The 117,102-nt window shown below is 44.4% G+C and overlaps 4 protein-coding genes across 7 annotated transcripts; 3 read left to right on the top strand and 1 right to left on the bottom strand.

Annotated features, from left to right (window-relative positions):
* Positions 1 to 9,039: 9,039 nt before the first annotated feature.
* Positions 9,040 to 10,664, bottom strand: LOC107306636. The gene is made up of 3 exons (XM_015849945.2): positions 10,127 to 10,664; positions 9,695 to 9,817; positions 9,040 to 9,465 (listed from the first exon to the last, which is right to left on the bottom strand). The coding sequence occupies exons 1-3, from the start codon at positions 10,199 to 10,201 to the stop codon at positions 9,040 to 9,042; spliced, it is 624 nt and encodes a 207-aa protein (XP_015705431.1). The 5' UTR covers positions 10,202 to 10,664.
* A 2,423-nt stretch (positions 10,665 to 13,087) lies between these two features.
* On the top strand, positions 13,088 to 71,054 carry DGKQ (diacylglycerol kinase theta). Its single transcript, XM_015849987.2, is given in 25 exon segments — positions 13,088 to 13,381; positions 27,961 to 28,040; positions 34,100 to 34,199; positions 37,270 to 37,355; positions 37,875 to 38,000; positions 38,952 to 39,105; positions 40,828 to 40,896; positions 44,823 to 44,923; positions 46,212 to 46,435; positions 46,685 to 46,744; positions 47,238 to 47,328; positions 48,647 to 48,701; positions 48,949 to 49,010; positions 49,149 to 49,299; positions 49,989 to 50,027; positions 50,817 to 50,932; positions 56,357 to 56,508; positions 57,798 to 57,946; positions 58,992 to 59,173; positions 59,723 to 59,823; positions 62,108 to 62,254; positions 62,609 to 62,720; positions 63,149 to 63,301; positions 64,366 to 64,393; positions 64,396 to 71,054. Coding segments are annotated over 25 exon segments (2,910 nt in total). The 5' UTR covers positions 13,088 to 13,164; the 3' UTR covers positions 64,551 to 71,054.
* Positions 71,055 to 73,227: 2,173 nt separating this feature from the next.
* Positions 73,228 to 101,098, top strand: TDRD7 (tudor domain containing 7). 2 transcript variants are annotated; one of them, XM_015849959.1, is made up of 17 exons: positions 73,228 to 73,393; positions 75,313 to 75,534; positions 78,806 to 78,947; positions 79,608 to 79,821; positions 83,077 to 83,162; positions 86,197 to 86,414; positions 89,867 to 90,441; positions 92,600 to 92,783; positions 93,309 to 93,420; positions 94,180 to 94,382; positions 94,525 to 94,659; positions 95,948 to 96,031; positions 96,162 to 96,296; positions 97,125 to 97,235; positions 97,947 to 98,422; positions 98,819 to 98,979; positions 100,672 to 101,098. In XM_015849959.1, exons 2-17 carry the CDS (start codon positions 75,328 to 75,330, stop codon positions 100,890 to 100,892), a joined length of 3,264 nt encoding a protein of 1,087 aa, XP_015705445.1. In that variant the 5' UTR covers positions 73,228 to 73,393; positions 75,313 to 75,327; the 3' UTR covers positions 100,893 to 101,098. The 2 variants fall into 2 exon arrangements, with proteins under 2 accessions (XP_015705445.1, XP_015705446.1); XM_015849960.1 differs by having other exon boundaries at positions 73,228 to 73,383; positions 100,672 to 101,067.
* A 4,272-nt stretch (positions 101,099 to 105,370) lies between these two features.
* TMOD1 (tropomodulin 1) lies at positions 105,371 to 116,582 on the top strand. 3 transcript variants are annotated; one of them, XM_032441460.1, is made up of 10 exons: positions 105,371 to 105,387; positions 107,953 to 108,116; positions 109,617 to 109,773; positions 110,920 to 111,039; positions 111,214 to 111,303; positions 111,837 to 111,967; positions 112,294 to 112,401; positions 112,902 to 113,045; positions 113,233 to 113,377; positions 115,072 to 116,582. In XM_032441460.1, exons 2-10 carry the CDS (start codon positions 107,997 to 107,999, stop codon positions 115,134 to 115,136), a joined length of 1,080 nt encoding a protein of 359 aa, XP_032297351.1. In that variant the 5' UTR covers positions 105,371 to 105,387; positions 107,953 to 107,996; the 3' UTR covers positions 115,137 to 116,582. The 3 variants fall into 3 exon arrangements, with proteins under 3 accessions (XP_032297351.1, XP_015705449.1, XP_032297350.1); XM_015849963.2 differs by lacking the exon at positions 105,371 to 105,387 and adding an exon at positions 107,661 to 107,773; XM_032441459.1 differs by lacking the exon at positions 105,371 to 105,387 and having other exon boundaries at positions 107,821 to 108,116.
* Positions 116,583 to 117,102: the final 520 nt, after the last annotated feature.

Here is a 117,102-nt window from a genome sequence, read left to right as displayed (position 1 = left end):
TTACAGTAAAATAGAAGGTCAGCAACAAAAGTAAGTAATCTGTTTGTCAGCTCTAACTTCCCTCAGTCGATATCTGCAAGGTTTGTAATTTCTGTTCCATGTGGAAAGAGGCTCCAGGACCTGCTGTGTGTGGGAAGCCTTCTTAGTGCAGGCAGAGGTAGCACCTCTGTAACATTGCTGATTGTGTGCAAGGACACAGGGGTTGTGATGGGATTGAAAGATAGGCTGTTCCTTCAAGGGTTTATAGTAATGCTCTCTGAGGGTTATTATAGGTTGGCTTTTGCAATAAAGAGTGTTGGAGGCTGTTATTCCTCTTAGCAGTTAAGTTGGTAGTAATGTGGTTCAGACAATTTAATGACTGTGGTTTTGTCTCTCTCCAAAGATTGCTAGGAGGTGAGTAGTAGGTTAACTCCATTGTTTGTCTATTCACTGAAATAGATTCTTGGTTTTATGAGCAGATTGCAAGGACTTCCAACAGTTTTCTTGGGCAATTGTGCACTGTATTGAATCTGGGTTAAAGTTAAAAAGGAAACAACAACAACAAAAATAGAAAAAAACAACTTCCTTCAGTTCCTGCACCCAGGATGGACACAAATAGGAGTGTCATGCTTTTCATACTGCAATGCTGGGAGTCCCAGTGCTCCTCATGATTTCCTGTTTTTCAGGGTTTTTCGTGATATATTTCCTGACAGATGAGGAACTTTGTGTCAGTACTTTGTCCTCCTTGTTACTGGGAAAATCAATTCACAAAAGGCTGTTCTGACTTCAAATTGCTTCTAGAAGAGTGTTCTCTGAAGCTATTCACCAAGCGGTATACTAGGAGCCCACGGAGTGTATCATATCTGTTCAATTCCAAGTTGATTTGGTGGATTGCAGGAGTGGAACTATAGGATCCTTGAGGTCTCTTTCAATCCAGATCATTGTATGGTTCTATAACTTCACTGTCACACCTGTAAACTCATCTCATTTGTTCTCATCCTTGAGGGTGGAGAAAACCTGCTGAGTTCGGTGCAGGGAAGCAGGTAGCCGACTCAGTATGAGTGATAAACAAGCTTCCACTTCATTGCCCGAAAAGCCATACTTTTATAGCAGACAGACGAGGGTGTTCGAAAATCACACAGACTAATTGGAGGAAAGCTACTGCAATAACAACCCTAAAACCCCCCTTCAAAGCTGTGAGCCATTCATTCTTTTCCTAGAGGTATCCTTGGTTCTCATGCTGTTTATCCTGCTCCGCAGCTGCTGCTCTGTGAAGTCCTTATCTTGATCCATAGCTGCTGCTCTGTAAAATCCTTCTTGTACTGCAACATATTCTGTCAAGAAGTTACAAATAAGTGAGGTTCTCACAGGGAAGCTTTCAGATCATTACAGCCTGTAAGCCTTTGCATAAAGCATTTAGCAGTTTTCTGTGATGTGCAGATTCCACCTCCAGCCTCAGCTGATCACTGAGGTTGCATCAATCCTCTGACTGCTGTCACCTGTTTCGAACTAGGCTAAGACTGGTCATGGGTTACCTAGATCTACCTATGCCCGTGACAGGGGGCAGACACCCCGTAGGGCCTCGACCCTGCCTATGAAGGAAATCAGACTCACATGTGCATGCTCTAAAGGAAAATTTGTGGCCAGCATATTTTAATAAGTACATTATAATTTCTTTCTGATCACAGCATTGATTTTCTTAAGTGCTTTTCTTTAAATGATTCTTTATTTAACTGTGGTCAATGCTTATTGAGCATCGCTTTAGCTTCAGTATCAAAACAAAGACTTAACTTATGCCATCTGTTGGTCAAATGGGGTTTAGCAGGGGCTCTGCATAGTGCAGCGACAACTGGGGGCCAATAACATAGAGTTCAGATTCTGATTTTACTTCCCAGCTAAAGTTCATAGGTGAAACATTAAAGAACACCCTCAGCACTCTTGTGCAGTACCAGCATTTGTTCAAACCTGACACTGGAACTGAAGAAAAATGAGGTGAGAAAGAGTCTACCTGACTGCCGGCATCATGCTGTAAAACCAGATTCTGTGTATTACTTTTGCAGAATTCCTTCAGAAATGAATAACTTTAATCTTACCTTAATCCCATCAAAACGTTAGATGCAGATTAACCCAAATTTAAGAATAACTTCTGCTTTGCCGAGAAATATTAGTATAGAATATAATCTTGTTGGATTACCGCTGCATTGCTCTAATCAACAAAAACATGTTAGAAAAAAAGGAAAATAGGTCAAAAAGAAAATGTGCTGAAGTTCATGATAGTCAGTGGTAGAAAAACAGGCCAGAAACCATTCATAAATAAGTCACACTGTTCTCGGAGAAAGAAGAATAAACTTGTAGATAGATTCTGCAAGTGTTAATATACTAAAAATTAATCCCACCAACACTGAACCAGTTTTGCACTGACTGAGAACTTGCAGTCTAGGGTCGAACATGATCAGATCCCCACTGCTGCAAGTGCACAGCTTTAAGTGGAGCTGTTGTTGTACTGGACAGCTGGGGCACGCTGTCACTTTTCACTTTTACAGACTGCTTAACGACACTTTTCCCCTGCAATGAGAGACTCACTTTTGTAGGCTTATGTGCAAAATTTTCCGTGCATCCTTGGGAAGAGAAGAGCACTTGAGGAACAAATGAGGAGGAAAAGAGCTGCCTCCCCCAGTGCCTTGACACTGCTCAAGAATTCGGTGAGTGGAGAGGATGTTGTTCTTCATTGTGTATCGATGGTTGCTGATTTCTGAGGGGAAAATAAAACATTTGCACAAGTATTTTAACCTTAGTATAGGCTCTACGTAAACATTTTTCCTTCGGGCTCACTGTGGATAATACTAAATGGAGCATTTACAGTCTTATTCAAATTACAAATAAGAGCTACTACATTATTATTATTGCTGACATTAACTTCAGTGCTCATATAGCCCTTGTTTGCAAAGTGTAATTTTTACTATCAGACCCATTACTCAGTCACAGCAGAAGGTACTAAAGGTTTACTTCCAGAAAAGGCAGAAGAAAAGCTAGGAAATGCTAGGAGCTGAGTCTTGCAGATGGAAGAAGAGGAGGAAAAGGGAGCATATGGAAATAAATCTCACTAATCTCTCTGAAGTATGGAGGGTGATAGAAGAACAGATTTTCATCCTCTTTCTTAATGCAATGTTTAGATATCACCAGAGTGAACAGTCCTCTGCTACTGCTCTGTGGAGCTATTGCTCCATTGTCGTTTGCTTGTTCAGTGAGCAGACTGCCTCATTTTCCACAGCTGTGATCGTGCAGAAAACAACCAACTCAGTGGGACTTACTCTGAAATGTTAATTTGAGTGCTACCAAGCTCTGAATGCTTAATTTCAAGCAGTGAAATCCCATTCACCTTGATTTTTCTAGTGCAATACCTTAAGTGACAAGACCACAGAAAATCAATCGTGTTATTTACTACTTATGCTTGGCAAGACTTGTGAGTCCAATAGGTTATGTGTCAGACCATCCAGCAACCAGCAATTCTTTTGGTGATGGTTGATGGTTATGTACGCCCTTCTTTTCCATCCTGTAGCCCTCACAAACAAGTGGCATCTCTTCTTCACAGAGCCCCAGAGGAGAGGGGAGATTCAGGTTGGGTATTTGGAAGAGATTCTTCCCTGGGAAGGTGGTTGGGCACTAGAACAGGCTTCTCAGGGAAGTCGTGGTGGCACCCAGCCTGTCCAAGTTAGAGAACTCTCTCAGAGTTTGGACAGTGCTCTCAGCCATAGGGTTTCAAGATTGTGTGGTCCCATGTGGGGCCAGGAGTTGGACTCCTTGCGTCCATACTTGCGTGTCCCTTCCAACTCAGGCTATTCTGTGATTCTGTGATTAAGCTTAGAAGGACTTTTGCTCGCAAGTCCACTGTGAGATAGATGCACCACTGGACATCACACCTCACCAACGTGTAAAAAAACTTCACAGAGAAACAGAGATTTGAGAAGCACACCCGACATTTGGGATGATCATAGTTCCTACCTCTGCTCTGTGAGTGGAGGAAGGTTTTGCATCTCTCCCAGTAAACAACAAAACAGGAAAGCCAAGAGAATCATTCTTGTTTTTTAAAGAAGTTCCTTCTACCCATTTTAGGTTGCTGCCTTTGGTCCTGCTTCTTCATCTAAAGACTTAATCCCAAGGATTGGCAATCTTGACTCTCTTTGCTGTCAAATGTGTTTATGAGATCTTCCCTGTGCCTGGATCCACCGTGATTATTTCTTGTCAGTTCTTTGAAGCCTGGTTACAGTTTTGTTTCATAATACATGAACTTGCTTCATGAAAGAGCTGGGTAACTGGATTTCGTTGTTCTGACTGTCAAGAAAGCACTGGTACAATCTACTCTATTGTTTAAAGGATTAAAATATGATTTTATGTTGACAGAATGTCTTTTTTATTTAATCCTATTCATGAAATGGGAGAAACATACCAGAACCTGCATTTCTGAACTGTATTCAAAGGCCTTCCACCTGTTGAAATGCTTTCTCTCACTAGATGTGAAGCATGGAATGAGGTTGGAGAGGTGGCAGCAGAGGCTGAACCTTCCCACCAATATCCCGTCCCATGTTATTCTGTAACAGATGGCAGCCAAGGGGCAGTCTGACAGAATGGTGTCTGGTGCAGAAGTGCGGATGGAGCAAAGTTGTGTCACTGCATTCCTTCGTGAAGAAAAAATGACATTCACCAATGCTTGTTGAGCATTTATGGATCCCAAGCAGTAAATGTGGGCACAGTGAGGGGCAGGGTGGTGTGTTTCAGTAGTGCTGACAGCAGCGTGAAATACAAGCCACGTTCCAGACAGCCATGCACAGCTGTCACACCACAAAACGAAGAGAGTCCTGATCAGTTCATCCACACGATGAACTACATCCAGAGCTACTATAGAAAAAATGTTTTGTTTTTTTTTCCATAGCTGAGAATTTGCTCTCTCAAATAGTATTACTGTGCTCTTTGTATCTGTTGCTGTTTCCACAGAAGTAAATATAAGTACGGAATGCACTGCTGCTTGAAATCGGTGATCATTTCGTTCTAGCAGAGCTGCAGGACATGATCAGTACTAGGACTGAAATTATAAGTGTGACCTTGACTGATGGCATCCATTTTCCATGCTTTGCTATGATCCAGCGACCTCAGACAAACTGTTTCTAGCCAGGTGTGAGAGTCCTTCCTTGTTTTCTGGCTCCAAGCTTGCTTCCTGAGGTGTTTCTTGTGAGAAGACTCTCAATGATTTATTGAAGTGGCAAGTAATGGGTGCTACCGTGTGACAATCAATATCACTTTTTGGGTATTTGAAAGCACCTTCCTTCGGAGCTGTTTGCCTCTGGAAGAGAGTGCTCAGAAGTGTTTACTGGTGGAAGATCGGGCCTGGGACTAAATAGCTCCAGCTTGGTATGGGAAAATTGGGGAATGATACCATCATGTCCTGTGAAAAACAGGATGCAGGTGGGCATCCCTGCTCCCTCTTATCTGCTGGCAAGGCCTGGTAGATGCGAACAAAGGAATTTCTGCTAAGATCCCAGAGCCAGAAGTTTCCACTCCAAGGAGAGCTGACTCAACTACTTTGGATTCGAGCTGTCACTCCAAAGAGAGCTGACTCGACCACTTTGGACTTATAAATAAGTTGGTACTACCATTGGAAATTATCATTGTCATCACCGTCATCCTCAAGAGAACAACAACACCTGACAACCCACCACTACTTAAGATCAACAAGTGAACTACAAACCTCTCTGGATCCATGGTGGTGACTACCTACCTCTTGCTTCCTATAAAGACTCCTTGCTTCTATTTCCTATCTTTACTACAGCCTGCCTTCCCTTCCCCATCACCCTCCATCATAATAGTGTCCATCCTCCCCTTCTCCATTTCCCCAGTTAAGATTTATAATAAACTGGTTGGACCAACATTTGAACCGTTGTTTCTTAATCTCACGCTGGGTATACATATATCAAAGAACCTTGCCTCCCTCCTATAAATTGGAGTGAGACACCAGGCTTTTGCTTTGACAATTGGTTTAGCTGCTTCCTTTCCTTTCCTTTCCTTTCCTTTCCTTTCCTTTCTTTCCTTTCCTTTCCTTTCCTTTCCTTTCCTTTCCTTTCCTTTCCTTTCCTTTCCTTTCCTTTCCTTTTACTTTCCTTTCCTTTTTCCTTTCCTTTTTCCTTTCCTTTTTCCTTCCCTTCCCTTCCCTTCCCTCCCCTCCCCTTCCCCTCGGGTCCCCTCCCCTTTCCCTTTTCCCCTCCCCTTCCCTTTTCCCTTCCTTTCCCTTTCCCTGTCCTTTCTCTCTCCTTTTCCTTCCCTTTGCCCTATTCTCTTCCCGCCTCTTCCTTCCCTTTTCCTTCCCTTTCCCTTTCCCTTTCCCTTTCCATCCCTTCCCTCCCTCCCCTTCCCTTTCCCCTCCCTCTCCCCTCCCCTCCCCTCCCTTCTCCTCTCCTTCCCCTTCCTTCCCTTTCCCTTCCCTTTCCCTTTTTTCTCTTTCCCTTTCCCTTTCCCTTTTTTCTCCTTCCCTTTCCCTTTCCATCCCTTTCCCTCCCCTCCCTTTCCCCTTCCCCTTCCCTTTCCTTTTCCTTCCCTTTCCTTCCCTTTCCTTTCCTCCCTCCCTCCCTTCCTGCCTCCCTTCCTTCCTTTTCCTCCCTTCCTTCCTCCCTTTCTTCCATAAAGATCAGTAAATGCCTTGCTTATAAAGGACATGTTGATAGCAAATTAAAAGACAAAAAAAGTGGTAATTGCTTCCAGCTACTTCGTTGTTCTCTTTTTGCAGATACAAGGGTGGTAGAAATTTTGCAGTTAAACGCTGCAGTTCAGAGGAGCAAGCTCTGAGCCAGGAACTGATATCGTATCCCTCTAGAGAGCCATCATACTCATCAGTGTGGCAGCTCTGGTAATAATTCCTTACTGACTCTTCTCAGCTGTCGAGGATTGTGTCCTTGTGAAAGAATGGTTGCTCTTCAAAAGCTGCTACGTTCCATGGACGTGGCTGAAGACGGTGTGGGTTGTTTTGACTGATTTGGTTGGTCTGGCTTCTCAGGAAACAGAATGGAAGTTTAAACTGTTGTGGTTTTGTGATTTCTGTAGCCTGTAATTCCACATCGGACCATTACGCAGAGCAGCAGCAGTTACAGAGTTCACGTCCCGGTTCCACGTTACCGCCGTTTGGGGCATCTGGGCTTCCCGGAGGGGAGGGGACGGGCGGCATCCCCGTTGGACTCGGCGCGGAGAGGAAGTGGGGTGGGACTCCGCACCGGCCCCAGCCGCTCTCTGCCTCGGGCCGTCTCGGCTGGCCGCGGAGCAAAGCGCGTGCTTCCCTCGCACCGTCGTGGTTCGACTCCTACTCTCGTCCCTCTCGCTCTGCTTCATTTGGTTCCATGTAGTAAATCACCGTTCCTCCTCAGATCGCTGCCCTCGTGTTTGCTCTCTGTTAGAACGATCTGCTCGCTCTCTGCCCTACCCCCTCCCTCGGAGCGCGTGGCCCGAGGCCGGCCGGGTCCCACGGCAAACGCCTTCATTTTCCTTTCCCCGCTCCTGTCTCTCCTTCTTGTTTTGCTTTTCCCATGTCCTGTGCCCCCTGTCACGGACTGATATCTAGGGATAACCCCGTGACACCACCCAAATAGCAGCAATACTCAGATTCATTCCTTTGCAATCCAGTGATGAGGATAAGCCACATGTTGCTGTTACAGAAATGCCGACGCTTTTGGAAAAGGCAAAATGGTGATCACATGAGATGGAAAATTTAAAATGGAACTCAATAATTTTATTGTACTTTTGGAAACCGAAATCAGAGGAACAGAGGAAGCAAAGTATGTTATCTGTGCTGTAGAGAATACATATACTGCTTCTTCAGTTCCAGATTGAAAAGCCAGATTTAGCCAAATTAGGAATCCCTGTACGGGATGGTCATCTAAATGCTAGGTGAGAAGCAATGTGTACACAAACAGGAAAGATAAGCACTGGGAGCTGGTGGTATCCGACGTGTGGGGCTGCTCCCAGCCTGGGGGGCCAGCACCTGGGCTGCTTGTGCTGGTGTTTCCTTAATGCTGTTGGGTGCGCGCTGCCATGGACCTGCTGGTTTTTCTGGTGGCTACGGGACGCCTTATGGATGTCAAATTGTAGGATTTGCGTGTGGCATGTGCAGGCTTGAGAGGGGGTGCAGGGACACACAGGGATGGTCCACAAGTTGGCAGAGGCTGTCTCCCCTCCCCTGGCGTGCTGCTGTGGGTGAATGTGTCCCTGATCTCCAGGCTGTCCTCCTGCAAGAGAAGCAAAGCAAAAACACTGAGTTAGTTGGCTCCTTTCCCCGCACGACCCACTTGTCCCTGCTGACATGGCAAGGCCCTGCATGGGGCCTGAGGGCAGCACTTGGTTCAGTGTTTGCTGCAGCCCTGTTCCCTCATGCCAAGCTGCCAGAGAGCTGCTCGCTGTGAGGCACCCTCGTGCCCCAGTTGTCCCCTGCAACAGTCCCTGACACACTCCGGCAGCTGCCTGGCCGTGGCAGGGCTCAGCCTGCCACACTTCCCCACAGTGTGCACACTCCTGACCCTCCCTCCACTTACTTCATGCCCGTTGCCTACCACCTCTGTCTCGCTCATCTCCTGCTGAAGGTTTCCAGGCACTGGAGATGCTGGAGGCAGGGACTCTGCCCCAGGAAATGATGTGCTCACAGGCTCCTTTCCTGCCACTGACATAGCGTCTCTCCCAGAGGTGTCTTTCCCCTCATCCTGCTCATCTTTGCCAACAGCGCTGTAGGTGGAACAGCAAAGAGAGCAGGGCAGGAACCTGTCCCCTCTCCTGGCAGAGCGGGCCCTCTCTTTGCTGTCTTCGGCATCCAGCATGGCCTGAGAAGTGCCAGCACCTTTGGCACCATCGTCTGCTGCCTGCTCTGCTGCCTGCTCTGCTTCCTTCTCTGCTGCCTGCACTGCTGCCTGCTCTGCTGCCTGCTCTGCTTCCTTCTCTGCTGCCTGCTCTGCTGCCAGGGAGCGTGATGTAGAGACCCTGTGAGCATCTCCGCTGTCCTCCTGAGCACTGGCAGCACGTTGCGTCTCATTCTCAGGTGACTTTCCCAGCCTTGGGGGCCAGCACCTGGGTTCTTCGTGCCGGTGTTCTTACAGTGCTGGTGGGTGCACATCGCCCAGGCCGTGTTCGCTTCAGCCAGGGTCCTGGTCGTGTGGCTCCCAGACGCACCCAGTATGCCAACCTGAGGGACTTGGGTGTCCTCTCTGCAGGCTTGAGGGGGATTGCACGGACAGACAGATCTTCCTGCCAGCCCTCAACCCTTGCTGCCATGTCCTGGTACTGAAGACCAGGGGCAGCTCTGCCTCTTGGGATACTCCCGAAAGCTATTGCTGGCAGTGAGAATGCGTGAACTCGTCCCCGAGCAGTGGCTGCATTCCGGGGCGCAGCTGGCAGTGACTGCGCCCGCCGTGGGAGAGGTGGCAAGGCTGGCAGAGGCCGTCTCCCTTCCATTCTGTCCGCCTGAAAGAGAAGCCATGGGGAAACCCAAAGTCAGCACCCAGCTCACGGCCGCTGCCACCCCGTTCCCTAGAGCAGAATGGTCACAGTCCGGCTGCACCCCCATCAGTCCCCACCACACACCAGCAGCCATCTGGCTGCAGCAGGCTCATCCTGCTGGGAGCGGTCCCACCTGCTGGTTGGCCGCTCCCCGCACTCGGGAAGACCTTCCCATTTCCCTTGGGCTCCCTACCTGTGCACGGCGGCTCCCAGAGGCTTGTGCTGGGTGGGGCAGTGGTGGCAGTTGGATCCCACGGACAGCCAAATCCTGGCTCTGTCTGCCTGGCAGCACAGCTTGCTGCGGCCTGCGGCCCACCTGTGTAGGGAGAAGGAGGCCTGGGTTGCAGGTGGCTGCATTACCACCAGCGTCCCTGGCAAAGCCCCCATGAGGAGGCTGTTCCCGGACACAGACAGCCCTGCTGAGCTGGGTCCTACTGCTCTCTGCCTCGGGGCACAGAGCTGTCCTGGGAGTCGGCTGGTGCCCAGAAAACGCCCCGGGGCAGGAGGAGCGGTGCCCTGGCCACAGGTGCTCAGGGCCCGCCATGGCACCCCACCCGCTGCTGTGCCCCCTGCCTCGGTGTTTAGGTTGCCCTGGCATCCCTCTCCCTCCCAGCACATCCCGCACCTGGCGCTGTTCCCGCACGCTCGGCAGTCCTTTCTCGGCCTGGGAGTGGGCCTTCTGGTCCTGCTCCTTCGCCATCTCTGTATCCGCTCACGGAGACAAAGCTACAAGCACCCAGGGAAGCTACCTCCTCACGGAGCTACTCGCCTGAGAGTGAGCAGCACTGGGACTCTGGTTCCTAAAGGCACCAGGACACCACCATGTCACAATGGCCTTTGTGTGCGGCTGCCCGTGCATCACAAAGTCCTGGTAGTTGCCATGGAGACCCCACACGCCCTCCTGCAGCCCCCCACATGTCAGCATCTCCATGGCTCCCTTCTCACACTATCACAGAATCTCTGGGGTTGGAAGGGACCTCTGCAGACCACTGGATCCAAGCCTTCTGCCAAAGCTGTGTGGTGCCATCGGCAAACTTGCCGAGAGTGCACTGAATGCCACCATTTATGTGACTGATAAAGACACTGCAGTGCACCACACCCAGGACTGTCCCCTTCAATTCCTTACCCAATGAGCAGTCCACCCTTCAAATCCCTTCAAATCCCTGACAGTCTGATCAACTGTCAACCATGACATCAACTTAAAGAGAAGGATGTGGTGGGCGACCATGTCAACTGCCTTGCAGTAGATCGATGACATCAGTTGTCTTCCCTTACTCCACTGATGCCGTCACTCCATCACAGAAGGCCTCCAGATTGCTCAGGCAAGATGTGCCCTTGGCAAAGCTGTGCTGGCTGTCTCAGATCATCTCTTCATCTTGTATGTGCCTTGGCACAGCAAGTTGGAGGATCTGCTCCATGATCTTCCCGGGCACAAAGGTGAGGCTCACAGGCCTGCAGTTCCCCACGTCCTCCTTCCTCTCCTTCTTATAAGTGGGAGTGATGCTTCCCTTTTTCCAGCCCCTACGGCCCTCACCTGTTAGCCTTGACTCTTCAAAAAAGATGGAGAGCGGCAGCCAGTTCCCTTGGGGCCTTGGCATGCATGTACACATTCCGTCTCATGTGTCGGTTTTGGACTTGCTCTGCCCTTACAGTATGGGGCAGTTTGCTCCCCCAATTCCCACATAGATGTTCAGGTTCAGGGATGTGCCTATCCTGGCTGCCAGTGAAGACTGAGGAGACATACTACCTGTAGTAGACCCCAACCTCCAGCTGTCCTTTATTGATTCCATCCCTGAGTTTAACCCACAGGTGTTCCACCTGCTCCTGACCATTTCTCAGAGGCAGCTCCTCACAGGCTATCCGCTCCTTAACATAGAGGGAAACTCCCCCGCTCCTTCTACCTCGCCTGTCCCATCTACAAAGTGGGACAGCCCTCAATGATCAGATTCCTGTTACAGGAATCATCCCACCGTGCTTCTGTGATGGCAATAAAATCAAAGTTATCCAATGCACTGCAGTCTTCGACTCCCTTTGCTTATTTCCCATGCACGGGTGTTGGTACTGAGGCACTTCAGCCGGGCTGTCAGACTCACTGCCTCCGCCTCCACCACAAAAGTGGTCGTTGTAAAGCCTATGTCCAGTTATATGATTCAGTTCTATGCATCTCAGCAGTCTCTCACTGGAAAATAAGTTGCAAAGCTGGGAACAAAGAGGGCTTCAAGTGACTTCATTGTCAGATTCCTCACTGACTGCCCTCCTTCAAGGTGCAGCAGAATTAAGGAGTTAGAAAAGTGAGTTCTGGCCAGTGAAACAGAAAACTCCAGTGCTCAAGTCCTTAAGGTTATACACATTTAAAGAATCATGGAATCACAGAAAGGCCTGGGTTGAAACGGACCATAATAATCACATTGTTTCAACCCCCTACTATGTGCATGGTCACCAACTGCCAGACTGGGCTGCCCAGAACCACATCCAGCCTGGCCTTGAATGCCTGCAGGGAAGGGGCATCCACAACCTCCTTGGGCAGCATGTTCCAGTGCGTCACCACCCGCTGAGTGAAAAACGTCCTCCTAATATCCATCCTAAACCTCCCCTGTCTCAGTTTAAAACCATTTCCCCTTGTCCTGTCACTATACACCCTCATAAACAGCCACTCCCCCTCTTGTTCACACGCTCCCGTCGAGTATTGGAAGGACATGAGGTCTCCCCAGAGCTTTCTCTAAGCTAAACAATCCCAGTTCCCTCAACCTTTCCTCACAGGAGAGGTGCTCCAGCCCTCTGATTACCTTAGTGGCTCTTCTCTGGACCCAATTCAAGAGCTCCATGCCTTTCCTGTGCTGTCTGCCCCAGGCCTGGATGCAGTACTTCAGATGGGGTCTCACAAGAGCTGAGTAGAGGGGGACAATCACCTCCCTCTCCCTGCTGACCTCTTTTAATGCAGCCCAGAACATAGCTGGCCTTCCAGGCTGCCAGTACGCACTGTGGGCTCATGTCCAGATTCACGTCTAGCAGGAAGAAGTCCTTCTCCACACAGCTGCACTCAATGAGATCTTGCTCCAGTTTGTATAAACACCTGGGATTGCCCTGGCCCGAGCGCAGCACCCTGCACTTGGCCTCATTGAACCTCATTAGGCTCTCGTGGTCCCACTTCTCCAGGTCCCTCTGGCTGGCTACCCTTCCCTCCAATGTACCCACTGCACCTCTCGGCTTGGAATCACCTGCCAACCTGCTGAGGGTGTGCTCAGTGCCATTGTCTGTCATTGATGAAGATGCTGAAGAGCACCAGTCCCAAAGTGACCCCTGATGGACACTGTTGATGACTGGCCTCCACCCTGACACAGGATCATTGATCTCAACCCTTGGGCTGCATCCAGCCGACCAATTCCTTATCCACCATACAGTCCATCCCTCACATCCATACCTCCATATCTCAGAGAGAAGGGTGTGCTGAGGGACCACGTCAAAGGCTTTGCAGAAGCCTGGGAAGATCGTCCCAGCCCACCGGCCGTTTGCCGTGTTCCGGCAGGGGGCAGCACAGCTCCGCTCCGCCCGGCCCCGCGCGGCTGTTGCCGCCTCCTCCCGCTGCCCGCCGCCTCCCCCCGGGCGGAAGCGAGCCGAGCGGCGGCTGTTGCCGCGGCGGCTGCCGCGCCTGAAGGACCGGGAATGGCGGACGGGGTTCGCTCGCTGCTCGGCGGCAGCCCGGCCTCCAGCCCGGTGCTGGGCAGGCGGGGCTGCGTCTCGTCGTCGTTCTCTTCATCCTCTTCTTCTTCGTCCGCCATCCCGACGGGTCACAGCTTCCGCAGGGTGACCCTCACCAAACCCACCTTTTGCCACTACTGCACCGACTTCATCTGGGGGCTGGCCGGATACCAGTGTGAGGGTAAGGCGGGCGGCGCGGCCCTCCAGGAGGGCAGTTGGACGCGTGTCGGCACGGGCTGAGTTCTGCTTTGCTTTGCTGATACCAAATGACGAGCCTCACTGAACCCTGATGTGTTCTGCTAATACCAGCTCTGTGTCTGCCTGGCTGCCTTGTGGAGTTCCCAGCTGGTTACTGCGTGCTGATGCATTTTTCTTTTGTGGTATTAAACGGGATCTGTTTGTAGTAATTATCCCCTTTTGCCACATTTGCAGCCACTGGTGGAATTTGATCATTGTTCTGTGGAAAGTAATAAAAGGGTGACCTCTAGGAGTGCCACGTTGATTAAAAAAAATAATAATCCACCCTGCTTTTAGTGAAGGAACTGTTCTCAGCAGCTTGAAAAACAAAGTGGGTTAGAGCTGTCGGCTCATTTCTCCTCTGCAGAGGAGCAGAGCTCACAGGTGTAATGGCAGCTGGGCTGGTCTCTGCTTTATTTTGACTCATTTTTATGTGCAGGCTTCGGAATGAGCCTTGTCAGTGGACTTTCTGCAAGTAAACTGGCTGCAGCTTGTCTCCCACATCCTACATCTATAGGTGCTCAGGCCTGATGGCCTTCTGCGTGGTGTCCGTTGTGTGGAATAACCCCCTTCTTTCATTGCTCATCACTGCAGCAGCTCTTCCCTGCTGAGTGGCCCAGCCTGGCCCTGGGCATACACCCATCACTCAGCAACAACCAGAACACTGGTGTTTTCTTGATGCTTGTCTCGGCTGAAACCAAGACAGTGAATCACCTGGTCTGTGGAGGTTTTTTTTACTAAGCCTGCCAATTAGTGAACACTGGCTGGCATGTGCTTATGTTGGTTGTGTGGCTGTTTAGCAAAGTAAAGGAAAGTATAATGAGTTCTTAATGCGTTCGTAGCTGTGTAGGCTATGATGAGTGGTTCTTTCCTTTTTTTACTGCATTTCCTGAAAAATACGTAAGAGATGCTCTGAAACCCTTCATATGTTGTAGATTTATAGAATCAATAAGGTTGGAGAAAACCTCTATGATCATCAAGTCCAACAGTCAGCTCATCAGAATCACAGAATGGCCTGGGTTGAAATGGACCATAATAATCACATTGTTTCAACCCCCCTGCTATGTGCAGGGTCACCAACCACCAGACCAGGCTGCCCAGAGCCACATCCAGCCTGGCCTTGAATGCCTGCAGGGATGGGGCATCCACAGCCTCCTTGGGCAACCTGTTCCAGTTGGCATCACCACCCTCTGGGTGAAAAACTTCCTCCTAATATCCAACCCACACCTCCCTATCTCAGTTTAAGATCATTCCACCATGTCCTGTCACTATCAGCTCAGGTAAGCAGCTGTTCTCCCTCCTGTTGCTCTCCTTTCATATACTGGAAGGACCAGCACCATGCCCACTCACAGACTGATAAGAGTCACTAAAGTTGGATAAGGCCTTCAATACCATCGAGTCCAACCACCAAACCATCACCAGCATAACCACTAAACCACCTGTTGGTGCCCTGCACCATCCTGCATTTAATGCCTCTGTTTTAAAGGAGAGCTCATTCCTGCTGTGAGGAGCCTGATGGGTTATTGCCAGAGCTTCACGCATGTAAGAGGGCAATCCTGCAGAGAACTGCAGCTCTTTTGCTGGAGCAGCACAAGCATTTCTTTAAACGGTGTTCTAGGTTGAGGATTCTCACACAGACCATGCCCATTTGGATCTGAAGATGTCACTGTTTTATGCTTTTGTGCACAGATTGCTGTAGTCTCTCAGCTGACTGGACTTTTTTATTATTATTATTTTTCCTTCAGGTTTGTTTTCCATAAGCCCTTTTCTAAATGACTCTCTATTTTTCTTGCCACTTCACTCTCTGTAGCTGTCACTTCCTTTGATAAATGCTTGTGTGTGAAAGAATAAGCGATGTTTGGATTGTAACATGAACAATGACTCTCTTATATTGCTCTCTCTTACACTGCTCTTGCTTTCCAGAGCCTGGTTGTTTCACTTTTGAGTAGGTTTTACATTTCCTCAGGCTCAGAAAGGAAGAAGCACCGTGGCTGGGTTTCTGTGCATGTTTGTGTGCACCTTGTAAGTTCTATGCATGCGTGTGTTCAGTGCATAAAGTTTGGAGCAAAGAGCTGAGTTCCTGCAAGCATTGCATAGTAGAATGAGTGTCACACACTTGAAAAGAGTTGCTGAAGTTCTTTAAAGGACGAACTCCTCTTGGAGCTTTGGGTTGCTCTTCAGCCACCTGTGAATACCTTTCTTTTCACAGTGTTTTTTCTTCCGCTATAGAAGAGTTTAAAAAAGATGTATGTGAGGGAAATTGAATCTGTACATTTTGGACACTACAAATACTTCCAGTGTTAGGAATCTTTCTAATGTGAAATTACTTTGTTTTACTTTGCCTAAAGGTAACGTATAAGGGGTTTAAAGGAAGCTACTGTCAGGGTCTGTTGTGTATCTTCCATCTGCAGGGCATTTCCCTCTTTGGGTATATGGAAATAATAGTGGGGGAGAGAAATGGTCTCCTTGAGCTCTCATCCCTTCTGGTTAGTTGTCCACATGGGCAGCTGGAACATCCTTGACCCTGCTGGTTTAGTTCAGCTCCGTTTTGAGGGAAGTGAATAAACAATGAAAGTCTTAATGCTTGCAGCACAAACGAAAAACAAATTATTCTGCCTTCTGATGAGCTTGGCTTGTTTTTGGGGCTTCTTAAAATAAAAATAAAAGCTACAAGGAGGTCAAACCACAGTAAAATCTTGCTACCATCCCAAGATCAGTAGGAATTTTCAGAACTTGCTTTCTTATTCTGTGGTGTATTCCTTTGTCAGTGGCAAGGCCCTTCAGAGAAACAATGGATGTGTTTGATGTTGAGTTTGTTGCTGAGACATGGCTGAGCCTCTGCTCTGTTTACAACTCCATGTGAGGCTGAATCTGTCTGAGGAACCAACACAAATCGTGTCCTAATAAACAAACAAACCAGTGCCCAAAAGAAGCCCTGAGACAAAGACTTAACTCTGTTCGTGTCAAGCTAAGTCAGGTGCTGGGGAAAAGGGTTTGTGGCAGCGACCAGCATACTGAAAGTGCAACTTACTTACTGTCTGGATTTGAGGAATAAGCCATTTTGTACTCAGTAGATTTAATGCTTTTCCTCCACATCCCCTGACTGTAATTCAGGGAAAAACCTGAAAGTCCCCATTTGGTGCAAAGGAATGGCATAGTGATCTTTCTGAGGATATGCAGTTTGTGTCCTCGGAAGTCATGTTTTGTATTGAGTCCCACATCTGAGTCCAAAAACTGACTTAGGTAGGAAATAATTGGCTGCAGAAGGTGTCAAAGCCAGTAATGCAAGACCGGCCTTTGTGCAGCACTTTTATATCTCATCTCTATTAGTGCGTTGGTCTGGCTTGGTGATAAGTGACAAAGGCAGACGAGGGTGCTCAGCAATCCATCATGTTGCAGAGCAGCAGAGGGCTGCAGCTTGCTCTCTGCGGGTTTCCTTTCCAGACCTCTTTCATATTCCGATGCTCCTTGGCCATCATCTAGTCTTATACCCTCTGGTTCCTTTCTGCTTGCAACCAAATTTTTCAGCCTTCCCCTGTTAATTTTCCACGTTCTTAGTGAAGGCTCTGAAAATCCCTTTATTCTTGCGGTTATGTAGGAGATAAATGCCTGGCTAGTTTCTGTTGTGCTCTTTTTTCTTCCTTCTTTCCCGGTAAACAATGCACACTGAACTCAGGTTTTCTCTGCAAAGCCTTTTCCAAGCACTGTACCTGAGTGCTTTAACAGCATTAAATAATAATAATAAAAAAACAACAACAGTTGGATAGGCAGAAAGGTCAGTGCTTCCTGACTACCAAAGCACCCTCTGCTCCTGCTCTCTGTGGTGCTTGTCAGCCGTGTACTGCTTCCAGGTCAAGTCTGGAGTCTTGCTGGGAATCAATGCATTCTGCTAACAGCCTCCCCCTCCCTGGAGATGTGCATTCCCTGTTCTGGAATGTAAGAGTTTGTATTGAAGTGCAGCACACCTTCTCCAGTGACGCACATCTCTCTGCTATCACTCTGTGTTCCTGTCGGTTTAGTCACCCTCACTTTATTTTAGCAGTGATTTTACCTTTATTACAGTGTTTTCCTAAAGTAAGCTGTGCTAGCATGAGGCATGGTGTCCCGGGGCAGGTTTCCTACATGAGATAACCTCATAAAGCAACCATTTGTATTGGCAGTTACCTTACTGCAAGGCACGTGCTGTCAGCAGTGCACTTCTACTACCTGAGTGCAGACGCTGCTCTTAAGGTCTTTTTGCTTGTTCCGAATTCCAGGCTCTAGGACAAAGAATTTACCTGCATTATTTTCAGTGGGCAGGCTTGTGTCATGTTTGCTACCTCCTCTTTGATTACATACACTTTATAGCTCATCCCATCAGAAACTTCTCTCTTATTTTGGAGCTATTTGCTCAGGTGGCAGCTTTTTTCCTGCCTTAGCTCTGGCTCAGGTTGAACCTAAAAACCTTTCTTTTTCCTTATGTTACTTCTCTCCCAGTGCTGTTTCTGATGCTGCATTTTATTCCTTCACTTTGTCATCCCTCTGGACCACTTGTTGCCCAGGGGCTCCATCCTGCTCAGTCTCAGAGTATTTCCCTTCTTATGGAAATCCCTTTGGAGAAACTGCATTTGCAACACCTGTTGAAACCAGCTGTATAAGTAATGTATTTACTTAGACTTAGGTGCAGTGGGGAATAAGCAGGATATATGTCTACCATGTAGATCTTCCTGAGTGATAAAACAGTATTTTTTTATCACCTCTCCTTTATTTTTTTTCTGCAAACCTTTTGCTTAATGGCACCTTTCAGCTGCTGTGAAGAAGCGTATGCAAGCAAAGAGCAAAACCTAATCTTTGCATATCACAATATGATAAGGAACTCACTGGAAGCCTGCTTCTCTTTTTTTAAAATATGCCCAGCATATTCTTCCCTTAAAACTGTATTTTTGCCCACTTGTGGAAGTGCCGTGGAGTTTGTTACGCACTGTAGCAGTCAGCCTCTAATTTCATTTCCTGTTTCAAGTATTTTTATTGTCTTGAATCCCAAATAATATGGGTGCGTGTTTGCATGTCCACACTCATACATATATGTACGCATATGTATATTCACATGTATATGCATCTTTATATGAATATATATTTAAAATAACTTGTGTTTATGTTTTTGTATATGTTTTTATTCCTTTTTCTGCATTTGAGTCTGAGTGATCTGCTTGGAGGCAGGGCTAGCATTATAAACACTCTGTGTGCTGATGTGGTTTGCCTGCTTGGCTTCTTTTTGAACACCACTTGTATGACTTACAGGTGATGCCTCTTACTATGTAAAAATAACATCATTTGAGATTTTAAAGCAACTGAAAACAAGAAAAAAGGTATGACTGCAGCAGGCCATAATTAAATCCCTGGAGGTTTTACATGCAGAAGAATGGTGGAGGCATTCTGAATACTTTGCTAAGCAGCAATGCTTGAGAGAAGCTGGATGATTTGAGCTCCTAGAATTACACTAGGAGCAGTGTTGTTTAGTGAGATGGTGCTAGATTACAGTGATAAGAAGGTAGGACTTCCAGTTTAAGTGCAGCAACTGATTCCAAAAAAAAATCTCTTTTCCTCATTGCGTTTTTACCTTGGCAGAATGTTTTATGCTTTAATGCCGTGGTTTTTTTCATGATGCAATTCAGGAAATGAGTGTCCCCTTTTTACAGTGCATTCTCTGTAGTGCGTGGAGATAAGAACTGGTACATCTTGTTAAATGCTGAGTGTAGGTGTACCCTACTAACCAGCTCCTTTAGTGTTTTTAAGGAGAATGCTGCCCTGTGCTGAAGTCATTGCATGGTTGGGAGCTTCAAAAGAAGGCAGAAGAATACAAGGAAATTGCTAAGATTCCTCTGAGTATGAAGAGGGCATGAGGGAAGGATCTGAAGGATAGAGCTGAAAATGTTACTCCTGTCTGCAGCTGTAGGGGATCTCTCAGGTTAAAAAAGAAAGGCAAAACAGTTTTCTACAGTGAAAGATTTTCTTTGGAGTTTCCTGAAGGTGCCAGAGTAAGTCTAAAGGCATCACAAATACCAGTTTGCAGGAGAAGTTGTTTAGGGCAGGAAGTCTTCCACTGTTATCCGCTATAAAAAAAAAACAACAAAACAACAGCTTTTAGTGTGAAACAAAGGTGTGCGTTGAGCAGCATGACTTAGGAAACAGGTTGGCCAACCCTCAAAACAGTATTAATATAGAGGACTGGATGATTTCAGTCATTTTGGGCATTCACAAGTATTTAGGGAATTTAAAGGTTTCACGGTGCTCTTGCAACTTAATGCAGAAGATTTTGATAGCCACAGAGGCCATTGCCTGGACTGATGACATGGTGCCGTGCTGGGACAGTTGTACCGGGCTTGTATGCACATGAATTGGGTGCAGCATGTCTGCATTCGCTGCAGTGTCAGTGACAGCCCTTTGAAAACACAATGACAACAGTTTAAGGAAAAATGACTACAACAGCCCCCCCTAGATGAGCTTGGGATTACAGCATGAAGAGCACTCTAGATGGCAATGCTTGGGGAGCAGGCTGGATGGTGGGGAGACAGAATTATGCAAACAGTAGATCCTGATTCTGTGCTGTTGACTGACATGGCTGTAGTTTCTCTTTTAGTGGTGATGAAAAAACCCATGCCTCCTTTTCCCAGTGTCAGCTGAGCCCATTAGACCTTCCCAGCACAATCCTTGGCCAGAGCAGGCTAGAGAGTAGGAGGTAAACTACTGTGATGTTAAAAATACCCTTCAAAACAGTTATGTGTACTCACGTCTGTGCTAGTTATGACCCGCCTTGTTCTAATCCTTTTAACTTCTCCTTGTCCCAGAGTAATTCCTCCTTTGGTGAGTGCGTTCAGATTTCTTGAAAGTATTGTATTTTTCATCCCTGTGCTGTTGTTCATGAGGAGCAAGAAGGTTATTTAAGAAGTAAATCCTCTTCCTCTTCCTTCCCCTGGGTCTTCAAAGGCAACAGCAATACTTAACTCATTGCTTATTTGGTTATAGTTGTGAAGTCATTTTGCTGAAATGTAACTCTATTTTATTTTTTAATAAAGAAAGCATTGTGGGAGGCTGCAGAAATCTGTCAGTATGTTTTGGTAATATATGTGTAGAAATTAACCACTGATTCTGTTACGTAATAAGTGAAGAGCCAGTGCCAGAGCATGCTCCAGAACGTGTCCTGCAAGGTCTGATTCAGTGAGAAGTGAATACAACAAAGCAGAAACAACAACAAGAAACAGAATAAACAGAATCTTGAGGCCCCTCTTTAAGAATTATTCTAATTTCTGAGGGGTTGGTTTCTGATTTATTTCTTTTTGTGAACTGAGCTGTGTGTGTCTCTGAAAGGTATGATGTACTTCTGGGTGGTGTATATAACATCTCGACATTGCAGCTCTCTGTTCTCCACTTAGATGGCAATGTTCAGCTTCTATGAATTATATATGAACTTAATCGTGTGAAGGAGACTGTTCCTTAAATTTGAGACAAGTGCAGTCCCAGGTCTCGCTGGTGATTCAGGAAGAGCTGAAATGCACACTCTTTCTTAACAGGAATCTTGTTAAAATGCCTGAGATTGGTAATAACATCAGGAATGGCAATTGAAAAAAGGTGGCATTGAGTTTGGAAGCCTTTCTATAATTAGTGCCTTGTGAATGTTTTGTTTTCCCCCTCTCATCTGGCCTTACGTGAATGAATCTATTTTCTAGCCCTTATCAGTACCCACATAATAACCACATTAAAGAAAGTATTGGGTGTACTTACCCAGCTGGCACAGGAGCCTGTTTCTTTGCATATATATGTAAAAATGGTTTCTAGCTCCATTTTTCGCTTGTATCTCATAGTTGTATGCACTTTTGTCTATGATGCACTTTGGAAATAGAGCCCTATAGGAATGAGAGGTGGGGTTGCCATGACAACTGTTCTTTTTCTTCCCTCCCTTGTCATTATAAAGTGTTGAGATGTGCTAGGTAATACTGAAATTACCCACATTAAAAGAGTAAGAGCACTTACCCTGTGTTGCAAATAATAATAATTTCACCTGCGTTTAAGATGTAATTGTTGCTTCTGCTGAAATTAGAAGTGTGCAGTGGAGGTGGATGGGTGCTGTTGTAGTTAGCATTACCAGTGTTTTTCATCCTTCTCTTTTCATGTTGTTTTGTTGGTTGGTTGTTGTTTTTAATTGCATCTTCACGTTCTGTGCTTGCTTTCTAAGCCATGGTTAGCTGCACCTCCTAGGGACCATAGCCCTCCTGCATTCTGGCTGTCTTGCTGAGAGGATGAGGTTTATTTCACGTGATTATTTTTCTTTTCTTGCTTCATTCAAAGACTTCAGTGTGTTGTGGAGGGAAATCTTGCTTTTTTTTTTTTTTTCCACTGAGAAAAACTCATTCTGGATTGTTGTGCATGCGATGCACATACGCTGTGCATCACTGCCCCTTGCAATGTGCCCTATGGCTGCAGGGCTGCACTGAGACCTTCCTGCATGTTGCAGTGTTCAGAACATCTCCACATCTTGGTGTTTTGCAAGGGATCCCAAGCAGTTGTTTTTCAATACCATAGTTTACTTCTAAGGTGACGCCATGGCATACACAGCCCTACCATGCCTTTTCAGCAGGTATTTACTGGAGTGTGACACTGACACTGTGGAGTGTGAAAGTAATGCAGGGAACCGTGCACTTTACATGTATATGAGTGCTGGAAACTTACAATATTTATACTGGTACCGTAATTGTGATGAAGGTTTAGTTAAAAGGATGCTTACAGTATATGTCACATTGTTCCAGGGGAGTTTCTTAAAACTTGAGGGCTGGGGTACAGCTGCCTTGTGCTTCTTACTGTGTTGTTTTCCTCTCCATTCTGGATGCTGTAGCTCTTTGTTTTGACCAGTAACTGTGAGTCAGCTGGAGAAGGATATTAAACAATTGACAAAGTTTCTCTTTGTAAAGCATTACCCTAAAATCCGAGAAGCTGTTGCACATAACTGCTGCAGAGTGCCAAGTGCCGTGTTCTCAGTGTTTATGACTCTGGTGTGCATATCCTACAGACTGGCCAAGCCTTCCTCATCACTGTCCTGTTCTTAACCATTGCATGCTTCTTTCCTCTTAATTTTCCACTTTGGTTACAGGTATTGCAGAGCTGCCACTTCCCTTCTACAGGGAAGAGGAAGGACCTTTCTTGATACAAATGTAGCTGGTGGGCTGCTGGGATTTCTGCTGACTGTGTTTACAGCTTAGGGATGCCTCTTAACCAGGTGGAAATAGCACTTTTGCCACCAGTGTAGTTGCCTGTGCTGGTGTTATTTGCTGTGCAGAGCATGCAGCTCTGATGGAGCAGAGCACATGGTACCAGTGTCCCTTACATTTGCAGCTGTAGGTGCTCTGGCTCTGCTTGCACAGTGGAATTCTGGACTCCTGCTTTGGTTGAAGTCAGGAAATGGAGAGCTGTGAGGATGAAGGGTGCGTAACTGACAGGCGGAGGCCTTGTAGTTCATCTGTCAGATCAAGATTACTGTACCAGGCAAGATGGAGAAACAGAGTAGGGTTTGTTGTTAGATCCTGGAGTGTTTGCAGCTGACTGATGAGAGCCAGAGAAAGGTCACTGATGTAGCACAGAGGCTTCTTAAGGCTGCCATAACGCAAGCAAGCCTGCTGTAACCAAATTGGTGTTGACTGACAGTTCAAGTGCATCATTGAATTCATTTAACTGCTTTGTTATGCAGTGGCTTGTCTTGTTTTTGCCTGACTTGTTGCCATGTTATTTCCGAACAGCAAATCTGACATACAAATGAATAGGAATTCAAATGTGCTGCCTTGAAATTGCAGAGCTCGGATGTTACAAAAGCATTTCTTTTGTATTTGTACCTATTTATAGAGCTTGCTGTCATGTAGACAGTTTTGGAAACGTAAAATACCACAAGATTCCCGCTGTGCAGCAGAAAGTGCATTTGACTAGATAGGGCATATGCTTGTAGCTCTGTTTAGTTAGTTGGTAGGACAAAGAGAATCTCAGAAAGGATGGAAGCGTGTATAAGTGATTTGTCAGACGCTCATTAAAAGCCAAGAAAATCAAAATAGGTGTCTTGTTTTCTTGTAGGTTTTCAGAGGAAGAGAATCTGTGGTGTGGTCTAACTGAGCTGTAGGTTCCATAGCACCTCACTGCTGAGGGAGAAGGGCGATACTTTTAAAGCTTTTCTTCTTAAAGCTGTCAGAGATTATTTTATTCCTCCAGTGACAGCTTCTGGTGGCATTAAACAGCATTGCACAACAGCCTTCTAAACTTATCCCAGGTTGTGTTTTGCCTAAGAGAGCGCACCAGTACTGCATACAGGTCTTTGCACGTTCCAGCTTAAATGAGAAATAAGCTGGCAAGGCCTATGGTTGCATCCAGCATTATTTTCAGTGAATAGTCGCAGTATTCAGACTGGCCTGTGGTCACAGTCCTGAAGAAAAAAGCTCAATGTGTCTGTGTGGGCAAGCTGTTACAATGAAAAAGGAGCTGGTAGTTGTGTAACAAGTACAATATTTAATCCTGCTGACTTCCTCTGAGAAGAGAGTGATGCTTTCGAGTTACTCACCTAAACAGCCTCTCATCCAGCAGCCAGCACTCCTGTTTGTACAGGCTGTCTGGTACCAGTCTGTTTCACTTGTTAAAGAATGTAAAATAAGGTGTGTATATATATGTGTGTGTGTGTATGCATGTATTTTAATGACGTTTAAAGAGAAAAGATGTGTTTTTCTCCAGTCTACGACTACTCAGCTTCTGGGCTAAGTAGTGGTTTGTCTTGATAAATGCCCTGTTTTTTCTGTTCATTGCTGAATTTGTAGCATTCTCAGGCTGGTGTATAATGATGACCTTAAGCTTGAAGGAAGAATCTTGGGTTATAGTGTGGTATGTTAAAGGTGGAAGGTGTACAACCTACATCTAATGCAGGTGTGCAGTTCTAGATGTGCTTAGTTTTTAAAATGAATATATGAGAGTTGAAGTCCAAAACGTGAGTGCAGCACATTCCAGTTCTGAGTAGAAAGAGTAAACTTGCACTTGAGTTAATGGATGAGGACTTCTCCCATTTTTCCCCATTTACTGTTTCATCTTGTGCAGGAGGACATGTGTATCGGTAGGTATCACCTGTAACACCTGCTGGTGGACAAAAGTTGTCCACAATTTAAACTATTAGAAGCATCTTTATTTTCTTTAATCCTGCACATTTTCCATATATTCCAGAAAATGTAGGTAGTGTTTCCCAGTCTACCCAAAGGCCAAACCATCACAGATTTCTTCCAAGGCCTAAATTTAATAGGATGCCCCAGAGAATTATCTCTTTTCATTTAGTTTTATTCATATTCACAGTAATGAGTTGAGTATGGGCTTTAATGCCTTGTGCTTAAATTTTTCTGGAAATGAGAAACTTACTGTGTGCTGATAGCTAAGGAAACAATCCTGATCTTCTAGCCCATTTGTAGCTAAGCTAATGTTTGTTTTAAGGACAAGAATAAGGCATTGAGTTAACTAGGTCACTCAGTAATCATCTGTAAGCATTGCTAAGAGTTTGGAAGGAGCTTTGGTGCAGAGTTAGGACTTGCTCAGCTAAGCACAGTGCAAACTAGTGAGCTTATGGCACTTGTGCAGAGTGAAGGAGAATGATTTGTCTGTACTGAGGAGTTGTGTTGCCACTTCACTATGGGAAATAATCCCTCCCCATGCTGTTGCTGTGACAGGCAGCTGGCCAAGGCATCATGGTGTTGTTTGGGAGTTACTGGCACTTGCTGTGGGTCTCTTGTGTGTTCAGGGTATGCGTTGAGAGAGCTCCCTGCAGCAGGAAGGTGCTGCTGCCTTCAGATGCATGAGGTCTCTCTGTCGGTCCTTAGCCTGACCTGCCGTGTGCAACAAGAAGGGTGATGGCTCCTGTGTGATGAGGGGACCATGTCCTGCAAAACCCATGGCTCAAACCAGACAGGAGCACACAGCAAGAGGGACCTGCTGGAAAAGAAGAGAGCATTACCAATTACTGATGCTTGTGATGTGAATTTGGGACAAAAGTGTGCAGGAGCAGACTGCCGGGATGAGTCCAAACTGCAGTCTAGGACCTGTTACGGTAAGCCCTGCTTCAGGAAAGTACTGGAGGGTGTGACTGGTGGGGGAATTAAAATCTGCTTTGGTTGTGCTCTTGTTAAGCTCAGACTGTGTGCCTGCTGAAATGAGAGGAATGCTCTTGGGTACAAACACATGTGTGAGTCAGGCCAGAGAGCCTTGTGTTAAACTTATAAAGCTGCCAGGAGAGGAGCCAGCGCACTTTGGTCTTTGTATTGACTTTCCTTGATCCTCTGTGGGGAGCAATTAAGTATCTCTACTTTTAGAGCAACAAGTGCTAAACATTTTCATATTTAGCAAATGCAAAACCAGATTCTTATAAATAAAACTACTGAACTTAAAAAATAGAAGACTATTGTTATTCATACATTATTTATAAAAGATCACGCTACTTTGAATTATGTTAAACATCTCAAAACCTTCTAGGATTCTGCTCTAAACTGTGCTCTGTTCACAAGTGGGGAAAGAAGGGGTGTTGAATTTGGCATCTTACATGATCCTCACTCAGCCATCACTGCATAGAGCACACTGATGCGTTGCTGGAGTCTATACAGGACAAAACAGACCTCTTTCCTCATCCCACTTTTGAAACCTGCTCTGAATTCTGGCTGGAGAACAGGAAGGGATAAAAGGCTGTGTGACAAAGTGCAGCATTTTAGAGGTTTCAGCTGCCTTTGCTGTTCTATCTGGAGTTACACTGCAATGCTCAGCTCCTGTGCCCTGCCATCCAAGGCAGGGGAGAAATGTTTTGTTTCCTTGCAGTGTTTGCTGGAAAGCTTTATGTCCTGCCTCATTGCCATACTCTGCCCTTTCCTATGGTGCCCACTGACCACCTGGCATCCTGCTGTCCATTGCAAACATGTAGTTTTTCATGTGGTTGAAGTCGCCAATTCCTGGACAGAAGAGAATGGAGCATCAAGGACAAGCTGTCAGATGTGATTGCTGATCCTGGATGTAATTAGGTGCTCAGAGCAGTAGCTCATTAATCCTCTTCCTATAGAACACCCTACCCTCTTTGTTTCCTTTTAATTGTTTTTTTCCCCTCAAAACTTTGTTTCTTCTACCTTTATTTTCCTTACTAGGCTTTCATTGTTTAACTTCCCTAAGATCACCCCTTTGTTACTTCTTAGCTGATTCTTTCTAATCCTTATCTGTGCCATTGAGCCAGGAGTACCATCAACCATAAAGACAGATGTGACACTTCCAGCAGCCAACAACAGGTTTTATCTCCTCTCTTCCCACTCCACTTCTCATTACTACGTAGGTCACAGTCTTGAGCTGCCAATGATGAATGTCTGAGCGCAGCAGTGACTTGCAGTGTAATTTTTTTCCTGACTTGAAGACTAATGTAAAGCAAATATCAGCCTACTACGTGCATTAGAATGTGAAAGGGGTCATTCTGGTTTTTGTGCCATCAAGAGGAAAGTTTATTTGCATGGACTGGCAGTAAACCATGTAAATAAGTGAACCCGCGTTAAGATTGTTGTGTTGGCGTGTGAGGAAAAGGTGGAGGACTCTAAAGCCATCACTGCTTGGCTTTAGTTCCTGGTTAGTGTGAGGTTGTGGATGACCTGCAGAACAGCACTCAGACTCACAAGAGTCAGAATGTAAGGTAGTTTATTTAAGGTGTATACACCAGCACACTGTGGGGCTTGTGCCGCCCCAATTGCACAACTAGTGTCTCTCAAGCAGTCATATTTATACCACACAAAATGCACACTCATGATTCCCTAACAGCAGGTATTGCTAACTCACTCTAGGCACTGGGTTGTCCTATGCTAACTTATTCCTTGAATGTTGAGTTACCTTGAGTGTCTCCAGGGACGAGACATTTAGTAAAAACATTTAAACCTGTTGCTGCCAAAGTAGCAATAGTAGTGGTAGTAGTAATAGTTAATAAGAAGAAACTCTTGAGTTTCAAAGTTGTGCATAAAAGTGGTGACTTCTGTCTCTTTCATCCACTGCACTGTGTTCCAGTGCTGTTTCCTCCCATTTATTCCTGACACATGCACTTACTTTTAGTAGAGTTTGCTCTCAAGCATGTCCATCTACGTTGGCTGCTTCAAAGAGCTATTTTAGGCTGTCGGCTGCTTAAAATCTCTCCTGAAAATTAAGAAGTCATTTTGGTGGCTATGGAGAGAGTGGAAGGAGCTGCTGCTGGCCTGTAATGAATTTGTATGAGCTCTGTTCTTTTGTTTTCTATCACCAGCATCTTGGTAACAAAACTGGTTGGAGTTGGTGTGCCTCGAGAGATGTGACAGTTGTGTACGTACTCATAGCTAATGGAGAGCAAATGTGACTAGAATGATTTGTTCCCATTGTGTTCCACCACACGTGATATTTTTTGTTTGTTTGTTTTCCTATTTGTTTGTGTTTCACCACAAATATCCCTTCTTTGTGAAAGACATAATCACTGTTCTCTTTTGATTTCCACAGTTTGCAACTTCATGTCCCATGAGAAGTGCCTCAAGAATGTCAACATACCTTGCTCATGTATTGCTCCCAGCCTTGTAAGGGTGAGTAAGCACACACTGTTATGTCTCTTTTTTGTCATAATGGCACAAATTTATCACTAAGTAGCATGTGAAGTGGCTTGCTGATGTTGTAATGCTTAAATCAATTGTGTTAGTCATCACTGAAGCTTTTACTGCTGCTCAGAGACAAAGTCTGGCATTTCCTTAAAAACTTCCCTGCTGCAGGCGGCTGCAGACAGTCTGTCTTTGAAGAGCAATTATGTGCATTCTTTAACTACTAGTAGACATTTTACATTGTGTCATTACCTGGAAGTCTCACAGTAATGGCGTGGGGTGACAGATAGATATCAGTGATCTCAGGAAACCATAACGTGTGTATCATAGTTAAAGAACTCCATGTAACTCACTTCTTTTCCTTTTTACAGTAAGTGCATCTTACTGGGAAAATGCTAAGTTTCTGCCTAGTGAAGGGGCAGTTTGGCTTCTGCTGAACATTGATCTTGAGGATTTGCTTGCTTGTTGTGCCTAGAGAATAAAGTCTTTGCATTAAAAGCACAGGATTTTAGAGTCAAATCAGGGCTTCACTAAATGGTAAGAGTTCACATGGATTTATTTTAGTAGTAAAATCTTGGTTTTTTAGGTGTGTTGAGACTTTTTCTCCCACACAACTTTGTAAGAATTGCTTTTGAAAAAGGGTCTGAAAGATAGACTAATTTTGAAGATAATAATATCAACTGTAATACTAAGAGTCTAAAATGTCACCACCTGGAAAGAGGTGATGGAAAGAGTAGAGGGGAGGAAGCAGGTGGGAACCTTCCTGTACAAGTTGAGAAACGTTACAAGTATAGTAAGGAGGCATGATCAAACATCAAATGCAGCATTATAAAATAGAAATGCGTAAGTTGGGAATGTTACAGACCTCCCTGACTAAAATCAAAGTTATGGGATATTCATTGTGTCAATCTGTGAACTTCTGAAGGGAATCTACATTCCCTTCTTTGTACACAGAAAAGCATTGCAGGTTTCTTTGCATTGTGGAAGCCTGGTTAGGGAATGGAAGGTTTAAAACAGCATGGAACTGGAGGTTACAGGAAGTTAGCCAGTCATTTGCATTTAATGTGCTTTGTCTTAGAGGTTAATGCAGTTCAGCCTTTGCTGCGCACTTCATCTTCCCCACACATTTTCATTTTGGGAAGTATAATTTAGACTGTCAAAAAAGAGGGGGCTGATACGCAGAACATTGCCAGTGAAACAATGAGAAGTGCTGCTGTCAGTCTTGTAGCCCACAATAAAGGGATGCGCAGATAGTGAGAAATGCTATTGCTAAGAATTAGCATCTATTACTGTTTCAGTGTGCTGGCAGTCAGTCATTGTAGCATGGGAAAAGGAATGGTGACTCAGACTGTGCAGGGATCTTTGCAGGAGTGGTACATGGCCAACTGAGAAGCATTCATTTTTTTCATAGGCATTTAAACAGTTGTGATTGCTTCTTTTGTGAATTTGCTATAAATTTTAGTTGTTCAAAATAATATTTGTTGCTTTGCTTTTGCATGGTGAAAATCCTGTGCTTACACATTGCATCCCTCATGGATGGATGGAAATTTTTCCCTCTAGCATGTTATTATTCAGTGTACCCCAAGATGATGATGGTTGTGTTTTTTTTAATCCCAGATCTCATTAGAGAAAAGGGCTATTGTTGAAGCTCATCAGTACTAACACAGACTGTGAGAGAATAGTTTTTCAGCAGACAGGCCATGGAAGCTTTTAATTCCTGAACCAGGGTTTCCTTTCTGGGGTCAGGTCGGTGCCCTCAGAAATGTGCCACGTCTGCATCCAACCATATATCTTTCTTGATGAATTCACTCTTCAGGCTGCCCTAAGGAGCTGTTTTCTACTCTGTTGTTAATATTTCTCACCTGCACGTACTGTTCCAGATTGGATCCAGATCATGATTTGAAATGAAATGTCACGGATCAGTCTTCTGAACGCATTTGTGTTTTCATGGTTTGCCAGGGATGGGAATTGTTTCACTCGTGAGATCTTTGCAACTCCTCCAAGTTCAGACACTTCTCCCTATGTCCTCACAGGTATTTGCCTGCTCTGAGGCATTTTTTAGAAAAGAAAAATCTGAACGAAAGACAAAATGACAGTGAAAACAAAAGCTGAATGGGTGTAAAATATGAAGTTTCCTTTGTTGGGTTGGAATGAGTTGCAAATTTGTGGCCTCTTAAATTTACCATACAAATGTGTTGTATGGGGTGTTTTGTATATTAAAATAAAATGGAAATGATAGTATAATAAAAGTAGTTCTAATGAAATGAAGCATTTGTGATGGTTTGTTTCTTCTGGAATACATTGATGCATTGTAGTTGTTTCTAAACACTTCCACTTCAGGAAGAGCAGGTAGACTTCACAAAACTTACAAAACTTCCTTCAGTGCTTTTCTTCTTACAGCCAGGTTGTCTGGGGTGGAAACATCCTGATTTGGGTCATCAGCTTCTTGCAGAGATTGTAATGCTGAAGATGAGATGTGGCTTGTCGTTCAGAGCTTGGGTGGCAGCTGCATTCACAAGCTGTGGTACTGAAGGAGAAGATTTTGGAGCTTGCAGAAGATCTTGAAGTCTCTGCTGGAAGAGCAGGCTTGCTGACCTGAGCCTTTCCCTCTGGTTGTTCTCCTATCTGCTGTAGGAGATCTGCTTTATTTAGCAGGTGGATTAGACTCAATGATCTCTACAGCTGTTCTGTGGTTCAGGGATTCTGTTTCTACCATAGCAATGGTTGGACTCCAGACTGATCTGATTTTGTGTGGGAGCTTCTTGGACAGCCCCGACTACCTTCTGCAAGCAGGTCTGACCTCCAGGTCTTCAACACTTGGTCCATAGCTGCATTGTGATTCAAATGCATTTGCATGGAGCTTGCCAGCCACAAGCCATAATTTAGCAGCCAAATAAAATTGTAAAATTGTGTAAATTGTTTATTGGTAATCATGGAATCATAGAATCACTCAGGTTGGAAAAGACCTTAAAGATCATCAAGTCAAACCACAACTCAACCCCAACTGTAATAACCCTCTGCTAAATCATGTCCCTGAGCACCACATCCAAATGGCTTTTAAACACATGCAGGGATGGTGACTCAACCACCTCCCAGGGGAGCCTATTCCAGTGTTGAACTACTCTTTCTGTAAAGAAGTTTTTCCTGATATCCAACCTAAACTTACCCTGGCGCAACTTGAGTCCATTTCCCGTTGTCCTGTCACCCCTCACCAGTGAGAAGAGACCAACCCCGCTCTCGCTGTAAGCACCTTTCAGATATTGGAAGAGAGCAATAAGGTCTCCCCTCAGCCTTCTTTTCCCCAGACTTCTTTTCCCCAGTACCTTCAGCCTCTCCTCATAGGGTCAATTCTCCAAGCCCTTCCCCAGCCTCGTTGCCCTTCTCTGGACCTGCTCCAGTACCTCCATGTCCTTTCTGTACTGAGGTGCCCAAAACTGAACACAGCACTCGAGGTGAGGCCTCACCAATGCCGAGTACAGGGGCAGGATGACTTCCCTAGTCCTGCTCACCACACCATTTCTGATACAAGCCAGGATGCCATTGGCCTTCTTGGCCACCTGGGCACACTGCTGGCTCATATTCAGCTGACTGTGTATCAGTACACTGAGGTCCCTTTCCATCAGGCAGCCTTCTAGACTCACCTCCCCAAGCCTGTAGTGTTGCCTGGGGTTGTTGTGACCAAAATGCAGGACCCAACACTTGGTTGTATTGAAATTCATACAGTTTGCCTTGGCCCATTGATCCAGAATATCCAGATCCCTCTGTAGTGCCCTTTTCCCCTCAGGCAGATCAACACTCCCTCCCAGCTTGGAGTCTGCAAACTTACTGAGGGTAATCCTTATATCGCCCTAAATTCTACTCTTTTTCTTCCTCAAAATGATAGCCAGCCACAGAGGTAGAAGGGGAGGGCTGGTACAGTAGTTCATGAACTCCGGATTGCTCATTGTGGTAGCTGGGCTGGTGCAAGTTGCCTGGTAACTTAAGCTCTCCCAGAGTAACCCCATGGCTGTACCAATGACCCTTCAGATTCAGAAGTGGCGTGGAATGTTAGTGAGTTTGTTTCTGCTAATTCATGATGTTGATCTTGATAGAAGTTAGTTTCCACCGTAGCAATAAAAGCAAGGAGTGATGGTTCTTCGTGTATCAGCTTCTCTTTCCAGTATAAGGAAAGCTAGTACAAACAACTCATAATTGCAGTGCAAAGCTCTTACATGGATCTTAGCCATAATAGAAGTACAATAGATTTCTGATTTGAAATGTAATTTAGTTTGCTGTGCAGTTCCCATCCTTTGGATTCCTTGAGAGCTAATTTGTGTATGGGTAGCTAAGGTCTGGTGTTCTATCACGGACATCTGTATCATGAAGAAATGGTTTCTGGATGTAGTGAGGTTACATGTGGATATGTGCTTTATTCCCTTGCATTAGCACCAATTAATGTTTTGGTAACTAATTCTGTGTATTTAAATTACTTTTCTCTCCTGTTCTACAGTAAGTTGCTGTTTCAGTTGGTATTCTTAAGTCTGAGCTTTAGATTTCTGTAGAATCAGATTTCATTGCTGGCTGATACAAACTGTTATAGAAATGCCTAGCACTGATGCTTTGGGTTTCTTACCAGGTGGCAGCAAAAAGCATCAGGACTGGGAACATCCTGTACATCAGTACAAGGTCATCCTGGAGATTATGCTGGAGCGTTAGCATTATATTTTCTGTTGATGGATTTCTGATCAATACTGTGAGGGCACCTAGATGTCACTTAGTGGTATTGTTAGTAGAAATTTTCTGTATCTTTCTCAGGAAATTGGCTTTAGTGGTTTGCCTAAAGTAATTTAAGGAGCTGAATTGAAAAAGAAGTTTCAGTTCTCATCAATTATTCACTTTCTTTCTGTAAGCCTCCGTCCGTGTCTGTAGTTTGCTGCTCTTGTACAGGTGAATGTAAGTTAATGAATAATAGATAACATTTTGTATGGTGACATGGTGCCTCACCAACTTTTCCCTGTTTTAAGAGTTTGGTATCGTTTATATGTAGGGTGCTTGGAACTTCTTCAATGTAATGTAATGAGCTGCTAGGGAAAAACAGCGTGTGATTGATCAGCTGGCTCATTGTGCTGTACTGGCTCTTTTCCATGGATTTTTTTCTATCATCCCATCCTCTTTTCCAGCAGGCTCTGCAGTAGTTTTATACATATCATGTCTAGAGCAAATTAGGGGGAGCAGTCATTTTCTTGCTTATTTAACTCAGTGGCAGTAAGGACAAGCCTGTATTTCTGTGCCGGCTGTAAGATAAAATAGCCAGACTGAAGGCAGGGGAAGTGAAGATTTAAATTTCAAGTGATGATTGTTGAAAGGATTGCAAGTCCAGGCTGGGTGTCCAAAGCATGTTACTGAGCTAACAGAGGTCTCTCTTGATTTACCCCTTGATTAAACTTCCACAGTATTCTTTTCCTCTCAGGTTACATCTGGCAGAGTTTTATCTTGCTGATTTCACTGTGCATGCTCAAGGTACAGGGTTATTTAGCTTCCAGGGACAGAAATGCAAGTGGGAACCAAGCCTTTGTAAGTGGAAGGGACATTTTAGGTCTCCAAACTCTGTTTCAGGATGTGTCAGATTAATTGCTAGTTTTTCACAGGAAAACTGGCAAGAGCCAGAAGATAAATGGGGTATGTTTGTCAGGAGGGGCTTGAGGGTTACAAAATACAAGTTTAAGAATCTGAAAAGTTACTAACCTAAATGGTGGCGCAAACTTATGGAAGTTGTTTGGCTTCTGACATCTTAAAGATGTAGTTGTGCTTCTCTCTTATAATGTAGATGTCAGTTTTGACAAAGGTATGCATCTTGTAGGGTCTCTGGAACAAGTATAAAGTTCAGGTGTATTCCTTCATAGAATCACAGAATTTAGAGGTTTGTACATATAATTTTTGTTCTCAGTTTTACCTAAGCACACATTATATATACTACCCCATCTTGCACAAAAGAAGAGCTTCTGTCAGCTATAAATACTGTTTGGAAAGCTGCAGTTGATGATGAGCCATGTGTTCTTCTTTGACAGGTTCCAGTTGCACACTGTTTTGGGCCTCCAGGACATTACAAGAGAAAGTTCTGCACAGTGTGCAGGAAGTCACTGGAGTCACCTGCCTTTCGATGCGAAGGTAATTTAACATGCTGTTTGTGTAGCCATCCAGTAATTTGTATGTCATCCAGTGATGTATGCCTTGCATACCCTGCTTGTGTGTATACTCTTGTCACAAACTTCTCTTGATCTTAATGAGGTTGATGTTGTGAGGTTGAATAGAATGTAGTGTTTTAAATGAATACTAGCTGTGAACTGTTATTTTCTTTTGGCTTTGTTTAGTTTTTTGGGGGGGTTGTTGTTACTGTTTTCAAGATTAAAAGTCCCCTGAGATGGATTTGGGATGCTTTCAGGATGGGTCTTGTGCTGCAGATACTGTCTTACTTGATGCAGTCACTTAGGCGTAACTGTAGGGAAAATGTTTCTTTTTGATCCAAGAATTTAGACTTTAAATTATGCAGTGTTTTGGGTTTGTTTGTTTGGTTGGTTTTTGTTTGGGTTTGGGGTTTTTTTGCTTCTGCAAAAAATGGTGAATTCCATCACAAATCTAAAATTTGTTCTACTGACGAATTGGAATCTGTCTCTTAATGCAATTACCATGTGAGCTGGCTGCCTTGGTGGGATGATCAAGGAGCAGCAGATGCCACAGAGTCTTTTCCCATGGCGTATCATCATTAGCCTTTGAAACTGGTGTGGGACATGAAATAAACCAAGAATTGGAAAAGAAAATTTTCTCCAGTTGCGTCGTCTTAACTCTGAGAAACAGCTTCAGCTTAGTGATCTGTTTTAGTTCAAGCTTTCTAAAATTTACCTTCACCTTCTTAAGATCTTAGTTATATTATATTGCCTTTGTACCTGTTGCAAGTGAATATGGGTTTTTTTTCAGAGGTTTCCATGAAATATGTGAAATCCCATTGCAGTTAGGTAATACAAATGTGTAGGCACTTTCTAGAGTCCATTGAAGATTCTGAATTATGTTCTGTGGATTCAACAGATCGTTTTTGTTTTGCTTGGTGAGATTTTGCTGTTCCATGTTGTTAATACCAATATCTTCAACTTTTGTCTCCTTGGCTTCTCAAAAATGTATCTCAATTGAGATTAATCAGGTGTACCAAAAAGAAATGATCCTTCCCTTCCTCTCCAAAAGTACTTCTAGAATTTGTTTTAGAAATCAGCTTTCAGATAGGAATGTAGAAGTTAGACTTGCTTCCTTTTTTGCTGATTCATAATGGCTGTGCTCAGTGGTACAAGTCTGCTGTTGGTTATGATGTTCTCCTCTGATGTTGAGGTTTGAAGAATTTGTCTTGGGAAACTTGGCTTAACTAAGACAGGAAGTGCTGCTGACGTGAAGTTACTTTTACTAAGCAAATGGCTGACGTAGCTGGATGCACTTTTAAAGCAATTGGCATTAAGCTCTCCATGTCTTGCAATATCTTTTTTTTTTTTGGCTTTGTGTTGTTTTGTTAAAGGAAAGTTAACAGACTAATACTGCTCACCGTGCTTGTGTGATAGGGCATCTGTTTTCAGAAACAAGCACATATGTATCTTAGCTCCTGACAAGACTGGATACCAAATATTCTATTTTCTTGCCTATTAAGTGTATGAGCCAATCTCTACTGACAGTTATTAATTGCAGTGGGTAGCTGTTCGTGCTGTAGAAAATGCACTAAAAACTCTTCAGCTTGGACTCAGGATGCTGGCCGTTCCGTTTCGTTTTCTTTCCAAGAAGGAATGGAAATAGAGGAGGAAAAAACAGACTAACACAAACGTTTGTTAACATTGGTCGCTTTATAGTAGTTTATTTTTAAGCATCAGTCAGGAACAGTAAACTTTTACTTAATGAATGGGTCTTATTTGTTTTTTGAGGAGCATGGGTAGTATTTTAAAGGTTGTCCTGTCCAGTTTGTATTTCTGAAATGCATTCACAGCACTTCCATAATAAAGCTGAACAGAAAACCTTCTGCTTTGACTTAAAGAACTGAGTGGGTTATGGAAGTGCTGCTAAAGATAGAACTGGTGGGGTGTTGATTTGAATCAGTCTTTACATGTGAGCAACCTTATCTTTCCCATCAGTGGGATTAAGCTGCCTTAAGGGTTCAACTCCTATGGCACTCCTGCCCCTCACATGCACACATTTTCTTTCTGACTGTGAGTGCAGGTTGGAGAGAACTCTTTCAAAACAGGTATTACCCTTCAGGAAGTTGAATACTGTTTTCGGAATGGTTTCTGGTAGCAGAGATAACATTCACAGTTCTGCCTTTTCAGTCTTCAGGTTACACTCTTCAGACTATTGCAGCCTGCTTGGATCAGTTATCTGTTTTACAGGGGAAAAATTACATTTGGAGAGTCTTGACTCCTACCTCTTACTTTTGTTTTCTGGACCAAGAAGTTGGATGCCTTCCCAGAGCACTTGTGTAGAGAAGTCTTTAAAAAGCAGCTAGAGATATATCTTTTTCATACATCTGTGTCTTCCTTAGAGAAGTACCATAGCTTAGACAGATCTCTAGGATGAACGTACCTGTTTGTTCTGGTTGAGTTTAAAATGCAATGCTCAGTGTGTCATCCAGTGATGAGGAGGATTTAGTTCCTGAGCAAATGAAATATTCAGGCTGTTGTACTCTACCCAGCAAGGAAGACACCTCGTGTGTTGAGGTTCCATTGGGTTTGGGAAGGGTTTGGAGCACGCTTTCAGGAATATAATTTACATTAGGCTCAACGCTTGGTGTTCAGATGCAGAACTTTCTGTTCCTGCTTTTAACATTGAGTCTTTTGGATTTGATTAAATCAGAGTGGACTTCAGCATGATAAAAAAAAAAGCGTGATAGCATGCAGCTTATCACATGAAAAGTTGATACAAAGCTGTAATAAGCCAAACAGTTGCTACAAATTCAGCTTACTGTATGGAAGAAAAAGGGCAAGTAGTAGTTATAAGCAAAGTCAGCTCAGCCTTTCCTCGTATTTGCTGCATTAATTTAACACAAAGGAAGTGGAGCAACACTCAGGGTAGTGCTGGTAATCTTTTATTGCCTATCATTGCTGAACAGAAAAGAGCAAGAATTGATGAAAATGTGTTGCAGGAAGGTACTGGAGGAGGAACAGAGAAACTAAGGGACTCTGACTTAGAGATTTTCTTGTTTTCATCTTTTCAGTCTGTGAGCTGCACGTCCACACAGATTGTCTCCTGTTTGCTTGCAGCGATTGCCGGCAGTGTCACCAGGATGGGCACCAGGACCACGTAAGTGTCAGTTTGCCTGATACAGAATGTGCTCGCACATTTTCACTGCAAAAATAAGGGTTAGAGGTGTGGGAGACAAAAGTCCTGACCGCTTGGTTTGTTATTTTCTGGGTTGTTTTTTTCTTTGCACAGGCTGACAGTTAACAAAGCTCTTTTGCAGCCCTGTCTCTAGACAAAGACTTGTGGCTATGGAATGTGCTGCAGATAGTGAGATGAACTTAGATTCTCAAGGTTTACTGAACTCTTGCTGGAAAGTCTGCGCACTGTATAAAATGTCCTGATTAAAAGCTGTAACCAGTATGTGGCGTCTTTCTAAATACTTACATTGTGGAAGCTGGAATGAAATTATCTTTTTCCTGTAGAGTAGGCTGTTCCCTGGTGAACATTACGACATTCCTGTCTTCCTGCAGTCTGTCGGAGATGAGACTTCCTGACTTCCCACTGAATTACTTGCTTTGAATTAGTTTGAAGATGTTTCTGTAGCTATTGTCAATGCTAATCTGTGATGTTTCCTACCAGGACACTTACCATCACCACTGGAGGGAGGGAAACCTTCCTTCAGGAGCTCGGTGTGAAGTCTGCAAAAAAACCTGTGGCTCTTCTGAGGTGCTGTCTGGCATGAGATGTGAATGGTGCGGCATCCTGGTATGTTGTGCTGACACATGACTGACACTTAATTCCTGTGCAGGACGACTTTGTCCTTCAGTATCTTTCATGAATGCCAGTCTGGTGTGTAGATCAGAATTAGTCCCTCAACTGAATAGTACCTTTTGTTTAAAGATGATTGCAGTGTAAACTAGTACCAGGTGCAGGTGGGAGCCGAGATATGCATCTGGTGAACTAAATTGATCTGTCACATAATGCATGGTGAGGCACACAATGTAATAATCATTTAAAATGGAAGCCTGATGCTATGCCATATTTCAGGTATTGTTTGAATCGTTTATTTGCTTATTTATTTTAAAAGTGGTGTTTTTTGTATTTGGAATCCGATTCATGATTTCTGAGGTGGCAGGAGCTGTCTGCAAACAGCCTCACGTATGTGACAGGCGGCAGGGCCGCAGTTACAGAGCATGCATATTCAGCAGTAGTGGAGGGTCTAGGACAATTAAAAAGGCAGATGCAGTAGAGCTCCAAGCATATCTTACCCCAGAATTTTGCAAGCTAGTCCTTGCCAGCAAGTTGCTTGTATGCTTACACTAATAGCAGGTTATTGCTGTTTAAAAGTTCTTCAGTTTAAGCAGTGTGCCTTTGTTATGTACCCCAGGAAGTGTCCACATAGAACAGAAGATCGTGGCCTGAAATCAACATTTTACTATTCCCAGATATCTGTCTGAAAATTACCAGATTGTAACAGAGCAGATCTGTTGTGCTTGCAGTTTCTTCACTGTGAAACTTCCCATCGTTCCTTGTTTAACAACTTAATGGAACAGATGAAAATCTAATGTGACGAAATGACTGATGTCAAGAAAGTGATTTACAAAAGGTTTATAAACATCCTAGCCAAATTTTTGCAATTGCAGAGCGTATTTTGCTATATGTGTGTTTGCTTTCCTGGTGTTTCAGAAGGTGTTTAACTGATGCTCCTGCTTACAGGCTCATGCTGCTTGCTATGTAGTTGTCAGTCCAGAATGTACCTTTGGAAGATTAAGGAGTATGATCCTCCCTCCAAGCTGTGTGCAGTTATTTTCTCGCAACTTCAGCAAACTGCACTGTTTTCGAATATCAGAAAACCTGCAAACAGAATCAGGTAAAAGCTTTCAAAGTTATATTCAGCTAATTGATGTGCGTGTTTAACCTTGTGTTACCATCCTCTGGAGCCTACGATTGCTGATATTCACTGATTTCATGGCAGTACTTACAACTTTTTGCTGACATGATGGGCAGGGTAGAGATTTGTTCTTTCTTTAGCTTGTGATTTGTAAGAATATTGTTATTTGCCTCTCTGTAAGTGTTTGCCCTTCTAGGACATCTGTGCTGGAAGTCGTGTATTTGTCAGGGTAATGTTCTGCTGCCATCTAGAGTGTATGTTTGTTTAACAGCTCTTTAGGATCAGGGGAATTCTTTGGAACCACTGAATTATTTGTTGACTGATATTTTGATTCTGTTTCTGAATATAATATACATGGTAGGTAAAATACAGGTGAAATATTTACAACTGCTCTTTCCTCAGCCTGACAGGTTGTTCTTGAGCTTTTTGCTTTGAGCTTCTTCCTAGGATTGCACTCAGTGTGCTTGTTGGCAGTTATATGCTAGTAGGAGCCACGTGCTGGCATATTCAGACAGTACAGCAGCAGTGATACTACTGCAGGAGGTACATGACCCTAAGCCTACATAGTGTATATGCACTGAAGTGACCTTTAAAAATGTCCAGGGCCAAAGGAAGCCTTATGTGGCTTGTTTGTTGATGGGCATGACTTTACTCAGTGCATTACTTTTCTTTTTAATGAATTTGCTTCCTCGCCAGGGGAAGGTGAAGTACAGCACATACTTGGAAGTGGTGCAGTCTTTAATTCTTCCAACTTGATACCAGAAATAAGTAATGCAGTTGAGCTCATTTATACTAGGAAGGTCCTTATGAATCTTGATTTGTGTATTGTTTGGTATTTGACAAGTTTCCCAAAAGCTTTAGTGAAGGAACATTTATGTTATTAACAAAAGTTAATCAAGAGCTTTTTAAACAGCCTGTTTTGGTATGATGTCTGTGATTTTAAACAAGTTTATCTTTTAAACAGCGGTGTACTCTTTTAGTTTGTCAGATTTAAGCTCTTTTTTTCTTAATTTATAGGTCACTTCTAAACAAAACTTGAATACAGACCAGCTTGGGGGGGGAGCATCCAAGGTTATAGCTGCTCTTTTAGTTTCTTCTTCATTATTTTAAGTGATGGAAGAGAAAGATTTTCTCTTTGGTGTACAGGGTACTTGTTAACCCTACCAATTTTATTATACACATTCAAGTTTATTGTAGTAATAATGTTGTTTACATTCCTTTAATTAAAGTGTAGGTCATGTCCTTTGAATCAGAAGAATGCTGTGTTGATCAGCCATTAGCTGGTGGTCAGGGACAGGCTTGAGGGGAAGGGGAGGTGTTCTTGGTGCTCTTATTGGTGCTCTTCTACAATAATGCTGTGTGGGTGGATTGATCAGTTGCCCTCTCTCAGAGACCTTGACATCCCAGTCCTAATGCTGAGTCAAGTTGATGTGAGGTCGCTGGTCTTTGTTAGCCTGGATGCATCTCTGCTGGATCCTCTGCATTACTTTTCAGTATGGGGATTATTAGGTAGGATTTGATGTGAATAGCCGAACTGTTGCCCTGAATAACAAAAGTAAATCAGAGCATTGTCACTGTTTGGCTTCAGGAACAGCCTTCACTTTGAGAGTGGACAGAGGCACACACACAAGCAACTCATAGGAGATGATAGGCTTTATGGAGGAGAAAAGTCCTCACTTAAAGTCTTTTCTTTTTTCACAGATGAAGGTGATGATGTTGACGGGTCAACACAGGGACCAGCAAAAGATGTCCAAATTTCAACAGATTCAAGTAAGTAGAGTTGCAGTGCATGGTAAATATTCATTTATTCTAGGATTTAATTCATTTAATCTTAATTTATTTTATAGGCATTCTTCTACTGCCAGGACTCAGCTTGAGGTCCAGCACACATCCAGGGTTCTTATCATCTCATCTCTGCTTTCCACTGGCAGATTACCAGAAGTGACAGTCAATTCATTACCCTGTCAAATCAGCCACAAAATTTAGCTTTCCTGAATTTACTTTCTGCTCTTCAGTAATTCAGCACACAATTACTTCTGAAAAGAACATGTGACATAAATCCCAGCTAGACATTTCACTCAACGTGATAACCAACTAAAGACAGGAAAATAACTTATAGGATGGACATCATATCTTTTCAAAACTTCTTCCTTTGAGATAGCTGGATCTGGATCTTATTAAGATGCCGGGTGCATTTATAGCTTTGATCAGGCAAGCTATAGTAGAAATGAATGTACTCCATTGCAACAGTATTGAGCCAGGCTGGCAACTTCCAAGGCATTTTGTAAATATATTAATTCTCATATTTTCTGGGCTTGGTGTATTATTCAAACCTTTACTTTTCAGATGCTGACACCAGCCATGATTTAAGGGGCATCCCAGTCCCTATATTATTATCAGTAAGCAGAAAAGCATGATACTTGTTACCTGATGTAGCTGCCTGGGTTGCTGTAGAAACAGAAATTCAAAATAGGATTATTTTTTAAAATTATTTTATTTTTCGTTGTTTGTTTGTTTGTGTACTTGGGAACAAGATCTCACCCCAGAATATATGCTTGATTAAATTGCTCCTATATCTGGGATAAAGGGGGGGGTTAAAAGTGCTCCTCAGGGGTACTTGTCAGAAGTCTGCAACACCTGTCCTGTCTGAGATGGGATGTTGAATTCTATTTGAACCAGTGTAGATCTTCTTGGTTTCCATAACACACAGTGCATTGGTCCCGGCTAAGATGCTACCACAGATTTGTCCTGTCAAGCTTGAGACGCCTGAGGCAAGCTTTAAGCTCGTTCACCTTTATATCATGGTAGTATGAAGACACAGTAGGTGAAAAAATAATACAAGAGCAATGGCTTCTTTTATACATGCAACAAATTGACCCCAGAGGAGCCACCTCAGCAGCTCCTGACATGAAAAATGAGTCATTGCAGGCTCTTACATTTGTGTCAATGTGCAGGGATCTGGGAATGTACAAGGACATCAGATTCTGCCCTGGTTGCTTGCCAGTAATCAATAACACACTGAGAGCACTTGAATTCTACATAGTAAGGCCTCAGCAGCTTTAATTTACTTTAAAGCTTAGCCATTATAGGTAGTGCTTGATTGATGATGTTTCTCCACGTCCTCTACTTCTTTTATCAGAAAAGCTTATGTTTGAAGGTACTTGGAGAGGCGTTAACTAACAAGTTGAAATGCTGCACGTGATGTCATGGTGAAACCTTTTCTTCCACAAGTTAGTTTCCTTAATCTGCATTTTGAAGATTTTTTGAGGTACTGGCTTGAATGCTGGAAAAGGCTGTAAGAGTTGATTTCCCTTCCTTGGCTGTAACAGCTTGGAAAAGAAAAACAAGTCTTCTGAAAAATCACATGCTGCATTTGTTTTGTTTCACTTTTCCTCTGCAGTGCTTTTCTTTCTTTCTTCTTCCCTCAGCCCTCTTTGTCTGCCCTTTCTGACACTTGATATGGACTGCTGCTGTTCTCATTTCTGAGCTGTGTGTTCGGGTTTGTTTTGTAAGCTGTCCATCACTAGCATCTCCCAGTTCCCCTCTCTTCCCAGTAGCAACATGTACTCCCCAGCTTTGCTGCCTGTTTGGTTTGGTTCCCTCTCAGTCACCCGGTCCCTCTCTTGCTCGATGAATGTTTTCCTCTCACCCTTGATGTCTCCTACCAACTGGTGATCAAAACACTTACTACTGTAGGTATTTTTTTTAGGAAGGTCAAGAATTTTTTCTGAATGTACTTTATGAAAATTTAAAGAGGTTTTCTGGCAAGTGTCTTCAAGAGATATTGTAGAATCTCCCTGTGTCATCATTACCAGAAGGGTGTGGAAAGAATATGGCTAATGTTATTACCAGTCTTAAGGGTCCTTGTGACGAGGCTTGTCAGATCTCATTGCTGCTTCTCCCTCTTTTTTCTTTGCTTTCTTTTTTTTTCTTTCTGTTTTATGTGTGTCAAAGCCATTTGATAGTGTTCCAGAGTGGCATGTAACATTCTTTTATTGGTTTTAGCCAAGACATCGACTTAGTGCTTGTTTATGTCTTCTCCCAAACCTCCTGACAGAGCAGGGGGAGCCTTCACTGTAATTCTTCATGCAGGAATAAAGCATTTTCAGCAATGAGCAAGGGCAGCATGTGTGGGTGTTTAGGGATTTTCCCCCTAAAGATGCTTAGCAAAATGTTCAGCTGCCATAAAAAGAGCCATGGACCTCATTTCTATAATTTGATCATTCTCCTAAACTTGATATTTGGAGCAGAAGAGTGAAAGATCATTCTTTAATGATAGAAGTGATTATAGTTGATCTTCTTTTCCAAGGTTAGTTTGATGTATCCAGACTCACAGAAGACACCCGGTAACTTTCATTATGTGGATTTGCACTTGAATTAGTCCAGAAATGGTCTTCCAGGTGACTGTTTGTGGTCAAATAAGTAGCTGTTTGGCTTTTTGTTTGTCCCCAGAAGCTCATCTGCAAGAAAGGCAACTTCCATCAGGTTGTAGTAAAAGTGGCCCCCGTAAGGAGGACAGTAAAAAAGAAGTGAGAAGTGTTTTTTTCTTTTTTCCTCCTCATAAATAGAAGTTGTTTTATATGATAAATAACTTTATTAATAACTTTATTATAAGAAAGCAGGATTGAGTGTACTGCAAAGCTGTAAAGGAACATCCTTGAGATCCAAATTCTTCCCTGCAAACTAGTTTGAGTCAGGGCAGCCCTTTGCAATGTTTGTCTTGTCTTACAAAGTGGAAAGCTCGTAAAAACCTTCAGATAAAATTACTGAGGATTCTGTCAGCACATCTAGTATCTTACAAGCAGGCTACAAGGGCAGATTGAATGAAAACAAGCACTAAAACTTGGATGTCTGTTTTTATTCTCAGATGGTTGTCTGCCATCTGGATTGCTAGAGAAAACAGTAGAGATCTTGATACTGTTATGAAAGTTTAAACTCAGAACCTTGGTTGTGCCTCAGTATCGTGTTTGTTGTGTTTTCTCAGGCCGTATTAGCCCGAGATAAGGTCACCCAGGACACTGTGTCTTTTGGTTAAAATCTGTCCATGCTGCAGTAACTTTGCAGATCACTGTGACAGATTTCTGAATTAATCTTACTTTTTCTGACGTTAACCCAGCAGTTTTTAAACAAGTAGATCATTTTTTTAGTATTAAGAAGCTGTGAACATCAGTTACCCTCTCAGCACAGTGGTAATAAACTCATAAATATAGTTCAGAAGTGAAAATTGGTTGTACTTAAATGTGCTCATACTGTGACTGAAACATAAAAGAGGAATGACGTCCAGTGTCCAGTTGGGTTTTGAGTATCTTCAAGAATGGAGACATAGAACCTCTCTAGACAACATGTTCCGGTATTTTACCAATCTCACAGTGCATTTAAACTCAAGAAAAAATGTTTGTCTATTGCCTCTTATATCTGTTCACATCTACACCCTTCTGTTACAAACTTAAAGATGTGGGTGAGACTCCCTGAGCATTCATTCTCTGCTATGGACACTCTCAACTTCTCCTCATATGAGAGATACTCCTGTCCCTCTGTCCCTTCATCATCTTTATGAGCCATTCCAGCACTTGGTACAGTACGTGTCCTTCTTGTCCTCTCACACTGCTGAACTGGCTTCATTGTATGATTCCTGTGCAGGTAGCTCAATTATTTGAGGGGTGTGTTATTGAAATACAATAATTGTTTTCCTCCAGGCAAACAAACATTAAAGATCTTTGATGGAAGCGACGCAGTGAAACGCAATCAATTTCGACTGATTTCAGTTCCAAGGATTGCAAAAAATGAAGAAGTTGTGGTAAGGTACCCAATGAAGGTCAATACTGCAGTGTCATGAAGGAACAAATAATTTGTATATTGCAATATTCAAAGGCTATCGATTGTACAAATGTAACTCAACAACAAAATCTGTAAATGGTCCAGAATATTTTAATGTAATTTGATTTCTTCGTGTAGTGCTCTTATTGTAGAACATCTGTAGATACTGTTGTCTAGAAGTCTGTTGCAGCATATGCAGCGGAATGTCATATGTTAAGCACTCCTTCTCCTTCCTGTTATGAAGTCTGATTTTACTGATGTGAGCTGGATGTATTCAGGATATATATGTATATATTATATATATTATATATATATATATATATATGCTGTACTAGATAATCAGCTGCTTAGATCTCATTCCTCTTCTGTAGATTGGTAGTCTTCATTAGTAGTTTGAAGTTGATGCTGCATAGCCATCACTATTGTACTTTCAGTGCTGACATTCATTGCTTGATTGTGAAAGTAGTGAATTATTGATTACATAAAGTCCACTGTCCAGCTGTTTCAGTGTTCTTTTTTGGGTGGGAAGATGACTCTACTCATCCATGTGTTCTATATAGGGATCTTGATTTATAACTTAAGTAGAGACCCTATGCTATGCAAAGAGTGTATGGAGAGTTGCGCCTTTGTAGGGTAAGGACTCCCAAGTCATAAAGCAGTTGACATAGGGAGTCTGTACAATACATTACCTCAGAATTACTGAAGTTTGAAGCTCATTGAAATTGTTGTCCTGATAATGTGCTTAAAATCAATTAGAGTTCTGAGAATCACTTTTAACGACCTGCATATCAATAGTCTCCATTGAAAGCTGCCCAGCAGGCTGAATGTGCTTTTATTTAGGATTGTTACTTTTAAGCACATTTTGTCAGGCTGCTGCATATAATTCTAGGTCAGATTACAGCCAGTTTTCCTCACTGACTTCCTGGGCTGTGTGCACTGCAGAGTGTGTGTGCAAAATCAAGTGTAACTTACCGTCTTACTTGTGGAGCTGACTTTGCCTGCACTGCACGTCAGCTTTATCAGTGCTGAATTTTGCTTTTAAACATGGTGTTTAAGTCACTGCCACTTGAGAAAAGTACTGTGCTCAGATCAGTGCTTCGTTGTTGTTTTTGTTTTTAAAGCTTTGCTGTTGTTTTTCCTTTTTATTCAGTGCTTTAAAAGCATTGTAAAGGTTGATTCTGCAAGTAGCATATTTGTGAATGTCAGCAACTGTGTGAGTATTACTGTGCCATTTCATGGAAACGATAATTTATCTTTCTGTGCTGTAGGAAGCTGCTTTGAGAGCATACTATATAAATGATGACCAGCAGGAGTACGAGCTGCAGACCTTCACGCAGCAGGCGCTGCTGTCTGATGACATTATCAACAGGAACGATGCTGCAGAGGACAGCAACTTGGGCTCAGTATTCCGAGAATCTGTTCCTGAAGCTTGGATTATTAGAGCCAAACCAAAGGATGAGGAGGTGATCAGAATTTATCCTGCCTGGCTGCAGTGAGTGTTTGTCTCTTTTACTATCAAGTTGTCTTGCTTAACTGCGTTTGTCCTTTGTAGTTGTACAGAAAGTTACAGACATTGAGATCTCATTAGTGTAACAGAGTGTAGTTTTTTCTTTTGTGCTGGAGGATTCTTTTGCTTGCTTTTCTGATAAAGTAGTACACTCATTATTCACAGCAGTGCATGAGAGCCTGCTCGTGGGTTCTTTTAGATGTGCAGAACAAGTTATGTTCAGTCCTGTTACAGTGCATCTCACCAAGAAGATGGAACTTTACCTGAACTGCATCTGCAAACAAGTGAGGACAGGTACGCATTGTTTGACAGCTTGATGTTCCTTTGGGAGAAGTGTTAATCACAAAGAATTTAGTACAACTTCTGGCGTGATAATAGGAGGAAAAGTTAAAGGCAAAACGTCTGTTCCATTTGCCACCGACACCGTACATTCTCAGTGTTTTTAGCAGTGAAGACCAGCTGATGACCTATCCGCTTCTTAAGAGCAGTGAAATAAAATGTAAATGTTTGCTCATCTTAGTACTGCAGCTACATTGCCAGACTTCACCCAAGACCTTCTGTTAGTTCTGTGTGTAGGAACAGATTCATTTGCAGTGCTACAGTTTTAGTGACAGGTTAAAGTGTTTGCTCAAATGATGGGGCTGATACTGAATTTGACTAAAAGAACATCTTTTATAAGTAATCTCTTCCTGATTCTTAGTAAATTTGCCATTTAGTTTAAAAAGGGTGTGTGATTAGGTGAAATTATTGTCCTGATAAATGTAAGTGTTGCTTTCTTTCTTTCTAGGGAGGGAATGGCATACGTTTCTCTTCGAGTAAATAAGGATAGCACTATACAGACTGTGATCAAAGAAGTGCTTCCTTTACTTGGAAGACAGGTAAATACAAGATAGTAAACATGTCTCTGTGTCACCTGAGTGATCTTTAGATGGAGGGTGCATGTTTTCCTCAGAGAAGGATTTTTATTGCTTCACTTGTTGTTAATGTTGACATTGTTAATGCTTTCTAGGCAGTTCTTTGTGGATGTTTCAGTCCTTCAGCAGGGTACCCAGTTGCTCTTTACTGAAAGTTAACATCAGTTTTCCCCAGTCAAGCCAATTTACTTGTAATGCATGTTTTGTTGTATGCATTATGCTTTTTCTGTCTGCGTATGTCTTTAAATACTTAAAATACAGTTCTGTATAAATACACTGCTTATCTTATCTTGCTGGGGAATTTCAGCAGTCATTGCTAAGACAGTCGTGGTTGTCTCTGTCTCTGCAAAGAATAAACTCAAGGCACCCAAATGGTTTACCTTCTGTGTTCCTCCCAGCCTCAACGGAGAATGGTTACATGCATCTTGTATCTCTTGAAGATGCACATGGTTTCCATAGAATATGATCTCTTTTCAGTCTGCGTGTTTTACGGTTGGTGCCAAGATAGTACAACTTCTGTGAAACATTTTGGTAGTGTTTGTGAGTGTGCCAAGGCACTGTCAGTCTGAATCAAACACGCAGCTGTGGAGACGTGGATCTGCAGATTTTTCTTTGGGTGTTACAAACCCTCTAACAGAACTTGGAAATTCTTGTCTGAAACCTCTTTTTATCTGGACAAAAGCATAAGTTGAACGAGATAGTTAGCCTTGGAAAATGTTTTCAGATGTCTATATTTGGGAAGCTTGTTTGCAGTTGTGAGAGACTCAATTCTCTGGAGCACTTGGCAGTTTTCTCTGATTCTGTGGTTTTTTAAAGGGTTTTCTCTGTTGTCTATATGAGAGTACAAACAAACAGGAAAACACTTCTTAGTATCCAGGATTTGCATGCACTGAATATCCTCTCCAAAGAGGTGTCATCAAATTTCAGGCAAAGCAAGGGTAGTAGATGAGGCTTTGAAGATCTTGGTCCATGGCATGCAAACTGAGTTCATTATTCCTCTGTGTCTCAAGTATTGAAATGAAGACTTGCTTAGTCCTGAGCTTCATGTGTTTCCAGGGTGACAGAAATCCTTGCAAGTGATTGAACTCCTGTGGCCTTTATTCTCCAGCTGCAAGGCAGTCGGGTGTCCCTGCAATGTTAGGGATTGATTTTAATTGAGATTGATTTTAAGATGTTTAATTTCCCATGCTTTGTGTGCACGGTGGATAACATAATGTGTAAGTATCAAGCAAAACTGTGTCATGTTTAGAAACAGTTGTTTGTGTGCTCCATCTCTTGGCAGACGGAGTGCCTCCAGAATTTCAAAGTGGTGGAAGTGCTTATGGGCAGTAAGCAAGGTAAGTGAAGGAGCACTGACCAAAGGCACATCTGTCAGTGATCTTGAAGCGCTTATTTTCATTTTAACACAGTCACAGTTAGTTATCTTTTAGAATAGATGCCTTCATAAATGAAACTTCATCATGTTGGAATGCTTGTTGTTTGAATTTTCCCTAAAATTTTGGTGGTGTTTTGTTGTGTTTAAATTTAGCCTGATATCAACATACGTTGCTTTCACACACTGACTAGTGTTCCTTCTGTCTCTAGTTCAGCGCATGGTGTTGGACAATCAGGAGCTGATTCTAAACAGACTTGAAGACATAAGAAAGGTATGAAGTTTGTTGCTGTTTATGATCCATCCAGAAAGGATGCAGTCACTAAGAGCAGATGCACCTGGGGTTTTGTTGCCCGATAATTTCTCACAAAATTTCATGTCATTTGTGTATATATTTTCTTTGTTTTTGCAGATTTCAATACGTCAGATGAATCAAACAAGGTTTTACATAGTGGAAAACAGTAAATCCACTGTACAAGTGAATATGTTTGTTGGTGGGCTTCCACCCCAGCTTTCTCCTGAAGAGTACATGAATATTCTCAAGGACGAATTAGCTATCAAAAGTGAGTAAACGGGGGGGATCTGAGATCTGCTCACCTTTATTATGTACAAAGGTCGTGATTCAAATGATGACCGCTACATTACTTGAGTTATATGTGACTGTAACAGTTTTTTAGTGAAAATAATTCCACTTTTTAGAAGTTAACCAAATATATCTTACACTTTGCAGATTATGGCAGTGCAGTTTAATTCTTTATGTGTAAACATACCTTGCCTGTATTTAACTATCCTCAGTATTGTCCATCCCCTTTGTCTCTGGTTATAGGGAAACGTGAGCTCTCTGTGTGCACATACAGACAAGCACTCAGTGAAGAGATCTTGTTTTCCCTTTCCAAAGAAGTGAAATTGATTTTCCTCTTCCAACCATGTGTTCTATAAACAGTACCAGGAATGTATCACACTTCTTCTTTCAGGAGAAGAAGCGTTTTTACCAGTCTTTTTATATGACTTCAAGAGGAATTAAACTAAATGCCTGGGATTATACAGAGCCATCTTCTATGAAAATCAGTTTAGCATTTCTAAGTTGTAAAGTAAACTTAGCAGAGGGAAAGTGTTAGCTGGAGATTCTCTATGTATTTGTATAACTTTTAATATTTATTTGTGTTATATTTATGTAACTTTTTAAAATATTTTAAATATTTACCCTAAGTGTACCCGAGGTTTTATGTGTTTATATTTTTGCCCTTTGCAGCAAATGTAGTATCTCTGAGTCATGTTTATCAAGCACAAGGTAAGCATTAAGATTTTAAGTATTGCAAACAAAGTCTGTTTTCAAAACTGTAGTCTTGCAGTAGAGGTTTTTTAAGCTCAGAGTACTTTACTCATACTTCAACCCTGCAGATTAGATGTAACACATTATATCACATTATATGTATGGGAAGCAGGGGATAAGTGTTACCTTATTAAGAAAAGGTTGGCTTTGTGCCACCTGTACCAGAACGTGGTAATAATCTGTCATAAAAATGAGGAAGTTGCGCTGGAGGTGAGCAGTGCTCCTAAAGCACTTCTGAGTGCTTTCTCTTCATTCTGGCTTCTGAACAGTGAAATCAGTGCTGCTCTTTAATTTCGTGGGTCAGTTTGACACAGATCACAGTGCAGCATAGTGCTGGAAATCTGAAGAGAATCAGCCTGCTGATCTCTGCGTTCTTCCTTTTGAAAAGACTTTTCTGAGCTGCTGCTTTGCTTTTGCTTTACAAATATTATCTGACTGAGAATTGGCTGCTGAGAGCTGCTGAAGCACTGCCCGTGTGCAGCATTACTGCAGCAGTCGGATGCAGGTCAGCATCTGGTTCAGCTCACAAAGTAAAGCGTGCAGTTTCTTTTCTGACCTTTCAGGTGTTGGTGTCCGTGTGCTTTGGGAGTCTTACCTTCCCAGTAGCTGTTAATTGCATCTTTCTGTAGGGTGGTTTTGAAGGCTGACATGTGCTTTCTTTGTGTGTTTGCTATCTCCACATAGTTAGTAAATACTGATCTTCTAATAACAGGAAATACAAAAAGCAGTCCCAACATGTCTTTACAGGCGCTGTCGTGCTCGAAATCTCGTGTTTTTCTGAAGCTGAAAGAATATATATGCTAGCTAAGGATACAACCATCAATGACAAGCCTCTGAATGCTGTGGTGATTCCAGAAGTTATGGTAAGAGATGTGGCTGAACTTACAACTGGTGTCTCAAACTACCTTCATGTTTTTCAAGGGAGGCCTTGCGGTGACACTGAGTCAGGTAGTGGGATGAGGAATAGCACTGGAGAGTTCGTACTTCATGCATTGGATATATTTCTGTTACTGAAGTCACTTGTCCTGCTGTTGAGTTGTGAAGAACTGCAAGCATAAGTACACTGCTGTAAAGGGAAGAAAAACAGAATGTTCATTTTTCTGGTATTTATTTCAAAGATCAGAAAATTGGGCACAGTTTTACTTTAATTCCATAGCAGTTAAAACAAAAAACCACCTCTTTCTAAAAGAAAATTTGCACTTTCATGCAGAGATTAGACTTTGTGCAAGAGTCCTTCCATAGACTGACACTTGATTTTGTTACATTTTTATGTTTACAGCCCAATTCCCTATGAGTCTCATGGTTTCCTAGCAGGCTTTGTCTTAATGAAGCAGATTCAGGATAGAGAGTGGGAAATGGTTCACTGGGCAAAGTCATTTTGAACCCAGGTAACATAGGTTGTGTCTAGAAGTCATTGTAGCCCTAATTACTTTCTGCTGAGCATCTTGCACTTACTGTCTTTCTGGAGTCGTACCGTGGCAAAAGAACTGAAAGTCTTAGTTTGACCTCTTTAAAACTTCACAGAAGGATGAAACCTTCACAGCAGTGAGATAGCTGCAGGTGGGAGGATCTCAAGTGCAATAGCAAGGCTGATAGCTGCATACTTACAAGCTTACTATATTAAGACTCCTGAGCTTGTCAGAGTTTTTCTTTCTCCTCCGAAAGAAGAGAAACCCTTGTGCTTATACATGCTGTGGGTGTTGCATGTGTTGCATTCTGTGAGACAGTTAGAAACAACTCTTACTTCTTAGTAGGTTCCAGCTCTTCCTGCTACCAGAAGCAGAACAAAAAGATGGAAGCACAAAGATAAGCCTCGATGCATTGTGTTGTGTGTGAAGGTGAATTAATCTGCTGTATGTGTCTGGATTTCTGACCTTAGATATGTCGAAGTGGAAACATGGATAATGCTGCAATCATTCATCTGATGCAAGTTGTGTCTTGGAAAATCTGTTTCACGGGACTGCTTGGTTGACTTTCCAATAAAAAGGAAGGAGAGAAGGATTGTATGTGTACACGTGCATTCTCTTTCCATTGAGCACATATTGTTTATACGTAGGTCACTCCAAAAGTAATGCCTCCTGTTTATTTTCGTGGATACTACAACTAGGTACAAAGAGCACATTAACACTGTTTCACAGAGAAAATTCCCAGACACAAAGCACTGTTTTTCATCATAGTCACCATCATTAGCAGTTCTTTTTTTGCCTGGGATGAACCAAAGCCTGAGTGCTGTGCTCATAAATATCTGCACCAATAGAGTGGACCCTCCCCTCCCCAGTTTCATAGCTGCTATGACAGTATTCTTGCTAGGAAGGTGTTGCCCAAACAGATGGAAGCCAGAAGTTGCCAAATCCAGACTATGCTGTGGATTTATCAGGACAGTTGCACCATGATTGGCAGTGTATGTCATGCTGGATGAGCTGATTGAGGCGCTTTTCATTTTGTGGCATGATAGTTGTGCATGGCTGTCCAGGACATGGCTTGTCTTCCACATCGCTATTCCCTTCTGCTGCCATCTGCCACACAGCAACAGAATTTAGTGGGAATGTTCAACCTCTACTGCCATACCACCACCATCTGCCTCTGTCACGGGCCAAAGTAATAAAGTGGGAGGCATGACTTTTGGAGCAGCAGTCATATTTTGTCCTCTCACTCAAGGGAACCAAGAGTAAACATGATTATCATTTCAAGTGCCGTCCATTTGTGCTTAGGCCGCACAGCTGTTGCTGTCGGCTAATTAGCCGGTGTATACTAAAGAGTGATTGTTGGTCCTGCTCTGGTAGCAGTTGGACTGGATGAGCTGCTGAGGTCCTTCCAGCTTCCTGTTCTGTAGCACTGTCAGCCTTTGTTTGTCTTGTACTGTTAATCACCCTGTTGGCCCTGCAAGGAGTTACTTCCCACCCTTCTACTGGTTTCCTCCAAGATAAGAAGCAGCTGCTGCCCTGGTCACTCTGACACCTTGATAACAGTGGTGGGTTCAAGGCCTTCTTTGTGCAGGGATCTGGTGATGGGGATGGAAGCAGGAGTCCTTGTGTGTGGGCTGTGCTGCAGGCAGTCTTCTTGCAAAAGTTCAGTTTTTGTGTTGCTGAGAGATTTCCAAAGCTCCTGCAAGCAGCTCATCGGCCTGGAAGGATTGGCCTTAAGTGTTGTGCTGGCAGGCCTGGGGTACAGAACGCCTTGTTCCCTGTTGTCGTGTGATGTGATTACACAGCATGCACAACAGAGAGGGGATTAGCATGAGTAATAGATATTTTGCTGGAGCCTGAAGCTGCTCGGTGCGGATCCTGACAAATTAAGCACTGTGCAGTGACTTGCAGAGTGCCCCAATTGCATGCAGTGAATTTCCCTCCTGAGTGCCGGCCAGCACAGCCCCACTGCAGGCACTGTGCTGGAAAGGAAGGGACTCCTCAGCACTGAGTCATGCATCCTGGCTCAGAGCATCCCACTGCTTTGCAGGGAGCAGAGCATAGCTCTCTTTAGGGCCTGTGCCTTGTGGGCAGTGCTGCAGCAGCTCTGCTCTGCTGTGCAAGCCTGCAAGCTTGTTCTGGGACTTCTAACCTATGGAAAAGGTATTTTCTTACAAGTTGGTCCTTCAGAGGGATTTAGCAGCACTTCTTAGCCTTTCAACCACAAGCAGTGGTGAGAAGCACGTTGAATGTAAGGGTAACACTTGAAACTTTGTTTAGTCTGCATAGCCACGTTCAGTCCCGAATGGTTATAACTGGGGATTTATGCTGGAAGATACTTGAACGAGGATGTGTTTGTGTGGTAGGACCCTTCAGTTTATGCTGTGTGTAGATATCTTGTTTGTCCCAGGCATTCTTTGCAGCTGCTTCTGACTCCTAACATCAGTTGACGTAGATGTTGCCCTGTCTTTATTCTTTCTTGTACAGTGTTGACACTTGGGAAACAGGAAATTTAGGTGGCAGCTTTGTGGAAGCTGTACATACGTGTCCTTTCCATATACTTAACAGATATAAATGTATCACGGTTTTGGTCCACTGGGCTTTGTTTGGTGAGTGCTTTCCCTTTTCCAGTGAAGCCTGAAGTTGCAGGTGAGGCTCATTTGGACCCATCATTCTTCGCAGTATGGGTGAGGGTGGTTACCCAGGGAAGCAGCTGGGTTTTCTCTCCATGTGTCATCAGACTTGCCAGCTGTGTCTCACCACTCCTGTTCTACCAGCAGCTCAGAAATGCTCTGGGCTCTTCTGACTCTCTGCCCCCCCCAAAATAGTCATGTCTGTGGCCAAGAATGTCTCTTTTTTGTTAAAGGTAAAGCAAGAGGAAGGAAGGGGCAGAGAAGAAATGTGTTGCACCTCTGTCAGCCTTCTCACTTGCTTGGCATTACACTTCTGCTGTGTTTTCTCCTTGTGCCCAGCAGTCACAACTGATGGAGTAGGATAATCCTCATGCAAGGAGGGACACGGAGGAGACAGATTTTTATGCACCTGCAGTATCTTAATGCATCTGGTAGAGAGTTAGTGCCTGGCTCCTCCACAAAAGCACCATTTGAGGAAATTTCTTGAACCAGTATTCAAACCCCAAAATGCTGTTTGTCTCTCCAGTGTCTGAGCTGGCTCACATGCAGCAGTAACATGGCTATCTCAGCAGAGGATGCCAGCTTCCTTCCCCACCTTTACTTGATAAAGTGGCCTCATTTCTGTAGCTTGAGGTTCAGTTCACAGTCACGGTAGTTCGCCTGGGCAGCAGCTCTGACACAGTCTGTGTGCTGTCTCCTCCCTCTGTTGCTGTTCAGATCTCTTCACGTGTTTGCAAGTTGTTGTCATGCTGCTTCTTTACTGACCCCTGAATCATTCATGTCTAAGTTGACTTCTCTTTAGCACTGTTGTTTTTCTCCTGGGTCCATCCTGTCAGCTGTGTGACAAATGAGCGTTCCCTGAATGCTGTCCAGTTTGTAAGTACAAATTACCATGACTCAGGGGCTGTGGAAGACATTTCTCTTTCAAAGCACACTCATGGTCTCACCATGGCTGTGTAGTGAGGGACAACCACCTGCCTCAGCTTATTGGCCATGGTCTTTTACTGCACCCCAGGGTAACTTTGGCCTTCTTGGCCAGCCTGTTGTCCACCAGGGTACCCAGTTTCTTCTCTGCAGAGCTTCTCTCCAGCAGGCCAGTCCCTGACCTGTTCTGATGCATGAGGTTATTCTTTCCAAGGTGTAGAACTCTACATGTCCCCTTGTTGAATCTCATTAAGGTTCCTCTCCATGCATCTCTCCAGCAGGTCCAGCTGTTGCTGAACCAATGCACAGCTTTCTGGTACATCATCATACTTCTCCCAGCTGTATATCATCAGCAAATCGATGAGAGTAGACTCTTGTACTAAGATACGTGGTTTAGTGTAGTAGTACTGGTGGCAAGTTGTCATGAGTTAGCAACACAACACAGAGTGCTCATGCCAGGAAGATTTCTTTATTGCTGTGTATATCGTGATCATGATTTGTATCCCGATCATCATGTGTATCCCCACTTATACTTCTAAGCAAGCCTTTTATATTCTAACACACGTATTCAGTACATTTCTACCAACAATTCATTGTCTAGAAAGCAAGCAAGTTCCATAACAAATCTTCATAATCGGCAGAGAGTTTATCTTATGCCTACAGATAAAGCACCCCTGCTTATTCAGACTTTCTGTCTCCTTTCCAGAGCCTCACTATCAGCAGGTCAGCATTCGACGAGGCCGAGCTGACCTCTCCATCTCCCACAGTAGGTGGATGTTTGGACTGAGTGATCTTGGAGGTCTTTCCAACCTTGGTGATTGTGTGTTTTTCTCTCCCTTCCTGAGGATCATTGATGAAGATATTGCACAAAACCGGTCCCAGTTCCAGCCCTTGGAACACAGGCTACGGCCTACAGGTCATGCTTCTCCAAGCTCTGACAGTGAACCAGTTTTCAGTCCTCCTTGTTGTCCCCTCATCTATCCCACACTTCCCAAGCTTTCTCACAAGATGTTATAGGTGACAGGGTTAGAAGCCTTGCTGAAGTCAAGGTGTGCAACATTCGCTGCTCTCCCCTCATCTATCCAGCCAGTCATGTCATCCACAAGGCAACCAGATTGGTCAAGCATTGGTCAAGCATTTTCCAGAAAGGCAATATCAGCAGATAGCCTTGTTGACTGTCAAGGTGTTGAGTCTTTCTTTTCGTATTGAATCTGGATTTTGTTTTACTAAGCATCAAGGAATTACAAGGAAATACTTTTGAGTCTCAGCAGTAATCGTCCTGCCTGGTCTTGGTTTTGGCTAATCCTTTCTTTTCTTCACTCAGGCTTCCAAGATACCACAGAACTGCTGGCCACTTCTTGTGTTTGTGAACCCGAAAAGTGGTGGTCTGAAAGGTCGGGACCTGCTCTACTGTTTTAGAAAGCTGCTGAATCCACATCAGGTCTTTGAGCTCACCAATGGTGGTCCTTTGCCTGGGTAAGTTGAAACGTTTTTTCTAGTTATTGACGTGACTTTGTTAGGTATTTTGTGGTGTTTTTGCTTAAGGAAAGATCAGATTCTGTTCTTATAAGGATATTAATTGTGTCTGTTCTTTGCCTGGGTGGCAAAGTGGTGGATCAGACTGGTTCTTATTGGTATTTAAACAGACTTTCCTCTTCTCTATAGAGAACAGATTACTGCCTCACGTATATGCTTTAATCAAGTCTAACAGATCCCAGGTGCTGGGAAAGTCACATGTCCCTTACAATAATGCAAATATGCTTATCACTGAAAGCAAGAGTATTTTATAAGTAAATAGATACCAAGAGAAAGATGTCACATTGCCTTACAAAAATGCTGATTTTTGCTTTTATTTCCTCTAACATGCTGTGGAAACGAACAGGGAAGTTATAACAAAATTTCCTATTTTGACTCTTGAAAGTTGGCCACAATTGCAGAGTTAATGGGGTCTGCCTGATCACAGCTGCAACATTTCTCAGTCTGAGGAGCAGAACGAGGATTGCAGGGTGGCAGCAACCATCTACTGGGTTCAATCAGCACCGTTCTGTTTACACGTCATAAAACTGAAAGCAATGGTTGCAGCCTACTTGGAGTGGAGTAGCCTTGTTATGCAGTGCAGTTCTAACAAGGAACTCTTGTGACACAGCCTTCAAAACAAACGCTTTCAAGAGAGAAACGGAGCTGATGCAGGAAGCAAGTAAAATAAGTTGCACAAACTTTTCGGTCTGAGTTCTGTAGTTTTGTTGTCTTTCTAGTGTTAGCTGAAGCTGCAGCTGTGGTAGTTAGTTCACTTTGCTCTACCCGCGAAGTATTCCTGTAGATGCACAGCAAAATGCTTCTGCTTGCTTACTGCTTGTCGTGAGATGCAAGTAGAGATTATTTCGCAGGACACTGTGTTGTGTATAGGATGACAGGCCAAAAAAGAGTGAGAACAAATAAAATAGTTCTATGAGGAAAAAGCACTACCAAAATTTCACACTTGGCACCATAGGATTGACTAAGTAAAAAAAATTCAAAGCCTCTGCAAAGATTTAAAGCTCTGTGGGTGTTCAGATGGGAGCTGTGAACAATTGGGCCTGTTTGGCAAGGAAATAAGTGGTTAACAATTGATCTCCAGCTGCAGAAAGTCACAAGGGAGGATGGTTTTCACTCTTTTTTAAGAATTCAGCAGTAATGTGTTACGTTACATGACATAGGTAGAGACTGCTTCTCTTTGTACTGCATTGTAATGCTTCTTTTCCCCTTTGCTTTGTTTCTAAATGGAGGTTTCATATGTTCTCCAAAGTCCCCTCTTTCCGAGTGCTGGTGTGCGGAGGTGATGGCACTGTGGGTTGGGTGCTTGGTGCACTGGAGGAGATCAGGCACAAGCTGGTGTGCTCAGAGCCTTCTGTTGCCATCCTGCCTCTGGGAACAGGTGAGAACTGGGACAAGCGCTATGTTGAGAACTACTCAGTACACGATGAAGACCCCGTCTCCACTCTCTGTGGCCTTTCTGTGTTATGTTTGGGAGCTCTGATTGCTGGGAAGAGTGACTGTCGTAGGCATAAGCTCTGGATAATGTACATAGAAACATGGATTTGGAGGCAAACAGCAGAAACATCTTCCCATGTAGCTCAAGGTTGTATGAGCTTTTACTTTCTTGCAGCGTTGAGGTTTGAGTTCAGCAGATAATGACCTACATCCTTTAAAAGCTTGTTTTCTAGTATAGTGTGGATCTGATCTCTCATACCCAGTCTGAAGGGATGCCTGCACTAAGTTAAATGCATGTATGTCTTCAGTGAATATTCCCTTCATTTTGTCTCTCAGGAAGTTATCCAACTGGGATGCGGTTCAGAGAGAGGCATTCACTGGCTCAGAGTGTGGGGCAGCCCACAGTGCTAGCTCACTGCTGACTGGTCTGCATGCAGCACTGGTCCAGCAGCTGGAAATCCAGATGGATCTCCACCTGAGGCTTTGTGCCTGCTCATCCTCCAGAAGGTTTGTCTTCATTTACCCACCTGACAAACTACTGCTGAGGATGCCAGGACTCAGTTGTAGCCAGCTGTAAATAGCAAGCACAGGGATCATCTCTTCAAGTTGGTTATGCTTCCTGAGTGAGAAGGAGCTGCAGTATTGCTGTGGCTGTGACTGAGTGGGTAGTTCTTAGAGAGGGCAAAATATTCTCCCCTTGACAACCACTGCTGCACTGAATCCAGCTGTGTGTTGGCCTGATAGCAGTTCCTTCCACTGCCTTTTTTCAGAGTTTTTCAAATGAAGCAGTATATCTGTGTGTAAGCACACATGCACTGCGACACTGGGGTATGTTTTATGGTTAACTAACTTTTCAGTCCAGCTGTGCTACTTTCATGACTTACCTGGAGCACTTTACGATTACTTGAGAGCAGAGCTGAAGGAGTTGTTGGTGCTTTTAGCTTACTTATAAATGCTGTCATGTTTTGGGGCTCTTTGATGTTGCCCAGGTAATGACTTAGGACGAGTCCTGCGCTGGGGAGCTGGCTACAGTGGAGAGGACCCCTACTCCATTCTGATCTCTGTGGATGAAGCAGACGACGTTCTGATGGATCGCTGGACTATTCTCTTGGATGCTGAAGAGCCTGCTGAAGGTGCAGAGAATGGCATGGCAGAACCTGAGCCCCCAAAGGTGAGATGAGGTTTGGCTCAGTTTTAACTCTCAGAAACACTTGTTCTCTTGAGAGTCACAAGGAGTGTAATTATTAGCATCTTCTGTTGCTCACTTATCTGTGCTTGGGCCTGACTGAGCTGTTTCTTAGTGGAGGTAGTGCTGTGTCTGGATGTGCTCATGTAGCAGAAGGTTGCTGCCCAAAGTAATAGCAGTATTAGTGTGTAAGTAAGTTACGTGTAGTTGTTGCACTTTGAGAAGTTGGGTTGGCTTAATTTCTGCCTTATTTTTATGTCTGCGTTTTTATGCTTGTTTCTTGAAATTAAGAGTAAGTGCTGGAATTTGTAATAGTTTGGAAATAATGACAACACGTATAAACAGCTGCTTTATTTTTAGTGCTGTGTTTCTGGAAAGTGCTCCTAAATTTGTCACAATGTGAGTAACTTGGAAGGATCATCCACAGCTCTTCCTTTAGTTGGGAAGTTTTGGAACCTCTTCTGCATTTAGAAATGTCAGCCTTGAGGAAATAATACGAATAATAATTCTTTTTCTTTTTTTTTCTTTTTGCAGATTGTACAGATGAACAATTACTGCGGTCTTGGCATCGATGCAGAGCTGAGCTTGGACTTTCATCATGCTAGAGAAGAAGAACCAGGGAAATTTAATAGCAGGTAATCCTGGGAAAAACAAGGGAGAAGGATAAGTCAGGTAGCATCCCAGATTAGTGCTATGGCTGATAACACTGATACAGGTATTCACAGATAACACTGCTTGAGGCAAAACTGGAACAGCCACGAACTCTTAGGCATAAAATTTGTTTGGCTTTTTGGTTTTTTTTTTCCTTTGTGTTCCAAGGGGGAATGTGAGAGAAGTTTTTATAAGCACTGAGGGTTGGCTAGTGAAACTTGGTAGCAGGTACCTGGAACCTGATGACACTTGAGGTCCATTCCAACCCAAGACGTTCTTTGATATAAAGAAGGTGTGGAAAGGAGCCTCTGTCATTCCTGGCATGTAGATCAATCAACAACAGCACTTCTTTTTATTCCTGTAATTACTGAACCTGGTGAGGGAGAAAAACCACCTTTGTGTAATTAATCAGTACCTCTTAGAGAAATTGTTCTTGACTGCTCTTTATTCCCTTACGTTTGCAATGTATTATCTCCAATGTTGTCTCCCAGTTGCCAGAACAAGCTATTACAGCTGCGTAGTATTCCAGTCTCATCTATTAAGAATGTTCTTTGATCTGTTCTGTGAGCAATGATACGCATTCTCACCTCTCTTGCATGTTTTATCAGTGCAGATGTTGCTCACGTATTTCTTAAAGCATTGAATAAGATACTGGTCTTGAACTTTACATACTGACGCAGTGTTTAAGAGTTATGCTTTGGTCTTTATTTCTCTGTGTGCTTTTAATCTCTCTCACCTTGAGCATTGCATGGTGTGCTGCATCTGCAGTGCTGTGTGCAGTGAGTTGATATCGTTCTTGCAGACCTTCAGCGTGCATATGTGGACGCCTGGGGGAGCGTGTGGGAAAAACAGTGCTTTGGTGGTTTGGGTTGTGGATTTTTTGCAAATCTGAAAGGCTGTATGTTGCCTCAGTATCTGCACTCCAGAGCATTCCAAATAATTCTGGGGTGACATAATGGTGCGAGTGTTGCAGCTGAGCGTACGCTGAGGCTCACGGGCTCTGAGCCCTGCACTGAAAGCCCTGCCCTCCTCCCTCATCCCCAGTGTCACTCACAGCAGTGGCTGCAGTGTGAGCTTTATGTTGCAACACAGACCTTGAAGCCATTGAGCACAGATAAAGTCTGTGTGCCGTGGAATGCCATATCCAACATGTCCTATGGACTCAGAGATCTATAGCATTGTCTTTACTATTAGTTGAGAACTGTGCCTGCACTTTCAGCTCTATGTCATAGTTTCTGAGGGCTTCTCTCTTGGTGTAACTGAAGTTCTTATTTCTAGCGGGTACTTGAAGTATTCTGTTTCTTACCTATATTATGTTTCACTTGTAATTAATGCATTCAAATTAGACAAAGCCTGTTGTAGCATAGACACATCTCTTGGCCTTGTCTGGAGTGGAAGCTTGTGTTAAATGGTCTTACATCAGGTACCCTTATCTCAGTACTTCTTAAAACTGATAACATGTGCAGTGAATCATTCCCAGTATCGTAGTTGGAAAGAACTAAACAGTCTCTGTCTGAAGAGTGGACAGTAAGCTCCATGCTAAACTGACTGTCTTCACCACATGAACATAGCTCAGACATAATGTTGGGGATGTTCTGCGGGTTGGATTCCAGTGACAGCCCTGTGCTAGTAGGGTCAAGTAGTGGAAATTCATGCTTTTTATTTCAAGGCTCTTTAAGGTTGCTATGTATCCCAATGTTTCCATTATAGAAGAAAAGACCAGCGTTTGTTTATGTAACTCTTCAAATATTTTGACATCTCTAGGGATGCCATAAAATCTTCCTCATCTTTTTTTTACTCCAAAATTAGATACCGCAGAGCTCTGTCACCGATTAACACTACGAAGCATGTTTTCAGTTTCCACAGCTGAGCCTGGTTTAAATGAATGAGCAATATGTAAAGCCCAAACTCAAAAAGGTTTTGTGCCTTAATTTTATGCTTTGATTCTTCTGTCAGTGCAGGATGAAATGGCTTAAAATGTTCCACAAGGATTCCTAAGCCTTAATACAGCCAGGCAATAGTGCAACAGCAATACAGTTTTTCAGCCTAGAAGTTTACTTCTCTAAGACACATTTCTCTGTGTCTCTGTATGTGTCTCCACAGCCCTTCACAGCACAGTTCCTCTCTTAATTAAAGATGTATTAAAGTAGCATTACTCTGTAGTAAAGCTGGAAGACCTCAAAGAGGTTTTTACTTGAAGGACTCTTTAAACATACCTGCTGGAGAACGTTACTAGTGTGTGTTGACCTGATGCTTGTCTGCTCCTAGGTTTCACAACAAAGGAGTTTATGTGAAAGTTGGGCTGCAGAAGATAAGCCATACCAGAAACCTTCATAAGGACATAAAGCTTCAAGTTGACCAGCGAGAGGTGGAGCTACCAAACATAGAAGGACTCATTTTTATTAACATACCCAGGTAAAAATGAGAGTAACCTTTGTGGAGACGTGCCTGCCAATACATGTGGCAGTAGTGCTTTCTGTTTGAGTATCTTCGCTGTGGTTAAACTGCATGGACTGGCAGGTCATTGTTAAAGGGTAGTTTTGGTTACTGCCAAGCTCAGGGCTTGCAGTGGTCCCTGAGGAGTCTCAGCACCATTCTAGTAATGTTTTTTTCTGGCCCATTCTAGTAATGTTTTTTTTTTTCTTGCTCTTAGTGCAGGAAAGTTTGACTGTCTCCCTCCCTCTGGAGAGGAGCAGAGTGCCGAGCTTTTGAACCCTGGCAGAGCAGGGGTCCCAGGTTTGGTGGTCACTGTGTGTGTTCTCTGCACAGCTGGGGGTCCGGAGCTGATCTCTGGGGCACTGACAGTGATGACCGCTTTGAGAAGCCACGCATTGACGATGGCCTGCTGGAAGTTGTTGGTGTGACTGGCGTTGTTCACATGGTAGGTTGTCACCCCACTGCAAGTAGAGGAAACACGTTTCAGTGAGCTTGTTCCACGTGCATCGCAGTCTGTGCTTGGTTAGGAGTTCTGAACATTCACTTGCTACTTTATGAAGGAGGGAGGTAAGAGCAAACAGGACTTTTCTGAGTGCGTGCTCCTTTGCCAACAGAAAGTCCAAATGACTCCACTGTGTAAGTTATTTGGCCTCTAGTAGCATGCAGACACTGAGTTGTCTGTAAAGTAAACTTAAATAACTAATTTTGCATCAGTAAAGGCATCCTATGCTGACTTCGCTTAAGCAGTTCTTGTACTTGAAACTTAAAATATCAGTGAGAATAAAATTGTGTCCACCCAGTTCAAGTGCATCTAACATTTGTGCTTCTTGCTTGTTGGGGTGATTGATAATCTTGGCTTTTACTTCCAAACAGGGTCAAGTCCAAAGTGGTTTTCGTTCAGGCATCCGCATAGCCCAGGGCTCATATTTTCGTGTAACGCTCCTAAAGCCAATTCCAGTTCAAGTTGATGGAGAGCCCTGGATTCAAGCCCCAGGACGGATTATTATTTCTGCTGCGGGACCAAAGGTAATGGCTGTAAGCTTGTGTCGAAAAACTGGCTTTGTTCTTTCAGTTATGTTATTCTGTTATGTTGCTCATTGGTTGTGTTCTGATAACTTCAGAGGAGCCAGTCAACACAGTGTAGTAATTGCTGGGTTCGTCATATCTGAAGAGAGTTGTTCGACAGCCTTCTCCAGTGGCTCAGATGAGGATTGTGTTCAAGAAAGTGGTGGCTGAACTGCAGCCAAGTAACTCAGTTTTTTCCCTTATTGAGATCTGCAGGCAGTGTTGCTTACCCTGAAGTTGATGGCATTTGTAAGGACTGTGTTAGGACTCCAGTGAGTGAGGACAAAAGAGTCTGCTGGCCATGATGGTGGAGGGAAGATCTGAGCAGCAAAGGAGAAAACTGAATACTGGAGGAGGAGAGACCTGAGAAAAAGAGGCTTTGAGTTCGTTAGCATCTGCTTATCCCTAATATCTCAGTGTATATATACAGAACAAAAAGAACATAAACTGCCTAAGCATTGACTTTTATTTTCATATCGAAATTGTAGAATAAGCATTTTATGTGCAACATTAAGGAAACCTTTCTAGTTCACAGAAATTTATTGCTGTGGGCAGTCTTGGAGACCACATAGAGCTACCATAAAGAAGGCACTTTTAGACAAAAAAAATGGGTTACAAGGAGGGTCGTAATTCAGACATTTGGGAATATGTTAAGCCTGAGGGTTGGGGGTGGGGAGGAGGAGAGTGCAGAGTTAAGTTGGCCTTCCAGTGTGAAATATTTCTGTCCTTAAGGCTGGTGACTGTCAGTGTTGTCTGTATGTGTGTGTAAGTATTTGCTTGTACATTGATATATATGCACATACGCACATCTATACACATTGTGTACATATGCATGTGCCTGTTTGTATGAACAGCATTTAATCCTAGCACTTTGTAAGGATAGGTGTTTCACTCAGCTGTGTGTTATATTTTATTATTTGCAGTTCCAACACTTTACTCATGTATCAGTTGTCTTAGTTCTGCTAATGGATTACTCCAGATTTTTTGAATGCTCATTCATTTTCGTTAAAAACTTTGCATTTTAGGTTCATATGTTGAAAAAATCCAAGCAGAAAAAAAAAAAACTGGAAGCCTGAGAGAGGTGAGAGCGGACAGCATGTCAAGCATGCCAAGGGGGACGCTAAACGGAGACCTGCGCTCAGAAGCGATGCAGCACAACTACTGTAGATGCCAAGATAGTGCAGTAAAACTGAGTGCAGATAACTGGTGAAGCAGCGTTGTTTATGAGTGTGCCTTCATTACATTTTGATAGTACTGGGTTCTACTTAGTCTTTCAGAGATAGTGCCTCGCCGTTACAAGTAACTGTTAAATACCACTTGCCTCGTTTGAGATGTTTTCTTTGGGTTGCTCTTCCATAAACCGTTGCCCAGTTTTTTTTATGTGTATGGACACTGAGGCCAAACAAAGATTATAAGATGCCAAGATTTCTGCTTCTGCTTTCACAGAGACTCTTCCCATCCTCTCTGCTTTTTCTTTTAGAAAACTATTCCATAGAAAAACTCAGTGCATCTTTCCATAAATGAAACTGTTGTTTTAAGTTAATGCCTCCAGTAACCTTAAAACCAAGAAAAGGTGAAGACATGAGCTGCTGAGAGCTCCTTGGATCAGTCCAAATAACACAGCTGAGACAGCACTACCTTAGAAGAGAGGAAATGCAGGACACAGGAGAGATGATTTCTCTAAAGCCTGTTGTACTAGGAAGAAAGGAAGTACTAAACAGTTGAGTCCTGCTATGTCAGACAGCTTATTTCAACAGCAGTTGTACAGAATGGATGAAGGGCAAACAGCTTTTAGAGAACACTGTCAGTTTAAGTTGAAAACAAAGCCTGTTTGAAAGATATTTGAATTTCAGCAGCTACGACTCCAGAGTAGAAAAGGAACTTGATACTTGGGGCAGTATTGCATTATACTATTTTCTATCACTAAGAGCATTATCTTTAACAGCAGGCATTCCTTGTTGTCTTTTCTTGTATTATCTCACGCTCACTTATTTGTTGGGCTGTTATTTAAAAGCAAGCTCCAAAACTTGTACTTAATTAACGTAAAGCAAGTAGCATACAGTGTTCTCTGAAGTGAATTAGCACAGCAGTAGAGCGGAGCTGAAGTGAGACACACAGTAGTTTCACTCAGGAGATTTAGGAGGTACTGAAGTCCGTAGAGCGCATGTAACATTCTGTAGGGTTCAGGATAGTAGGAATATACCTGTCATGAAAACTCACCCAGAGTTTTCTGAGTACTTTGTGGTGTTGGTAGTTGTGGACCCAGCGACTCAGTGACTTTACTTTCCCCCTGGGATGAGTGTGTGCTCTTCTGTCTCATCTCTATGAGACTGGCATCAGCTCTCTTTGCCTACCTGCCTGCTGCCACTGCAGGGATCCAGCAGCTCTTTCATAGCTTCCTGCTAGAAGCTGGAACCAGAGCAGGTGCATTAGTCCTGTACTGCACTACATATACCTGCTGACCATGTCCACAGTCACACTGGTCTTGTCCCACTTCGGTTCTACAGTGACCAAACCTTTCCCTTCATCCACTGTTCACTGTGCAGGAGGAGACAGTCTGGATTCTGTGATTCTGGATCTTCATCTCCTTATCACTAGACATGGGATTGTCTCTGCTTCAGAACCTGAATAGGAAGGATCCACTGGAGCTCTTGTGGCATCCTGGTACCAGCATTCCAAGCAGCAGGAGCATGTTGTACTTAAGGCTTTGCTTTCAAGCTCATAAGTTAGAGAAGAAATCTTAAACACATTGCTGCTAGTAATTGTCAAGAAAGCCAAAGAAACTGCTTTTTGTCCTTGGGGTAGCTGAAAGAAAGACTGAATGGTCTTTCCAATTGCTGACACAAACATGGAGAGCAAAGCTTTGCTTTTTGTTACAGAAGACACATGCGAGCTTTTAAGCTTGTTGGTACTGACCGTCTTCTTCAGCCCAAGTAAATAAACCTGTCTGGCTGTTTTTCTAGACACAATCATCCTGCAGCATGTAACTGACAGTGTTTTGTGTTCTTGGCTTGCTAGGAGCCTGGCTGTCTCTCCCTGTTGCTTAGTATCTGTTATCTGAAATAACATGAAACTCCTGGGCCAGAGTATTTTAATCGAAGAGCCCCATGCTGTGACATATCCTTCCTTGGGGATTTTCCATCTCTGTAACAGGGCTGAATGGGGGCAGCATTGTGTTAGCAAGGTGACACAAACACAGCCTTGTCCAGCTGCCCAGGTGGATCCTGCTGATGCATACAAAGGCTTTTGGTTTTCTTCTTTCCTTCTCTTTCCTCTTTTTTCCATCAGCTGATTCCCACATGTTGTTTGAATAGATTAAGTAGATGAGTGCCAAGCTGGAATGAAGACGTACCCTAAGAAAAACACACTTGGCATTTATGGTCTCTCTGCATCCTAAAATGATTCTTAGTATGTTTTGAAGGCAAATAGATTCCTGGGCAGTTGAGATAGGAAAACTCTTGTAAAAATTTTAAGAGAAGAAACTGTTGGGCATCTCTGTTAAGTTTCAGGTACTGTAAGGCCAGCATATCAAAGGGATCGTACATTTGTTTGGGTTTTGGTTATTTTTTTTACATTTTTATCACACTGGGTATCTCAAAAGGCCTATTATTTTCTTCCATAGTCTGTAAAACTTCCTTGAAGAGAGGTGCTAACTCTTTACACTTAATATGAAACATCTTGACTTAGCCTTTACACCAAGCATAATGAAGAAGTACAGTTAATATCACAGTGGGCAGATATATGGTTCTGAGAACTCAGTGGAAAGAGGAGTGCTGTTTGAGTGCTTGCTGAGTAAGGAAAGCAAAGGGAAGGAGGCTCATGTTGCCCAGACAGATACTGAACAGTCAGAAATCATAACTATAGACAGCGAGGAGGCTCAGGCTTTGCTGTCCAGGCACAATCCTTCATCCTCTCTCTGTTCTGTCCTCTCACCCACAACCATGCCCAGCACACACAGTACTTCTAGCGTCTCCTGAGGTGCCATCTCCTGACTCCTCACTTGGTGTCTTACCAAGATTTCCTAGCATGATGAGAGAGAGGTCCTTGAAGCCATGGTCTGGTGGTTGCTGACCCTGCACATAGCAGGAAGGTTGAAACTAGATGATCATTGTGGTCCTTTTCAGCCCAGGCCATTCTATGATTCTATGGTGCATTTCAAGTGTTCTGGTGTAGCAGACAAGAAAGATAGTGGTCAGTTGGTTAACATCTGCTGATAAGTATACTGCCTCTGTCCTGACTTAGGAGAACAAAATTTGAAGGGTTATCCCTGAGATGTAGATACTGCATCAGAAAATTTGATGGTTTTTTTTCCCCCATGAATTTTAGACTTGATTTTTGTACTTTAAATTGCTGATGCTTTTGTTGTATTAATTTTTATATGAAAATTGGGTATTTTATCAAAAACACTTTGTATGTGTGTGTTTACATACATGCTTATACATACACACACATTCTTAATACAGTCTTTTCTTATGTCCCATGGTAGCATGGTTTTGCAGCTTTTGCTGTGTTGCGGCACTGTGACAGCACTCACTTGTGCTCCTTTCTCTCACCCTTGCGGTCAGCAGGCAGGGCAGCTTTCCTGCTGGGCCACCAGCATGTACTCCTAATGGATGTGTAGTTCCAAATATGATATGACAGCAATAGAACCAAAGCACAACTGTATTCAGAGTACAGTATCTGCATGTGTTCCATCTGAGCTCCTCATGTTTGTTTGGTTGTTGTTTTTTTTTTGCATTTAAATCATTTTAGTGTGTTTAACGTCAATGGCAGTGGCTAATGAAGTGTTTTAAAATAAGTAAAAAGCAAGTAAGTTTTAAATGTAGTGTTTTAAAAGCCAAAGCTGAAATATAGCCAGTATAAATAAGGAACAAAACTAAATGAAGTGGGTACAGTGTGTGAGCAGGTATACCATGTGTTGCACAGCCACCAGCCCACACCCTAGCACTGAAACCAAGAGAGCAGCCAAGAGTCCTTCAGTCTGCACCCCATACCTCTCTTGTACCACAGTGACAGTAAGTGTGCATCTTCCCCCCTGGCTAAACTGCTGTCCTGCCCTTTGGACTTGACCTTTATGCTGAAACTGGTGACAGAGGCATGAGCGCCAGGTGCTGTGTGTGTGCAGAGGGCATGGGAATGGGGTTATGCTGTTCTTCCATTTCTGTGTTAGCTTCTGCTCCAGCCATTTCACTGCTGTGCAGCAAAGGTTCAGCAGCTGCAGGGATTCACAGGGCAGCACCGCCTCATTTTCAGCCCATGACCTTGTGTTCTTCAGTGCATGTATCACTTCATGTACTTTTTGCACTTAGCGGAAGAGGTCAGGTAGTCTTAGGGTTTGATAGGCAAGTTAGGTAGGCCTAGGGTGTAGCAACATGGCAGTGTTTGTACTTTTTTGTAAATATGGGGATGATTCTGCAGATCTAAAGATGCACTTTCAGGTAATGGTGAACGCAAGTTGGTAGAATGCAACTGTTTAAAACTTCAGGAGCTTCTCTGACCACAGTGCTCCCTGGTCTCCATCTCTGATTCTGTTCTCGAGAGCTCCGCTTGGGAACAAGAGATGGCATCTTCCCCACATCGCAGTATGTATTTATATCTGACTGAAAGTTCACTTGTATTTTTAAACAATTACAAATTGGCTGCTAGTCTAAGGTTTAGGCTCGTTAGTCTGATTTTATAGTGATTTTTCAAGTGATGTTAAGGTTTATTTATAATGTCGGCGTTTTCTGACTTGATACTTCCTTGGCTTGTAGGAGAGGTCCAGCTCAGAGCCTCTGTTCCTTTGCTGCTAGCTGTTTTGTTGAACAGTGTAGCCATTTTATCTACGGGATGCAGTGAAATAAATGCGATTTACTGATTTTAACCTGCAGCCAGTCCAGCAGCTTCGATGTTTACAGGACAGTGACTACTGATTGTAAACCCACACACATCAGTTGATGCCATGCACCCTTTTTGCATCCTGGAAGCGCTGTTTCAGCTTCCTGTGACAGCTAATGAAATAGTTGCCTTTTGGTTTAGACTCCTTGCTATGTCCCTTTAAAGAGATTTACATGTGGTTATAACTTTCCTGATGTAGATTCGTAAGACAGACTTTGTACCGTTACAAGTGTTGTATTGAACTTGTTTTCCAAAATATTGGCTTTATTTTTTGTGAAGATAATTTATCACAGTGTTTATAAGCAGACTCGTGTTATTAGAGAGGTTGGTCCAAAGCCCTGAAGTAAATGTATTAAAGATGTATCACAGAGCAAAGCCTTTTTAGTAGGACAGTGGTGTTACTGTAGCTACCCCTCTCAGCTCTCCTGGCAATGCTCCCATTTAACATGTCACCCTGGCTCAAGTGTGTTGCTTAGGAGAAAACTTGATTTCAGAAGATGTGGCTTCATTTACATTGTGCACATCCCAGTTTCCCTTCTGGCAGCAATTTCAAATGTAAACACCAGCTGTAGCAGTACAGATCGCTCAGTTAAAAGCCTGCCCTGGTGCCTGACGGCAGGGTGCAGCAGGTCTGCTGATGGTCTGGCCCTTACAGCTGCCTCTCCCTGTCCAAAGGATGTGTCACACACTGGTCCTTTCGCTTTCCAAAGGAAATAAGGCTCTAATCAGATCCTTCCCTGCGTTGACAGTTGCAGCTTGCCTAGCCATGGCATCTCTTCCTTTGTGCTGCTGATCTTGCCAAAGTGGGTAGCAAGAGGTGCTTGAATTACTGAGTATTTATTGTGTTCCTTTTAGGTGCTTATGATGCCTTCACTGCTACTTTAAATGAAAACTGTGGGGATCTGTATCATAGCAATAGCTGTATAACTCTAGCTTTCTGAACATGCCAAAAAGAAGTAATCCTTGAGGTAGCTGATTTAGCGATGTTGTAGATAGTAGCAACTAATACCTTGGAGAAGCTGCAAGTTCTAATAGGAGCATCTCTGCTTTGAATGTAAAGCATCACAGAGTTTGTCATTTGCTAGAGATTTCAGTGTCTCTCCTATTTTCAAACCACCCATGACATGTTAATTCTTCTCAGACTCTGGCTTGGCTATTGCTTAAATAACTGTATTTCACCTCTTGTCACTTAAATTGGCCAACTCCAAGTGGATTTCGAGTGAATGCCATTTTAATATCAAGATACTTCTAAGTGTCTAATAACATCTCTTGTGAATGTTCTAATACATTGGCAGCAAATCAGGTTGGCCCAACAAGATGGGGTAGGCTGACCACCAAACAGATCAGCTGTTGTCTAGTGCTTACTCTTTGTGCACTTACCTAATAGTTCTGGGAAAAAAAAGTAAAAATAAAGAAATAAAGCCTAAGTGTTAGCATTCAAGTGCTCAAAAACTGTTTCCACATTGTGTGCCTCAAACTAGTAATGCATTACCACACCTTTACTTGTGCACTGGTTTGTATCAGTGTAACTTGTTTCTCAGTGTCTGCCTTGCAAATCACTATGCTGTGCTTACTTGTCTACAGATATCTAATGTACTAATTGATTTAAAAGAAAGTTATTTATAGAAGATGGGCTTTCCTCATATATTTAAATGTCTCTTTGTCCTCGGGTTATATTCGTAGAATAATTCTGTATATATTTTGCAATATGTTTGTGTTTAATCTGATTGTACATTTTGCACTGATTTGAAATTGTGTATTCTAAGTGTTATTTACAAGTTCCAGAGATCTATAACTAGAATTTGTCTGTGAAAAATACAACATATGTTCCGCCCTGGTTGTTTGTACATACATTTCTTTACATTCACAGCTTTAAACTAGAGTACTCTGACTGGTAAAGGACATGAGGAAATGCAGGAAAGAGGTATGGGGGGAGGAGCTTCCTGATGGGACTCCAGGCAGCCCCAAAATCCAGAGTTGGGAAACAAGTGAATATTTGGGTCTCCAGATGACTGCACCCCTTGTTTAAGAGCATGATGCACATGAAGTGCCCTATGGAAAAAAAAAACAACAACACATGTTACCAGGTCATACGTATAAGACTAAGGTATACAGTTAGCACAGGAGCTTCCAGAATGCGACAGTTTTCTGCATCTCTGTTCATAGGTTGTCTGCAACCTGCACAAAGCCCCAGTTACACCTGCCTGCCGAGGTGGGTTTCTGTTCTTTATTGATATGTGCCAACTGTGTTCCAAGTTTTATGCTGAGTGTTGGCACACAACTAAGGAGTGTCACTGCAGCACCAAAGCACAAACCTAAATTCTGGTGATTCTGTTTGCATATAAGCAAATCCACTTGCTGCTAGGAACAGCTTTACCATTTTGGTAACTACTGTCACTGTTACATTGGAGATTGCTGCCCTCTTGCTTTCCAGCTGAAGATAGCAAAACCCAATGGCAAATTAGAAAAAGCTTTCAGGAGACCCTGAAGGGCCCAATGGTTGAAATACTGTCAGAGCAACACAGCATAAGACACCAGGATGATATGAGGGCACTGCTCTTTACCACACTAATCATAGCCTTGGGCCCTCAAGCAGTCCATGGCAGCTGAACTTAGCCAATACTTGGCTGATGCTGACAGCCCTGTGAGCCACAGGGCACTGCAGCACAGTGTGGCTGAGGCTGAGCACGGCCACCATGAGTAGCAATACGTACTTGCTCTGCACCGTCAGCTGACAGCCTGGGGCAGAGGTAAACACCCCACAAAGAGAAATGATGGCCCAGCAGCTCCATAAGCCGCCTGGATTAGAGATGCTCACACACAAGGGCTGAAAAGCAGCACAGAGTGCTAACCCAGCAAAACGGCACCTCCAGCCTCATCCCAGCTTGGCCCAACACATCCGGGCAGCTGATGGCTCATGTGCACCATAAAAAGCATAGAAATGCTAACGCTGCAAGGGCTCAGAAGGTGACTACATGCAATTCTAACGGCTGCAACCAGAGATCTCCTCCGGGTACCTTTACACTCCCTGCAGCACTCACAGCAGCCTAACCAGCACAACACAGGGATGCTCCTCTGCTCCCTGCTCCTGGTGGCTGCACTCCTTCTGGTAAAAGCCAGGATGCCATTGGCCTTCTTGGCTGTCTAGGCACACTGCTGGCTCATCTTCAGCCTGTTCTCCACTAACAACCCCACATCCTTTTAATCTGTGCAGGTTGCCAGTCACTCTGCTCCAAGCCTGCAGTGCTGCCTGGGGTTGTGACCAAACTGCAGGACCTGGCGCTTGGTCTTGTTGGACCTCACCCTCTTGGCCTTAACCTAGCAATCAGCCTGTCCAGATCCCTCATGAATATCTCTATACATGCCAGAGTTCCCTCCTGCTATTGGTGGGATGTGATCTGTTTCACAGACTGCGAGCTCAACTAGCACTTTCTATTAAGTCTATTTGGTTGTATGTACTCAAGGACACAGTATGGGAAGTTCAACTGCGTCTGCAGAAAAGAATTAGGAGCAGAAGGAAAATAAGCTATTTGCTGAACATCTTCTTGCCCATCTAAGCATGGCCACAAATGTTTGCAGGGATGTCTGGATGGTGCAGATGCTGGGCATGCTGTTAGATGCTGCTGTCAAGGGGCCTGGGAGAACATCGGGGTGGACACCAAAACATCAGAAAGGATTTGATTCCAAGAGAAGCTGCGCCTCCGAGCGGCAAAAATAACCACACAAGGAAGGCGAACGCACTCAAACCGAGCCTCGAACCCGCCCAGCGCCCCGCCTCCACCACAGCCCCAAGATGGCGGCCCCGCCTCCACCACAGCCCCAAGATGGCGGCCCCGCCTCCACCTCAGCCCCAAGATGGCGGCNCCTCCACCACAGCCCCAAGATGGCGGCCCCGCCTCCACCTCAGCCCCAAGATGGCGGCCCCGCCTCCACCACAGCCCCAAGATGGCGGCCCCGCCCACAGCCCCGCGGCCGTGAGGGAGGATCGCCGCGCATGCTCTCGGGGCGGAGTTTGAGGCTCGTCCCGGCTGCGGGGCAGGGCCGTTAGGAGGGCGGTGTACGTGAAGAAGCGGTTGAGCCTCGCGGGGCTCTGGCCCTCCCGGGCTGGACGGGTAGGGCGTGCCCGGCAGCGGGAAGCTGCTTCGAGGTGTAGAGCAGTTCTGCAGGTAGCGACGGGTGCGTGCCTTGGGGAGCGCTCGGCCCGGAGCGTCGGTTCTGGGTGGTTACGGGGAACCCTCGGAAGTTTGTGTGGGGACTGGGAGCTCTGTGGGATCGGCGTATTGCCGCTGTTCTGCTGCAGGGGCAGCGCAGCTCGTCTTCGTACCGACCCCTGAGCGGCTGCACGGCTCCTTCATGCCCGCTCCTCGCGCTGTGTGCGGTGCTGTGTGCGGTTCGGTTCGGCTCCGCCGTGTTCCCGCAGCCTGGAGCCATCCTCACCCCGCGCCACTCCTTGTTGGACTTTCCTCTGGTCGAGCCAGCCCTCTGCAGCTGTCCCCAGGCACTGTCTGTTCTTCCTTCTTACCTTTGCCCAGGTGTAACTCTTCCTGCGCAGCTGTGAATGCAGTAAGTTTAGTGCGAGAAGGGAAGCTTGCAAAAGGCACGCTGAGAAAGCCAGAATCTGAGTGTGTTGTTTAAATGAGGGAGTAAAGGAGCCCCCAGTGCTGTGTCCGCCTCCGGGAGGTGTGTATGTTTTGTGTCAGCATTGGGTTACTGCTGTGTGTATGACTGCAGCCTGCCCTGCTGCAGGACATGGGGAGTTCCGCCTTCAGGGCTGAAACTGGCAAGCTGGGACTAATCTGTCCCTTTCTGCTGACTTGTTTTTATACAGTACATTTAGCTTCACTGTGTAAGTGAGCCCGTTTAAGTACACAGTTGTGCTGTGTGGGTGTATGGGTGTGTAAATACAAGCACATGTGAGCAGTGGCCAGCTGAGGTCAGTAAGACGCTGGGTGTGCATTAAGTAAAGGCTCAAGGAGCCCAGGCAGTGTCAGACTCTATGCTGCTTCTTTCTTGCTGAGCAGCTGAGCTGGGCCATCATGTGCTTGGGGTGCACCAAGGCAGGATGCTGTTAATGCATCTGTGCAGACTGAGAAATGCTAAGGATTGGCATTCCTGTTCCTATTCAGCTTGGTGTAGTGCTCAGGGTGACTTCTCCTCCAAAAAAAAAAAAAAAGGGAAAAAGGTCTTTCCCAAAGTGCATCTTCACTATTGTATCATAGGATAGAATCATAGAATAGCCAAGGTTGGAAAAGGTCTCCAGTATCATCCAACTGTCTGTTTACCACCGATATTTTCCCACTAAACCATGTTCCTTAGTACTATCTGTGAATGTTTCTACAACACTTGTAGGGACAGTGACTCCCCCGTCTCCCTGTGCAGTCCATCCTGGTGCCTCACCAATCCTTCTGAGATTACATTTTTCCTGATATCCAAATTGAACCTCCCCTGGTGCAACTTGAGACCGTCACCTGTTGCTAGTTCCATGGGAGAACAACCCCTACCTCTCTCAGCTGGACCCTATGGGACTTCTGTTCTAGCCCCTCACCAGCTTTGTTTCTCTTCTTTGTACACAGTCCAGGACCTCTGTCTTTCTTGTAGTGAGGGCCCACATTGCTTCCATCTGTGCAGTACTGTCTTTAAGGCATGCAATAGGGTTTGATTTGCTGGGTTGCTTCCTCTTGGATACAGTTTTATGTTGCTGCCTGGAGAAGGGGAGGTGGAGTTAGTTCACTGAATGTGCTGGCCGGACTTCAGGCCTGTGTGTGCTGCCCTCAGGTCTGTACCTAGCACTTTTCTTCCTATGCACTGCTGGGCTGGGTGGGTGAGCAGCAGTGCCTGGGCCTTGTGACAGCAAGCCTTGGTTTGGTGGGAGGCTGCTTTTGGCACAGCTGCCATGTTATGAGAGGTAGCTGCCATTTTGCTCAGTTTGGCCATGCTGCACTGTGACCACCATGGTGCTCATACTGCCCTGTGGGCCCCAGAGCTGTTAAATCCTTGTTCATTTAGGGGGGAGGCTGAGTATAAATAAATAAATAAATAAAAGCTGTTGCCATTAGTCTGTGAATATTAAATTTCTTTTTTCTTTTGTGATATAGGCATTATAGGTGAAGATGCAGGAGCCTGACCTGGTTGCAAAAGCACTGCGGTCTGTTCTTCATTCCAGTAAACATGGCATACCCCTGTCAGAGCTTCAGGATGAATACAGATCGCTAACTGGTGAATGGATTCCCTACAGACACCTAGGGTATACCACGTTGGAAGCCTACGTGGCAAGCATCCCTGAAGTGGTCAGGATCGAGAGAAATGAAACAGGAGAGGTAAGAATCTGTGATAATCAAGAGAATTGCAGCAGGCTGGAAATGGCTTTCATGTTTGTGAAGTATGAAAGTTCATAATTGTACCTCAGCCCTTGTCATGGATTATTTGAGGAAAGCACTGTAAAGTGTGTGGTGATGGAAGGGTTTTCCCTTATTCCTTGGCTTTGCTGCTATAGTCTGCATCACCCAGTGGGTTGCTTGTTTGGAAGCAGCTTGCTGAAACTGCAGATCTTATATGAGTGTGGAGCTCCTGGTTGCAAATCTGCTGGTTTGCTTCTCTTACCAGGTAAACACTGACGTTTGGCAGGAAGCGTGGCTGTCATACCAGATCTGGGGAGGTGGTGATAATGGCCTTACTGGGCTGGGTTGAGGTGGCATCTGGGAGCTCAGAATTAGGTCTTCATGGTTATATGTTAAGTGTGTGGAGAGATGTTGTGGAATTCTTTTGGTTTTGGTTTCCCTGGAAATGTGGCTTTTCTTTAAGCAAAGGTTTTCCTTTTTGCAACTGTTAGAATTTGCCTTTTTACAGTGGGTAACTAAGTCAGAGGTTCTCTTTTGCTTGCTCCAATGCTGTGTTAACTACAGCTATATCAACAAACGCGAATTCATATGCCTCTGGGATTGTGATGTGGCAACTTAAAGCTTTCTCACGGTGGCTTCGGCAGATAGCCATCTGTTTCTAACTTGGGCCTTGCAGGATATAATCTGTTATCCTCCCTTTCCCTTGAGAGCCTTGCTTATCCTCTAATGCAGTGTGTCCTGAGAGCCTTGTGGACACTTGAGTCGTGCTGGAGACATTCACTTCTCTGAGGCAGGTGTAAGGAAAAATTGAAATGTAGCTATAGGAGGTAGAAAGAGGGAGGGGCTACTAAACAGGGCTGGAGGTAGTTCAGCAAAAATCATTTTGATTTTGTCATGCTGACTATGCTTTGTATGACTGAAGCAGCTAAAGGAAAGCAAAGATCTGGGGCGGAAGAGGCTCATGAAGACAGAGCTCATATTGCTGTTGTGTGACCCTTCTGCAACTATCTAGAAGGTGACCTGGGAAGGCACTGAGCAGAGGGTGATGTGCGCAGTTGTGTCCTATCTGGGCAGGCAGCATGGGGCACAGCGTGAGCTCTGTGCTCATTAGCAGGACTGTGGTCACATTGGGGTCATGGAGACGCGTTGTGGTAGCTGATGCAACTGGCTGCTGCCATGGTTGGGCACGGGCTGTTAGGAAGTCTGGGATGGTGAAAGGGAGTTAGCATAAGCCTCTCCTGTCTGAGAGTGATGGGGGTGAACAGAGCTCTGCTGTGGGAAGGATGATGAACTAGCAAGAGTTTCTTTGTTGGGAGCTCTGGGCAGACCAGTGCATGGGTTCTCTTGTAGCCTTGGTGATCAGGAAGATGTAGTAGATGAAGCAAATGATGCCTTCCTTAGACATTTGCAAGAATCTGCAGTTGGCTGTGCTGCTTGTCACAGCAGCTTTATGAAGGCCCTGCTCAGAGCATAGAGCACAGGTTGTCATGCAGATGCCTCTGAAAAGGTGAAGCATTAAGGATTTCAGATTCATCTTTCCACAAAGCTGGGGTAGGACCTGCTCTACCAAAGCCCACTGTAGGACCTAATTGTTGTCTTATTTCAGCAAGTCTTTTGGAAGTAAAGGGTGGGCAAGTTCTACAAGAACAGGCGGCTCCTGAGCAGCTATAGAAAGTGAGCCTGACACCTTTACAGCAGAATTGGTAACAAAAGTCACTCTGTGTGCAGTAGTATTACAGAGCGTGATCTCATAATAAAGCTACACTGCGGTCATTATAAAGGAACACAGTTGGTAGGAGCTGATGACTTGCAGATTTGAAATGCACAAAGGCTTAGCAGAAAGCCGCACAGAGCTGGTTCATCGTGCAGTCTGTTAATGCACATTGTGATGGAGTTGTCCCTTATGTGCTGGAGTCCAGCTTAATCTTTCAGCTTAGGAATGTTCCACAGTACACAGGGAGGTACTGAAAACCTCATGTTCTAGCATGCAGGTGTGAAGAGCTATGCTATTAAACTACCCCTTGTTTCATGGCTAAAAGGGAGAGCTGGAACTGGAGGAGCAAGGGAAAAAAAATAACAACAGTCCATTCCTAAGTGGTGGCTGGAAGAAGCAAGAATTCCAGGCAGAAATCCACTGTTATGTATCTTGGTGCTACAGTGAAGGCCTCTTAGTAAAGACTGCAGCAAATAACTGCTTTGCAAGCTTACTTCACTGTTCCCCTGGTTGCCTTGTAGTGCCTCCTCAAGCTCAGATACACTATATTTAATACACCCATTGGAGCAATAAGAGTCCATCCTGACATACAGAACATGAAACGAATGCTGCAGGAGACATGCATGAGTAAACTGGGAACTCTGGATCTTAATTCTGCTGCTAACAGAATCTTACAAGAGTCAGGAACAGAACTGTGTGAGCTGGAAGGAATGTAGAGACACTGTCCATGCAGGGTTATGGTTAGCTGTGTTGAGTTGAATCTGGTGAGGGATATGAGGGACAAGAGGAAATGTTTCTACAGGTGTGTCAGGCAAACGATGACTAGAGAAAACTTGAACCTGCAGAAGATTTGGAATTGGCACCTAATCTTAGTGGACACGAAGGAGACCTTCTGTGCCTTGTTATTCGCTGTTAAGACTGGCCATCAACCAGTGAACTGTATTATATATTTTGAGGAATGCTTCAGAAGTAATGCCTGCTATTTTGCAGTGTCAGGGGCAAGTGTTGCTGGGACAGTAGCAGAGGTTGAACTTTCCTGTCAATATTCCATTCCGTGTTCTTGCTGTGCAACAGATGGCAACAAAGGGGCAGTCTGACTGGTGTATGGGATGGCAGAGCATATGGAGCACAGCATGCAAGTTCTTGTTCATTGTTGGCAAAAATGTGTAGGTGGTGGTGTTGCCTATGTTGAAAAACTGTGTTCTGTAGATTTTGCTCTCTTGAGCAGTGTTATTGTGTTCTTTGTGTGGGTTGTAGTTTTCATAGAAATATATAGGAAGCATTAGTTTTGGAGCAACCTTTGTGTATGCAGCCCAGGACAATTCCTGCTCACTCAGTGCAGCCCAGGCAAGGCAGAAGGTTGGACACTCATGGAGTAAGCTAATCCTGGAAACCTCTTCTTGACATCACCCTGTGCTGGCCTCTGTGAGCTATTGATTACAGGAAGTGGAAATCGCTGTCAGTCTTTTTATGACTGTGGATGAGCTTGGACCTCAATGCCTGTTTCTACTCCTGTCCCTTTCCTGCCCTAAACAGGTGACTTGCCATGCTGTTGCTTGTGCTGAGACCAGGCACATTGCTCAGCTTGTAGCCAGACAGAGCAGTTTGAAGAAGAAAACAGGAAAGCAAGTGAACTGCCGGATGAGACTGAAGAATACATCTCCAGTCACACCAGTAGGTAAGCCCCAGGCAGCTGCATAAGGCCTGCTTTCACTAAAGACTTGTGCATATTTAGAAGTGAAAGTCCTTGCTTTAAGGTGTGCTGCTGAAAGCAGGGAGATGTATGTTCTCACTGGAAGGTTCCAAATAATGGGGTGTGATGCTGACAGCAGTATCAGTGCTTACAAGCCACTGTCTGTGAGAGAGGCTTTCTTTCACACATTCTTGAAACAGAAATGCTTTGGAAAGACACTTGCCTTTGTTTCCATTTGTCTGTGCTTTTGTGAGAGAAATATCTGAGATGTGTGAGTACACTGGTGGTAAGCCTGCTTGATTTTAAGGGATAAGCTAGCCCTTGGAGGGGTGACAGAGGTGAACTGTGCCCCCATGATGAGGAGCAGCCTGGGCAGCACCAGCTGCGGATGTTTCTGTAGTCCCCATTCTGAGTGCCCTGGTGCCCCAGCAAAGCTGCTGCCCAGGTTTGCCTGCTGATGAGCTGAAGAAACCCAGCTCTAATGTCCAGCTCTGGACATCTGTCCCAAAGTGGCCAAGTTCAGGATCTCTAGTTCTGCTTGTACTGCAGTGCAACCTGTTTGTATGTCTTAGCTGTTGCCTGTAAGGAGAGCTTGCATGGAGCAGAGGAGGGCATTTCTGATGGCCACATCTGGAAACTCTTTAGGAAAGCCGGAAGGAACTTTGAGGCGGCCCACGTCACTGAACACAGTGGAAGAAGGCAACAAGAAAACCGTCCCTCGCACGCCGAGAGGCAGAGGTGCACTGGGCAGCACAACAAATCCTACCGTGGAGAGTGCCTGGTCTGCCCCACCTGCATCCCCTGGGAGGGGGTTGCCCAGAGAGATCCCCATGCAGAGACATGTCACGCTTGTCAACAGGTCAGTGCATGCAGTGGGAGATGCGGGGACATGAGATGGTGTTTGTATGCTTCTGTGTCCAAGGATTTTCTGGACTGTGGGAATATGGGAATCAAAGATTTGTGTGCAGGGGATGCTGATGCTGAGTGCTGATGATTGTTTTCCTGCAGCAGGCTCCTTTTTGCCCTCTGCCTACCTCAGCCCTTGCAGCGTTAGCATTTCTGTGCTTTTTATGGTGCACATGAGCCAGCAGCTGCCCGGATGTGTTGGGCCAAGCTGGGATGAGGCTGGAGGTGCCGTTTTGCTGGGTTAGCACTCTGTGCTGCTTTTCAGCCCTTGTGTGTGAGCATCTCTAATCCAGGTGGCTTATAGAGCTGCTGGGCCATCATTTCTCTTTGTGGGGTGTTTACCTCTGCCCCAGGCTGTCAGCTGATGGTGCAGAGCAAGTACGTGTTGCTACTCATGGTGGCCGTGCTCAGCCTCAGCCACACTGTGCTGCAGTGCCCTGTGGTTCACAGGGCTGTCAGCATCAGCCAAGTATTGGCTAAGTTCAGCTGCTATGGACTGCTTGAGGGCCCAAGGCTATGATTAGTGTGGCAAAGAGCAGTGCCCTCATATCATCCTGGTGTCTTGGGAAGCAGGTGCAGGCCTGTTACTGTGGGGCAAATGTACATGGCAGGAGCAGCAGTCCTATGGTGTTTTGCTGTGAGATTTTTCTGGCCATGCCTCTCAGGGGTTTGCTGCTGCTTGGTCGTGGGTGAAAAGGAGCTCCTTCCCACTCTGTCATGCCTAGATGATGTGGGAGAGATGTTAAAGGTAGCTGTGATTCTGGCAGGTTGTTTCCTGCTGCCATCTCAGGTCACCTTGCTGGTGCTGTTGTCACGTAACAGCAATCAGATATCAGTCTAAGTCCATGCCAATATGTTGCCATGGACCTGCAAGTCCACAAAGTGAGAAGGACTTCACCTGTAAATCATACTGTAGGAGACACTGAAGTTGGAAAACAGTGACACAAATGAAAGCAGATGGAGGTGCTTGGTGTCCCCCTTGCCTCAATCAGCAGACAGTGTTTGCTGGTGGCTGACAACCAGCCCCGCTCCTGGGATTGGTCTTTGGCCCTTGGACAGTACGGAGTAGGACGGCGTGGGCCTTACTAAGGTAAGGGGCTTAGGCATGGAAAAGCATGCATTCCCTCCTCTCTGAAGAAATGTGCCTCTGAAGAAGCCTGCCTTTCAGCTATGCATGGGTGCTTGGCAGGACAGCATGTCTAATCGTGTGTTTGTGTTGGGCTGTGCTGCTGTCTTGTCTTATTGGTAGCATGGCTGGGAGGCCTCTTGCTGGAAGCACTTCTCAGCAACTAGAGTGCATGAGGCCTTGCAAGCAGTTGAATTTTCTGTATCTGCATGCTGGGAAGTAGCATGTTGACCTTGTGACTGTTTGCCTCTGTGCCAGGCATGCTTGGTTCTGGACTGTCCTTCACTTCTTTGCACAAAGAACTGAATCCTTGCAGCAGTACTTGATAGTTATCCCTGCACTTGGGTCATCCGTGTCACCTGAAGTGCAGCAGTGGTGTGATGGGACACCACTGGGCTGGAACACAACTGATTTCTGTTATGAGGCAGCAGTCACTCCCAGAGTCTCTGTTAACCATGTAAATAACTTATGGGACTGTTTTCTCAGGTGTCTGTTCAGTCTGGAGTTCTCATTGCTAATGAATAAACATATGGAGAGAGGGTTGAAAGAGGGAGGAATTCTGTCCTTTAGGGCCTACATGGCCAGGCACAAACGCCTTTGAAGCAGACACTGCTACCAGTTTGTGTGAGGGTGTGGACTGTGGCGTACAAGAGGACATGGTTTATCTTCTTGTTTTTATGTTGCAAATGAAGTATTGAAGAGTCTTATCCCACTTCTGTTTCAAAAATGTGCTTGTCCTTGAGCTGCTGGTCTGTCTTCTTCTGCTATAGAAAATGCTGCACTTGACAGTGGCTGTCCCATCCACTAATACTGTAGGATTTGGTTGAGGTGACATCCTATGCATGGTAGAGGAGCAGGCTTGTCATTTCATGAGGACGGAAAGAAAGTGAAGGGTACTCGATTTTGTTAGATCTTGGGAAGGCAGTATTGGTGGTGGGCGAGCGGTTGGGTTAGAAGATCTTAGTAGTGGTCTTTTCCAACCTTAATGGTTATGTGATTAGAAAGGAGTGAATGTTAAGAGACCTTTTCTGCTTTGTGATTGTGCTCTGATTAAAGGTCAGCTTGAAGACACTTAAGATTACCTTTATAACATGCTAGCCTTGGCTTCCTCTTGCTATTGTTGCTAGCTTCAGCATAGTACTTGATGGCTGTACTATCTTCAAAGATCTCGGGCGGAGCTTGGAAAGTCTCCTTTGATGTTTCTGTGTCTGGTGATTTCTTCCAGAGTTGTCTGTGGACTCTACAGGTGGCTGTTGTCCACATGTGCCCCATGGGAAGGGACTATCTGCAGAGCCTGCTTAGTGCCTGTACAGCTGGTGCTCTAGCCTGAAGCTTCCTGGGATTTGCAGCAATTTGCCATGCTTCTGTGGAGAGCTATTTTAGTGCATTTGCTGCTACCTGTGCTCCACTGCAATTCTTCCTTGCATAAATGCCTTTGGAAGGTGCTTGGTCTTGATCTTTGAACTCTTGCTCCCTCTTGCTTGCAGTGTAAGTGATGCAGTACCTGCTGTTGTGACCTCTTTGCTGTCAGGAGCTCATTCTGAGTGTGCTCCCAGGGAACAGAAACAGATTGAGAGCTTGTTTAGAATTAGGGATAGGACTAATAAAGACCAACTGGTGATAGGGGCATACTGTGTATTTTTTAAGTGTTCCTGACTTCTGAAGCTGAAGATGTTCAGGAGATGTAACAGTCAAGAAGATGGACATGTTCATGTTCAACAGCAAGTCTGAGATACTGGCCAAAAGACCAAGTCATGAGGGGAATATATCAAATGTAATGAATGAGCTTAATCTGTGCTATTGGGCCTACGTTATCTGTTTTTGCGAATGTCTTCCTACTGAGTGTTTTGTTCCTCTCTGTGATCAGCTTAGTTAAGTCACACTGGAAACTAGCTGTTGGTTTGCCTTGCTGTTGCTAGCCAAGGTGTCTTCCTTGTCAGGACAACGGGAGTTTGCTCTTATGTAGAGAACCAGTTAGACGTTTGTGGAATACATACCATTTCACATGCATGTCTTATAAGCAAATAGAAGGCTCTTCAAAGTCAAGAAAGTGATTTAAAGCAATTTTCTTTTCAATTTCAGGTCTGAGAAGAGACCGACTGTCTCACCACGGTTTCAAAAGGAGCTGCATGTTCACCTGTCCAGAAGGTCTTCTGTTGATTCAAATGGTAAGCTTCCCCATTAAGCTTCACATTGCTTGTGTTAGAATGGGTGTATTGCTAAGAAAGGCCTGTCTTGCTACTTGTTTTGAATGAAGATAGATTTGGGTAAAATACCAAGCTTCATGAGTGAACTTCTCACTTTGGTTACATGGTACTGGGAAAATAGACTTGCCTATAGAATCATAGAATCACAATATGGGAAAGGACTTACAAGATCATCCAGTCCAACCATCCTCCCATCACTGTTGCTGCCACAAGCCACTAAACCAGATCTCGTAGCTCCTCATCCAGATGCCTCTTGAACACTGCCAGGGACAGTGACTCCACCACCTCCCTGGGCAGCCATTCCGGTGTCTCTGAGACCACTCTCTGTGAGAGAAAAAGTTTTTCCTTATGTCTAATCTAAACCTCATCTGATACAACTTGTGGCTGTTTCCTCAGGTCCTGTTTGTTGCCTGGGAGAGGAGACCAAGCCCCTCCTCATCACAGCCTCCCTTCAGGAAGTTGTAGAGTGCAGTGAGGTCTCCCCTGAACCTCCTCTTCTCCAGACTAAACAATCTGAGCTCCCTCAGCTGCTTCTCATAAGACTTGTGCTCCAAACTCTTCACTGGTTTCATTGCCCTTCTCTGAATGCGTTCCAGGGCATTAATGTCTTTCTCCTAGTGAGGAGCTCAAAACTGGACACAGTACTCAAGGTGCGGTCTCATCAGAGCAAAGTACAGGGTGGTGATTACCTCTCTGCTCCTGCTAGCCACTATTTAAACAGGCCAGGATGCCGTTGGCCCTCTTGGCCACCTGGGCACACTGCTGGCTTACGTTCAGCCCAGTTGACCAACACCCCCAGGTCCCTTTCTTCTTCACAGTCATCCAGCCACTCAGCCCCAGGCCTGTAGCTCTGCATGGGGTTATTGTGGCAGGACCCGGCACTTGGCCTTGTTGAACCTCATCCCATTTACCTCAGCCCAGCAAATTCAGCCTATCTCTGGAGGGACTCCATACCCTCAGGCAGATCAATACCACCTCCCAGCTTGGTGTCATCTGCAAACTTACTGAGGGTACACTCAATCCCCTCATCTAGGTGGTCAATGAAGATATTAAACAAGATGGGTCCCATTACTGACCCCTGGGGGACACCACTTGTAACAGATTGCCAGCTGGACTTAACTCCATTTCTCCCTGTCTGCTGGGCATGGCCCTCTAGCCAGTTCCTTACCCAAAGAAGGGTGTACCTGCCCAGGCCATGGGCAGCCAATTTCCCCAGGAGAATGCTGTGAGAGACAAAGGCTTTCAAAGGCTTTGCTGAAGTCTAGGTAGATTGCATCAACAGCCTTACCCTCATTTACCTGTCTTGTCACCCAGCTATAGAAGGAGATGAGGTTGGTCAAGCACGACCTGCCTTTCATGAACCCGTGCTGTGTGGGTCTGATCCCCTGGATGCCACGCAGATGCCATGTGATCTCACCCAAGATGATTTGTTCCAGAACTTTCCCAGTGTTGAGGTCAGGCTGATGGGCCTGTCGTTGCCCAGATTCTCCTTGTGGCACTTCTTGTAGGTGGGAGGCACATTAGCAAGCCTCCAGTCCTCTGGGACCTCTCCAGATAACCAGGAGTGCTGGTAGATGGAAGTGAGTGGCTCAGCAGTCATCCCCACCAGCTCCTTCAGCACCCAAGAGTGGAGCCCATCTGGTCCCATGGTCTCATGACAGACCAGGTGGAGGAGGAGCTCTCTCGCTGTCTCCACCTGAATAACTGGGGCTGTATTATGCATAGCATCCCAGACTTCCAGATCAGGGCATAAAGTGTCCTAGGATAACTGATCTGCCTATTAAAGGCAGATGTGAAGAAGGCGTTGAGGACCTCAGCCTTCTCATCCTCAGTGGTCACATTCCCTGCTGCATCAAGTAAAGGATGAACATTTTCCTTGGTTCTTCTTTTACCACTTATACGTTTGTATAAGGATTTCTTATTCTCTTTTACTGCAATGGCCAATCTTCGTACACGTTGGGCTTTTGCCTTCCTAATTTCCTCCCTGCATACCTTAGCAGCTTTCTTGTAACCTCTGCCTTTTTGTTCCAGTCTCCTAGGAAAATCATTGTGTAGTAAATGTCAAAGCCAGTTACGAAGTCTGAGTGAGTAGCTTAGGAAATGGAGGAGTATGCTTCACTTCAGTGCCAGGGTATGGATATATTAGTGGAGGGTGGAATCCTGGCTTTTGGGAGTAAACAGCCACTTGAAGGCCAGCACACTACCATAGCTGTTCAGAACATGTCCTTCAACCTGCCTGAGTCCCAGCAGTTTTATTGTTGGTTGGCTTGTCAAATGATGATGGCTTTCTTTGGGACTTGCCAGGTTGATTTGTGAAGCTATGGATCTGGTAGCAAGTGCTCCACTCCACAAGAGAAGAGCAGAAAAGTTAGTAATGTGAGCCTCCAACTGGAGGTAATAACTTTCCTTCTTCTATAGGTGGTACACAAAGCCACGTAAAGTAGCTGGACATTCAAAGAATCACAGAATTGTAAGGGTTGGAAGGGACCTCCAGCGATCATCGAGTCAAGACTGTGTGGATTCAGACTTTTACTCAGGACATATCTTAGAGTAAAAAGTGAATCTTTGGTTTATTTTGTATATCTCTTAATTTGGATGAATATACTTAGGTATTTTGCTTTATCTTTGTTGTGCATGTACTTGGGGAAGACATCCCATGTCTGTCCTGGGAGTTGGCCTTGTTGCTGCTGAGAGGCTGCCCCGTTGCCAAAGATTTTTTCATCGTCTTCCAGAATCCTTTCTGAAAAAAGGTTTAATACCTGCCTATGGAAAGAACTACAATAATTGAAAATTCTATTTCAGCTGTGTCTGAACGTGTGAGGCTTCCATGTGTCTTTCTAATGGAAAGTGACTAGAAACAGTTATACAAGAGAGTAGTGTTTTAGAATTGGTGTTACACAGGCAACTCCATCGATTAATTTTTAAGTAGGTAGGTTAAAATCGGTCTCTATGGATAAGATTATGTTTACTTGAAGGCTCTATTTTTATTTAACAGATAACTTGAATACATCTGGTGTGGAGACGCATACTGTTGCCTCTGGCCGTTCTGTTCCCAGCATCAATGAAATTCAAAACCGTATTAAGGAGATTTTGAGCAAGTACAAAAATGGTGTTTGGATGTCAAAGATAGCACAGATTTATGAGGAAACGTACAGTGAGGAGCTTAGTACAACAGTGCTCCGTCAGCTTGAGCATTGGCCACATGTGTGCTCAGTAAGTACTGAATATCTTTTTTTTTTTTTAAGGATGCCAACACCTTTCAGATTTGAGTGCTTATTTGACAGAACTTATTTTTAATATGTAACAGTTAAAATAAAAAATATACCATGCCTTTGAAATAGCGCTCAAAAAAATCACTAGTAGGAGCTGGTATCAGGGAGCCCCTATTTAGAGGTTGTCTCACCACCAGCTTAAGATTCTTCAGTCACTGTGCTTTTGTCTTTCCCCCTGCACCGATGGTTCCATTCAGGGTACAATGCTACTTTGCTTTGAGGCTTTCTTTCTTGAAAAGCTTTACTTAAACTTGTCAGTCCTGTGAGTACATGCTTCCAACTTCAGCATCAAACAAAGACACACGAAGGATATTAATGAGAATCTAGTCTCCTTGAGGTGACTTTTCATTCCATATTGCAAAGTATTTTACATTAAATGCAAAGCAAGGGTTCTACTGATCCTGAATACTTGCTCTTCAGTTGTTCTCTTGATGCAGCTCAGGATACAGTCGGCCTTCTGGGCAGCAAGTGCACGTTGCTGGCTCATGTTGAATCTCTCATTAACTGACATCCCCAAATCCTTATTAGGTCTTATTTTATTAAGGTGAAACATCTTACTGAAATAGGGAAATTTTCCTGCCTATAAATATTGTCTCAGTGAGCATCTATGCTGTCTTCTAAACATAGCTGGAAAACCTCAGAGTTATTGTTGGAGTTAAGAGGCTTAAAGGTCTCTAAGGATCTTCTCTTTTTGGTCTGCTGTCAATCATTAGCCTGTAAGGTTTAGTAGTCTGTCAGGTGTCATTTGTTCACCTCTGCGAAACACTAGCTAAGCAGAGCTAACCAGGAGACACTGTGTGTAAAAAGGTAGCCTTGTTTTTCTAGCTTCATTCAGTATGATCTGTGGTACATTGCACCACAGCTTCGTAGAGCAGATTATTGTCACAAGGTTTTGGTGGGTGGGCTGCAGGCAGGGCTGCCCTCTATAAGCAGAGCCCAGTGCTACCCAGGACGTTGTGGATTCCCCATCCCTGGAGGTGTTCAAGGCCAGGTTGGATGGGGCCCTGGGCAACCTGATCTAGTAAACATGGAAGTTTGCTTGCCCTGCCAGGCAGGGGGGTTGGAGCTTCATGATCCTTGAGGTCCCTTCCAACCTGGGTCATTCTGTGATAGACACACACTGTGTTAGACTCACACTGTGGGGTGAGGTCTCCCTGTGCTGAGTCTGTTTTGCCCACAATGGCAACTGGTGAGCAGTCTCCATATGCTCATCTCCACACTTGATCCCTTTTCTATCACGTTCTCTCCCCCTTTCCATTTGAAGAAGAGTGAGAATGGTGTGGAGGAGTTTAGCTGCCTGTCATTGTGAAAACACCCCTCAGAGCGGTGATGAGAAAAGCTTTTGCTCAAACTAAGGAAGAGAAAGCAAAGGGGAGATGATATAGAGCTAGACGTTTCATGATGATACACAGTAATAGGACAGAGAGCAGAAATGCTGCAGCTCAGAACATTCACAAGAGTTTGGAAGAGCTCTTTTTTCAGAAATGTAAGCCTGATGAAGTTCTGGGTTCCCTGCCCTCCAAGACCTTCTGTGCTAAAATGCAGGAGGCTTTGCGTGACCAGTTACTGGACCCTGCTTTGAGCAAGCAGTTGTATTGCATGGCCACCAGAGGTCCCTTCTGGTTTAAATTTCAATTTTTGATTGCTGCAGGTCTTCTGCATTTTGCAAGCCATACGTTACACTGAACCCACTGTTACTTCTCAGTAGCGATAGTGCTTATCTTTGAAGCTATATTCTGTTCTGGAGTAACTCTTCATGGAAAAATTTGATCTGTGCATGGATAAAATGTTTGTTGAGGGGATTTTATATTTGCTAAGGGAATTTAAAGTGATTTGAAAATACGAATCCACTGCCTGCCATCTTTTCTAGCCCAATTTCATTAGGCTGTTGTTTTGTTTTCTTTTTTAAGAAAGGATTTTTAAATCTCCTAACATGAGATTCCGTTTATAGTTTGCTATGTTGCATCTGTCTTGATTCAGATAGGGATGAGTGTCTTTACCATAGCTAGAACAAAGGTTAGACATAAGATTTTATTTTTAAATAGTCTGTACTTGTAATCTGAACTTTCTTCTCCTTTGTTCATTGGTCACGTAACAAGAACTTTCCAGATAATGGTATTCCATTCATTTTATTATTTTTTTTTCTCACTATAAAATGCAGCAGGTACAAGCTCTCTCTCTCTCTTTCTCTTAGAAGATGTCACTTTAGCTTAAATTGCAGTGATGTAAATCTATTTTAAATCTATACTTTTTAAAAATAATATATACGTACACACACACATGCATATATATATGTATGTATGTATATCAGTTTTAAATCCAGAGCAGAGGAATGGCTCCTCAGTGTTACTATGTTCTAGAATAGGCAAGTTCAGTTCTTTTCTCTTGCAGGGCTGATGATCTCACAAAGTTTAGCATGGAGCCTGGAGAAAAGGAAGTAGGTTAACTAAAAGTATGTAGAGGAGAGGAAGTGAAAGTATTTTGTTAGTTTTCCAAAATGTAAAGGCATGATATGGAGGAAACGAAATCAAATGCAGAATTAAATGTCAAGAATCAACCAGCACAGATTGCAATCAGGAAATTTCTGTTTTTATATGGTGAAAAATTCTTTAGTGTGTGGAGAGTTGATGGTCTCTATCTTTGGAAACCTTCTGAATTTCATTGAACGAGGACAGGAACGATTCGATTTGTGTTTGGTGTCACCCCAGTTTATATAGGCTAGACTAGAGACCTCCAGAATTCCCTTGTGCAGTTTTCTTGCATTACTGAAAAATGATGAAATGTATAGGTTCTTCCTGATGTGAATTGGTTTCACCTCTTTTATCCTTTCTGTTGTATATCTGTGTATGTTTTGTAATCACTTTTATCAAGGTAAATAGCAGAGATGCTTATGAACTTGATGCAAGTTCCACGGGTGGATTAAAATACTTGACTAAAGTACTAGACCTTGCTAAAGCATGAAAAGCAGCAAAGTTTTTGTGTGAACACTGTTCTGCAGCAACTAAAATGTGTGTATCAATGCCATCAAAGCCTCATATCAGCTGCTATGAAGAAAAATGTCTATCCCAGGATAAACAGTAGCCCTTAACAAATTTTACTTACTCTCAACTGAGCAGGGTATATCAATTTGATCAATTTTTACAGTCAGGACTTGTTTTCAACTAAGTAGATTTCATATTTCCTCTCTACTATAGCAGTGTGTGCTTGATATTCCTCCCAAACAGGAGAAGGAAGCATTGCAAGAAATTATTTTGCTGTACTAATTGCCTCAAGCTTAGATCACGGATGCCCACTTCAAGTCTGTATAAAATGCATGTTATAGAACTGTAATAGTCAAAATGCTCTAGGCTTAAAGATGCATCTCATTATTGACTCTTCTTTTTGTTTTCCAAGGTGGAGCAAGTATGCACAGGTGATCAGACATACGGAATTCTTTATCCTGCTAAAACAGTATCACCAGCAGTGAAAAGTGATTCGGAGCAAGACAAGGCATTTCAGAATGTTACACCTTCAAAAGCAGACCTGCTGTTAAAAACAAGCACAGAGACCGAGTCTGCTTCATGTAGTAGTGACTTCAAGCAACGTGTTGTTAATATCTTGGTGAAGTATCCCAGTGGTCTTTGGGCTGATGCACTTCCCAAATTGTACCAAGAAACTTATCAAGAAAAATTTCCAGAAGGCATTCTAAATAATCTACAGTTGCTCTCAGATATATGCGTAGTGCACTTTGTATCTAAAGTCCCTCAAAAGGCCATCCTCTATGTTAAAACCCAAAGTTGCACCGATGAGAATCTGAATGTCACTGCGAAAGTCCCTGATGGTGTGAAGGCCACAGCTGAACGACAGCATGAATCCAAGGAGTGGTATCCAGAAAGCATATCATCTGTTCCTCCTTTGATCATACCTTCAGAAGGACATGTGTCTGTCTTGGTGATAGAAGTGAATGACACGAATGAGCTTGTCATTAGGCAAGACCTTTATTATTTTTTTCTTCTTTTAGTCCATGTAGAGTATAGGTCTTTGGGACTTTGTTATTTATGCATGCTAACAATTAAGTCTAAGATTTAAGATTTACAACTAAGTCTTGTGTGTTGTGTTTAAATGGGAGTTTAAATTCTGGTGGGCTGGTAGATTTTATCATTAGCTTGACTGAGAGTCAAAGCAGATGGGACTTGCTTGTTGGAGGGCTTCTTTGAAAGAATCTTACCGTAGCATGTGGTGGCATTCAGGTAATACTCTTAACACCTGTCAAAGCATTTTTTTACGTTTCTAACTTGCTTTGAAGTTGGTATGAGTTGGGTTTGTTCAGATTGTGCTGCAGTTTTCTCTTTTGGGGTCAGAGGAGCTTCCGTCAAACTATTATGGTTCTTGATGTGGTGGTTAATAGTATAGCCTCAGAGAATGGCCTAAGAAGTCCGCTGTAGTTTCTGTATCAGTATTATTTAAGGAAATGGTATGATAAACCTTCTGTACCAAGATAAAAAACTTAAGTTCTAGGAAGATTTAGAAAAAAAGAAAAAGAAAAAAGAAACAGAGAAACAGAAAGTTTACCTTTTTCTGGGGGTTAATTCTGAAACTTATTTCAAATTCAAATTCATAGAGGCTTGTTTGTCACTTCAGAACATGGATTTCTTAGCTGTAAGTAATATAGTACATAGTACTGTCTTTCTACAGTTTCAGCTTTCACTAGGTGGATCCTAGCCAGGACCTTTGAGCACAGCTGAACTGAGCAGGAACACTTGTGATTTACTCACAGATCCTCTTGTTAATCGTCTACTATCCTTTTCCTCCTTACTGCTGTAAATAGCATGCTAGCCTTAAGGCTGAAATGTAGGTATCCTCCTTCTCTAGCTGTCATTCATGTATTGGCAGACAGCGCTGAAATTTCTTCCTTCGTTGTAGTTCACTGAGGTGGTAGAATCACAAGGGCCAATGATTTTGTGAAAATCCCCACATTTGAGACTTAAGTTAGAAATTCTTGTTTGAGAATGTTGCCATCTTTGTTTCAGCTGCTAGCCTAGTTCCTGTGTTGTGCTTTCTCTCTGTTTTTTTTTTTGTGTAGATGAGTGTTCTCAGGATTGTATTTCTTCTGTTGTTTTGGGGGTCTTCCCCATGACCTTTTTTTGAAGGCTCTGTTTCAGAACACTAAATCTTGCAGCCTTCCTGTTGTATCCATTTTTTTTTTCGTCCCAGGTGAGGGAAAGGAGCTCAGTTCAGGCTAGGAGGTATTAGTTCTGTCTATCTCGGGAATGAGAAATGTTGTAAATCTCTGGTCGCAGCTGCATCCTAGCTCTGGACAACTGCCTCAATCCTTTCATTTAATGAGCATGGCTGTATGGGATAAAATGGAATGCTCTGGGTCCCGTGGGTTGAGCTGTGACACTGATGAGCTGATACTGCTTGTTTTAAACTTCCTCTGGAACAGCAGCTCCCAAATTTTGTACCAGAGTTTTTGTACAATATTAAACATTAAAAACCAGTGTCAAGAAGTAAATCTTCAAGCATTGTATACCTGCTCGTGTTGCCTGTCAGATATGGAAATTTGTTTTCCTTCTGTCTGCTGCGTTCTGATCTGATCCTGATGTGTACAGAATATTATTAAAGAGGATTCATGTGGCAGACTGCTTCGGTGTGAACTGAAGATCAGCTGCCTGATCTTGGAATTGTTCTGAAGGCCCAGAGTAAACAGCTTGGGGCTCAGAAGGGCTGTGTAAAGCTATTTTAGATGCCCTGTGCTTTCATAAGCCATAACAAAAACACGTTTAAGATAATATATGCTAGTAACTCGGGTACTACAACAGTTATTTTGTACTTGATAATCTGCTTTTATGGTTAAATTCTTCTACATGGTTGTAATAATCAAGTAAGATGTCTTTCTAAAGATGTGGTTGAGCGTGTTAGATTCTGTATTGCTGGACAGCATTTAACAGTAATACTCTATTTTGTCAGCTAGTATTTTCCTGTAGCCCAGTTTGGATACAGTTGTGCTTAGAATATGTTTGGGTATATATACATTTATTAATGTATGAATTTAGAGGTTTTTAGGTTTTAATTCAGCTTTTTGACACTTCATCCTAACTCTTGGTTTTTTGTTTGTTTGGTGCTTTTATACTGAAATGATTGTAGATATGTGGGCAAAGATTATTCTGGTGCTCAGGAACAAATGGAAGATAAAATGAAAGCATACTACAGTAAGAATTCCGCTGTGTCACAGATTACTTTTCCAAGTGTTGGGCAACTCGTTGCTGCACACACTGAAGAAGCCTGGCTCCGTGCTCAGATCATTTCTGTGGAGGACAAAAGATTAAAGGCGAGTGATTCTTTGTTTTGACATTTGTAGTAAGACTTGAGACAATTGTGTTTCTCGGATGTGCAGTCCGTTTTCAAGCATTCTGCGTTGCTTACATTCTTTCCTTTGCCAACCTGAAGCACTTCTGTTTTTGATTAAATGAGAAATGAAAAACATTTTGAAAGTTTCTTTTAAGTTGTATGATTGTCAAAATTAAAAGGTCATCTGCAAGTTGAAATTACCACCTTTGTTCATGCAGTTTGAAGTAATGTGCTGAGTCCTTCCAGCGCTGCTCCTACGAAGAGATTCTTTTAGAAATGATATTTTTACAGAAACTTTGAGAAGGCTTTTTTGGAAAACACTGAACATCCAGATAGGGAAATTTTATGTGAAATTCATGGTGTTATATAGCAACAATACAGTGAAAAGTGATGTGCGTGTTCACTGGATGCACAGAGAGCGTAGTAGCTGAGCACAGTTTCCATAAACTCAAGAATGTATATTTAAAAGCATAATAATCTTATTTATCTCTTTTTCCTTTGCCAGGTTTACTATGTTGACCATGGCTTCAGTGAGGTTATTGAAAGCAACAGGACATACAAACTCCACAAACAGTTCTGTTCACTTCCATTTCAAGTTACGAAGTGTAAACTGGCAGGTAAGAGAAAACCAGTGTTGATTCTACAGGCTTATGGTTTGAAATGCCTGGGAGTTTTGATGCTTGTGTAGGTACTCTGAATGCTAGAATCCATCCAAAATAGCTAGGTATGGTCTAAGCAGATACAGGTAGTCACAGATAGAACTCTTCTTCACATTCTTCTTTAAAGAAACCTTGATAACAGAAGACCCCAGTAATCTCTATAATGAAGCTTAGTTATTTCTGCTCTTATCTTGGAAATATTACCTTTAGGATATGCAAACCTAAAGAAAACACCCAGTGTTGTATGAAATAGTATACTAGCTTAGCTCTTTTTACCACAAATGTGAATTAATACGATCTCTGGTCTCATTCCTTTATTTTAAAGTGATCCTTCTCCACTTAACACTTGCAAACTTACTTGACAGTGATGGAAGTAACTTCCTAAAACTAGTGGTCATTTCTGACTTTTTACGAGCATTTTATTTTATTTTCAGTATATGAAATTGACAAGAATGACCTCTAGTATATTTTTTTCACTTGGATGCATTTATTTATTTTGTCTACATATTTGCCTTGATTCTTTGATTCTTTCTGAAGAAGATCTTCTTTTCCCCCTTGAAGGCAGCTTTCTGCCCTAAGAAGGGAGACTTTCAGCAGAATGCAAGTATAAGTCCAGTACAACATTCCAACTGCATTCTGATTCCCCTTTCAAACAGTCCTTGTTAATATATTTCCCTTCAATAAAGTGATTCATAAAAATAAAGGTCTGTCTTACAGGGCTGGAAGTATTCCATGATGATCCTCTCCTAGTAAAGGCTGTAGAATCACAGACATACTGCAAAATGTTTGCTGTGGAAATAGTGGAAAGGAGTGATATTCCTCTCTTTGTTTTGTATGACACTTCTGGAGAAGATGATATCAACATCAATGCAACTTGTCTAAAGGCTTTGTATGACAAGTCTTTTGAACTGAACCTACAGGTACTCTATGCCTGCTTCCTATTGAATTCATTAAAAATCATTAACCACAAAGATTTTTAATGGACAAAAAAACAGTGCTCACAGATTTGCTAACTTTGTGTTGTTTTTGTTTTTTTTTTTACCTTTCTTCTTTAAATCTTAGACAGATAAACTGTATACGAGTGTCAGAGTAACCAGTATTCTCTCAGATGGAAACCTGTATTGTCAGCTACCATCTAAAGGCTTGTCCAGGCTTTCCGAAGTCTTGCAGAAGATAGAAAACTATTTACTTCAGAAGGTGGGTATGCAGTGAGGAGAGATGTCACATCACGGGGCTTTTTTTCCAGTGTATCAGTCCTTTTCTCCTACAGAAGTTTGAGTTTTTGAGGCATCTTTGCTGCCTGCTTAAAAGGCTAAAAATTCTGTGCTGTTCTCTGGGATGCTGCTTTCACTGTGAGTGTCTTCTGATGCTCTCTTAGAAATTCTGTCTCTACGGCTTCCGTAACTACTGGTAAATTTCCTTGAGTAGTTAGAGTAGTAACGAAAGGGGCTCATAATGAGAAGCTTCCTACACATACTGCTTTGTGTTGATTTAAAAAAAAGAAAATCTGTGGAGGATCTGCCCTATCCTTTTTCTTGCAAGTTTTACCTACATTACACTGATAGAACCACTTATTGTAAATCTGCCTTTTCAGAACATTTTTATGTTCTGTATGTATTCCTGTTGTGGAGCATGCGCCATTTGGAAACACTCCAGTATGTTTTGGTTGTCAAAAGTCAGTTTAAAGCAAACTGAACAATGCAGGAAGCAGTATAAAGTAAACACTGAAAGGTCTAGCAACACAAAGGCAGACAACTAGTCAGATTTTCTAGGCAAAGTATACAATACTTTACATTGCTGTAAAGGACAGAAGCAATTTTGACTCTACAACTTGTCTTGAGAACTTAATGACACTACAATACGTGTGAGTCTCCAATGGGAGTCTCTCCACGCTTTTAAAATGTAGCATTTGCCCTATTGTGTTACTTAGGATCATCACAATGATCTCAGCCCTGTGAAGCTTTATTTGAGTAAATAGTAAATTTGTTTTGTTAAACATCTTGGCAAGTTATATATAAGTTAGGAACTTCTTCCGTTAGCTATTACTATTCCACAATAGTACAGCTTCTCAGAGCATCAAGGTAGCGGTTGTTGGTTTTTATATTCTTTACTTCCAAATGTGTTTTTGATGGCAATTCATAGAATCGTTGTGGTTGCCAAAGACCACTAAGAGCACCAAGTCCAACCATCAACCCATCCCCACCATGCCTGCTAAGCCGTGTCCATAAGTGCCACTTCTCGACATTTCTTGAACATCTCCCAGGGAAAGTAACTCCACCACTTCCCTGGGCTGTAAACACCTCAGAATTAAAGCTTTACTGACTGGAGAAGCTTGAAGATGTGATAGGAAATACTTCTGAGGCTAGAAAAAAATCTTTATATTTGAGATGAACTGATTGCTTTCCATAACTATTTGTTCAATGAGTGGCTTTTGAAGTGTCAGTGAGGGATCTATACATTTTAACTTTTGGTTTTGAATTTGCAGGAGACATCTGAGTTCAGTGTGTCACAACCTTTCTGTGGCAAAATCTGCTTGTTTCTTTGCAAAGGAAAATGGACACGTGTAGAGGTAAGGAGGTATTCAAGGAACGGCAAAAGTTTTCCCATGGAAGAAAGACTCTTCTTACTGTTTACCTAAATCTATATTCTTACTTTCCTTGAATCTTCTCACAGTATATCATCTTCCTGTCTTATTTCAGATAACAATAATTCACAGTAGACGGGTTCTTGATGTTCGCTTCATCGATACTGGAAGAGTTGCGTATGTAAAAGTATCAGACCTTAGAGAAATCCCATCACAGTTCCTGAGAGAAGTGATCAAAATCCCCCCCCAGGTATAAAGATATGTTAAAACTAACCTATCTTAGATTTCTTAGCGGTGTTTTAGAGCTGCTACTTACAGATTTATGTAAGGAATTTTCTTTGTTTAATAGCGTTTAGCAATTGGAGTGTATTTTATTGTGCATCTTTACCCCGAAATAAGTTGTGATGTAGTTCTGTGTACTGATAGGATGCTCTGTTAATTTGTATGAGTAATGATACTGGTTCTGCATGTCTCTCTTTGTCATATCTGAGGGCTGCTCGCAAAGTAATGCATTCTCTTTTATTACCTTGGCCCATGTTGTCAGAGGTGGATGTTGATGGTATGGCAGTCAAGGTTGAACCTTCCCACCAATATCCCATTCTGCGTTGTTGCCACATGACAGATGGCTGCAAAGGGGCAGCCTGACAGAATGGTATCTGACACAGAAATGTGGATGGTGCAAAGATATGGAACTGAATTCCTCCATGCAGAAAGAAATGGCAGCCATTGGCATTCATCAACAATTAGTGAACATTTCATGAGCACACTGATGTATTTCAGCAGACACAAAACCAACTGTGTATATCTTCTGCAGATTGTTATGAGCACAGCATGAGGATTCTTGTTCATCAACAGTGATGACCATGTTGAAAAATAGTGTTTTGTAGCTGAGAATTTACTCTATAAAAAAGTGTTATTGTGCTCTTTGTGCCTGTTGCAGTTTCCATGGAAATAAATAGGAGGCATTACTTTTGGAGTAACCTATGTATTACTGAATCTATGACTACTAAGTAGTGTTCTGTAAATAGAAATTTATGGACTGGTTTCCATGTCATTGTATACTTCATTCTTTTCTTAGGCTATAAAATGCTGCTTAGCAGATCTGCCCCCTGACACTGGCATGTGGACTCCTGAGGCTGTGCTGTGGCTGAGAGACAATGTCATGGATTATCCCGAATTCAGCATGCAGGTAAATAGTCGAAATGCTTGTGTGGCCTGAAATCCATAGAAGGAATAACTCTGAAACTTAAATGTTTATCGGAGCTTATGTTTGTTGTGAAGTCTAATAGTTCCTGGCCAGCTCTTGGTTATGTTTGCTATATGAAGTCCTTTTCCTATGACATTTAGAACAACAATACCTGGCTTGTTAGGAGTCTTTTTCCTCACAAGAATGAAGCAGCTGATGAGCTAATTTTCCTGTGCCAGTCCAGACATACGCAGTTAGTTATCTTATCAACTGATAAGAAACAGTTTTTGTTTCATCATAACAATATGTATGTGCTTTATCAATCTTAAATTCTTTCTGTGCCTCTTACAAGAGGATAACATTTTCTTATTAGCCCTGGAAAGCACCTTTGGTTTGTTTGTTTTTCTGATCCAAGGTGGTTTTGTTAGTATATACTATAGTTTATTTATTGGCTTGTGTTATACTTGAGATGATATTTTTCTACTGGCAATGTGTCTGCTTTATATTAGCAGGATAACAGCTTTTAGCAGCTATGAGTAGCTTAATATCCATCGATTCCATTAACGTATTTGAAAGAACCTTGTAAATACTTCTGTGCATATAGAATGCAATGAACTGTTTCTGTTTCCTTTATAAAGATGTTGTCTTCAGTACTAAACAGGTGTGAATTTACTAATTGATTACTGGAAGTTAAACTATACTTTCTTTTTAAAGGTCGTTAAGCAGGATGATTCAAAGGGAATTGCACACATTTATTTGTTTGCTCCGGCTGATGCCCCAAACTTGGATCGTAGCATCAATCGACGGATTATAAATGCAGACTTGTGGAAGCATCAGAAAGATGTTTTCTTGAGCGTCACACCCACAGGGGCCAGCTCTACCAAAGTGACAGGTGATGCACCTCTACATTTAAGCCAGGGAAGGCCAGAGAAGAGGGATTCGGTGGAGCCCAGAGGTGCAGAGTCTGCAACTGATATGCCACCACCTCTACCCTTGACTGAGGTGGGAGGGTTCATGGATGTCTATGTGTCAGTGGCCTGCCATCCAGGTCACTTCATTGTCCAGCCTTGGAAAGAGATGCACAATCTGGAAGGCCTAATGGAGGAAATGATCCTGTACTACAGCATGGCAGAAGAGAGACCAGTGAACATTGGAAAAAGCAAGTTATATGCAGCTAAAATTGAAAATCGGTAAGTATGTACTTAAATTAAAAGCAAAATCTTTGAAGGCAAGCTTTTATCTGTAGAATTACTGAAATGTTAGTAAGTCATCATGCCTGGCTGTTTCGGAGTTAGTGACAGGATATTTCTCTTTAACTCTTGGCCTCACTGCAGTTCCTTTGAGAAATGCTTTATGTCCTGTGTTGTTAATGAGGGGGCAGATGTCTGATGGTAGCTGAGAGATGAGGGCAGTAAATGGCATTGCAGTCACTTTGTATTTCCAGACAGTGTTTGGAAGGATATTCAGATAGTACCAGATCTAGGAAGCTTGAGATGTGTTGATTAAAACCTTGTGGTTACCTGTTGCTTTTCTGACACCTTGACAGCATGTTGGTACAAACAATGTGTATTGTCTTCCTTTTTCAGGTGGTACAGAGTGGTTGTAAAAGAAATTCTTAGAAAAGGCTTTTTGTCGGTGTACATGCTGGACTATGGCAAACATGAAGTTATCAGCATACATAAACTACAACCACTCCTGGATAAATTCAGAAAGCTTCCTTTCCAAGCTATAAAAGCTCAGCTTGCAGGTATGTGTTAAACATATTTCTTTTTTTGAGGGGGTGGGAGGGAAGTAAGTGTGGTTGTGTCTTACATCAGTGGGGATACTGGGCATGTAGAACTGTAAAGGGGACAAAGCCAAGTGTTAGTGGCATTATTTGTTATTAAAAGCAAGCTTGTTCATGCTTGCAAAAACCTGCTCAATACATGCATGTCTTTGCCATCAACTTGGCACTAACAAAAGGCTCTATTTTTCTTCCTTACATAAGTGGTGATGGTTCAGTTTTACTACTCATCTCATTCAGCGCTCTTAATTAGCATGTATAAATCAAACATAGCTTAAACTTTCACAGCAGCTACTTTTCAGTGTCATAAATGTTTATCAGTTAATATTTATGGGGGCTCTTAGGCAAAGTACACTGGGGAAACAAGACTGGTTTTGGGCTCTTCAAACATTGTAGATTGATTTAAACAAAGCCTGGGTTACAGAATACACTTGCTCAAAACCATAGAATCACAGAATGGTTTGGGTTGGAAGGGAACTTGAAGATCACCTACTTCCAGCCCCCTGCTGTGGGCAGGGATGCCTCCCACTAGGCCAGGTTGCTCCAAGAACCGGACAGGGTTGCTGACAGGGCAGCACAAAGTTAGTGCTCTGCTGCTTGCCTTCTGTGGATCTGCACACCTCCAGTGTGAGCTTTAGGCTTGCTTTCAGCTTGCCAAGGGGTTGGATGTGTTCCCACTAGGCTGGGGCTGCAGGAGCTCAGTGTGGAAATAAAGTTAACTTCTAGCTCTGTTTTTGTGCTGGGATAGTACAGGCTCCAACCAAGAGAGCCTGCAGGTCATCGGGTGTTCTTGCCTCACAGCACCCCGGGTAGCGAGCTGAGCTGACCTGTTCTTTTTCTTTTAATTTTTCTTCTTTTTTTTCCATTTTTCCTGTAACTTGTAAGGATTTTATGTGCTTGTGGCGTTCTGCCCTGTTAGCTGCTGATACAGTACAAGCAGTGTGTTGTCACTTGGCTGTGTTGTTTCTTTTACCCATAACTTACTGCTTGGGGATTTATGCAGAGTGTGTGGAGCCTGTTGTGTCTGTATGCTGTGCACCAGCGGTGGATCTTGGTGGATCACAACCATATGCAAAAACCTGCTTGGATTACAGCGTTGGTCCCCCAGGCAGAGCAGCCTTTGTGAGATGCAGATTCCCTCCCTAAAAAAAACAGCAGGACTTGCGAGGCATTTGGGTTGCATTTCCCTTCAGTTCTATCTGCAGGACTAGTTTGAAAGTTTTTTAGGAGCTGTTGCTTATTTAAGATGGAGAAGATCTAAATGAAGGCTGTCACTTGAGCGGACTCAGGCAGAATACCAATTACTGCTTTCTTTTGTGGGGATCTTCAGTTTCCTTTCTGTCTACGTAACACGACGTGATCATCTGTGGCAGCTGCTGTTCTTGGAAATACTCAGCGAGTTAATGCGTTTGCCTTCCACTTCTGCAAAGCTGTCCTCAGCTTTAGGCTCTGAGGAGAAGAAACATTAACAGTCTGTAGTAACTGTGTGGGAGATGAGTAAGCTTGTGCTTGTTTTTTAGATTTAAGCTGCCTTCACTACTTGAATATCAATTTTCTCAGGTCTTTAACCCCTCCATGCCGTCTCTTGGTAACCTTCATCACTTGTATTGGTATAGCTTGCAAATGAGGTTCTCCTTTGCTTTTTGTTTGTTCTAGGAGTGAAAAGCCAGCAGTGGTCGGAAGAGGCATCGATAATATTTCGGAATCGCGTAGAGAAGAGGCCCTTGGTGGCACATATACAGGCAATTAATGAGAGCACTAACTCTTGGGATCGAAAAATAGTCACTTACTTAGTGGACACGTCCCTTCCATATGCCGACGTATGGATTCATGACTTTGTGTCTCAGAGTCTTGCAGAGCTCTCAGATGCGGATTAATCGCCACTTCTGAAACGTAGCAGCTCAGATTCTGTAGCAATAAAATAAGTAACAGGCTTCAGAGAGGAATTTAACTGTTCTTACATTGCCTTGAAGAGAATAAGGGGATAAACTTCGAAAACACGTGTTCTGTGAAAAAGATTTGCTTAACAAGTTTGCTTTTCTGTTGACTTCAGTTGACTTTATAAAGTTTTGCACTTTGTTTATGTCACGGAGTTCTCTCTAGAGCTCACTCCAGGACAGTGGGCACAAACCCGGGGCAGCAGGAACAAAAGCCCCCCCCCCTTTTCTCTAGCGGCAATGCAGCGCGGCCCGGCCACGTGCGTTTAGGGAGACGGGGAAGGGAAGGGAGATTGCGATTAGGTCTAACAAAAAAATGAGGGAAGAAAAAGGTGATCTGAGAACGAATGGCAGTTTAATAACCCAATAATGCTAAACAGCAACAAGAGAGTTTCAACAAAGAGAATACCAAGTCCCCAATCTCACCGATGGAGCTGTGGAAGGCAGGAAGGTCTGACCACGTTGTCTCCTCGCAGGGAGCCGGTCCAGCAACCCGTCCCCTTCCCCACTTCCCTTCCGGTGCCACCCCCCACATGCCCATTAAGGCAGTTCACAGAAAAAAACTTGTCCCCTTTATCCCATTATTAGCATGTGTGTTTTGATGTGGAATACCAACACCAACCAAATTGCAAAACCATAACATTCCACCCCTTATTACACATCATCACATCATGCCTAACTTTTATCAACATATAAACAGAACAGTAGTTAACATGCATTACATATGTACATACAGATATATATATATATATACACACACATGGAATCACAGGCTGCACTCCCCCAGCATCAAATTTCCCTGTGGCACACACTGAACATCCCCATCCTTCTGCATCACCCACCAGGTGCACCCAGGTCCCTGTGCAAAGACAGTTCCACGGAGGGGCCTCCCCTTTCCAGAGGCTGGAAGGACCCAAACCGCTTTTCCCAGCATATTCTTTACATGCACCACAGGAACCTTGTCTCCCTCCACGGTACGCAGGGAGTTGGACTGTGTAGGGCCGTCTCGGTTGGCTGATCCTCGGGTGTTTACCAGCCAGGTGGCTTCTGCTAGATGTTTCTCCCAGTTCTTAAATGTTCCACCACCCATCGCTTTCAGCGTGGTTTTCAGCAAACCGTTGTGGCGCTCGATCTTACCAGCGGCTGGTGCGTGATAGGGGATGTGATAGATCCACTCTATGGCGACGCCCATCTTGCCATTTCACCCCTAGAAACTGGATCTCTTGGGCAGGGCCCTTCACTTTGTCTCGCTTAATAGCGAAACCAGCAGACAGGAGGATTTGGATTATCCGTTCTCCTTTTTTAAAAACCTCCGTCGCTGTATCACCCACACAAACATATCATCTATATACTGCAGGTGCTCTGGAGCACCGCCCTGTTCCAATGTGGCTTGGATCAGCCCATGGCAGATGGTCGGGCTGTGTTTCCACCCCTGGGGCAAACGATTCCAAGTGTACTGAACACCCCTCCAGGTATGCAAGGAGCCCCCTGGCCAGTCACTATACGATGTTTCTGCCAGTCTCTACCAGTGAGGCTTATCTCGGCCTCCAACACAGACCGTTCCCTGCAACCCCCAGTCACCCCATGTAATGTATCCGTTCTGTCCCTTTCAAAACCTGAGGGTATCAGAGTGCACTGTGCACCGGTATCCACCAGTGCTTTATATTTTTGTGGTTCTGATGTGCCAGGCCACCGAATCCACACAGTCCAATACACTCTATTATCCCTTTCCCCCCCCTGGCTGAGGGCAGGGCCCCTCTATTGGTTGTCTGCAGCGCGGAGACACCTCGTAGTGGCTGACCTCTTTTGTAATTTTCTTACCCGTGCTCGCAGTACAAAATTGGGTTCGTCATGCCACTTCTTCATGTCCTCTCCATGGTCACGCAGGTAGTTCCACATGGCACCACGTGACATAGGCTCACTGCGGTCCTTCACTCGGACAGGTGTGCGTTTGCGTCTGACAGCTGAGACTGCCACAGGTTCACTGTGGTTCCTTGCCGCAGACCAGCTCTTCTGCATGTTGTCCTGTCTTTTCTCCATTCGGTCCATTCTATCCACCATTTTACAGATGGCTGCGATGGTGGTACGGTGTGGCAGTAGTGAGTATTCGATTTTCGTGAAAGAGTGAGGCTCAAAAATTTCAGGTTCCTATCCAGCTCTATGACCTGTTAGAGTTCGTTAATAGTACACTGGAATACTTCCCTGGTGCTGACCGTATGAGTCTCTTGCATTATTCTTTGCAAGTCTCTCTGCAATTTTATATAACAAACTACTACAATTTGAGAGACTACAAACAGTTCCCATTTGACACCCAGTCATACTTAAGGAATTCAGAGCATTCGTGAGCCAGTTCAAGCACGGTGCCTGTGATGTTCGTTAGTCTGGAAGGGAGCCAGGCAGATATCTCTATCCCTGCCAGCCATCGGCTTAATAAATCTACCCCTACCCCCAACATCAGGAAGTCCTTAAGCCAGGACCACAGGAACCTAGGGACTATCAGTCCTACATACAGGGCTGCTGAAAAAAACCACCTAATTAGCCCAAAACATTGCCCCGAGCTCTGCCGCATTCTCCACAAAAATGTCACGGAGTTCTCTCTAGAGCTCACTCCGGGACAGTGGGCACAAACCCGGCAGCAGGAACAAAAGCCCCCCCCCTCTTTCTCTTAGCGGCAATCGCGGCGGCCCGGCCACGTGTGTTTAGGAAGACGGGGAAGGAAGGGAGATTGCGATTAGTCTAACAAAAAGTAAGGAGAGAAAAAAAGGTGATCTGAGAACGAATGGCAGTTTAATAACCTAATAACACTAAACAACAACAAGAGAGTTTCAAAGAGAATACCAAGTCCCCAATCTCACCGATGGAGCTGTGGAAGGCAGGAAGCTCTGAACACGTTGTCTCCTCGCAGGGAGCCGGGCCAGCAACCCCGTCCCCTTCCTCACTTCCCTTCTGGTGCCACCCCCCACATGCCCATTTAAGGCAGTTCACAGAAAAAAAACTTGTCCCCTTTACTCCCATTATTAGCATGGTGTTCTGATGTGGAATACCAACACCAACCAAATTGCAAAACCATAACAGTTTACTACTGTAATACCAGAATGTTTGGGTGGAAATACTAAATAAATAAAAAGTTATTTATCAGTAGAACAGCGCTGAACTGTTCTGGAGGCTTTTTTTTTTTCCCCCTTAATTTTGGTGGGCTTCTCATCTCGTGGCTATTAAAGCATGATTATTGCCATTGCTGGGTTCTCCCTGATTTATTGTTTTGAGTAGAATTTTTGTCACTTGGAAAGAGCCTGGCAGATCTTCAGGAGAATGAAGATGCTTTTTGAGGTTCTTTTCTTATCCCCCCCCACTCCCAGTTGTAGCTGGTGGCTGCTCTGGAATCTGAACAGCCTTAAGAAGCAAGGACTGTACTTGTTTAGCATGATTGCTTTTGCATGGGTGAAGTCTGAAGTCTTCACTCCTAGCTGCTTTGTATAAGCAAACTCAACAGAATTACTTTGTGCATGCAGGAGCATCCTGATTTGGTCTGGAATAGAGCTGATTTTTTTCATAACAGCTGCTGCGTGTTGGGTTTGGGATGAAAAGAGTGTGATAACACAATGCTGTTTCGCTGTTGCTGAGCAGCGCTGCACAGAGACAAGGGCATTTCAGCTCCTGGTGCTGCCCAGCAGTGAGGGGGCACAGGGAGCTGGAGGGGCACAGAGCCCAACACTGGCCAGAGGGATGCCCTGTACTATGTGCTGCCATGTGAAAGCTATAAAACAGGGGCAGCCAGTTGGGGGGCTGCTGCTGCTGCTTGTTCTGATTACAATAGGTCTGACCAGAGTGTGACAGGGAGAACAGAATACCTTAATGTGTTGTATTTGTTCAACAGTCGGCTGTTTGCAACGTTGATCTCCTTGCTCTCAAAGTTATTCTTGCTTTTTGCTCCCTGTTGTGCTGCCTCTTACCTCTGGATGCTGCTCCTTCTCTTGGTACACCATACCACCTAGCACTTTGAGCAGGCTTGGGGTGCTCAAACCAGCACATTCCTATTGCTTTCTCCAAAATATTGGGCTGGGGGTTGTTGTTGTTTCCCCTAAGGGTAAGAATATTCTAAGGCATCACCCAGAGATGTGCCCTGAGGCACAATGGTGTCTGTGGGCAGCCAGGTGTGTGTTTCATCGCAGGCTCTAAGACTGTGTGGGATGTGTAGGAAGCGGGGGCTGTGCTCCTCTCCTCCGGGCTGGAGGCGGGTGTGAAAGATCCTCCTCCCCGCCGTACCGCGCTGATCGCTGCGCTGCTGCCCTCATGGACCGTCCGCTGTGCGCCAAGCAGAGCCCGGCGGGGCAGGAGAAGCGCCCGGCACCGCATCTGGGTGCCGGCCGGGCTGCGGGGTGAGCGGAGCGAGGCGGGGCGACAAGCGAAGGCGGCTCCGCGTGCGGTGCCTGCGGTACGTGCGCTCCGGGTGCGCCGCGCCGTGCTGGCTCGGAGGGCGCCGCTCCTTTCGCAGCCCGACCCGCGTGTTCTGCTGCTCCTGAGGGGTCGGGAACGGGTAAATCTGGAGCCCCCGGGGACGGACACGCTGCGGAGACCGGCGCTGCTCCCTGGGGCAGCGGCGATGGATGTGCGGGATGAGCCCGCAGTGCGGTGATGCTCTGCCCGTCCGAGATGCTGCCGTCGGGGTTAATGGCAGCGCGGGTCGGAGGATGCTGCGATTCCCGAAGCACGTTTGCAGTTGCAGAGTTGGAGCTGAGCGGATGGCGCTGATTGTGACTCAGGTGTGAGCCGGGGCTTGTCGTGGGTATTCTTAAATGCTCGAGCATTTAAGAAACAGCGGGTGAGCCTGGCGCTAAGGAGGAGGACACGGAGCCGTGTTGAGGTGTACGCAGAGGCAGCGGTGGCGCTGAGATGGATGGCGATGGGACTTGGGTAGAGTTTGACCCCACCACGTGTTGCCTGTTCGGTTGTGTTGCATTAACAGCGTGCTGATAATGAAGGCTGCTTAATGAGAGCCAGTGCTGAGCTGCATGGCTTGCAGGCAGTGAGCGGGCTGGGAAGAACAGGTGTGCTTTGACAGGTCCAAAATGATGCCTTCCAGATGCTGCTTTTCAAATATCTTGAAGTCTTCACATTGTGCCTTACGTTAACAGCTGCTGGCCATAAAGGTTTTGTCAGTCCAGAGGAAATGCAGATCTTGGGCTGAGTTTATGCCATCACCAGGATGCAGATGTGCCTGATGGACGCTGCTCACTGAGCAGGGGTGTCCTTGACACTGTGTGCTCTGCTCTGTTGAGAACTGGGATGATTGAACTTGATGATCTTGAAGTTTTTATCCAGACCTACATAATTCTGTGGTGCTTGGCTACTCTGCAGGCTGCACACGTGCTTCTTGACATAAGAAAGCTGCAAAGCAAGATAGGATAACAGCCTCCTGGAGGCTGGGTTACACGCTGCTGCAGGAGCAAGTGGCTTAGCCAAGGTGACCTTCAACCATGGCTGAGCTCGTGGTGCCTTAACAGCGTGTTGCTGGGGAAGGCAGCTAAACCAGCATGTGAGTTCAGATGTGAATCACAGCCGCAAGAACATTGCTTCAGTGGGGTAAATGAAGTGGATGTAGAAGGTAGTTGTTTTATTCTTGTCAGAAGTGGGGATCAGTTTGCAGCCCAGTTCCCATCCTGGCTTTGGGAGGAGGCATCTGGGCAGCTGTACAGTCCTGTGAATTCTTCTAAGGCCAAACTGTGGAAATGTTAGATGGGAAGGCAACTCTGGAACCTGTTTGTCTGTCATCCTCCTGAGCTTTGGGCCCAGTCCCAAAGCTCAGCCAAGCTGCTCAGGTCCTTCTCCAGGTGAGTTTTGCAAACCCAAGTGCTGCTCCCACCAGCTATCTGGTCCCTGTCCAAGATCTGCATCACTTTGTGGCAAGGATTTTTTCACAGATCCCCACTTAGAATTCCTCGTAGCGCCCTGCTCTGTACCCCTTCAGCTCCCCCAGACCCCTGTTGTGCTGCAGGCATCACACTGGATGCAGAATACAGATGCAGCTCCACTGGTGCTCACTGGAGGGGAATAACCTCTGTGGGCAGTACAGACCTACAGTGTGGGCATGGTCCCCTGCAGGACCAGCAGACACCCTGCTCAGGTCTGCCCAAGAGGGGATGCTGGCTCCAGGTGTGATGCTATTACACTGCATTTCATCCCCATGACAGCACACCTGCATTCGTATCCCTTGTGAGCAGCAGTCAGCAGTTGTCCACGTGTTGCAGAACCAGGGAAGACCTGCTTTGTGGGTGGCTGCAGTCCCTCCCAATAGTAGTGGCAGAGGTGCTGGTTGACGCCGTGTTTCTTGTGCTGTAATGATAACTCCCTGGTGAGGGCCAGGGAGAGCTGCCCCAGGTGGGTGCTTAATATGTGCTGGGAGATGAGCTGCCTGCTGGCGCGGCCACGAGTGAGGCATCATTCCCCAGCCCCAGGTGCTGAGTGTCAGGAATGCGGGGACTGCAGCCCTGCCAGGAGAGGCCGAGCATCCAAGCAGATGTCGGCTCTAAATTTAAGGGCTTGCCATCGAGCTGTGTACGTGTTAATGTGCCCTTTTGTGGCCAAGCTAAAGATAATTCTCCTATCTGGAACAGCAGCTGCCCTGCAAGTTGTGTAGAGAAACCGCCCTGCTGAGGAAAACTTGCTTTAAATAAGTTTGGTATCCTCTGCAGGTCTGAGCCAGAAAATGGCCATGGGGCTCCAGGGGGCTCCTTGAGCACTGCCCAAAGGGTGGGCTTTGGGGTGCAGCAGTGCAGCGATCCCACCCAGAGGTGTCTCACACTGCAAGACCACAGGGCGAGGTGCGTCCAGCACCATGGAAATGGGCAGGGGGCCCTGAGCAATCTGACCCAGCTCTGGAGATAGCCACGCTTAGAGCATAAATCTTGTGCAACTCTGTGATAGCCAGCACTCCCCCGCCAGCAGGGCTGCCGGGTCATGTTTCATGCAGGCAGTGCTATGCTCTGTGTTTGCATTTCAGGTCCTGCTTCGGCACAGGAGTGAGATTCAACAGACTGCTTTAAGATGTCTTACAGAAAGGAGCTAGAGAAATACCGGGACCTGGATGAAGACAAGATCCTAGGAGCCCTGACAGAGGAGGAGCTCAGGAAGTTGGAGAATGAACTGGAAGAGCTGGACCCTGATGTAAGTTGCTTTTAAATGAGACCTGCTTGGTGGTAAATCCCATGTAGCTGTGGGCAGACGAGCTGTGCTAGTGCCCTGTTCCGTGACCGAATCCTCTGCAGAGCCTGCACTTGGTGCAAGGATGGAGGAGGCCCCAGAGAAGCAGAAGCAGTTGTGCCACCGCCAGCACTGTCTGTGTATGGGGCTTTGTTTTATGCTGTTCCCCGGCCCATTCCCAGTGCGCACACTGCAGTGTGACAGCGCTGTACCAATTTCTGGCTCAGCAATTAATGGCCAGACTGTTGGAAAACTTGCTTGTTGTTGCACAGTTGTTGCTCTGCACCGCTTTTTGCAGCATGACATTGGCCACTTGGGCTTCTCGCACTGTTCTGACACCCTTCTGTTTTGGCAAGATCTGCCTTCATACATGGGAGCCTGCGGAAGCTGCTCAGTCACCTTGGAGGGGGCATTTGGGTTTTGAGGGCTGGGTTTCGTTTTCACAGCAGACTGCAGGTGGTTCATACGTCCCTATGTATAGGCAAAAAAGCAAACCTGCAGGATGGGCCAGTTGCTTTATCTCTTCCTGACTTTGGCAAGAGCTGCATGAATGCACACACCGGACACCATAGTGCCAAGCAGCTAATTAATGCCTTTTGGATGTAGAGCTGTCCTGTGCCCATGGCAGGGGATGTGTGGAGCCAGCTGGCGGGCTGCTGGCTTATGGCAGCACCAGGTGATGAGGCTGGGCACTGCCAAGGGAGAAATTGCTCCTGTGATGTGCAGTCAGTGTTACTGGGGGAAACGATGGGTAGCGCCGATTGCATCATCAGTGTTTTTAATTGCAAATGTCAGCACAGAAGAATAATTGAGGGGTGTCAGGCTGTCTTTTAGGATGATGCATGTGCGCTGGTAGGCTCACCTGGAACAGCACAAAGCTGGAGAAGCTGTGCCTGATCAGCACCAGGTTTGGATGTGTCTGTTTCCTATTAGTTCTTCATAGGATTTTCACTGCAGTAGGTTTAAATTAAAGTCAGTTACGTAGGTGGGCTTAGAAAAAAAATGAGCATCTTGTTTAAAATCACCTCGGATGTCTTAAAGAATAAATGGCGACTTCTCTCCAGCAAAGCTTTAAAGAACATGCCTAGCACCAAATCCGGGAGCAGTCTTACTTATTGCATTAAGGCTGTTCTATATTTAAATATAAGCAGGTGCTTACGTGCCGTATGTGTCAGGCACAAAGCAACTTCCCATGGCGGCCCATGCGGCTGAGTAATAAGAAGGCAGCCTGGAAAGAGAGATGGGGCTCTCGGGGCTTTGTTCTGTAGTGGAGCTGCATGTGAAGCCATTCTGGTGTGACCTTCTATGCCTGTGGTTGTGCGAAGGGTCACAACTGGCTGCAGAGAGCTCTGCAGCTCTGTTCCTCTGTGTGACAGATGTGGGGGGTTGCCTGAGCTGATCCTTATGGGATTGTGGTGGACCAGGCCTGCAGGGATAACCCGTGTTCCCCCCTTTTGTGCACAGAATGCGTTGCTGCCAGCAGGGCTCCGACAGAGAGATCAGACCCAAAAGCCACCAACAGGCCCATTCAAAAGGGAAGAACTGATGGCCCACCTTGAGCAGCAGGCGAAAGACATTAAAGACAGAGAGGACTTGGTGCCTTTCACTGGTGAAAAGAGAGGTATGGTCCTGCACTGCACTGTGGTGAAGGCGGGATGGGTGGGAAGCCTGCAGTGCACGCACAGCAGGACTACCCCCTCCTCCTGTGGGTGCTGCTCTGCCTTCCACCACAGCTCCACTCAGCCATCACGATCCCAATGGTTTCCTTCTGGCCTTCATCATGCCCTAACGGTCTCAGCCGTGTTTGATGATGAGCCATTTCACCATTTCATTGCTTATTGCCACCCCCATCTCGCCACGGGAGAGCGCTCCGTGCAGCTGCTCCTTCCCTGGGGCTAAATTTAGTTCCTCTGTGCCTGCAGACCCCTGTGAGCAGGATCTTTGTTTCTCCCCTCCGGTCTCTGGCTCTGGTTTCAGAGAGGAGATGAAAATAGCCCTGGCCGACGTGCCGGGCCTTGCACTTGCTATCTGTGCAGCCATGCTGGGCTCTGAAGGGAAGGCCGGTAGGGCCCTGCCACACAGCTCCTGCCCTCACAGAGCCTCCCTACCACAGGAGGGGTCCCTGACAGGGCAAAGCCCAAGGGCTGCAAAGAGAGAGTGCCCTTTTTTCTCCTTGGGGTGGCAGAAGGGCAGTTTGATGGGGGACACAGCCTTCAAAGAAGGGAAGTTCCCCAGATCAGGCTGTTCTTTCTGAGGTTGGACTGTGCTGGCTGCACCCTGATGGGAAGCCATGCTCTGCTACAATGCTCTCCCTTACTCCACCTCTGCAGCAGGACAGGGTGTGGGAGGGAAAATGTGATGGAAAAAGGCTCAAGGACTGAGATAGCAGCAGGGAGATCACTCACCAATTATGGCCACGGGTCAAACAGACGCAGTGTACGGAGATGAATGTGATTTATTGCCTATTGCTAAGAGATAAGAGCAGTCAGATCCAAAAGCAAACTAAAATCACCTCCCACCACCCATCCCCATTTTCTCCTTCCCACAGGCAGCACAGAGGAGCGGGGGCTGCAGTCAGTGCCTGACGCTTCAATTTTGCTGCTACTCTATAGTCCCTCTCTCCTAGGTCTGGCTGTCCCCGCTGCCTTTTACACCACACAGTTCCCACCCCACAGAAACACGCTGTCAGGAGGAGCAAAACAGAGCCCTGCAGCTGTGGGACAGGTGCTGCAGCTCTGCCGAGTGTGACCTCACTTTGCATTTATAGGAAAAGCTTGGATCCCCAAGCAGAAGCCAATGGATCCCGTGCTGGAAAGTGTGACTCTGGAGCCGGAGCTGGAGGAAGCCCTTGCTAATGCCTCTGATGCGGAGCTCTGTGACATTGCTGGTAAAGCAGCTACATGTTAATTGGGGGTTATTTAGCTGATAGTTTATCTTTTTTTTCTTTTCTTTTCTTTTTTTTTTTTTAATGGGAGCTCAGCTCTTTGCTGATTGCGTAAATGTCACCAGTTTTGACAGGATTTAGTTCTTCATTTTTGCTCACCTTTTGTTTTATTTCTAGCCATCCTTGGCATGCACACCTTGATGAGTAACCAGCAGTACTACGAGGCGCTGGGCAGCAGCACCATCGTGAACAAAGAAGGACTTAACAGTAAGTGATCCCGCACGCCTCGCGGGCTGCAGCATTGCCTGCCAGCCTGGATGCAGAGGTGAAGTGGGAATTATTTTTAGGCTGAGGGTTGGGTTTTTATTTTCACTGGACTCCTGCCACCCCTGCCAGGCTCGTGTGTGAGCAAAGGCCCTCTCTTTGGCTGGAGCACAGTTGCTACAGCTGTCCAGCCTTGGGCTGGTGCCCACCAGAGAGACGTTTCCTTTGCAGTCTGCCATCTCCTGGTGTTTGCCAGAGAAATGGCTCTTCTGGGGTATATTTCTTTGTGCTCTGTCTTTCCTTCCAAATCATGACCAGTAGGGGAGGACAGGTAGCACTCAGAGGAATGGCAATGGTGGCATCACAGAGCAAACCGATGGGAGGAGGCTGCTGCATTAGCTGACAGAACACTTTGCAGTGCTGTGGCTGTCCCTTCTTTGCCATCTCCTCATGTGTCTTAGCATGGGCCTTCTCTCAGATGGGAGTTTGAAGAGTGTGGAGGATCACAGTATCCTCAAATAGCTTTTCACTTACAGGCGTGATTAAGCCCACAAAGTACAAACCAGTTCCTGATGAGGAGCCAAACTCAACAGATGTGGAAGAAACTCTGAAACGAATACAGAACAACGACCCTGATCTTGAGGAGGTCAACCTCAACAATATTATGGTATGTGCACCCACCTGCCTAACAGCACCAAACGTTTGATATGAAGAGGGCAAAGACTGAGCCTGCTTTGCTGCATGGGGTGATACCATAGTAAAACTGGGCGATGATGGTAAATGACATCACCATGTTCCTTAAGCTATACAATTATAGCAAGAGAGCTTATAAAAGCACTTATCAATCCCTTCCTAAATCGTTTCGGGGCACCTAGTAAGGTGATCTCAACGAGGTTTTTGGAATATAGTTCAAATGTGTTAGATATCTTTGATACCAAGTGCATCACATATCTTTCATGTCCTAACACAGGTCCTCTGCATTCCTTTTTGCAGAATATTCCCGTACCAACTTTAAAAGCCTTTGCTGAAGCACTGAAGACTAACAGCTACGTGAAGAAGTTCAGCATAGTTGGAACAAGGAGCAACGATCCTGTTGCTTTTGTAAGTGTGGTGCCACGCTGTGTTGGCTGCTTGTGGTAGAGCTGCAGCAGGGCTGGTTCTCAGACAAGGTGTTTTCAGAGTCAGGTGGGCAAGACTTACAGCTAGTGGCAGCATGGCTGTAGTGTCGTATGGAGTAAAACTTGGGCAGGTTGAAGGTTTTCCAGAGCCATGGTGCTGGCTTTGTAAGAGGGGTGGGTAAGAAGGGCTGTCACAGGGCAGCCACAGGAGGGGGCTGTCCTTTTTTGGGGTGGGTCTGAACATTTCTGCATACAAGGCGTTGCTGTGGCCTCCAGCATGCTCAGCTTCAACAGTTCCCTCAGAATTAGAGGGAATCCCCTTCGTCTTTCACAGAACTCTCCCTTCTGGTGGCAGTGATGCCCCAGAGCATACCAGCTCTTCCAGGTATCCGCCAGAGAAGAGGGGAGTGAACCCCCTCTGCTGTAGAGCACTCTGACACTGCCTGTGTCATACCAGCTCTTCCCAACTGCTTCTGCCTGCAGGCACTGGCAGAAATGCTGAAGGTCAATAACACGCTGAAGAGCCTGAATGTGGAGTCAAACTTTATCTCTGGGTCTGGCATCCTGGCTCTCGTTGAAGCACTTCAGAGTAACACATCCCTCATAGAGCTCCGAATTGACAACCAGGTAAAGCACGGACAAGCAGGAGCTCTGGTCTAGTGACAGTGTCCTGCTAGCAGGAAGTCAAGCAGCTGGTCACAGGGGAGGTGACTGCCTTCTGCTGCTGCCAGTTTGTTTTGGGAAGGTTTTAGCTCCTTGTTTGTGCTGCAGGTCTGCTTCTATCTTCAACAGTTAACTTTTCTGTTTTCAAAAGAGCCAGCCTTTGGGCAACAAGGTAGAAATGGAAATCGCAAACATGCTGGAAAAAAACACCACCCTGCTGAAGTTTGGGTACCATTTCACTCAGCAAGGCCCCCGGCTCCGCGCATCCAATGCCATGATGAATAACAACGATCTAGGTGAGTGGGCTGGCGGCAAGCCCTGCAGCCACTGTGGGCAGTCCCTTGTGGGAGGAGGACAACCACTCACTTGTAGGCTCTGCTGGGTGTACTTGAGTCAGATCCCACCTCCCCAAGGGCCTGATGATTCCTTGATCCTTAAGGAGGAACATCCTCCTCCTGCCAGTTCCTAAATGCCACAGAACCGGTCGTGGCTGCTGCTGTTGTGGCAATGGAAAGTGCTCTTAACCTGGAGATGCTGTGCAGCACAAAATAGTGGATAAGTGTTTCTGGATGTAAGAGTGGACCTTGTTGGGAAGGAATGAGAGCTGTAAATGTGCCTTGGCAGTGACATCCATCATACGGCATATGGCAGCGCTTGTGATTCCTGCCAACTGCTCGTCTTCCTCCAATTTCATTTCCACCTTAACTAGGAGATGAAAAATATTAGAGATGCATTTGGAACACAGTGGGACTTGGCCCCTTCTCCTCCGTAAAGCAAACTGGAAGTATTTCTAGGGACAGGTGGCTTTCAGTTCTATTAATACTCCCAATGAAGTGATCAGAACTGCTTGTGAAACAAAACATGGTAAGTCTGAAAAGTGCTGTTTAAGCTAATGCATGTGACAGAGGGTTGCCATTGCACTCTGGGATAAACCCTTCCTTAAAAGTCTGCACAGTGCCCAGGGACAAAGCCAGTGCCTGCCCCAGCAGCTAGGGAGGTTCCTGCTAGGAGGTGGGGCCATCTGAGGACAGACCTGATGTTAAAATGGCAGCGATGGAGAAATGGTGAAAACTTAGAACCCTGCATTTTAATCTGCATGTGATTTACCATTTATGGGGTCTTCTGATCCTTTGTGAGTTAAATTCAGCTCAGAAAGCACAACAAATGCTAAGCAGTTGTCATACTCAGATAATAAATGTAGTGTGATTTTTGTTGGCTTTCATTTTGTTTTAAATAATGAAGCAATCTTGCTTCAGGCAGTACCATGTGTTTAGCAGACACAACCAAGCACAGACCCATGTCAATTCCTCACTGACCACACAGAATACTTACTTATTACAGCTTATTGTGTATTCATTCTGCCTTCTGCTGGATTCCTGTTCACTACAGAACTGCTCCAGGAAAGGCTTGCCATTTTCTGTCCTCAGAGCAAGGCTTTTAATGAGCATGAATGCACAATATTCAGCTAGAAGATCTGGATCTAATGTTTCAATTGTTCCTGCTCTTAAGGGAAGGAATGTGCAGCTTTGCCTTTGACCAACTTAATCACAATCGAAAGCCTGAAAGCTCAAGTCATTAGTTAAAAATGTTGTGTTTGGTTGTTTTTTAAATGTATATATGTATGTATTTTTAATCTGACCATGAAAAACGAGAAGAAAGAACTACGACATCTATCTCTTGTTGTCACCACATCTGCCATTACCACACACCTTCCAGAAGAGATGTTTTAGCCCAAGTCAGATTACTAAGACATCTGACTTAGCAATGTGTCTAAATGACTAAGCAAACAAAGGCTGAAAGTAGTTTCTGGCTGTGAGACAGCAACCTCAGCCTGCTTTCCTTATCTTTAACCTGAGTAAGGCCATACCTGCTCTTCAAAGCAGGCATTTGGAAGCTCAGTGCTGTAATTTATCTTTCCTGGCAGGAAGCGTTTCTAAGGTCCTTCTCCTTCCCTTTGCCATGGCTGACTCCTCTTCCTCTTCTTTTTCAGTGAGGAAGAGAAGACTTGCGGAGTTGAATGGGCCTATCTTTCCCAAGTGCAGAACTGGAGTGTAGCTCCCAGTCACGGCGGTCATTCCCAGCGGGTCTGTGCTACTCTGACAACCTACAGGCAAAAAAAGAAGTGCCTTGACAGAGTTATTTGTGGTGCCTTGGTTCTGTTTCATGCACTAACAGTTTAAAGTACCTAGTGGCTGTAGTTGAAGATTTTTATCCAGTAGCACTGTTGATGTTTTCTGTAGAGCTGGAAACTATTCAAGCCAGTAACCTGACAATGTTATGCAGCCTCAGCTGAGCGTACATCCCGGTGTAAAAGTAACCACATTAACCTGGGACCTTATTTTTCTATAAACGTTCTGCACAGTGTTCTATAGAGGTAGGATGTAGCATATATGCATGAGTGAGAGATACAGCTGTTCCACACACATTACAGAAGTATTAGAAAAATACTTTATTTTTTATTCCCCCCCCCAAAAACGATCTCAATTAACTATAGAGGAGCAACTAGTTTAACAAGCATTTCTATTATTCAGAAACATGGCTAAATTAGTGTACTTTTCTTTTTTTACCAACATTTTGCTGAGTCAGTTATTTAGATGTGCTGCTTTTCAAACGAATCCCCGTGTTTTCTTAGAAAAGACTGATCCCCACCCACAGCCACGCAGTTAAGTTGAACGTAAGGCCACCAGTTGTGAAATAAGAGTCTCAAAAACTGAGCGCTGGAGAATGGGGCAGCATCATTCCACCCTGCGTGTGTCTGAGTACAAGCATCACTTCTATGGATCTGATGCGTATCCCGAGTTTAGTTTGGCTATTTCAGGCCAATCAGTAAATTAGAGTCCTCTCTTCTAATCCCCGCAGTTTCATAACATTAGAAGTGCACGTCCAGATTCTCACTGGAAACAACTCAAATCCCCTTTCTCCGCTGCTTTGTCAAGATGACCCTGTCCATTAAATTCTGTTATGCTGCAGATTGTTTTGTTTAATGCCACCCATAACACATGCATCAATGCAAGGGTAAGCACCATGTCCTCAGAAAGCTGCTAACAAACACAAATATCCTGACTCTAAACTTAAGACTGCCCACAGCCTGAAAGCTTTCTGTCCTTCACAGAGGAGTAATTAACTCCCCCTGGGGATACGCGCCTCCCAGACACGCAGTGTAGTGGATCCAGGACAATCCCATCCCACATCCCTGCTAAGATTCTGACTGATAGGAAGACTCACCGGGCAAAAGCATTGCCATACAAAAGCCTTATTCTCACTCTGACGACAACACATCCTAGCAAGAGTTCTCACTGGCAATAATCTACCTGTTAAAAGTAGTTCTACAGCCTCTTACACATACTCCAGCAAAAGCCCCACGGATTTCTACAGAGCTTATGCACCGATACCATTCACTTTGGCCCTGGACAGAGCAGAGAAACACTACTTCCATCAATGTGGGAAACATATTTGTCGCTCTTCAAAGCTTAATAAATGTGCCAGCAATGCCAAATAAAATGTGTTTCTATAGCTTCTTCCTCCCTCCCCCCAGGCCTGCAAGTTCCATTTCATAAAATGAAAACAATACATAAGAAAATGGCTTGAAGATATTAAACAACAAAAAAGAAACTGGCAGAAAACGTCTTTCTACCCATATGTGCTGCAAAAACTTCAACTAATTCATCAAGGTCAGCTGAAACAGCCTACTGAGATCATAGAATGGCTTGGGTTGGAATGGACCTCAAGGATCACCAAGCTCCAACCCCCCTGCTGCATGCAGAGCCAACAACCTCCATATTTAATATTAGACCAGGCTGCCCCATCCAACCTGGCCTTGAAGACCTCCAGGGATGGAGCATCCACAGCCTCTCTGGGCCGTAGCAGGATGAAGACAAAACAGAGCGGGTGCTCCTCAGAAGATGAGACCCAGGACAGGCCTAAGCTGCATGACAGAATCAGGTGCTTCAGGAATTCAGCAGTGATAGAAGAGGAACATCTCATTCAGCGTCCTATGGACACTCAGCCTCTACACTAACTG

The sequence above is a fragment of the Coturnix japonica genome, chromosome Z, assembly GCF_001577835.2.
Source record: "Coturnix japonica isolate 7356 chromosome Z, Coturnix japonica 2.1, whole genome shotgun sequence".
Lineage (NCBI taxonomy): Eukaryota > Metazoa > Chordata > Aves > Galliformes > Phasianidae > Coturnix > Coturnix japonica.
Note: the sequence above shows the minus strand (reverse complement) of the source record. Positions and strands in the feature narration are given on the sequence as shown.

What these genes read in the sequence shown, in the direction of transcription:
- LOC107306636 (XM_015849945.2), bottom strand. Translation starts at nt 10,201, where the DNA reads ATGGCGAAGGAGCAGGACCAGAAGGCCCACTCCCAGGCCGAGAAAGGA. An exon ending in GCGTGCGGGAACAGCGCCAG is followed by an intron (nt 9,818 to 10,126) that starts GTGCGGGATGTG and finishes CTCCCTACACAG; the next exon opens with GTGGGCCGCAGGCCGCAGCA. An exon ending in CTGGGAGCCGCCGTGCACAG is followed by an intron (nt 9,466 to 9,694) that starts GTAGGGAGCCCA and finishes CTTCTCTTTCAG; the next exon opens with GCGGACAGAATGGAAGGGAG.
- TDRD7 (XM_015849959.1), top strand. Translation starts at nt 75,328, where the DNA reads ATGCAGGAGCCTGACCTGGTTGCAAAAGCACTGCGGTCTGTTCTTCAT. An exon ending in ATCTCCAGTCACACCAGTAG is followed by an intron (nt 78,948 to 79,607) that starts GTAAGCCCCAGG and finishes GAAACTCTTTAG; the next exon opens with GAAAGCCGGAAGGAACTTTG. An exon ending in GCAGCTAAAATTGAAAATCG is followed by an intron (nt 98,423 to 98,818) that starts GTAAGTATGTAC and finishes TTCCTTTTTCAG; the next exon opens with GTGGTACAGAGTGGTTGTAA.
- TMOD1 (XM_032441460.1), top strand. Translation starts at nt 107,997, where the DNA reads ATGTCTTACAGAAAGGAGCTAGAGAAATACCGGGACCTGGATGAAGAC. An exon ending in TGGAAGAGCTGGACCCTGAT is followed by an intron (nt 108,117 to 109,616) that starts GTAAGTTGCTTT and finishes TTTTGTGCACAG; the next exon opens with AATGCGTTGCTGCCAGCAGG. An exon ending in AGCTCCGAATTGACAACCAG is followed by an intron (nt 113,046 to 113,232) that starts GTAAAGCACGGA and finishes TGTTTTCAAAAG; the next exon opens with AGCCAGCCTTTGGGCAACAA.